At 39.3% G+C, this 144,179-nt stretch overlaps 5 protein-coding genes across 5 annotated transcripts in view; 3 read left to right on the top strand and 2 right to left on the bottom strand.

Moving 5' to 3' along the window:
- The window catches only part of LOC139164980 (DGAT1/2-independent enzyme synthesizing storage lipids-like), a 17,330-nt gene extending 15,253 nt beyond the window's left edge, over positions 1 to 2,077 (bottom strand). The window contains exon 1 of the mRNA XM_070747767.1: positions 1,750 to 2,077. Coding sequence (XP_070603868.1) covers positions 1,750 to 2,077 — 328 coding nt within the window. The remainder of the gene's footprint in view (positions 1 to 1,749) is intronic.
- Positions 2,078 to 21,365: 19,288 nt separating this feature from the next.
- Positions 21,366 to 30,049, bottom strand: LOC139164981 (DGAT1/2-independent enzyme synthesizing storage lipids-like). The gene is made up of 6 exons (XM_070747768.1): positions 29,722 to 30,049; positions 26,740 to 26,904; positions 25,267 to 25,460; positions 24,170 to 24,230; positions 22,671 to 22,810; positions 21,366 to 21,470 (listed from the first exon to the last, which is right to left on the bottom strand). The coding sequence occupies exons 1-6, from the start codon at positions 30,047 to 30,049 to the stop codon at positions 21,366 to 21,368; spliced, it is 993 nt and encodes a 330-aa protein (XP_070603869.1).
- A 29,180-nt stretch (positions 30,050 to 59,229) lies between these two features.
- LOC139164982 (DGAT1/2-independent enzyme synthesizing storage lipids-like) lies at positions 59,230 to 69,624 on the top strand. Its single transcript, XM_070747769.1, has 6 exons — positions 59,230 to 59,485; positions 61,734 to 61,901; positions 65,601 to 65,794; positions 67,598 to 67,658; positions 69,297 to 69,436; positions 69,523 to 69,624. The coding sequence occupies exons 1-6, from the start codon at positions 59,230 to 59,232 to the stop codon at positions 69,622 to 69,624; spliced, it is 921 nt and encodes a 306-aa protein (XP_070603870.1).
- A 19,137-nt stretch (positions 69,625 to 88,761) lies between these two features.
- Positions 88,762 to 107,598, top strand: LOC139164978 (DGAT1/2-independent enzyme synthesizing storage lipids-like). The gene is made up of 6 exons (XM_070747764.1): positions 88,762 to 89,064; positions 91,539 to 91,703; positions 93,090 to 93,283; positions 101,051 to 101,111; positions 105,042 to 105,184; positions 106,715 to 107,598. Exons 1-6 carry the CDS (start codon positions 88,797 to 88,799, stop codon positions 106,811 to 106,813), a joined length of 930 nt encoding a protein of 309 aa, XP_070603865.1. The 5' UTR covers positions 88,762 to 88,796; the 3' UTR covers positions 106,814 to 107,598.
- Positions 107,599 to 117,551: 9,953 nt separating this feature from the next.
- LOC139164973 (DGAT1/2-independent enzyme synthesizing storage lipids-like) lies at positions 117,552 to 142,515 on the top strand. The gene is made up of 7 exons (XM_070747754.1): positions 117,552 to 117,846; positions 123,770 to 124,100; positions 125,435 to 125,599; positions 131,472 to 131,665; positions 137,423 to 137,486; positions 141,343 to 141,482; positions 141,858 to 142,515. Exons 2-7 carry the CDS (start codon positions 123,773 to 123,775, stop codon positions 141,957 to 141,959), a joined length of 993 nt encoding a protein of 330 aa, XP_070603855.1. The 5' UTR covers positions 117,552 to 117,846; positions 123,770 to 123,772; the 3' UTR covers positions 141,960 to 142,515.
- The last annotated feature ends 1,664 nt before the right edge of the window (positions 142,516 to 144,179 follow it).

Here is a 144,179-nt window from a genome sequence, read left to right as displayed (position 1 = left end):
AGCACCCAATTTGCACAGAAAGATGTTTAAAGAAAATGCAGAATGCCCTGCATAAGCCACGCCCACAGTGTGGTAGTAAAAAAATTGGTAGCCCTTCACTGAATGTACTCCATCCTCAGCCCAATCATTCTTGGAAAACTATCTCCCAGCATTGGGCTTACCTTTAAAAAGAAAATATTGAAAATGTGATTGTAGGCCAGGTATATAGACTCTAGATGAAACAGTTTCTTATAGTACTTACTCTTAACTAGTCATGGTCAACATTTAATCTTTGCTCTTGTGGATAACCATTGTCTAGGGGTGGAAGGAGATAGTACACCCCTACTAGTCCTTTGATAACTATTGTTATCCTTCTGGGCTGGTTGGAGATAGAAGGCATTGTTTTGAGAAGATTGCACTTCTACCTTCCTTCATGGGCAATTCAGCTCAGTAAGGGTGAAAGGAGCCCATGGCAGACATTCATCATCAAGTCCCACAGGGTTCAATTCTTCTCTATTATTTAACATTAAAATAATTCTGGAGGTCATCTGTCAATTTTGAACCATGTATCGTTAACATTGTTATGAAACCCAACTGTACTCAAACTGTGAAGAAGACTCTATTAATACATGTAGTCCTCAATTTATAATCATAATTGAGCCTGAAATTATGGTCATAAGTCATTGTGTTCATTAAGACGTTACCATGTGATCAAATCTGATTTTATGACATTTTTGTGACAGTTTAAACAAATTCATTTTATCCAATGAGCATTTTTTTTTGCCAGAAACTAAAAGTAAACATCAGCAAAACAAAAACAAAAGAACATTCCAAATGCCATCATGTGACCATGGGAAGTGTGTGTGTGTGTGTGTGTGTGTGTGTGTGTGTGAGAGAGAGAGAGAGAGAGAGAGAGAGAGAGAGAGAGAGAGAGAGAGAGAGAGAGAGAGAGAGAGAGAGAGAGAGAGAGAGAAAGAGACTATTGGAATTCTGGAACTGGTTTGCAAGTAACTTTTAGAACCTCTTTGTAACTTTGAATTATTGCAAAGTGTCCAGTTGTTAAACTGGAAGATTACATGTATATTGACTCAATATCAGGTAAGATCTGGATGATACAAAATTGGGTGACATTGAATCCCAGCAAGTCAGAGTTACTGTTTTTAGGTTAAACTTTCATGGATAGACACAGTCAAGGGCTAACAAAATTTTTACTACCACACTATGGGTGTGGCTTCTGCAGGACGTCTTGCGTTTTCTTTCAACATCTTTCAGTGCAAATTGGGTGCTCTGGGGTGGAGCTCCATTTTTGCTACCCCCCCTGTCCAGCAGTAGCCCACCCTTGGATAGACATATTCTATATCTGAACATATTCTATATAGACTTTAGAATTTATATTTGAATTTGACATAGTGTTTGCGTTAACCACAGTATTGCCTTAATACATTGTTCACCAGTTATAAATACTTTTCTTTCTTATTGGAACAAGGAGAAAAAGATTAAATCCCAGCAAAATGGGAGTTATTGTTTAAAATTTATTTAGGTTCTCTGACTGTTCTGACTTTTAATTTATTTTATATTACCGCTTATAACTACCGGTATATTTATATGGCACCATTTTGATGCAAATACCAAATAGATAATACAAGTTTCACACAGCACATTGTTTCAAGAAATATTGGATAACCTGTGGGCCACATACAAGTGAAGACTCTGACTGGAATAATTGTCTACCCTCTTGATTATCTTGGGACTATTTAAGTAGCTACTTACCATGCCATATCTTTCCGTATAAAGTCACCACTTTTGCTACTCTTTGATGTAATTTGGTCCATAACTCACTGTAAATGTCTTCATTTATGTTATACTTTTTCTTCCATATATAAAAATAAAATGCGCATGCATAGCAAAATAAAAGCAAGACTAAAGATAAATAATGCATAATCAGTATTAGTACTAATAATAGCAATAGAAGCTGAAGTACAGAGTTCATGAAGTCCGCCAAGTAACCAAAATCAATCCAATCTTTTAACATGTGAAGTAACCATGGCATAGGTTCATACTCAGATGTATTCAACATAGTAACTTTCCTTTCATTCATGTCAAACAAAGGAGGGGGGGAAGAGAAAGGGAAATGATGTTATTTATCAGTTTGTGTTACAACAAAGACAAATGAATCATTATTCTTTTCAAATTAAATCCATAATTTTTGAACCATTTTATTAATTTTTATAGGTTCTGTTTAACCATCCACTTTCATAAAACCACGCAAAAACTTTCAAATGGTTCCTAGAGTATACAGTATAAGGCTTCATATGCACTGCTGTTTTCTTATAAACCTAGTTCTGCTAAAAAATAGAAATAAAAAATAAAAATGGGAAAGAATGCTGGAAAATAACATTTATTTTGAAAATCTTTTTTGTGCATCCAATTTGAACTATATTCAGAATTTTTTGAAATACCTATTATAAAATTGATAATAAATGGCTTTTCCTTATTATACATAATCTATTTGACTTCATCTGAAGTCATTGAGCTATGATCAATAGTGATGGGCGAACCAAACCTGCACAATTCGGGTCCATACCAAATTTTGCGGTGTTCGGTATGCCGAACACGAACCTGAAATTTTTTCAAACTTCGGGAAAAGTTCGGGGTCGTGTTCAGCGTTCGGAGCTTTCACGTCACTGGAAGGTTGCTAAGGATGCCAAGGTGATCACTTCCTGGATTCCATGGAATTCAGGAAGTGATCACCTTGGTGTCCTTAGCAATCTGCTGGTGACGTCAAAGCTCCGCCCCTGGAATCTCTTCGTGGGAGGGATTCCCCATTCGGGTTCGGGTTCGGGTTCAGGTTCGGTTCGGGTTTGGCTGAATTTTGCGTAAAGTTCATCCGAACTTGCCGAACCCGAACACCGTTGGGTTCGCCCATCACTAATGATCAATAAAAATTGTTTAGAAATTGCACTTACGTGCCTAACATTATTCTTTTTAATTTATTCTAACTACAGTCTGATCAGACTTTTAGTGATTTATAGCAAAATAAAATATATCAAAAAGTAATTAACAAATAAACAAAATTCTAACAAATAGATCCATAAGAAAAACTTTGTTTTCAGCTTGTTTAGGAAGACATATGCAGTAAGATCTGAGCTCATCTGCTTTGCTTCCACTCAATAAAATGCCTTTGAGCATCAGCACCCAAGACTTTCTACATCTGGAGAACAATTAGCTTTTTATCATGACCTGACCTCATGCCAAGTGGAGATGTAGTCTCCCAAGTCTCCAAAGGCTGCCCTTAAAACAATCAAGGAAATATAGAGGAACCTTTAGGAGGGCTGGCTAGAGATAGTGTAGAATTGCACATTGTTTATTTATTTATTTATTCATTCATTCATTCATTCATTCATTCATTTATTTATTTATTGGATTTGTATCTCCGTGGACAGTGATAAAAACAGCATGTAACAATCCAATACTAAAACAACTAAAAAACCCTTATTATAAAACCAAACATACATACAAACATACCATGCATAAATTGTAGAGGCCTAGGGGGAAATAATATCTCAGTTCCCCCATGCCTGATGGCAGAGGTGGGTTACGAAAGGCAATTCTAATTTCTAGGGGGAGTTGGTTCCAGAGGGCTGGGGCCACCACAGAGAAAGCTCTTACCCTGGGTCCCGCCAAACGACATTGTTTAGTTGACGGGACTCGGAGAAGGCCCACTCTGTGGGACCTAACTGGTTGCTGGGATTCGTGATCCATAATTTGCCCAAAATTTTACTTCTTTCTGACCAAACTGTTTTAGACATCCTTCTACAATAGCAAATACTGTATGAGCTGCCACTAAAAAAAAAAAGTGTTCTGACCTGGATCTCAAACACGACAAATCTTCTGTAGTTATACAAATGTTCCCTTTATTAGGAGTACCAGCAGTCCTAGAAAAAAGTATCTCTCTCACACACACACGCACAGGAGTCTAATAAGTCTATCCAGCAGGGAAATTAATAGTTCTCTGCCCCATCTATTCATCTCTGTCCCCTGCCTTTTATCCCCAGAGCTAGGGTAGGGCTTTTCTGGGAAGTGATGGCTCTTCCATCCTAAGGATCAGCCAATAGATTTGACTGCTCTTCTTTCCTCTGCCTTCTGCGCAACCAAACATCAGGCACTGGGCCCAGCTGTTCCTCCTCTTCATCATCAGCCACCTCCAGACCTGGAAGCTGCTGACTCTCCATCTGGGGGGCTGATGGATGGCCCAGGCTCCACTTCTTTCTCTATCTCTGACAGCTCCATTCCCTCTCCCCCCCTAGAAGCTCTCAGGTTGCCTTGATTCTGGCTCTGACTCCCACACTTCCTCCTCATCTGATTAGTCTATTGGAGAGGGACCAGTGGCCAAAAGTCCATAACAAAATGCCACATTTTTAACAACAGCTACAGCTTACAAGAAATTGGTTGGTATTTAACAACTGGCAAAGACAAATAACTAACTTTATTGGTCTGTTGCAAGAGATGGATGGTTACTATTGAAACTCAAAATGTGTGGAGTGGTAATATGTATATCTATTATCAGTTTTAAACATGTTTATCAACAGACAGGAAGATGGTAGGCTAGAAACCATGGTATAATGATCACATTGCAGTGAACAAGGACATATTTTCAATTTTGCAGCTGCTATAACAATTGGCCAAGTCCAAAAACCAGAGGAATAATTGAAGCCTAGGAAATGGGCTCCTCGTCAGTCAATGCTGATTTATCACCTATTGAAAGAACAAGTAACAATATAATATCCAGCCATCAACTCTCCAATTAAGAACTAAAAGCTACACACAATGAGGAACCATATAAATACAATGCATAGAATAGCTCAGCACACATATTCTGCAGAGAAGTTCCTGTCTTCCAGAGAAGATAGGCTCCAGTCTAACCCTGACAGCATTGAAGAATAACCTTTGAATCGGATTGGATCTTTTAAAGTGGACACTATTTGGAGATACAACAAAGTATACTTTATTGGATTATTTGTACAATCATCACTAATTTTGCAAAGCTTTTTCTCCGGCAACACTGTATTGCTAACTATGGCATATAAAACCTTTGCTAGACCAATCCTCAAATACAACTCATCTGCATTGTCATTTTTAATGACAATAATAAAAATATGGACTAGCAATGCCCATTTGCTCTTCACCATACAAGGCACACATGCATGCACACGTGCGCGTGCACACTCACACACACACCCCATATTTCTTTTTGCTTACTATTTTTGGGAAAGCGTCTTTTGCCTCCAGTCACTTCATTCAGCTAACAGCAACTTTTTCTTTTGATTTCATGATGTCATTTATATTCTTGTATCTATTTCCTGCCTACATAGATAGTATTCCCACACTAGAAGGTGGAGACAAGCTTAAGGTACTCAGCTAAGCTACCTGAAATTTAGGGTACCTTTGTTTCATTCTTGTCCTAAAGCTATTACACCCACAGTGGAGCCCATTTTTCCTATAGCCTATTGCAGAAGATTGTGATGGGTCATAGGAAGTCAACATTCCTTATGGCTTATCACAGATTTATTTCCAGTCAGCTCTCTACAGAATAAAACAATATTTCTTTAATCCATGCTCCATTAATTATTTTACCTAAGTCTGTTTTGACAGGGCTAGAATTTATATAAGGTGATTTTAATTAAGGATTGTACCTCGTGTTAATGGAATTCAGTTCTTTCTAGTTCTTTTTATCTCACCTTTATTTTTGTTCATCTCAAAATGGCTTATGTACTTAATATTCCTATCCCCTCTTTTCTTCATAACAATAACATCAAACCCAGGCCCTTATGATGTGGTTGTTGTTAATGTTATAGGTTAGTTGCTTGGCTGCTATTTATATTTCTCCGGGACCGCCTTCTGCCGCATGAATCCCAGCAACCGGTTAGGTCCCACAGAGTTGGCCTTCTCTGGGTCCCGTCGACTAAACAATGTCATTTGGCGGGACCCAGGAGAAGAGCCTTCTCTGTGGCGGCCCCGATCCTCTGCAATCAGCTCCCCCCAGATATCAGAGTTGCCCCCACCCTCCATGCCTTTCGCAAGCTCCTTAAAACCCGCCTCTGTCGTCAGGCATGGGGGAATTGAAATTTTTCCCCTTTCCCCTAGGCTTATAGAATTTATACATGGTATGCTTGTATGTATGATTGGTCTTTTAAATTGGGGTTTTTTTAGATTATTTTTTAATATTAGATTTGTTACATTGTTTACTTTGTTGTTGTTAGCCGCCCCGAGTCTTTAGAGAGGGGCGGCATACAAATCTAATAAATAAATAAATAAAATAAATATTATTTATATTTCTAATTTTGTATTTAATTGTTAGCTGCCCAGAGTCACATAAAAATTAAAAAAAGCAAAGCAAAACAATAAAACATAACAAAATAAAATAAAATAATAAAAAAGATAAATATAATAAATATAATATTTATATATATAAATATATATACATACATATATACATATATACATACGTATACATACATGCATACATACATAATATATATATATACAGCTTAAACTTGTGACATATATATATATATATATATATATATATATATATTTGTTTTCGTAAATTTTCACGGGTATATGTATGTAGATTGTTCTGAGTTCGGGTTTTGCCCTGTGTAATGTTTTGCATGTCTATGCGACGTTTCGGTAAAATCACATTTACCATCATCAGGCTGGAGTTCCAATCTCTGTGTTTTTGCAAATGAATATTAGCAACTGACATTCCTTCTTAGCATGTAGTGTGGGGGTGGAGATTTGCTTTGAATGTAGCAAATAGATTGGGTGACTATGCTTCCGTGATCTGATTGGTTGGTGTAATCATGGTTATAGAAGGAATGGTATGAAGATTATGAAGTGTTTTGTTTAAGTCTGATTTCCAAATATAAAATTCTAAAATCATAATAATTAAAGGATTGACATATTGATTATAATGAAGTTTTTATTTTGTTTAAGGCTGGTTTCCAAATCTCTGGCAGACGTGAGGTATCATCCCGTTTATTTAAACAAAAAGATCTTTTTTCAATTTCAATAGCTTCTAGAGAGATTCTTTTATATAAATTCTCTGTTTTGTGGAGTAATTTAGTTTTTTCAAAGTCAATTTCGTGCCCTGTTCTTTTAATGTGCTGGACAAGGGAGGAGGTCTTCTCCTGTTTCTTGACTGCATTCATATGTTCTGCCATGCGCTGGCTCACTCTTCGGTTAGTTTGTCCAATGTATGTGGCTGCACATGTTTTGCAAGGGATTTCATAGATACCTTGGTATTCTAATTGGATTTTATCTTTGGGGCTCCTTAGGATATTAGATATTTTTTGGTTAGTGCAAAATGAGGTTTTGATGTTATGTTTTTGTAGAATTTTACTAATTTTATCCGTGGTGCCTTTGATGTAAGGAAGGATGGTGGTGCCATTGTCCTGTTCTTGATCTTGTTTTTTGGGGGGTGTCTCTTTATTGATTAGGTTTGTTATTGTTTTCTCTTTGAATCCATTAGAAATTAGTACATCTTTGAGTTTGTTCAATTCAGTTTTTAAGTGCTCATGGTCAGCTAAGCGTTTGGTTCTGGTGATGAGAGTTTTGGCCACTGAGGTGATTTGTGCGGGGTGGTGGTGTGAGTGTGCATTTAGATAACGGTTGGTATGGGTTTTCTTTTGGTAGATAGTATGTCCTAGGCTGCCATTGGGTTTTTTATAGACCAGTACATCTAGAAAGGGAAGTTGATCATTGATTTCTGTTTCCATAGTAAACTGTATTTTGGGGTGTAGGCTGTTGAGATGAGTGAGGAAATTGTCTAGTTTTTCTTTACCATGTGGCCAAATTACAAAGGTATCATCAACATATCTCAGCCAAAGTTTGGGTTTGTATTTGGCTTGCTCTAAAGCATTATTTTCGAAATATTCCATATAGAGGTTGGCTATGACAGGTGATAGAGGTGATCCCATGGGGGCTCCCTCTATTTGTTTATATCTTTGTTCATTATAGATGAAGTATGTATTGGTCAGGCAGTGGTTGGTAAGGTCTAGGATATATTTGGGGGGTTTGTGTTTGTCTTGGATAGCTGTCAAGGCTTCTGTAATAGGTATTTGTGTGAACAGGGACACGACATCGAAACTTACAAGTAGGTCATCGGGTTGTAGGTTTTGTTTTTTAATTATTTGTATAAAGTGGGATGAATTTTGAACATATGAGGTAATAGTTTCTGTATATGGTTGAAGGTATTTGGCTAAAAATTTGGCAAGGTTTTGTAGAGGGGAGCCTATAGAACTGACTATTGGCCTGAGAGGTATTCCTTCTTTGTGTATTTTTGGAAGGCCATAGAGTTTTGGACATATGGAAGATTTTTCTCTGGGGATGATTTTTTGCTGGATTTCTTCGCTGATGGGAGAGGCCTTGATTTTAGATTTGGTGGTTTTTTCTAGGTAGGTGGTAGGATCTGTGCTTAGGAGTTTGTAGGCCGGATTTTTTAGAAGATTTGTCATTTTTTCTTTGTATTCTGCTGTGTTCATTACTATAGTGGAGTTTCCTTTATCAGCTGGAAGGATTATTATATCCTGGTTTTTCTTTAGATTGATAAGTGCCTCTCTTTCTTCCTGCTGTATGTTACTTTTTGGAGGTTTACTAGAGCACAGAATATTAGTGACTTGGAGTCTAATTTTGTTAGCAGTATCTGGGTTGATCCCATGCAAAGTTGTTTCAATTCCACATATGATATTTTCAGTTGGTATTCGTCTTGGAGTTATTGCAAAATTAAATCCTTTTGAAAGAATATTGGTTTCTGTAGTGGTGAGTATCTTGTCTGATATGTTATGTACTGTTTTGGTCATAAGTTGTTGTGGAGGGCTGGGTTTTTGCTGTACCTCTAGTATTTGGAGTTTCTTATTATGTGTGTCTGTTTTGTATTGGGTTTCTGTTTCTGCCCTCCAGATTGATATTTGTTTGAATTTATCCCAGAGTAAAGGATGTATTTGGTTACTGATTTTAAGGTGAAGAGAGAGTAGACTTTTGTTGATTTCATCAAGTATGAATCTTTTTTTGTGGAGTTCATTTCTGATTAGGGCTAATTCAGTTCTTTTTAGGATCCTCTCTATGGTTGGGGTTTTTGGGTGGAATTTTAGTTGGAAGTATTTGGGAATTATTTTTTTGTCCCTGCAGTTGCGTAGGAATGTGAGATCACATAAGATGGAGGCTTTTCTGACTTCAAGTTTTTCATAGGTCCTAGTCAGTAGGAAAGTGTCCTCCCCGTAGAGGCCAGATATTTGTTTTCGTAAATTTTCACGGGTATATGTATGTAGATTGTTCTGTGTAATGTTTTGCATGTCTATGCGACGTTGATGGTAAATGTGATTTTACCGAAACGTCGCATAGACATGCAAAACATTACACAGGGCAAAACCCGAACTCAGAACAATCTACATACATATACCCGTGAAAATTTACGAAAACAAATATCTGGCCTCTACGGGGAGGACACTTTCCTACTGACTAGGACCTATGAAAAACTTGAAGTCAGAAAAGCCTCCATCTTATGTGATCTCACATTCCTACGCAACTGCAGGGACAAAAAAAAAAAAAAAAAAAAAAAAAAATAATTCCCAAATACTTCCAACTAAAATTCCACCCAAAAACCCCAACCATAGAGAGGATCCTAAAAAGAACTGAATTAGCCCTAATCAGAAATGAACTCCACAAAAAAAGATTCATACTTGATGAAATCAACAAAAGTCTACTCTCTCTTCACCTTAAAATCAGTAACCAAATACATCCTTTACTCTGGGATAAATTCAAACAAATATCAATCTGGAGGGCAGAAACAGAAACCCAATACAAAACAGACATAATAAGAAACTCCAAATACTAGAGGTACAGCAAAAACCCAGCCCTCCACAACAACTTATGACCAAAACAGTACATAACATATCAGACAAGATACTCACCACTACAGAAACCAATATTCTTTCAAAAGGATTTAATTTTGCAATAACTCCAAGACGAATACCAACTGAAAATATCATATGTGGAATTGAAACAACTTTGCATGGGATCAACCCAGATACTGCTAACAAAATTAGACTCCAAGTCACTAATATTCTGTGCTCTAGTAAACCTCCAAAAAGTAACATACAGCAGGAAGAAAGAGAGGCACTTATCAATCTAAAGAAAAACCAGGATATAATAATCCTTCCAGCTGATAAAGGAAACTCCACTATAGTAATGAACACAGCAGAATACAAAGAAAAAATGACAAATCTTCTAAAAAATCCGGCCTACAAACTCCTAAGCACAGATCCTACCACCTACCTAGAAAAAACCACCAAATCTAAAATCAAGGCCTCTCCCATCAGCGAAGAAATCCAGCAAAAAATCATCCCCAGAGAAAAATCTTCCATATGTCCAAAACTCTATGGCCTTCCAAAAATACACAAAGAAGGAATACCTCTCAGGCCAATAGTCAGTTCTATAGGCTCCCCTCTACAAAACCTTGCCAAATTTTTAGCCAAATACCTTCAACCATATACAGAAACTATTACCTCATATGTTCAAAATTCATCCCACTTTATACAAATAATTAAAAAACAAAACCTACAACCCGATGACCTACTTGTAAGTTTCGATGTCGTGTCCCTGTTCACACAAATACCTATTACAGAAGCCTTGACAGCTATCCAAGACAAACACAAACCCCCCAAATATATCCTAGACCTTACCAACCACTGCCTGACCAATACATACTTCATCTATAATGAACAAAGATATAAACAAATAGAGGGAGCCCCCATGGGATCACCTCTATCACCTGTCATAGCCAACCTCTATATGGAATATTTCGAAAATAATGCTTTAGAGCAAGCCAAATACAAACCCAAACTTTGGCTGAGATATGTTGATGATACCTTTGTAATTTGGCCACATGGTAAAGAAAAACTAGACAATTTCCTCACTCATCTCAACAGCCTACACCCCAAAATACAGTTTACTATGGAAACAGAAATCAATGATCAACTTCCCTTTCTAGATGTACTGGTCTATAAAAAACCCAATGGCAGCCTAGGACATACTATCTACCAAAAGAAAACCCATACCAACCGTTATCTAAATGCACACTCACACCACCACCCCGCACAAATCACCTCAGTGGCCAAAACTCTCATCACCAGAACCAAACGCTTAGCTGACCATGAGCACTTAAAAACTGAATTGAACAAACTCAAAGATGTACTAATTTCTAATGGATTCAAAGAGAAAACAATAACAAACCTAATCAATAAAGAGACACCCCCCAAAAAACAAGATCAAGAACAGGACAATGGCACCACCATCCTTCCTTACATCAAAGGCACCACGGATAAAATTAGTAAAATTCTACAAAAACATAACATCAAAACCTCATTTTGCACTAACCAAAAAATATCTAATATCCTAAGGAGCCCCAAAGATAAAATCCAATTAGAATACCAAGGTATCTATGAAATCCCTTGCAAAACATGTGCAGCCACATACATTGGACAAACTAACCGAAGAGTGAGCCAGCGCATGGCAGAACATATGAATGCAGTCAAGAAACAGGAGAAGACCTCCTCCCTTGTCCAGCACATTAAAAGAACAGGGCACGAAATTGACTTTGAAAAAACTAAATTACTCCACAAAACAGAGAATTTATATAAAAGAATCTCTCTAGAAGCTATTGAAATTGAAAAAAGATCTTTTTGTTTAAATAAACGGGATGATACCTCACGTCTGCCAGAGATTTGGAAACCAGCCTTAAACAAAATAAAAACTTCATTATAATCAATATGTCAATCCTTTAATTATTATGATTTTAGAATTTTATATTTGGAAATCAGACTTAAACAAAACACTTCATAATCTTCATACCATTCCTTCTATAACCATGATTACACCAACCAATCAGATCACGGAAGCATAGTCACCCAATCTATTTGCTACATTCAAAGCAAATCTCCACCCCCACACTACATGCTAAGAAGGAATGTCAGTTGCTAATATTCATTTGCAAAAACACAGAGATTGGAACTCCAGCCTGATGATGGTAAATGTGATTTTACCGAAACGTCGCATAGACATGCAAAACATTACACAGGGCAAAACCCGAACTCAGAACAATCTACATATATATATATATATATATATATATATATATATATATATATATATATATATATATATATATATATATATATAAAATAAATAAAGAAAAGAAAGTAATAAAATGAGTTTGCCTACGAGAAAACGATTGGCTCCAAATCACCCATTTTGCTTTTTTGTCTAAGAGACAGATGGAAATCACAACTTTCCAATTTCTGTCCCAGCACCTGAGCCACTTCAGCAATCTTGCTTTAAATACATATACAGGTAGTTGTTCACTTACAAGAATTTATTTAGTGACCATTCAATGTTACAATAGTGCTGCAAAAAGTGATTTATGACCATTTTGCACATTTAATACTGTTGCAGCATTCCCATGATCACATGATTAAAAATTGAACTTGGAAACTGGGCATTTATGACTGTTGTACTGTTCCAGGATCATCCCTGTTAGCTTTCGACAATATAAATAGGGAAGCAAGATTTGCTTAACGACTGCCTGATTCACTTAACAACTGCAGTGATTGCTTAATAGCTGTGTCAAAAAACTCACTTACAACTGCCTTGCTTAACAATGGAAATGTTGGGTTCAATCAAAACTTAATGACTACCGGTATTTCTTAGTGGCAGTCATGGATAAACTCTGTATTGACTTGCAAGGAATCCTATGGATCAGTGTTCGGGTCAGGCAAAAGCATGCTTTCTCTTCAATTTCTGTGGCTCATGTCTTCCTAGATCTCTGGAAATTCCACCCCAACATGCAATAATAATAACAATAACAATAATAATAATAATAATAATAATAATAATAATAATAATTTATTAGATTTGTATGCCGCCCCTCTCCGAGGACTCGGAGCGGCTCACAACAAGACAGTACATAATATACAAATCTAATAGTTAAAAAACAATTTATAAAACCCTTATAAAAATAACCATACAGCTCAAACAGACCATACATAAAGTATAATAGCTAAGGGGTATATTCGTTTCCCCATGCCTGGCAACATAGATGAGTTTTCAGAAGTTTACAAAAGGCAAGGAGGGTGGGGACGGTCCTAATCTCCAGGGGGAGTTGGTTACAGAGGGTTGGGGCCACCACAGAGAAGGCTCTTCCCCTGGGCCCCACCAGATGACATTGTTTAGTCGACGGGACCCGGAGAAGGCCAACTCTGTGGGACGTATTTGGTCACTGGGATTCGTGCAGCAGAAGGCTTTATAGGTCATAACCAACACTTTGAATTGAGACTGGAAACTGATCAGTAGGGATGCAAGGGTCCCGCCCCCAGCTCCATTTGGAGATTGGAGGGTTTTCATCCCCCAACTTTGTTTGGGGAAATAGGCTTTTGCCCCTTCCTAGCTCTGTTTGGGGAAAGTGGCTTTTCTCCTCTCCCACCATTGTTTTGGGATGGGAGGCCAAAATGGGGGGTGTAATATTTGCATGCGCAGTGGGTCCTGCATTATGTGTGTCGGCACTCGTGCATGTGTGACAATGCACATTCACACATATTTGGCACCCAAGGGGAAAAAAAAGGTTTGCTGTCACTGCTCTACACCATTTCAGACAAATGGCTGTCCAGTCTCCCCTTGAAAGTCTCAAGTGTTGGAGCTCTCACAACCTCCACAGGAAAGCTGTTCCACTGATTGATCACTCTCACTGTCAGAAAGTTTCTCTTTATTTACAGGTTGAATCTCTCCTTGGTCAATTTCCATCCATTATTCCTTGTCTGGCCTTCTAGTTATGAAGTAGTTATGAAGGTAGACATCATCCTCATGGGAAGTACCACTTCATGTGCCACCATTAAGGTATTACACCGGCTCTTTACTACACATGGGTGCCCAGATGTGCTAGTGTCAGATAATGGGCCACAATTCACTTCACGACAGATGGAGCTCTTTCTGGCTCAACTTGGGGTGAGGCATGCACTAATCTCTCCTCACTCCCCTTGGGCTAACGGATTGGTAAAGAGACTGGTAAGGGTGGCAAAAGAGGCCTTGAAGAGGTCTGAACCTGGAGAAATTCAAGAGCGCTTAGACATCATGTTATTAACACAACACATCACCTGCAATGCAATTACTCACAAGAGCCCAGCAGAACTGTTAATGGGGAGAAAGTTGAGATCCCCATTAGACAGACTACATCCAATGACTGAGAGAAAAATAAAAGAAACTGCTAGTTTACCAGTTGACTTCCTCTGAGTATTTTTCACTTTGTTTATCACTTTGTTTATCTGAGTATTTTTCACTTTGGATTTTTCTCTGGAGTGTTTGAGTGTATATGAATTATCTAGTTCAATGTAGACAATGGCTTGAATAGCATTAGTATACTGATATTCTTACTGATATTATAATAGATTATAATATATATGTTAACAGCTTTCCTTTTGTGCCAGAATCCCATAGTTATGCAACTTAAATTTCTACATAAGACCAACAGAACTTACAAGATGGATTAGATCAGGGTCATTTAGTCAAGCCAAGTAGATGTTTCTCGGTTGCTCAAGCAGAAGACAACTGGTCTGTCATGCTACTGGTATTTGGGCAGCAATGCTACTCCAACCTGGATATAATACTGAGTTTTCAAAATCAGTCATCCTTAAAAGATTTGTCTTCTGAATTAAACTAATCCTATTTTAAAAATGACCTAGATTTCTGGTAATAGTGAACTGTAGAACTAATTATACACTCTGTGAAAAAATCTATCTTGGAATTTACTTCCCATCAGCTTCACTGGATAAAGAATAGGAAAAAAATTCCTATTTTTTCCATATTGACTTTTTAATTATGTTCTCTTTCAGGAGTCCCTCCCACCTCAAGATGATTTCCCATACATTCAAACTCATGGCCCAAGGATCTTATGTTTATTTGTTATTTATTTATTTATTTATTTATTTATTTACTTACTTACTTACTTACTTACTTACTTACTTACTTACTTACTTACTTACTTACTTATTTATTTATTTATTTATTGGATTTGTATGCCGCCCCTCTCCGGAGACTCGGGGCGGCTAACAGCGACAATAAAACAGTGTACAATAGTAATTTGGTATTAGAAATGATTAAAAATCCATTAATATAAAAACCAAACATACATACATACATACCATGCATAGAATTGTAATGGCCTAGGGGGAAAGAGGATCTCAATTCCCCCATGCCTGGCGGCAGAGGTGAGTTTTAAGTTGTTTACGAAAGGCAAGGAGGGTGGGGGCAGTTCTAATCTCTGGGGGGAGTTGGTTCCAGACGGCCGGGGCCACCACAGAGAAGGCTCTTCCCCTGGGTCCCGCCAGGCGACATTGCTTAGTTGACGGGACCCGGAGAAGATCCACTCTGTGGGACCTAACTGGTCACTGGAATTCGTGCAGCAGAAGGCGGTCCCTGAGATAATCTGGTCCGGTGCCATGAAGGGCTTTATAGGTCATAACCAACACTTTGAATTGTGACCGGAAACTGATCGGCAACCAAAGCAGACTGCGGAGTGTTGGTGTAACATGGGCATATTTGGGAAAGCCCATGATTGCTCTCACAGCTGCATTCTGCACGATCTGAAGTTTCTGAACATTATATGTCACATGTTGGCCACGCCAAGGACAGTTTAGTGAAGTGGGGGGGGGGAAGTCCCAATATGACGCTGCCGTGATAACACAAGTTTGACACCTCTTTTATATCTAATCCTATTTTAAAACTGACCTAGATTTCTGGTAATAGTAAACTGTACAACGAATTATAATCCGTCTTGGTCTGTTGGAATTTACTTCCTATCAGCTTCACTGGATAAAAAAATAGGGGGGAAATTCCTATTTTTTCCATACTATATATCATTTTTAAATAATGTTCTCTTTTAGTAGTTCCCCCCACCCCCCAAGGTGATTTCCTACACATTCTAGACCAGGGCTGTCAAACTCATGGCCCGAAGGGCAGATGTGTCATGGGCTGGCCACACCAAGTCCAGTTTAGTGAAGTGGTAAAAACGTCCCAATATGACGCCGCCATGATAATACAAGTTTGACACCTCTTTTATAGACTATTCTCTTCAGGAGGGTATTCTTTTGATTTTTGATTTCTGCATTTTTGCAGCTCTGGAATATCCTTATCCAAGTATAGTTGCAACAGTCTGATTATAACTTGAAGTGATCAAAGATGTGCCATTTAGTTCTGAACAATTAAATAGGGTGAGCCCATCATAAAGTATTGTGATCAATTACTTGTTTATGCAAAGGATCTATGGCATCTATGTCATAATGTAACTCACCTGAAAAACATTTTGGCACAAACTCGCAGCTAAAGCTAAAATAATAGATAATAAAGAGCCTTACAGACAATGCCTTTGGAATATAGATAGAATATTTATTTAGCAGCTATGGATAGCCATTTACTAATAGAGACAGACTGAGTAATTAATACGTTCGCTGGTTTGTGAGATCAGTAGAAATAACTGATACATGAAAATCCACTAATGAATTAATAAAAGAATCAATTCAGTCAGTAGAAAAATTCAGACTTTTATTTTATTTTTCACTTTATATTACATTTAAATTCATAGTACAATAAACTACTTGTTGCTTATTGTTAAACAACAACATTACCAATTAAGTAAATAAAAAAATAATACAATTCTCAGTAGCTTTTCTTATTTTTTTAGTTTGTAGGCTAATAATTTAGATTTTTTACTGGAAATGTAAATTTTTGCTTAGTAAGTGTTGCAAAATTGACAGCAAGGCTGGAAGAAAAAGTCAAGTCAGGATTCATCTTAGAGTCATTGAGTAGCTGCCAGTGACATTAGCTTGAGTTCCTCCAATAAATCTTATTTGATCATTTCCAGGGAAAGCAAGCACTCTGTGGAGATTACAAGGACAAAGCCTCATAAATGAAAGTAGCTAAAGTTTACCACAATTAGGTCCATAATAAAGGAAAGTTCGGAAACTTCAGATCGTGCAGAATGCAGCTGCGAGAGCAATCATGGGCTTTCCCAAATATGACCATGTTACACCAACACTCCGCAGTCTGCATTGGTTGCCGATCAGTTTCTGGTCACAATTCAAAGTGTTGGTTATGACCTATAAAGCCCTCCATGGCACCGAACCAGATTATATCAGGGACCGCCTTCTGCTGCACAAATCCCAGCCACCAGTTAGGTCCCACAGAGAGGGCCTTCTCCGGGTCCCACCAACTAAACAATGTCGTTTGGCGGGGCCCAGGGGAAGAGCCTTCTCTGTGGCTGCTCCGGCCCTCTGGAACCAACTCCCCTCTGGAGATTAGAATTGCCCCCACTCTCTTCGCCTTTTGTAAGCTCCTTAAAACTCACCTCTGCCATCAGGCATGGGGGAACTGAGATACTCTTTCCCCCTAGGCCTTTACAATTTATGCATGGTATGTTTGCTTGTAGGTATGATTGGTTTTAAAATAAGGGTTTTTTAGTTGTTGTAGTATTGGATTTACATGCTGTTTTTATTATTGTTGTTAGCCGCCCCGAGTCTACGGAGAGGGGCGTCATAAAAATCAAATCAAATCAAATCAAATCAAATCAAATCAAATCAAATCAAATCAAATCAAATCAAATCAAATCAAATCAAATCAAATCAAATCAAATCAAATCAAATCAAATCAAATCAAATCAAATCAAATCAAATCAAATCAAATCAAATCAAATCAAATAAAATAAAATAAAATAAAATAAAATAAAATAAAATAAAATAAAATAAAATAAAATAAAATAAAATAAAATAAAATAAAATAAAATAAAATAAAATAAAATAAAATAAAATAAAATAAAATAAAATAAACAAACAAACAAACAAACAAACAAACAAACAAACAAACAAACAAACAAACAAATAAAATTAAGTCCTAAGTATCAGAGGGGGTTCCTACCTTTTGCCACTACAGGAATGTTCCTGGAAACTGGTGTGGGTACAGTTGCATCTGGTGGGTGGGTGTGGCACTTACATCCGGTGGGCGCATCCTCATGTGAGATTTGGCTTCTGCGCATGTGCCAAAAGCCAAATCTCGTGGTTTTTTGCTTCCACGTGCACACAAAAGCAAAAAAACGTTCTGAAACATGGGCACACCTGCATCTCTGCATCCAATTCTGCTACCTGCACAGGTGCAGTAGCAGAATTGTGATAGACTTCGCTAGCACTCAGTGCCATGGGGGTGAGCACACATCACCATTCCACCTTAGCAGCCCACTTTTGTCTCCTCTTCACCTAAAGGTAAAACATAGGTGAAATATTCCCGAGCCTTTCCATTTCCTCTGTGCAAACAAGGACATGATGTACTTTTTTGTGGCTAAAGAAAATCCATTGCTTTTGGTTTATGGGTTTGGCCAATAACATGACATTAAATAAGACACAGATACAGAACAACTAGAACTCGGACCACAAGTTTCCTGAATAGTTTTTATCCCAGAGCTATACTCGCACTTAACAACGAACTAAAGGGTCACCATCAGTGAACTGTTGGACAATATTACTCAGTTTGTCATGTAGATGGTTGAGTGGTTCAGGGTGGGGAATTTGTAGTGGGTGGGACATTTTATTCTATTTTATATTCTATTTTTTATTCTATTTTTAAATTTGCCTATTCTGATTTTATGTATGGTGGGACTGGTCTCTGGGTGTCACACGACTTTTGTTGCCAATGACAATTCGTTGTTTTTTTGACAATGACAATAAATGAAAGAAAGAAAGAAAGAAAGAAAGAAAGAAAGAAAGAAAGAAAGAAAGAAAAATGCTAAATAAATACTAGTACATGCTGGTCATAAATGAAAGGAGCTTCCTTCCAATTAATATGAGGAATATGGTGCCATCTAGTGATGATGGTGGGGCAGTAAGATTTTTCTACAAATATAGTAGTGCAGATCATTGTTATTGGTTTTGTGACCACTAAAAATGAAAATGGAAAAACTGAAATATGATCTATCTGGCCAGATCAATTATCAGAAATAAAGACCCAGTCACACATTGGTTCAAAATTATACATAAGCAAAATCTATTGGTAACATAATTTCTGCAATGTAAGAGTTAATGCAAGGAATCCCGTGCTGGCTGTGTTTCTTTTTCTTTCTTTTTTTGGGGGGTGGGGGGAGGGGGGCATAAATTTTTTATTATTTTCCCACACCTTACAGAGATTCAAATTCCCATACCTCAAATTAAAATGCAATACAATATAATATAATATCAAATGCTAAATTCTTAATCAACGTTTCCTAATTATTAACTCATTTTATTCTGGTACACATCATTCATCCTGTGCTACCTCCTTTTCAAATTCTATCAACTGGATTTCAGAGATTATTTTTCACCTTCATTTGAATTCAAAATTCTATTAGCTCTCTAAATTTCTCTTGGCTATTTGCAGTTTTCTACCAAAACTATGCCGTCGTGTGAGGCGCCGCAAAGTCCCTGAGGGGAACGATGTCTTCAAAGGGACTTAGGGCGGCCCAGCCGTGTGGGGTCACTCACAAATGCGAATCCTAGAAAGAAAACTTGGACACATTTCTCTCCAGGTGAAATGACACAGTATTGAGCTATGCACACCCTTTTATTGGGGGAATATGCAAATTAGGCAAGATTATACGTACATGTCAAGTGATATGCAAACATCCAATAACATAACCCTGAAACATGACACAACTTCCGAGTCCCTCCTCTCTCCATATGGCATGTAACTAGTTTCTACTGAGCAAATGTCTCTCATGGCCAATTTCCTGGGCCCCTTTGTTGTTAATACAGCTATCTCCTGTTTACCACAAAGCAAGGTCTTTTATCGCACTCTTCGTCCTGTTTACCCCAGGGAAGTTAAATTGCGTTTTTTGATCACACAGTTCTTTTCCTGCTGACACATTCTTGTTATTTGAGGAGAGCCATTGAATCGTTTTATGGCCAGTCACTTCCTAAGCAGATTTTACCACAAATGCAGACTCACTCTGTGACCTTTATGTACAGTCCTGTTCTGGCTAATGAAGTCGGAGTGTATGAGGCATTTATGTCAGAAGTCCAGATATCAAATCCTATCCTAACATTATGCTATGGCAGCTACAGTCGTGCTTCAGTCCATTTCTTATATTCTTACTTAACTCATTCCTGCTTTTTAAACCCTCATTTTATCGTAGCTGCCCGCTGCCCGCGTTTCTTTAATTAGTAGTGGATAAGGAATGTCTGGAATGTCAGCCAGCTAAAGTCATAAATCTCCGCTAATGAGGTGTCTTTGGTTTTTAACTATACCAACTCAGTCCAGAGAATAAAACAGCTGCAATTGCAGGAAACATAGTCTGTGGAGGAAGAAGTCTTTGAGCTCTGAGGAACAGTGCTCCATAATGGGAATGTTGTTTGCCATAACCCCTTCCCAATCAGCCTGTCCTTATATACTGCCAAAGTGTGGCCAAATGTCCCATAGATCTATTTAACACCAAGAACCCTTTCTTCTGAGATATTTATCCCTAGATCTCATTATCCTTATTCCTTGCATTTAACAGGAGGTCCTGATCCTCAAAGTCGCCATCATTCTCTGACTTACTCAGTTCCATAACTAGGGTACTACAGTCTCTGGTTGACCCTCAGTCTCTAACTCTTCCTCACTCTCACTCTCAGACTCAGATGGCAAGGACACTGGTCTGCGATGCCAGTACTCATCCTTCTCCTGGTCTTCGAAATCCATGACTAACTGAGCCAGACGCAGACCACTAATAAATCACTTATTAGAATCCAATATTAAAGCTTGTCAGAAATGCGTTAACAGTTTCAGTATGTGCAAATGATTACTATAGTGGAAAAGGAATTACAAGAACAAGGCAAAATCCACAACCCAAAATACAGGACACTTGCTTGAAATAATATATCTTTGTACTGAAAGATAGACAGAGACTCAATGAGCCAAAAATTGTAATGAACTAAAGAAGCAGAATTGATAAAAGAAAGTTACTGTTATACATCTAGGAATGCCCATGGTCTCTTGTCATATGCCATGGATGTGTGCATATAAATTAGAGAGAGAAGCATACAGATGTGTCACTAGTCTATTTATTGCATGAATATAATAGCCATTTATTATTCTGGAGAAAAAAAACAGTTTATCAGAATATTGTATAACATGGTTCATTGCATAGTCTAAGAAAGCAAATGATAAATTTAAGCCATTTTAAACATTGCACTTAGGATATACATATGATATGAATTATGAGAAGAAAGTTCATTGATTATTATTATAAAGTTCATTTGTTATTATAATAAAATACAAAAAGATTATGCATCTTTTATGTTTTTATCAAATCGTTCCAATAAAGCTCTTAATATATTTCCTGGTAGCTTCTGGTGTTTGTTTCGGAGATTTTCCATTGCAATCTTTGCCTATTAAATATAGAAGAAGACAGCATAAAGTCAATACCATTTTTAAAAATACATTCACAGATCATCTTTCATAAAGGTTTTCACAAGACCTTTCTGTAACTTAATTTCATTGGTCTTTGCCTTATATTATTTGACCATAAAAATTAGTATAGCCTCCTTTAAAACTTAGTCTGATATTTCTTCAGTCCTTTGTCAAGGATAAAACATAGTTAATAGAATTTAAGATGCCAGTTTATACTGATCATCCTCATTGTTTTCACTATTCTAAAATCTATTCCAGTTTGTCTGGCACATTTCTTAAAAGACAGAATCTGGAAAATAAGAAAAGAATGAAAGTAGTAGCTTCTATAACGTGAAATTGTATTCGTCTTTTTTTTTTTTTTGCAGACATGAGAGAGTGCATTAATTAATCACAATCACAAGAGATTTTCCTCTCCTACAGCATTAGAGGTATGTTTGTTTGTATGTTTGGTTTTTAATAAGGGTTTTTAGTTATTTTAAATATTAGATTTGTTATATGCTGTTTTTATTATTGTTGTTAGCCGCCTGGAGGCTACGGAGAGGGGCGGCATACAAATCTAATAGATAGATAGATAGATAGATAGATAGATAGATAGATAGATAGATAGATAGATAGATAGATAGACAGACAGACAGACAGACAGACAGACAGACAGACAGACAGACAGACAAACAAATAAATAAATATTTCTAAGTGTACTCATTTCTAACCAGAACCATGGCTCTGAATGATGGACTAGATGAAACTTTCTGGTATAAACTGACATGATTTTTATAGATAGAAGATTATTATTATTGTTGTTGTTGTTGTTGTTGTTGTTGCTGTTGTTGTTGAAAGGTACCTTGAATGTCATCTAGTCCAATCCCCTGCTGAAACCGGAATCCTACACCACCCTACGAGTCTAGACTTTCAATCCTGGGTCTAGAAAGCTTAGAACTAAGATGCCTTATACAAGATCTAAGTATTGTCCACAAGATCATATGCTGCAATGTCCTGCCTGTCGGCGACTACTTCAGCTTCAACCACAACAACACAAGAGCACGCAACAGATTTAAATTTAATATTAAGCGCTCCAAACTTGACTGTAAAAAATATGACTTCAGTAACCGAGTTGTCGAAGCGTGTAGAAAAATCCCCAATACATTTAAGGGGCTACTTTGGGTGAAAGGTTTGCTTACTTTTTCAGCTAGCTCCTTAGCAGTTATATTTGGGTCATATGGGATGGGTTCGCCAATGTAAGTGCGGAGTTTGACGGGAAACCCACCATATACTGGGAGAACAAAAAATGGAAGGTGATTATAAAGCCATTTTGATAGCCCTGTAGAGGAAATAAAACAAAATGGAAGATAAAATAATTAATTCATAAGGATGTAGACCTCTCCATTTTTAAAAGAATGTTATGTTGCAGTGCAGGAATGAACTATGATGTTAACTTCTGCAGTCCACTTCAAAGTTGTAGAATGTGACCTTCAGGCTAGAATATTTATCTATGTTGGTGCAAGGGGGGAAATCAAAATAATATTTAAATTAAATGCAAAGGGTCAGCGGAGGAGGAGAAAAACATTTTCTTTGCTGTTGTGTCCAAAAGCCACTCAAATGATGGATGAATCTGTGATGCCAGCATGGCAAATACTGTGGAAAAGTGTGACTGTCTCTGTTTCTGGATTTGCTGCTTTCATCGCCTTTTCTTAACTTCCCTATCATTATAGACCTTTTCAGAGAAGTAAGTCTTTGTATGAGAGGTCCTAAGAAAAATAATTTGAGCCTCGCCATTTGTGCCTTGAGCGAGAACGTTGTATTGATTTGATGATTCATTTGCTGCATGATTCAATTGTTTGATGTATGTGATTTCCCCCCCCCCCCCCTTTTTGCTGTTCAGAATATTTTCAGGAGTGTTCTTCAACACCAAAAGCCCAAAAGTATTAATGCTCTTTCTATCCTGTTTCTTCAAAGTCCAGAAGCTAGAAACTAACCAATCTTTTTGCAAGGTATTGCCAGTATCTGGGTAATTGATATGTAAATTTTACATCTACTTGTTAAGAATAGGGACAGCATTTACTGTTTTGTAGTCCTTTGGTGCTACTGTGTCCTCCGTGATTTCACAGGAAGGGACCCTTAGATGTCATCCTGAAGCTCTTTGCATTGGTTCTGCTTAGATCCATTGGGCATAAAATAGAAACAGGGCTCTGCCCTCTTCATATCACATTCTATTCTCTGAGAAGTAGGCCCACCTATCCTTTCCTGGTGTAGAACTGGTTGCAAGCAGATCTGAGGCAGAAATGTGAAGTGGCGCCTTGGGGGACAAACGGAGGGGAATGGATCGTTCTCTTCCTATCAACCTACCAGATATCTGGAAATGTGAAAATGTGAAAACTGTAAATGGAAAAATGCAGTTTTCTTGCTAATATTGAAGAAAATTAATTGTCCAGCCATTTAGTTTTGACCATGAAGTGATTTTGTCCATAAGGACAACTGATCTCAGTACCTTTACCTGAGTCTTTCAACTTTCACAGGCAAGAGAGAGAGAGAAAATGAGAGAGAAAGAGAGAGTGAAAGGGGGAGGGGGAGAGAGAGAGAGGAAGAGACATATATACAAAGAAAGTGGGGAAAGCAAATATAATGGTTGTGGGTTAGATAATTAATATTATACAGCAAGGAAAATGTAAATGAAACTCACATGAATTTCCAAATGTCCTGTATGCTTCACGGATATTTTCCGTAAACATAGGGATGATTGGCTAGAAAGAAAAATACAAGAGATCTGAAAAATGAAAGAGATCTGAGATCCCACATGGTGGCATTAGATGATCACTTCTTTGCTCTTATAGGACAAGTAGAGATAATTGCAGAAAAGCAGTTAAAAAAGAGATCTAAACCATCTACAGCAAGGGTGTCAAATTTGTGGCCCACGGCCTGAAAGCATCATACGCAGGCCACACTCATACCAGCTCTGGTGGGGAAAAGTCAACTGGGAAAAAAGTGCAAAACATCATGAGATGGCAATGTGACATGGTGAGTTTGAAACCCGTGATCTATGGTGATGAGGTGACAAGCATCAGCATAGTTTGCACTCAGAAGCCAATGTGCAACTCCTAGAACTGAGAAGAATATAACAAGATGCTTATTGACCCCCATTCTAGACTAGTGATGGCAAACCTTTTTTGCCTCAGGTGCCAAAAGAGCATGGTCGTGTGCTATCGCACATGCATGAGTGCCCACACCAATAATTAAATGGCTGGGGAGGGAGAAAACAGCTTCCCCTATTCCCCGGAGGACCTCTGGAGGTCAAAACAGGCCTCTTTTGCAACTTCTGGTGGGCCCAGAAGGCTCATGTTTCCCCCTCCCCAGGCTGCCAAGGTTTCTCTGGAGCTGGGGGAGGCTAAAAACGCCCTCCCCCATTTCCCCGGAGGAGCTCTGGAAGCCAAAAATGCCCTCCCACAGCCTCTGTGCGAGCCAAAAATCAGCTGGTCGGCACACACAAGCAGGTTGGAGCTGAGCTAGGGCAACGACTCGCGTGCCAGCAGATATGGCTCGGCATGCCACCTGTGGCACATGTGCCATAGGTTCACCATCACTGTCCTAGACCATCTTTCGCTTCCAAGTCATTATCATAGACAGATCTATCTAGAGCTCTTAGAGAATGCTCCACATATTAGTAAATTGCATTTATAAATCAGCTTTTAGTACATAGTCTTCGGAGAGAGCAGCATACAAATCTAATTAATAATAATAATAATAATAATAATAATAATAATAATAATAATATCCACTTACCACTTTGTTTTTTAAAGCCACTTGAGCAAATCCCCTATGAGTGCTCCACTCCAGATTGTAGTTTTCATCACTAAAATTCTGCTCTCTCAATCCACCAGGTGCTATTCCTAATAAGTTGCCTCTCTTCAAAACGTCATCACAGTGTGTTTTCTTGCCTTCGATGCCACCTATTACACCAAGGCATAGTTTTATACCTGTAAAAATTTGGGAGAAATAAACCATTGTATATGAATATAATTTACACAAAATATATTATCCAAACGGCATCATTCCAGTGATATTTTATTATTACATTTTCATAATGACAATCATTAAGTGTTGTACCTCATGATTCTTGACAAATGTATATTTTCTTTTATGTACACTGAGAGCATATGTGTACATAAAAGCACAAAACAAAATTCTTGTGTGTCCAATCACACTTGGCCAATGAAGAATTCTACCTATCTTCAATTTATAACAGGACAACCCTCAATAGTATCTTACCACTCTGAAATAGAATTAGATAAAGGGTGATATTCAGAATGACTGTAAACAATTTAGTGTGAATGTCGGAGTTGTTTTCAGTGTAATTAATTGTTAATGCTTCCTTTTCTCAATTTTATTCAGGGATTCAGGAGCAAGACAAAAGGAGGTTATGCCTTACATGTCCTTTTCAATGGAAACCAAACTAAACAAAGGTTGGAGGGGTATAGAAATCTTTGTAACACATTTTTATTGACATGGAACTTGACTTCTAACAAGATCTGGATAAATCCCAATAGTTTTGTTGGTAAGATTTCAATTGTGGTTTGTCATCACCTTTTTCTTAGGGCTCAGATGAAGTGACTGGCTTAAGGTCAAGTTTGTCATTTTGGGACTAGAACTCATAATCAGGCAGTTTCTAGCCTGGTAACTTAAGCATTACACCAAGCTGTTCTCCTGACAGAGGTCAAACAAAGTCAAATTCTTTTTGGAGGGCAGCAGGAGGTTTTCTCTGTGACTTATCCTCTATTTCTGTAACTCCCTTTATGGTTTGGTGAATTAATTCTGTTTTTTATAACGTATGCAACTTCATTCCGAATTATAGTGGTACCTTGTTATTCAGCTGTTTTGAAACACCTAAAATTTGATACGCAACACATTTTTATTTGAAATTTTGTTTGGTACTTAACACTCAAACCTGGAAATTGTTTGTTTTTTTAATAGATTTATAGGCTGCCCTTCTCCTCGCGGATTTGTGGCGGCTATAGATACTATTATCTATAGTAACTGTTTTTTCCTGCAACTATTCATGGTTAAAATAGCAATGAAGAAGTAATTTTGCAACCAGTCCTTACAGATGTGTAAAGCAAAGGAAAACTGAAGTAAGATCATAAATATAGTCATTTAGCTACATATTATCACTTTGTTGATAATCAAGTTGCTGGTCTTAATTGTGGTAACTAAAAGAAGACCACCTATACTTTTTAATATAAAGTCAAAATACCTTACCTGGTACTAAATAAAAGAAACAATGCATCACAGAGTAGAGTTTTCTTCCAGTCTCTTTATAGATTTTAGCTACTAGGAAGGCATAGTCAATAACTGCTGCTCCATGGTAATAAACAATTAATCCTGGCCCTTCTGGTAGATTCTCCATACCGATGACCTCATGATCTGAAAAAAAGGAATTTTGGTAAAGGATTCATGGAGATAAAACAAATTCATTTAAAACAGAGAAAATACCCAATGCAAAAATGCAGGGTATTTTGTGACCTCTACCAGCAATCATAGGCAGCACAACCAAAATCTCTCTAAGAATACTGGGAATCATGTTCTAAACATATCTGGCAGTTTTATTGTAGATTCTTCAATAGTAGAATAATCAAGAAGAATCAAGACGAATCGGAATATTGTACAACTTGGGACAGGGACTATACTTGGATGAATACAAGAAATACTCAATGAATTTAAAAATAAATATAGTATATTATTTTGAAATTATATATAGTAGAAATATGGAATATGTTACTTTTCCTTTGATATGATCTAAACTTTTACCAGAGACTTCGATCAAGAGTGGAGAAATTGTAACTCCTCTTTTTATGTTCCATGTTTCGTTGTTTTTCTTTTTTATGTATGTATGTCTTGTTTTGTTTTTGAAAATAATAAAAAAATTTAAAAAATTAAAAAACCAAAAAAAGAAATACTATTGTAGCTGTGAATGGTTGCTACAAGAGGCAATGGTTAGAAATTATAACAAATTACTCTAAATCTTTTTTTTTTTAAATCCCTTTTCTATGTGATGCCAGTGTCTGACAATCATAGGCAATTCAGGCAGGTGGAGTAGGGTGGGGGGAGCCACCTGGCAGCCATTCCTCATCAAAGTCCTACAGAGTTCTATTTTTCTTCTCTACTCTTTAACATAAAACAAATTGTGGAGGTCATCTGTCATCTGTCCAAAATGGCCACAAGCTCCAAACTGACCTTCCCTCATGAAAAGTGTTCTATTGTTCTGCAGCTTTATTCAATTTTGCAAGAAGGCAATAAGTAAGATGGGCTGAGTGCTATGACTTGTCTGTACAGCACTTTCCCAGTAACTCAGATTCAATAATCTGATTATTCCCAAGCAAAGGCCTGACTTGATTTTGATGAAGTTGACAGATTGCTCTCTGATATGTTGTTCAGCATCCGAGAATTTAATTCGTGCACTTCTGGCTCTAGAGTAAAACATTGGTGTGTATAGGAACTTATTCTCTGAGGTGCCTCAGCATAGGAAGGGATGGTACATGGAATCTTGAAGTATATTTGGGTGTACTCCTTTCTCAACCCAATCATTCTTGGCAACTATCTCCCAGCATTGGACTTACCTTTAAAAAGAAAATATTGAAAATGTGATTGTAGGCCAGCTATAGACTCTAGATGAAATGGTTTCTTATAGTACTTACTCTTAACTAGTCAAGGTCAACATTTAATCTTTGCTCTTGTGGATAACCCTTGTCTAGGGATGGAAGGAGAAAGTACACCCCTACTAGTCCTTTCATAACTATTGTTATCCTTCTGGGCTGGTTGGAGATAGAAGGCATTGTTTTGAGAAGATTGCACTTCTACCCTCCTTCATGGGCAATTCAGGTCAGTAAGGGTGAAAAAAGTCCATGGCAGACATCAAGTCCCACAGGATTCAATTCTTCTCTATTATTTAACATAGAAATAATTCTGGAGGTCATCTGTCAATTTTGAGTCATGTATCATTAACCTTGTTATGAAATCCAATTGTACTCAAAATGTGAAGAAGGCTCTATTAATACATGTAGTCCTCAATTTATAATCATAATTGAGCCTGCAATTATAGTCATAGGTCATTGTGTCCATTAAGAAACTACCATGTGATCAAATCTGATTTTATGACTTTTTTGTGACAGTTTAAACAAATTCATTTTATCCAATGAGCATTTGTTTTGTCAGAAACTGAAAATAAACCTCAGCAAAAAAATAATAATCCAAATACCATCATATGACCATGGGGAGTGTGTGTGAGAGAGAGGAGAGAAGGAGACTATTGGAACTCTGGAACTGGTTTGTAAGTAACTTTTAGTGGCTCTTTAGTATCTTTGAATTATTGTTAAGCATACAGTTGTTAAGCTGGAAGATTACCTGTATATTGACTCACTATCGGATAAGATCTGGATGGTACAAAATTGGGTGACATTGAACACCAGCAATTACTACTTTTGGTTAAACTTCCATGAATAGACATTTTCTATATCTGACATGTTGACTTTAGAATTTATATTTGAATTTGGCATAGTGTTTGCATTAACCACAGTATTGCCTTAATATATTGTTCACCAGTTATAACAACTTTTCTTTCTTATTCGTTTTAATTGTGTTAATAAAATATTTTTAAACTTTAATACAGATTATACATTTAATACACATTTTGATTAGAAATTGGACATGAAATGTTTTACTGTACTCTAAGTGCCTCATGATATATCTGAGATTCATTGGTTATTCATCCTTACCTTACTGTTTATTTTGGCTTTTTATTTGACTATTATAATAACTATGATTACCTCTGTAATCTGTTTCCATTGTTGAAACTTATGTCTGTATTAATATTATTAATTTACTTTCTTGAAAAATGTAACAGCTTGTAAGAATATCTCTCACCTCTTTCCACTTGATCAAGTATCTATACTTTGTTGAGGTTTTGATGGAACAAGGAGAATAAGATTAAATCCCAGCAAGATGGGAGTTATTGTTTTAAATTTATTTAGGTTCTCTGACTGTTCTGACTTTTAATTTATTTTGTATTACCTCCCATAACTATATTTATATGGCACCATTTTGATGCAAATACCAAATAGATAATACAAGTTTCACACAGCACATTGTTTCAAGAAATATTGGACAACTTGTGGGCCACATACAAGTGAAGACTAAATTGTCCACCCTCTTGATTATCTTGGGACTATTTAAGTAACTACTTACCATGCCATATCTTTGCGAATAAAATCACCAAATTTGCTAATCTTTGACGTAGCTTGGTCCATAACTCATTGTAAATGTCTTCATTTATATTATACTTTTTCTTCCATATATAAAAATAAAATGTGAATGCGTAGAAAAGTGAAAGCACGAGTAAAGATAAACAATGCATAAGCAGTATTAGTACTAGTAATAGCAATAGAAGCTGAAGTACAGAGTTCACGAAGTCTGGCAAGTAACCAAAACCAATCCAATCTTTTAACATGTGAAGGAACCATGGCATAGGTTCATGCTCAGTTGTATTCAACATAGTAGCTTTCCTTTCATTCATGTCAAACGGGGAGGGGAGGGAGAGAAAGAAAATCATTATTTATTTTGTGGGAGGGAAAATGATGTTATTTATCAGCTTGTGTTACAACACAGACAAATTAATCATTATTCCTTTCAAATTAAATTCATAATTTTTGAACCATTTTATTAATTTCTATCGGTTCTGTTTAACCATCCACTTTCATAAAACCACACAAAAGCTTTCAAATGGTTCCTAGAATATACAGTATGAGGCTTCCAGTTCATATGCACTGTTGTTTTCTTACAAACCTAGTTCTGCTAAAAGAAAATAAATAAAAAATAAAAATGGAAAAGAATGCTGGAAAATAAAAATTATTTTGAAAATCTTCTTTGTGCATCCAATTTGAACTATATTCAGAATTTTTTGAAATACTTGTTACAAAATTAACAATAAATGGCTTTTACTAATTATACATAATCTATTTGACTTTGTCTAAAATTCTAAACAAAACTACTTGCCACCTGATCAATAATAATGGTTTTGGAATTACAGTTATGTGCCTAACATTATTCTCTTTAATTTATTCAGTAAAATTTTATGTAACTGAAGTCTGATCAGACTTTCAGTGATTTATAGCACTGCCATAGCTGAATTTCTGAGAATTATTTATTTATTTATTGTTAGAGTTGAAAGGGACCATGAAGGCCATCGAGTTCAAGCCCCTGCCTTAGCTGGAACCCTATAGTAGATTAGTCAAGTGGCAGTTCAATCTTCTCTTAAATATGTCCAGAGTGTTGGAGTTCACAACGTCCACTGGTAGGTTGTTCCATTGGTTGATCGCTCTGACCGTCAGGAAGTTCCTTCTTATCTCCATGTTGAATCTCTCCTTGGTCAGCTTCCAGCTGTTGTTCCTCGTCCGGCCCTCTGGTGCCCTGAAGAATAAAGTGATCCCCTCCACTCTGTGACATCCCCTCGTATACTTGTAGACTACTATCATGTCCGCTCTGGCCCTCCTTTTCTCTAGGCTATCCATGCCCAGTTCCCTCAGTCTCTCTTCGTAAGTCTTGGTTTCCAATCCCTTAAACATCTTGGTTGTCTTTTTTGCACCTGCTCCAGAGTTTCAATGTCTCTTTTGAAGTGTGGTGACCAGAACTGAATACAGTACTCCAGGTGTGGCCGGACCATGGCATAGTAGAGTGGTATTAAGACTTCCCTGGTCTTGGAGTGTATTCCCCTGTTGATGCAGCTTAGGATTGTGTTGGCTTTTTAAACTGCTGCTGCACATTGTTGGCTCATATTATCTATGAGGTTCTTTCAGAATCAGCTGCTTGCCTTACCTATGGTCTTTAGCAACGGTCAATCTTATCTTCAAAAGGGAGAGTCTAGTTTAGTTGAAAATTACTGACCAATCTCACTGTATGGATCATCTGTAAGGTTATGGAATCAATCATAAACCAATCTATCACCTTCACTTAGAGACAAACTTGACAACTTCAAATCTCAACCGACAATGCTCTGTCTTACAGATTGGCAACAAAAATCAGAACACAAATGCAAGCTGGGTGGATACAACTTCATAGATTACCCTCACTCTGTCAAGGCCTCGGAGTACTCATCTCAAATAATCTAAGCCCCAAAGCCATTGTAACAGCAATGCCAAAAAGGCATTAACAGTTGTTAAACTAATTTTGCAAAGCTTTTTCACCGGCAACACTGTATTGCTAACTATGGCATATAAAACCTTTGCTAGACCAATCCTCAAATACAACTCATCTGCATTGTCATTTTTAATGACAATAATAAAAATATGGACAAGCAATGCCCATTTGTTCTTCACCATACAAGGCACACATGCATGGATGTGCACACACACACACGGGCATGCGCACACACACACACAAACACACACACACACACACACACACACACCATATTTCTTTTTGCTTACTATTTTTGGAAAAGCGTCTTTTGCCTTCAGTCACTTCATTCAACTACCAGCAACTTTTTCTTTTGATTTCATGATGTCATTTATATTCTTGTATCTATTTCCTGCCTACTAGAAGGTGGAGACAAGCTTAAGGTACTCAGCTAAGCTACCTGAAATTTAGGGTAGAGTACCTTTGTTTCATTCTTGTCCTAAAGCTATTACACCCACAGCAGAGCCCATTTTTCTATAGCCCTATTGCAGAAGATTGTGATGGGTCATAGGAAGTCAACATTCCATCTGGCTTATCCCAGATTTATTTCCAGTCAGTGAATAAAACACTGAATAAAACAATATTTCTTTAATCCATGCTCCATTAATTATTTTACCTAAGTCTGTTTTGACAGGGCTAGAATTTATATAAGGTGATTTTAATTGAGGATTGTACCACATGTTAAGAGTCCAGTTCTTCCTACTTCTTTTTATCTCACCTTTATTTTTGTTCATCTCAAGACAGCTTATATACCTAATATTCCTATGTCATCTTTTCCTCATAACAATAACATTGAACCTAGGCTCTTATGATGTGGTGATTGTTAATGTTATAGGTTGGTTGCTTGGCTGCTGTTTATATTATTTATATTTCTTTATTGTTTCTGCTTTTGTATTTAATTGTTAGCTGCCCAGAGTCATGTAAAATTTTTAAATTAAACAGAGCAAAACAATAAAACAGAACAAAAGAAAATAATAAAAGAAAAGATAAATATAATAAATATATTATTTGTATATTTGTGTGTGTGTGTGTGTGTGTGGAGACTAGGATAGCACTATTTCGGCCTTGTTCTGGCCTCATCAGCCAGCCATACCCTTACTGGGATTTGATCTGATCCCTTCAGCTTTCATCCCTTTAGATCCCTTCAATATACCAGGGTGATCCATCAGAAAAAACATATAGCCCCTCCCTGGTACAAAGCTGTAGCCTAGAGGTTAATTATCTGCCTTACAAGGCGGAAGCCCCAGGGTCAAATCCTAGTAAGGGTATGGCTAGCTGATGAGGCCAGAACAAGGCTGAAATAGCGCTATCTAGTCTCCCTTAATTTTAAAAATTCAGAAAAAACATGTGATACATATATATATGAAGGCATTGGCATATTCGGGTTTCTTCCCATGTAAGTTTCAGAGATTTCTGGCAACGTTTCAATGAGGTCCCACACGTCATCTTTAGACTGGTGCTTTTGTCTCCTTATATAACTTGTGGCATATATGTATCACATGTTTTTGCTGAATTTTTAAAATTAAGGGAGACTAGGATAGCACTATTTCAGCCTCATCAGCTAGCCATACCCTTACTGGGATTTGATCCTGTAGTTTTTCTTTCGGGTGCCCGACAGAAAAAACACAAAAAACTTGTGCTGTGTTCATCATAACACAAGAATAAAAGCACCAGCCTGAAGATGACAAGTGGGACCTCATCAAAATGTCACCAGAAATCTCTGAAACTTACACAGGAAGAACCCCGAAAATGCCAAGACCTTCATACCTGTACCCGTGAAAAAATAAAGAAAGAAAAGAAAGTAATGAAATGATTTTGCCTAAGAGAAAATGATTGGCTCCAAATCACCCATCTTGCTTTCTCGTCTAAGGGACCGTTGGAAATCACAATCTCGCAATTTCTATCCCAGCACCTGACCCACTTCAGCAATCTTGCTTTTAATACATATACAGGCAATTGTTGACTTACAACAATTTGTTTAGTGACCATTCAATGTTCTAATAGCACTGCAAAAAGTGATTTATTACCATTTTGCACATTTAATACTGTTGCAGCATTCCCATGATCACGTGATGAAAATTTGAGCTTGGCAACTGTTCTGCCAGTGTGCGCCAACTGCCTGTAATTACAGGGTAATTAGTCCAAGCAGACACACACACACATGATTGAATGTAAAAGAAATGTTCTTTATTGCAGAACAGAAGAAAAAACTCCCTTTTTAACTTCAAAGGAATTTCTTGTACAAACAGTGTACAGTTTAAATGCAAACCAGTTTCTAACCCAGTAACTGGGAAATTGAGTCCACTAATGTTCTCCAAACAGTGATAAACACTCACAATGAAGTATAATCTGGAGTCCAGTAATTCCACATGCAGTCTTCAATACAAACAGGAAACAACAATCCACGGTCTTGACAAAACTACAATCACATAATCCTCCATAATGGCCAAACCAGCACGCTGCTATTTTTATCAGCAGCTCTAATTACTGGAGCCCCATCCAAACACAGGTGGCCTCTCTTATCTCCTGTAATATTTCTTAAGTTGTTCTCTCCTATGCATAACTCTACGCCTGCGTGGGTCAGTCATACATTCCTCCCCTGAATCCAAAGAAGATAAGGAAAATAAGGAAGATTGATCTCCTCCTGGGCTGTCAGCCAAGCCCCCCTCTTCCATCACATGCTCACTTCCTTCGTCAAAGGATACTTCGCTGGCAGACTCTGTCAGGAGCAAAACAGGCCTGTGGCATGTGGATGTTTCCCCCACCTCCACCTCCACATTCCTTGGGGCAGGAGCTGGGCCAGAGCTAACCACAACAGCAACTGGTATGTATTGATGATGGTTGCACTGTCCCAGGGTCATCCCTGTTAGCTTTCGACAATATCAACGGGGAAACAAGATTCGCTTAACAACTAAATGTTTCGCATAACAGCTGTGTCAAAAATGGCCATAAAATGGGACAAACCTCACTTACAACTGCCTTGCTTAACAATGGAAATGTTTGGTTCAACCAAAACTTGATAACTACTGGTACTTCTTATTGGCAGTCGTGAATAAACTCTGTATTGACTTGCAAGGAACCCTATGGATCAGTGTTTGGGTCAGACAAAATCATGCTTTCTCCTCAATTTCTGTGGCCCATGTCTTTCTAGATCTCTGGAAATTCCACCCCAGCACTGTTAGGGCACGCAAGACTTCCCCGCCCCCCAGCTCCATTTGGAGATGGGAGGCTTTCATCCCTCCCCTGAGTTCTGTTTGGGAAAAGTGGCTTTTCTCCGTTTGTCCCACTCTCCCACCATTGTTTTGGGGTGGGAGGACAAAATAGGGGGTGTCATGTTTGCATGCACAGAGGGTCACATGCATATGTGCAGGGGTACACACAACATAAAACAGTGCTATGCACTTTTTTTCACTATGCACTTTTTTCACTATGCACTTTTTTCCCCTTTTCATATGTGCAGGGGTGATTTGTGAGGGAGGGGCACTACATTATGTGTATGGGCACTCGTGCATGTGTGACAATGCATGTGCACACTTTTTTGGCACCCAAGAAAAAAAAAGGTTCGCCATCACTACTCTACACCATTTCAGACAAATGGCTGCCCAGTCTCCTCTTGAAAGTCTCAAGTGTTGGAGCTCTCACAACCTCTGCAGGTAAGCTGTTCCACTGATTTATCACTCTCACTGTCAGAAAGTTTCTCCTTATTTCCAGGTTGAATCTCTCCTTGGTCAGTTTCTATCCATTATTCCTTGTCTGGCTTTCTGGTGTCTTGGAAAACAGTCTGATCCCCTCCTCTATGTGTCAGCCCCTCAAGTATTGGAACACTGCTATCATGTCCATCCTGGTCCTTCTCTTTGCTAGATTAGCCATGCCCAGTTCCTGCAACCGCTCTTCGTATCTTTTAGTCTCCAGTCCCCTAATCATCCTGGATGCTCTGCATTTTTTCTAGAGTCCCAATGTCTTTTTGGACGTATTGTGACCAAAACCGGATGCAGTACTCTAGGTGTGGTCAATCTAAGGCTTTATACAGTGGTATTAGTACCTCCCTAGTCCTAGATTGTATCCCTCTAATAATACAATTTAGGACAACTGGTCTGTTGTGCTACTGGTTTCCGGGAGCAATGCTAGTCCAACCTGGATGTAATATTGAGTTTTCAAAATCAGTAATCCTTAAAAGATTTGTCATCTGAATGTATCTAATCCTATTTTAAAACTGACCTAGATTTCTGGCAATATTTCTGGTCCGGTGCCTTCATGGCACCGGACCAGATTATCTCAGGGACCGCCTTCTGCTGCACGAATCCCAGCGACCAGTTAGGTGCCACAGAGTCAACTAAACAATGCCGCTTGGCAGAACCCAGGGGAAGAGCCTTCTCTGTGGCGGCCGCAGCCCTCTGGAACCAACTCCCCCCCAGAGATTAGAATTGCCCCCACCCTCCTTGCCTTTTGTAAGCTACTTAAAACCCACCTCTGCCGGCAGGCATGGGGGAATTGAGATGCTCTTTCCCCCTAGGCCTTTACAATTTATGCATGGTATGTCTGTATGTATGTTTGGTTTTTTTATATTAATGGGTTTTTAATCATTTTTAGTATTGGATTATTACTATACACTGTTTTATTGTTGCTGTTAGCCGCCCCGAGTCTCCAGAGAGGGGCGGCATACAAATCCAATAAATAATAATAATAATAATAATAATAATAATAATAATAATAATAGTAAATTGTACAACGAATTATAATCCATCTTGGTCTGTTGGAATTTACTTCCTATCAGCTTCACTGGATAAAACATAGGGGGGGAAATTCCTATTTTTTCCATACTATATATCATTTTTAAATAATGTTCTCTTTCAGTAGTTCCCCCCACCCCCAAGGTGATTTCCCACGCATTCTAGACCAGGGCTGTCAAACTCATGGCCCGAGTCCAGTTTAGTGAAGTGGGGAAAAAAGTCCCGATATGATGCTGCCGTGATAACACAAGTTTGACACCCCTTTTCTAGACTATTCTTGTGAGGAAGGTATTATTTTGATTTTTGCTTTCTGCATTTGTGCAGCTCTAGAATATCCTTATTCAAGCACAGTTGCAACAGTCTGATTATAACTTGAAATGATCGAAGATGTGCTATTTAGTTCTGAACAATTAAAGTATTATGCTCAATTACTTGTTTATGCAAAGAATATATGGTATCTATGTCAATAATCATAATGTAACTCACCTAAAATACCTTTTGGCACTTTTTCACATTCTATATACAAATGTCTTTCAGGTTAATGACTGTACCTTTAGTAGTGGTTCTGAAACAATGAAATCCACTTTATTTAAAACAGGGATGTCAAACCCGCAACATCATGTTGTCATCACGTCACATATTGCTACTTTTTCTCCCTTCGCTAAAATGAGGGTGGGCAGTGCGTGACACCTCTGGCTCATGGACCATGAGTTTGTCATTCCTCATTTAAGGAATGTCAAAATCATGGCCCATGGACCATGAGTCAAACTAATCTGTTTCTTTATTTAAAAGAAACAGATTAGTTTGAAATCAGGTGATATTATTATTATTATTATTATTATTATTATTATTATTATTTATTAGATTTGTATGCCGCCCCTCTCCGAAGACTCAGGGCGGCTAACAACAATAAAGAAAACAATGTAACAAATCCAATATTAAAAAGCAATCTAAAAAACCCCAATTTAAGAGACCAATCATACAAACAAGCATACCATGTATAAATTCTATAAGCCTAGGGGGAAGGGAAAAAAATTTCAATTCCCCCATGCCTGACGACAGAGGTGGGTTTTAAGGAGCTTGCGAAAGGCAAGGAGGGTGGGGGCAACTCTGATATCTGGGAGGAGCTGGTTCCAGAGGGTCGGGGCCACCACAGAGAAGGCTCTTCTCCTGGGTCCCGCCAAATGACATTGTTTAGTCGACGGGACCCGGACAAGGCCAACTCTGTGGGACCTAACCGGTCGCTGGGATTCGTGCGGCAGAAGGCGGTCCCAGAGATAACTCTACCTCAATGTCTGATGCCTACCAGCTAGAACCACTTTCAGTCATTGGATTATTTGGAGTTTATGGAAGCATTTGAGGACAGTAAGTATCCTCTTGCTTCTGTTTTCAGAACAACTGCAGACTGAAGATAGACAAAAGGCATAACATCAAACAATACAAATATAAAATACTGTATATTGCTAAAGACATTCTAATAGAACCTAGTTTGGCATGACATTGTCTTGAAATTAATTGAATCCCCTTAACAAATCATTGATCCTTGGCAATCGGATTATGTGATAATAGATCATTTTTCTTTTAAAAAGGACACATTTTAATGATTTTTTTTCACAAGCTATATTTCATTGAGATTTTCTCTGTATCGTTGGCTCTGCATCTGTGACTTGATCAGACAACTTTATGGAAGAGCATCAGACATGGAAGAAAAATCTGATTCTTAGTAAAAAAAAAAAGTTCCCATTCCTGGCATTTTTAAAAAAAGGTATGGTATGGTTTGCTAAAATTTAACCATAACAAATGTTTTAAAAGAGCAAAGAACTGGGGTGGGGGTAGGGTCAAGGAAGGAAAGGGAGAGATGTTCCTGCAATATCATTATAAAACAATTGCTAATTATAATCTTAAAATGTCCCCAGTATTAGGTATAATTATTACTAAAGTCCAGCATTATAAATTATCATTATAACATCATAGTATTTAATGGATATTCCTTTTTGGTAACTTTACACCCAAGTGTTACCATCAGGGGTGGGCAGCAGGCAGGACGGGATGGAACACAGTTCCACTGGCAGAAACGAAGCTGTGTGCACAGGTCCAACTGACCAGCGGCAGTAACTTCCTGGATTACTGGTCTCAGCTCGGCTCTCCTTTTTTCCCCTGCTGCTGCTGCCATGTGTTCCTCACTGTTTTCCTCTTTCCTCCTTCCTGGCCTTGGACGAGCTTCCCTCTCTCCTGCCTGGCTCCCCTCCAGTCTCATGCGGCCACTGCCCAAGGCCAGGAGAGCAGTCTGGGCCGTGGTCTTTTTCCCTTCATTCTGCCCACAGCTGAGATGAAAAGACATTGTGTGGCAATAACAGTTCACTTGAACGATGGTGATCGTTCAAACCACTCCCACCTGGTCACATGGCCGACAAGCCACTCCCACCCAGTCACATGACCATCAAGCCACACCCACAAAATAAACCACACCCACAGTGTGGCAGTAAAAAATTTGGCTGCCCATTATTGGTTACCATCATTCATAAACCATCTTTCTCAACTTCACCTTTCTAATGTGTCGTGAGGAGGATTTTGCATTTTCAACATGAAGGTGGATTTTCAACATATGAAGGTAACACCTCATGAGAGAACCTGCCAAACACCAGTCCTCATTTCTATTCAAGCTGAATTGCTTGTATTCTCAGAGTTAATTTAAATTCAACTTTATAAACTTGGGTAGCTTCCTGGGTTCAGCAGAAAGTGCTTTTCCTGTGATGTACTGCATCTTGAGGATTGCTCATTAACCATACAATGCTTTCTGGTGGGGTACAGTAAATCGTGGAAAGCACATTTCAAATCTATGTAACTGTATTTCAAATCTATAGATTACAATAAAACTTACGCTACCTTCTACCAGTGGTGGGTTGCTACCGATTTGCCTCAGGTTAGGCGAACCAGTAGTGGCGGAAGCAGGAGCCTCTGCCCACCCGCTTGGATATCTCTGCACATGTGCAGAAGTGCTGCACATGTGCATGTGCACTCCCAATAGCGAACTGCTAGCTATGGTAACTGAAACCCACTAATGTCTCCTACATAGGTAAATGAAAGTTAATGTGCTTAACACTAGCTGAAACATAGCTGCATATTCTTATTAATAACAAAGCGGTGGGAGCTTAGATGGGGTGAAAAACTGAAGTTCAGCTTCAGCCCAGCTGCCCCCCACCCACCTCCAGCCCACTGGCAAGTGCTCCTCTTTCCCCCCACCCCTATTGGGTAATAACCAGGTCTCCAAATAGCACAGATATCAAAGTTCCCCCACGGAGCAAAGGGAAACTCCGTGGCACCGCAAGGTTGGTCACACCCTTCTATGGGTAGAACATTTCTGAGCTTCTATACTTTTTCTATCAATGATCAAGAAGCATGTTTTATGTTGCTAAAATAAGCAATTGCTTTGGTTTATGGCTTTGGCAATAATTCAGAATACTAGTATGTGATGATGACAAGGTAAAGCATTTCCTGCTTATCAATATGAAGAATATGAGTGCTCCCTAGTGGCGATGATTGGGCAGGAGATCATCTTTCTCCAAGTAGGTAGTTCAAAAAAACTGCTATTGCTTTTCTTACCACTACAAATGAAAATATAAAAATTGAAATACATGAATGAAAAATGTAGCATATAAACAGAGGAACATAAGATGTTTCTTCTAATAAATTTTCCATTTTCTTTGCAAAGATTCCAATATTAGAACATTCATGATATAATTGTTAGGATACAAGTAGTAACCACTACTGCTAGAATAACCAAACTAGAGTAGATTAAAGTACACATTGCTGTATATTTGCCAGCATCTCTCATGTTTTCCTCCAGCTTTAGTTAAAATAATAGATAATGAAGGGCCTTACAGACAATGCCTTTGGAATATAGATAGAATATTTATTTAGCAGCTATGGGTAGCTATTTACTAAGAGAGACAGACTGAGCAATTAATACATCGGCTGATTTGTGAGATCAGTACAAAGAATTGATACATGAAAATCCACAAATGAATTAATCAATTCAGTATGTACAAAGATTCAGACTCTTATTTTATTTTTCACTTTATATTACATTTAAATTCATATTACAATAAATCAATTGTTGCTTATTGTTAAACAATAACATTACCAATTATGTAAATAAAAAAATAATACAATTCTCAGTAACTTTTCTTATTTTTTTAGTTTGTAGGCTAATAATGTAAGATTTTTACTGGAAATGTATATTTTTGCTTAGTAAATGTTGGAAAGTGGACAGCTAGGCTGGAAGAAGAAGTCAAGAAAGGATCCATCTTAGAGTTATTGAGAAGCTGCAAGCAACATTAGCTCAACTTCCCCCAAGAAGTCTTATTTGATCTTTCCCAGGGTAGGCCAGCAGTCTGGGAAGATTACACTGGTCTACAAGGAGAAAGCCTCAGAAATGAAAGTAGCTAAAGTTTACCAGAATTGGGTCAATAATAAAATAAAATTTTATTTTATTTTTTTAAAGAAAAAAGTAAATCTTTATTGTGAAATATTTTGGAAACTTTAGCCAACCAGCATCTTTATCACCTGTTTTCTAATTCATCTAATCAAAATATGTAAGAATCAACGAAGCAGTGGAAGTGATGTGCCGGTCTCTGCAGGCTATTGGGACCTGGATGGGTGTCAACAGACTCAAACTCAACCCTGATAAGACAGAGTGGCTGTGGGTTTTGCCTCCCAAGGACAATTCCATCCGTCCATCCATCACCCTGGGATGGGAATTATTGACCTCCTCAGAGAGGGTCCACAACTTGGGCGTCCTCCTTGATCCACAGCTCACATTAAAGAAACATCTTTCGGCTGTGGTGAGGGGGGCGTTTGCCCAGGTTCGCCTGGTGCACCAGTTGGGGCCCTATTTGGACCAGGAGTCACTGCTCACAGTCACTCATGCCCTCATCACCTCGAGGCTCGGCTACTGTAATGCTCTCTACATGGGGCTACCTTTGAAAAGTGTTCGGAAACTTCAGATCGTGCAGAATGCATCTGCGAGAGCAATCATGGGCTTTCCCAAATATGCCCATGTTACACCAACACTCCGCAGTCTGCATTGGTTGCCAATCAGTTTCCGGTTACAATTCAAAGTGTTGGTTATGACCTATAAAGCCCTTCATGGCACCGGACCAGATTATCTCAGGGGCCGCCTTCTGCCGCATGAATCCCAGCGACCAGTTAGGTCCCACAAAGTGGGTCTTCTCCGGGTCCCATCAACTAAACAATGTCGCTTGGCAGGACCCAGGGGAAGAGCCTTCTCTGTGGCGGCCCCAGCCCTCTGGAACCAACTTCCCGCAGAGATTAGAATTGCCCCCAGCTTCCTTGCCTTTCGTAAGCTTCTAAAAACCCACCTCTGGCGCCAGGCATGGGGGAACTGAGATACTCTTTTCCCCTAGGCCTTTACAATTTTATGCATGGTATGTCTGTCTGTATGTTTGGTTTTATAATAAGTGTTTTTAACTGTTTTAATATTGGATTGTTTATATGCTGTTTTTATTACTTTTGTTAGCCGCCCCGAGTCTACGGAGAGGGGCGGCATACAAACAAACAAACAAACAAACAAACAAACAAACAAACAAACAAACAAACAAAACAAATAAATCTTAGTGCCCGATAAATTTTGTAGACCAGTGTTGTTGTAAACATATGTAGAAGACAATAAAGTTCTTTATTTTAGTTGTTTACAAGTGGCTCTGATTTCTTGTGTCTGAAGTATGTTGATAAAATGGTATATGAGGAACACCTTGAGAGATTAAACAAAGAAACCTGCCGAGGAAAGAGTAAGCTAAGAGACAATATAACCCACCACCAGATAGTGGGCAAGGCACTATAGTGGGCAGTATGGTAGAATTTACTCATTTGGTCATGTCTATACTATTACATAAGTCTGATAATTGAAAACTAAAATATTTTACATATATCTAAGCTGAAATGTCTTTTTTGGTAACATTTGGTATAGCTTTTGTTACTAAAAAAATACTTCTGTTTATTTTGCACTTATGAAATTACTTTTAAAAAAATCATCATTTTGAATAGCCATAATTTTTGCTCTGGTATAATCGTCTCAAAACAACTCCATCATAAATGTTCTCTCTCTATAAGAGATGATTATGCTAGATTCTGTTTTATTTAAATAAGTACCAAAAAATGTCAGTCCCTCTTTACTATGAATTAGTAATGTATGAAACCTTCAGCAAGATGATTTGGGCACTGATCAGTCCCAGTCAAACAAGCTCAACATCGGTGCATGGTCTAAACAGAAACTTTAAAAATTTAAAATAGCATGCAATTTGCACAATTTAAAGGCAAAAAAAAAGATTTGAAGAAAAATTTAAATGCCTTAGGAGATGAAAGAGATTTGAAATATTTGTTATTTTAGGTATAAGATTTGTGTATCTTAGAGGTGAAAGGTATCTAATTAAAAATATACTGCTCAATAAAATTAAGGGAACACTCAAATAACACATACTAGATCTGAATGAATGAAATATTCTCATTGAATACTTTATTCTGTACAAAGTTGAATGTGCACAACAGCAGGTGAAATTGATTGTCTATCAGTGTTGCTTCCTAAGTGGACAGTTTGATTTCACAGAGGTTTGATTTATTTGGAGTTATATTGTGCTGTTTAAGTGTTCCCTTTATTTTTTATTTGAGCAGTGTATTATATTCAGGGGAAATTACAGAAATGTAACTAAAGCCATGAGGAAGTAAGGCTTGATAAATATAGAAATGGACACTAGAGGGAACTAAAGAACCAAGGTATTCTTTTAATTTATAATACTAAAAGTACATAAATACCTTTACAATACCTAAGTCTGCTATAACTTTTTTAAAGAGTTTTTTGAAATATGAACTGAAGTATTAATAATTAATATCCCAGAATGGATACAATTTCTATGGTTAAACTTTTCAAAGATGATAAGAAAAACTTCCAAAAAAACCCCTGACACAGTTATTGCAGATAGTTTGTGTTCTGTCTGGGTTTTCCCAGACCTCAACACCAACTGAAAAAACAGCCAGACACTCTGGTAAAAGCCAAAAGTATTTTATAGCTGGAAAAAATAAGCACAAAGGAAAACCTGTCTTCACAACAGACAAGCTATAATACGTTACAGCAGAGTCCTGATGTCCAGTCAATACCACAAGCTTCTTGCTGGCACCCCCCCCCAAGGTTTCAATAGTCCAAGGCACAAACCAGGATTGTAAGCCACCAAAGTTCACAGACAGGTCTCACGAATCTCCAAGATAAAACTCCACAAGCCAGGAAGGGTGGGTCCGCCTTTTATCCTTTCCCAAGAGCACCACACCCAAACCCAGCTGTGACCTCTAATGCTGGAAATACTTAGCCAATTGAGTCCGTCTCTGATTAGCTCTCCTTTGTCGCATATCTATGATGTCTTGAGCATTTTCCCCTAAGGAATCCAGGCTGCTTGCTGGGGAGAGCTCCCCCTGGTGGGACTCTGGCTGTCCTTCTTCAGCCTGGGATTCCTCTTCTTCGTCAGTCTGCACCTCCTGTTCCTCAGCCTCTCCCTCTGAGCTGGAAACCGACAGAAGGTCAGCCATTCCCGGAGGGGTCCCAGACTGAACCACAACACCATCCCCCCGCGGAAGGCCCCTCCCCACCTGCCAGCGGAGAGGACGCGGTTTCTGACGGAACTGGGCGTGAAAATCCCGAATAAGGTCGGGAGCGTCCAACAACGCCGCTTCCACCCAGGAGCAATCATCAGGGTCCCCCTCCACCCATTGCACCTTGTACTGGAAGCAACCATCCACCCAACGGGAATCCACAATGTCATGTACCATAGCTTCAGGGAGGTGGTCACGAACACACGGGGCAGGAAACACGGGAACATTGGGACGGAGCGGACAATCGGGAGGAACAGGGACTAACAGTGAACGGTGAAACACAGGGTGAACCCGCAAGTTGGCCGGCAGGGTGAGCCGATAGGCCACCGGATTGATCACCCGCTCAACGGGAAAAGGACCCAGGAACCGGGGATCTAATTTGTGTCGGGGTAATTCAGAGGCTACGTATTTCGTGGACAGCCACACCTGATCCCCCACCACCAAGGGGGGCACATCCCGTCTGGAGCGATCAGCCACCCTCTTGTAGTCCTCCTTGGCTTTATTCAGGTACCTCTTCACCATTTCGTGGACCGCCTGCAGCTCCGAGAGAAAGTCCTCAGCAGCAGGCACCGGGGAATCTAGGAGGGTCAAGGGAAAGAAGCGAGGGTGGAAACCATAATTTGCGAAAAAGGGCGTGAGCCGGGTCGATGAGTGGCGGGAGTTGTTAAAAGCGAACTCCGCTACAGGGAGGAACCGGGACCAATCCGTCTGGCGATCCGCCATGACACACCTCAGGTATTGCTCCAGTATCCCTATAACTTTTTCTGTGCCTCCATCGGTCTGGGGGTGCTGCGTCGATGCGAGGCACACGGACACATTCAGGGCCGACATCAATTCCCGCCAAAACCGGGCTGTGAATTGTGTTCCCCTATCAGAGACCACTCGATCCGGGAGCCCATGTAACCGAAATACGTGGCTGATAAACATTTGAGCCGTGAGTTGGGCAGTGGGCACCCTAGTGCAAGGTACAAAATGGACCATCTTGGTGAGCAAGTCCATCACCACCATGACTACCGTGAAGCGAGCAGAGGAAGGCAAATGAGTTACAAAGTCAATGGACACGGCACCCCAGAGTCTCTCAGGCATGGGCAAAGGTTACAGTAATCCCGGTGGGGCTCCAGTCACCCCCTTGGCCGTACGACACCGAACACAGGTGGCCACATAGGAATGCACATCATCTTGGATGCGTGGCCACCAGAATGTCCGAGAGACCAGCTCCAATGTTTTGAACAGGCCAAAATGCCCCGCCACTGGACAGTCATGACACTGGGTCATAATCAACCCTCTCACTGGCCCGGCGGGAACATACAGCTGCCCCCGGTACCGAAGCAGACCGTCTTGAAATGTCCAGGGGGAATTGGGTGTTAACTCCCGCACTCTCTGCGCTACAAACCCATCCTCCCGCTGCGCCTCCCGTAAACGGCGACGCAAGTCCACTGGGTCCTGAGTGGCAGCCAAAGCTGCAGGGGGTAAAACTGTCTGCAGAGGAGCCGGCTCCCTCGGGTGCGTGTACTCCGGCTTGCGCGACAAGGCATCTGCTCGAGGGTTCTGGGCACTGGGAGTGTACCTGATGCGGAAATTGAACCGCGCGAAAAAGAAGGACCAGCGGATCTGTCTCTGGTTTAACTTCCGAGCCGTCTGCAAATACTCGAGGTTCCGGTGATCCGTCCGTACCTCGATTTGATGACGGGCCCCCTCCAGGTAATGCCGCCAATGCTCAAAGGCAGCCTTCACCGCTAAGAGTTCCTTCTCCCAAATAGTATAATTCCTTTCCGAGGGAGACAATTTCCGGGAGAAGTAGGCACACGGAAACAACATGTCACCGGGACGATGGGCTTGGAGGAGCACTGCGCCAACCGCTACATCTGAAGCGTCTGTTTCTAACACAAACGGCCGAGCGGGATCAGGATGGCGCAGAAGCGGTTCCGCCATGAACGCTGCTTTCAGGGCATCAAAAGCCCGCTGTTCCGCCTCCCCCCAACCAAATGGGACTTGTTTTTGTAACAACCGAGTCAAGGGCGTGGTTAACGTGGCATACCCCGGAACAAAAGCCCGATAGTAGTTCGCAAACCCCAAAAGACGTTGTACGTCTTTCACCCGTCGTGGAGGTTGCCAAGACTGAAGTGCGGCCACTTTGCTCGGGTCCATGGAAATGCCACCTGGAGACAAAATGTGCCCAAGGAATTCGACGGTAGTCTGGAAGAATTGGCACTTCTCCAGCTTGGCATACAACTGCTGCTCCCGCAACCGGAGCAGGACCCGGCGCAGATGGTTCAAATGCAAGGCATGGTTCGGGGAATACACTAAAATGTCATCAAGGTAAATCACCACAAAATGGTCCAACATGTCCCGGAACACGTCGTTCATCAGATGTTGAAACACGGTCGGGGCGTTGGTGAGGCCAAATGGCATCACTGTATATTCAAAGTGGCCGTAACGCGTGCCAAACGCTGTCTTCCACTCATCCCCGGCCCGCATCCGGACCAAATTGTACGCACTGCGCAAATCGATTTTGGTGAATACCGTTGCCGTCCGCAACCGGTCCATGAGTTCAGGGATCAAGGGCAAGGGGTACCTATTCCGCACCGTGATGGCGTTAAGGCGGCGATAGTCACAGCAGAGGCGAAGATCGCCTGTTTTCTTTTTCACGAACAAAACAGGGGCAGACAAAGGGGACTTGGATGGCCGAATAAATCCCTTGGCCAAATTCTTTTCCACAAACTCCTTGAGGGCCACAAGCTCCGGCTCGGACATGGAGTACAAACGACCAGCCGGGAGCTTGGCGTCAGGGAGCAGGTCGATGGCACAGTCATACGTCCGATGCGGTGGTAGCCGATCCGCCTCCTTTTCGTTGAACACATCGGCGAACTCCTCGAGGCAACGGGGTAATTGAATCGCGGGAACTACTGGGCCGTGGGCTGCGCACACATGTCGGTGATGGTCCACGCACTGCAAACTGGAGAATGTGACCAGGTTTTGGGACCACACCACCTGCGGGTCATGTGCACGCAGCCATGACAACCCCAACACGAGGGGAAAATGAAGCCCCTTGGTAACATAAAACTGTAGGGCCTCCTCATGAGTTCCGATGCACATCCGCACCGGCAGGGTCTGGAAACGGATGGGACCAGCCAGCAAAACCCGCCCATCGATAGTCTCCACAGTTAATGGCGGGGTCACAGGACAAAGGGGCAAGGAATGACGTTGGGCAAAGGCTTCGTCTAAGAAGTTCGTCGTCGCTCCCAAATCCACGAGGGCCAACGCAGGGTAAGTCCGAGTCCATTGCGCGATATGCAGAGTCACCGCAAGCGTCAGGTGTCGAAACGGTCCGAATTCGGGAGTCGTGGAGTCAGAAGAAAGTGGGATCCCCGCCCGACCTAGTGTTGCCACCAAGCCGGGCCCCCCTCGTTTCCCGATCGTTCCGGCGACGGAGGACATCCAGACGAAGGCCCCGCCATCGGAGAGTTCAGGGCAGGGACGGGGACACCAGGGGTTGTCTCCTGTAACTGCACAGGGGACGCCATGGGAAGCACGGGAGAACTGTAGGGTACGGGAACGACGGCAGCCACTGTGCTCCGCCTCTTGTGGGGACAAACGACAGCAAAATGTCCCGGGGCCCCACAATAGAAGCACAACCCAGCTGCCCGCCGACGCCCTCGTTCCTCCGGGGTCTGTCGGGGTCGGGCGTAACTCATGTCCATCGGCTCCCCGGCAGCAACACGATCCATCAAGCGTGGAGGCAGTGCTGGTGAAAAACGTCGGGGCGCAGGGACCGGAGCCGGGGTGCTTACGGTTGACAACCCTCACCGCGAAACAGGTGTCGGCGGGACGCCTGACGCACGGGGGTTGGACCGTCCCGCTCGACGGACTTCCCTGGCCAACAGCCTGGCCTCTATTGCCAAGCAATGCCGCTCCAAACCGTCCAACATGCCGGGCATCACCTCATGCACCAATGCGTCCAACATCGTGTCTGATAGTCCATCCTGAAAGGCCTCGATCAGGGCAGCCTCATTCCACTGGACTTGCCCGGCCAGAGACCTAAAGTCAGCCATATAGTCCACCAGGGGGCGCGAACCCTGGCGTAATTGCTTCAGCGCCCGCGTGGCCGTTTGTTCCTGCACCGGGTCCGCAAATTGGTGACGCAGCAAGTCACAGAAAGCATTGTAGTCCTGGAGTAGCGGATCATCCCGGGTCAGGTAAGGTGCCACCCACGACGCTGCAGGGCCAGCCAATAAACTACACAGAAACGCCACCTTGTGGTCATCCCCTGGGAAGTGCATCATCTGGGCGTTGATAAAAAGCTGCACCTGGCTCTGGAACGCAGAAAACAGCCGCCGGTCCCCCCAGAACTTTTCCGGCATCGCCACAAAACATTTCCTTCTGGGCAAAGGTGCTGGAGGTGGTACCACAGGTGCCGCCTGGGGTGGGGCCGCCTGGGACAAAACCTCCACTTGACGTTGTAATAACAAGACTGTCTGGGTCAATTGAGCAATGTCCCCTCGCAACTCTGCAAAGACAGCCTGCATGTCCGCTGCAGAAACATCCATGGTGACAGGCAAAAACAGGAAGCCGCAAAACAAAAGATGTCCAACAAGGAACCAGCAACAAAGAGCAAGGAAAAAAGCAACCAAACCACCCCTCCAAAATGAGCACCAGGTGTCTGGTGGTTGGTGGAGTTTTATACTGTTCTGTCTGGGTTTTCCCAGACCTCAACACCAACTGAAAAAACAGCCAGACACTCTGGTAAAAGCCAAAAGTATTTTATAGCTGGAAAAAATAAGCACAAAGGAAAACCTGTCTTCACAACAGACAAGCTATAATACGTTACAGCAGGGTCCTGATGTCCAGTCAATACCACAAGCTTCTTGCTGGCACCCCCCCCCCAAGGTTTCAATAGTCCAAGGCACAAACCAGGATTGTAAGCCACCAAAGTTCACAGACAGGTCTCACGAATCTCCAAGATAAAACTCCACAAGCCAGGAAGGGTGGGTCCGCCTTTTATCCTTTCCCAAGAGCACCACACCCAAACCCAGCTGTGACCTCTAATGCTGGAAATACTTAGCCAATTGAGTCCGTCTCTGATTAGCTCTCCTTTGTCGCATATCTATGATGTCTTGAGCATTTTCCCCTAAGGAATCCAGGCTGCTTGCTGGGGAGAGCTCCCCCTGGTGGGACTCTGGCTGTCCTTCTTCTTCAGCCTGGGATTCCTCTTCTTCGTCAGTCTGCACCTCCTGTTCCTCAGCCTCTCCCTCTGAGCTGGAAACCGACAGAAGGTCAGCCATTCCCGGAGGGGTCCCAGACTGAACCACAACAGTTTGGAGGCATGGAAGATAAGAAAATAGCAGAACTTGGCTTCTGTGCATGCTTAGAAGGAAATTGTTTAAAAAAATTAAAAATGCAAACCCAAGATTCAGCGCCCTTGGACCTGCAACAACCGATCCGATTAAGTGATGTCACTGTGACATTACCAGTGGACCTCTATTGGTTCAGGTGAACCAGTCAGAATTGGGAGGAATCCACTTTGATTCCATTTCATTAGGCAGCCATTATCATTCCCACTAGGCAGGCATGCTTTATGGGAGAGATGACTTTTATTGATATTGGCTGTAATTACAGAATTTTGTAAGTCTAATTGCTTTCTCTTCCTTCTTATACTTTGGTAAATTAGGAACCCATCTGTCCAACCTACGGTACTTTATCTTGAAATAGTGGAATAGAATAACATCTGGAATAGTGGATTGGACTCAAACTGAACTTCAACCCCTGAATTGGAAGATCAAGAAAAGAAATCACACAGGCAGAATGCAAACAAACATCATGGCAAAGTAGTAACAATGGTACATTGGAATACAAGAAATATTATTTACCTACATTACCCTTATCCCATATGTCATATATCTTTCCTCCCTCTCATATATCTTCTCCTCTATCCTCATATCTATTCCTTATATGTAATACTTCATGCCTATTCCCCTCAATATGTTTTGTGTATTGGACAAAATAAAAAAATAAAAAAAATAAGCAAGGAGTGGTGAGAACCATAAAATATACACAGTAATATATATATTTTAAAGTGGTTTAAAGTGGTTTTGGACTTTAGAATTCAAACATGTAGGCACCTGCCACCTAACACCCTAAACTTAATTGTCACTAAGACAAAAAGGTCTGAGATACAAACATCCCAAATAAAAGCAATACTGCAGAGAAAGAACAACAAAATGAGACTAGCATGGATGCCCAAAGACATATCCAGTAAATTGAGAGGCAAAGAGGCCAATTAAAAAATGGAAAGGGGAACATATATATATATACCTTCTTTGCATCTGTATTAATTCAAAAATAGCCCAACCAATTAAAAGCAATATTGTGGGAAACAAAGTAGAAATGCAGATCAAGATAGACAAGGAAGAGTTAAGAAAACACCTATCTGCTTTTGGATGAATTCAAATTTCATGGACCAGATGGTTTATATGCCAGTATACTAAAGGAACTGGTAGATGTGATCTCAGAACTGCTCTATAAAATCTTTCAGAGCTCCTGGAGCACAGGGGACTTGCCAGAGAACTGGATAAAAGCTGATGTGGTTCCTATCTTTATAAAGAGGAAAAAAGAGGACCCAGGAAACTATAGACTACTAAACCTGAGAGCAGTACAGAGAAAAAAAAATAGAAAAGATAATCAGTCAACGAATTTTTCAGCAGCTACAAATGAACAAGCTGATTATTAGAAGACAGGATGTGTTTGATAAAAAGAGGTCATGCCAAACATTTGCTTTTTTAGATAAAGTGACTAAATTGGTGGATCAAGGAAACCTTGTGGATATAATCACATAGACTTTAGTAAAGCATTTAATAAATTAGACCATAGCTTATCTCTTGGTGAGATAGAAAAATATGGGATAGATATGCGATGGTGAACCTATGGCACGTGTGTGACAGGTGGTATGCAAATCCCTTTCTGTAGGTACATGAGTCTTCATTAGGCTCACTGCACATGTGCATGTGCCTCCAACTGGCCAGCTGATTTTCAGGTCTCTGCTGGGCATGATCACTGGTGGGGGAGCACAGGGGAATTGTGTGCATGTACAAGGGGGTGGGGAGAGCATGGGGGTTCATGCATGCATGTGCAGTGGGTGATGAGAGCATTAGGGGGAGGTTGTGTACACATGCATGGGGAGAGTTAGCTCCCATTTGTATGCACAGGGGTGGGGCATGTGATGTGTGTGTGTCACATGAATTGCACTATGGGATGGCTTTTGTCACGCAATGACAAAAAGGTTAGCCATCACTGAGATAGACAATACTGGCATCGGACCAGAATACATCCGGGTCCGCCTTCTGCCGCACGAATCCCAGTGACCGGTTAGGTCCCACAGAGTCGGTCTTCTTCGGGTCCCGTCAACTAAACAATGTCGTCTGGCGGGACCCAGGGGAAAAGTCTTCTCTGTGGCAGCTCCCCCCAGAGATCAGAATTGCCCCCACCCTCCTTGCCTTTCACAAGCTCCACAAAACCCACCTCTGTCGTCAGGCTTGGGGGAACTGAACTACCCCCTAGGCCTATACAATTTATGCATGGTATGTTTGCGTGTATGTTTGGTTTTAATAAGGTTTTTTAAAATTATTTTAAACATTAGATTTGTTACATGCTGTTTATTACTGTTGTTAGCCGCCCCGAGTCTACAGAGAGGGGCGGCATACAAATCTAATAAATAAATAAATAAATAAATAAATAAATAAATAAATAAATAAATAAATAAATAAGTACGTACGTACGTACATACATACATACATACATACATGCAGGCATACATGCATACATACATACTACCACCAGATGGATTTGCAGTTGGCTGATCAACCACATTCAGCATGTAGTCCTCAATGGGACTACACCTACATGGAACAAAGCATGCAGTGAGGTACCTCACTTGAGTCCAGTGATGAGGGAATTGAAGGGATGGTCATCAAATTTGCAAATGATACGAAGCTGAGGGGAACTGCTACTATGGAAGATAGACTAAAGATTCAGAAGGCTGTCAACAGTCTTGAATTGGACCCTGTCCAGTAAAATGTGTTTCAGTGGTTAGACAAGTAAGGTACCACATTTAGGCAGGAAAAATCAAATGTACAGATACAGGATAGGAATGCCTGGCTCAACAATAGTGTTTGTGAGAAGAAACTAGGTGTCTTGTTGGACCACCAGTGTGTTGTAGCTACCAAAGAAGTGAAAAGGAGAAGATAAAAATCACAGGAAGTGATACTGCACTAGTAAGGCCACATCTGAAATACCACATTCAGTTTTGGTCACCATGTCACGCTGAGGATTGACAGCCTCCAAAAGACATTAAGAAAACATCCTGTAGTTAGATAGTTAACTCTGTTTATTAATGTAGCTCCTCCCTCTCTATGATGTAACTGCTTTTCTCACTTCCTCCTCCTTGCAGGAAGAGAAGCTATTAGCAGACATATTGCGGTCTTTGTCTTCTAGAGATGTAGACGCACTTTTCAGCCTCGCCAGGCTAAACTTATTTTTTCTACTTTTCTAATAAAAAGTTTGATTCATTTTAATATGAATGCTTGTGCTTTAATATCCATTGACCTCCGGAAAGCCTTACCTCAGTTCTAACGGACTGAGCACTCTGTGGTAAGATCCTATTCCGACACACCATGATGCAAAAAGATGAAGAGGAACTAGTGAGAGACCACATAGAAAGATATAAACAATATAAGGAATTTGGAAGCTAAATTGTATGGTGAAGAGGAACTAGGTATGTTTAGCCTAATGAAGAGAAGGGTTAGGGAAGACATAATAGCTGTCTTCTAATACTTCTAATACACCACCCCGAGTCTTTGGAGAGGGGCGGCATACAAATCTAATAAATTATTATTATTATTATTATTATTATTATTATTATTATTATTATTATTATTATTTCAATACAACATAGCAAACGAGATCACTATGCTGGATTTCGTATTTCATCACCAGTCGGGTGCTTCCCAAGCACCTAGGACTGTGTGATGTAGCAGTGAATTATGTTTGCCGATCCCAGTAAAGCAGCCTTTTGCAACTGACAGATGGAGATTTTGTCAATTCCGATGGTTTTCAAATGTCCGCTGAGATCGTTTGGCACTTCGCCCAGTATGCCAAGTACCACTGGGACCACTTTCCCTGGCTTATGCCACAGTCGTTGCAGCTCGATTTTTAGATCTTCGTATTTCACTAATTTCTCTAGCTGCTTCTCCTCAATTCTGCTGTCTCCTGGGATTGCGATGTCGATGATCCATACTTTCTTTTTCTCCACGATCACAATGTCTGGTGTGTTATGCTTCAGAATTCGGTCAGTCTGAAGTCGGAAGTCCCACAGTAGTTTTGCTTGCTCATTTTCGACCACTTTTTCGGGCTTATGATCCCATCAGTTATTTGCCACTGGTAGATGGTAGTTCTGGCACAAGTTCCAGTGGATCATCTGTGCCACAGATTGTTGTTGTTATTGTTATTGTTATTGTTGTTATTGTTGTTGTTATTGTTGTTGTTGTTTTCCGACAGTGAGAACAATTAAACAAGGGAACAGAATTGTGGGTGATCTATTGCTGAAGATTTGGACAATTATTTTATTTATTTATTTATTTATTTATTTATTTACTTACTTACTTACTTACTTACTTACTTACTTACTTACTTACTTACTTACTTACTTACTTACTTACTTACTTACTTACTTATTTATTGGATTGTATGCCGCCCCTCTCCCAGGATACTATACAGATTGCTGCCTTGGGCAGGGGGTTAAACTACAATACTTCCCACATTCCTATGATTCTTTGAATCTTACAATGTTAGCAGATTGGTAGACCAAAGTTAGAAAAAATGTAAAACAAAAAACAGGAGTCACCTACAACATACAGTGTTAACAGTCACTATGTAGGAGGAGATGTGCGGCGGTAGCTCAGTGGTTAAAGAAAGCTGACAGCCCAGATGCGAGAGCTGAGTGCTGCACGACAGGGTGAGCTTCCATAACTTGTCCAACTCCTGCCCAGCTAACAGCACAAAAACATGCAAATGCAAGTAGATAAGCAGATAACACTTCGGTGGAAAGGTGAGAGCATTCTGTCACTATGCCACAGTATAGTGCTACTGTCCCCATGACCATAGATAAATCTTTCAGCAATGCTGGCTACCTCAGCTAAGACACAGAGATGAGTAGAGAGTTGGAAACAACTGCACAAAGAAACCTTTACCTTTATCTTTATGTAGGACAGCCGGAAGACTAGCAGAGCACATCCATGTACATCAACTAGCAGTCCGAAGACATGATGAAAATGCTTTAATTTCATAACACATAGACAGACTCAACCACAAGTTCAACTGGGAAACTGTGAGCATCCTAGACCCATGATGGTGAACCTATGGCATGCGTGCCTCAGGTGGCACACAGAACCATATCGGAGGGCATATGAGATGTTGCTCTGTGTCAGCTCCAGCATGCATGCGTGCACTGGTCAGCTAATTTTGGACCTTGGGAAAGGCTGCTTTGCCCTCCAGAGTGCAAAAAAACTGCCCAACGAACAAAACAGATATTCGGAAAACGCACTTCCAGTGTTCTCCTTTTGCTGTTTTTTGTACTCCAGAGGGTTCATGGAAACTTCCTGAAGCCCTGGAGTGCAAAAAACAGCCAATGGACAAACCAGAAGTGTGTTCTCTGAACTTCTAGTATGTCTGTTGGGCTGTTTTTTGCACTCTGAGGCTTCAGGAAGCTTCCCTGAACCCTCCAGAATGCAAAAAAACCCACAATGGGAAATCAGAAGTCTGTTTTTCTGAACTTCCGGTTTGCCTGTTTGCCATTTTTTTCATGTCCCAGGCTTTAGTGAGGATGGGAGGGATTTTGCACATGCGTGGGGGCAGCCTGTGCACGCATGCTAGCATATCCATACATTCCCTTTTGACATGTGAACAAAAAAAGGTTCACTATCACTGTCCTAGACCAGGCTAAATAATAATAATAATAATAATAATAATAATAATAATAATAATAATAATAATAATAATAATTATTATTATTATTATTATTATTATTATTTATTAGATTTGTATGCCGCCCCTCTCCGTAGACTCCGTAGAAATCCTAAAATGCTAGGGAATTACTGGAAGTTTAGCAATGCAGACAAATCATCTGTCAATCAACAGATAACTTTGATTTGCACAAAATGCAAAGGAGACAATTTTTAAAAACTATGAAAGAAATAAAAAGCCAATCTTCTCCAGTAACCAACATTCAGATAAACAGGGATTAACATTAGACAAACAATCAACAGAAAACAATACCTAATCAAGGAAATACCAAAGAGAAAACCACATCCTCATCAACATTGACAGGGCAAACAACTGTATATACAGGTAGCAATCCACAAACGCATTTGAATTGATGATATTATATAGATGGATAATAAAACGTCTGTGACCAAACCACCAAATTCAGAGATTCTCAAGGATACACCTGTTCAGTCGTAGGCTACATATATTTTCTACCTTTAAATTTTAAAACAGTTTATTCTGAAGTGATTTTGAACAAGCAATAAAAATATATTCAATTAAAAAAATTGCATGAGAAACTGGTAATTCACATTTTTCTAAGTTAAAACTTCATGATGGTTGGTTTTAAATCACTTCTGTGCTCCTTTTCTCTATTGCTTTTATATTTTAAACTTTAAGGATTTAGATTTATATGTGCACACCAGTGTGTTTAATTCTTGACACAGTCAACAATTTTAAATGTTTAAATATATCTTTGATCTTTAAACATTTAAAAATATTTTATTATATTTTTGCAAAGATTTAGAACACTTTTTAGTATATAATACAAGATTGGTTATTGATTATTGAGATCCCCATTCAATAAATTTCATTTTATATACAGAGAATATAAAACTATGCAAACTAATATAGAATGAAAAGAGAAAGGTAAAGAAAAAAACAAAAATTTAGAAAGAAAGAATAAAGATAAATAGAAAAAGTGGACTTCAGAAGCAACAAAAGTTTAAACTAGTCTATGCTTCTCCAGTCACACAATTTATATCATTTGCACAGTGATGTAAATCTATGCAACTAATGCAAGGTTAATTTATATCATGAGCAAGTCGTGTAACCCTTTCCACAAAATGGTGTATTAATCTGATTTTGAGAACCTTATAGAAATAAAACTAGAAGGCTGAACAGTTTATTCTGAAATTGCACAGTTATTCATTTTATTTATTTTATTTTTATTTTATTTATTTATTTATTTATTTTATTTTTATTTTATTTATTTATTTATTTTATTTTTATTTTATTTATTTATTTATTTATTTTGTCCAATACACAATACATATTGAAGAGGATAGACATGAAGTATTATATATAAAGAAAAGATATAAAAGTAGAGGAGAAGATATATGAAAGGAAGAAAAGATATATGAGATATGAGATAAGGAGAGACAATTGGACAGGAGACGAAAGGCAGGCTAGTGCACTTATGTACGTCCCTTACTGACCTCTTAGGAACCTGGAGAGATCAATCGTGGATAGTCTAAGGGAGAAATGTTGGGGGTTAGGGGTTGACACTACTGAGTCCAGTAATGAGTTCCACGCTCCGACAACTCGATAAATAATAAATAATAACTTCCAGCAGACGTGGTTGGTAAATCCACAGTAACTGAATTTAAACATGCCTGGCATAAACATATATCCATTGTAAGATAAAATACAGGAAATAGTAAAAGGGCAGACTAGATGGACCATGGGGTCTTTTTCTGCCGTCAGTCTTCTATGTTTCTATGTTTCTATGTTTCTAATATTGAAGAGCCCCAGTAAATTGAAGTCACAAAGTTCACTGTCTTTGGGAGCTTATAGAAAATGCCATAATTATGTAAATGTTTCTTGGTATATGATGTTTCAGAACTCATATAAAATATTAGGGATCAGTATGAAGAAGAATAAAGTTATAGAACAAAAACAGCAATAATCCAAGGCATGGTAGGAGACCATTAATAGATAACAATCTTCTGGCAGCCAAGAGAAGTTATATAGTTACTAAACAATAATTAGAGGCATAACCACACCTATGGTTAGGCAGCTTCAAACAAAGAGATACAGTCAGAAGAAATATTTTAACATATGACAGATCAACAAAAGAAGAAACAAAAGTGTAAACCCATTTATAAATAAAAGATTTCAAGCTCGGACAGTTCCTTCAAGTTAATCCTCTTAAAAGGCTTTATAAAAGAAGAGGACAATAATCACCTAACCAGATTTGGGTAATATTTTTAAATTGTTATTTTGAAGTTTTGAATCATAATACTGTTTAAGATAATAAAATTTTAATAAGCAATAACTAAATAATATTAATGAAACAAAGTAATGAGATTGCTAAAATTCCTACATTCTTGCAGATTTTTCAATATCCAAACTAGGTAACATTGTCAGTTACCTAGTAACTGACAGTTCAGTAAGTAAGCTAGTCCAGGAAGTAAGAAGTAAGTAAGTAAGTAAGTAAGTAAGTAAGTAAGTAAGTAAGTAAGTAAGTAAGTAAGTAAGTAAGCATATATATTAAATATAGTAAATATAACAAAAATATTCTATCCTTAATAAAAGATATATAAATTTGCATTGTCCTTCTTGCATTTAGAAAAGTGGATAAAACTGTACAATTTGATGGAAAGGATTGTAAACATTAAGGTGATCCTGTGATAGTTTTTTTTTACAGTAAATAATTTGCAAGTGGGTTTTCATAATTATTGACATAGCTAAAATCTATGGAGAAAAATGGGGAAATGTTTTCACAATCAACATGTGACTTATTCCATTGGAGAATGTTGCATTTCTAGTTTCAAATTTCTAATTCAGCTTTTTAAAAAGATGACAATAGCATTTAAGTTAGGAATTTGCATATCTCTCTATTCTGACCTCAATAAAGGTCATCAATGTGTGGAAAAAAGCTGTTACATGCATTATTATTTCCCCCGTGTAAGTTTATATTTTGAGTTGCCATGAAAAAAACCCTGATATCTTTCACTTGTAGCATATAATTCAAATTTCAACTACATTGTTTAATATATATGGTTTTAACATTATTGAACCAATTATGAACAAATATGATAGCAGAAATTAATTGCTAATTAAAGAGACATCAATATTTAGCTTTGCTTTTGGCTACAGATTTATAAACACAGACTAGTGAAATACCTGATCTCTAACATTATGGGTTTAAGGTTTTGTATATGTTATCCTGAGTATTTTCCTCCTCAGTTATCTAAGATCATGTTAATATTGCTTAATGCTCTTTAATTGTAAAATGTAATATAGCATAACTAATTAACAAGAAAATTGAAACATGATATATGAGTGTGAATTAATGATTTTTCAATGCTTACTGTTAAAGAATTAAAAAGAAAGCAAACCAATTTATACTTTGAAGTCCATGTCTGGCTGTCCTAATATATTTCATAACCAGCATTAGCTTTTAAAAATTATCTTAATATATATGTATATCACAGTAAGTATCTAAAATTATAGTTAAATCTCCCCAAAATCTATTCCTAACTTTCAGATTCATCCAGAAAATGCAAGCCAATTGATTCTCTAAATTTATTTATTTATGCATTTACTTACTTACTTACTTACTTACTTACTTACTTACTTACTTACTTACTTACTTACTTACTTACTTACTTACTTACTTACTTCTTCAATTTCTATGTTACCCAATTCCCTAAGGACACTAGTCAATTAGGACAGGGATCGACATGTATAGTAGTAAGTATCTGGCCCATAGTTGTGAGTGCCTTTGGGGCATCTCATCTTAGATTACCATTACTATTTTATGAGTCCTGCATATCGTCCAATTCGAAATTATATAAACAAGTACTGAGATCTTGAGAAATTGCACTCACAAGATTATAATCATTCTCACAGACAATTGGTGTCATTTTGCAGGAGGGAAGACAATGCATGCGCTAATATTCCTAAACTTCATATTGCCAGATATGTGGCATCTCAATATGTATGTTGAGTATTGTTATTCTTATATTGTTATTTGATTTTTTTTATCCCCCTTCTCATCAGAAAACAAACATTATCACATTTCACAACGGTACTTATGAACTCCACAATAAGTCTGCCATACATATATGGAGAATGGCTTCCCTTGTGTTTGGAGAAATATTTTATTTCTGCAGTCTTATGGGCCATACTGGCATTAATGGCAGTTCCAGCTTGGATTTTTTTCTGTGTCTACCTCTCTGTTTTTATTGTCCTGGTCTATGAGAAATATAGTAAAACTAAAGAAGAGGCCCAAAGACGCTACTATTTTATTTTGGGATATCTTTGGGATTTGTATGGAAAAATATGGCATGGTAAGAAATGTTTATTCTTCCAGGTTTATTTGTTCTGGGAAAAGAGTCCTATTTCTGATCAGAGGTGGGTTGCTTCCAGTTCGGATCAATTTTATAGAACTGGTAGTGGGAATTTCTCCCTGCTTGCCAAATCGGCAGTGATCGCCAGCTGACCCCAAACTGGCTCTATCGGCAGCCCTGTAGGTGCCGCCATTTTGTTCCTGGCATCTGCACATGCACAGAAGCTGTTTTTGCTTCTGTACATGTACAGAAGCTTGGTTTTCTGCAGTACGCATGTGTGCACAGCTGCACAGCACAGCCACATAGCAATGCACGCACTTCAACATGAGACAGGGAGAAACAAATCGGTGGCGAGATATGTTAGAATCCACCCCTGTTTCTGATGTTTATATTTGTCATCAGACATTTCTTAAATTCGTTGAAATGTGAACACTGGGATTTGAGTTCAGATAATTCTGCTTTAAGTTATATGTTCAATACCTGTTTTTAAATATTACATTTAAATGACTGCCTAATTAGATGATCTACTGCATTTACTAGTTTCTACTTTCCTGAGCTACTGCTTCAGCTAAATAATAATCATTACTAAAAATATTTAGCACAACATAACCTGCTATTAATTACATGCTATTCAGGAGATCTTTGTCTAAATACTAGTTTAATTTATTTGGTTATAAAGATGTACTGATTTATTTATTTAGAGAAAAGATGTAGGTACAGTGGTACCTCTACCTAAGAACGCCTCTACTTAAGAATTTTTCGAGATAAGAACCGGGTGTTCAAGATTTTTTTGCCTCTTCTTAAGAACCATTTTCTACTTAAGAACCTGAGCCCGGAAAAATTTCCCAGGAAATTTGAGAGTGGCACAAAGGCCCAGCCAGTTTTCTGCCACTCCCCCTTTAATCCTGGCCATCTTGAGCTTTTCTCAGCTGCCAGAGGAGCCTTTCGGTGGCGCTTAAGGAGGTTTTGGCAGTCCAGAGCGAACTAAGCATTTTCCTTTCTCTGGGCACTGTGGTGACTCCCCCACGCTGCCTCCCATACATCCAGTGCGAGGTTGCCTCCTGGAGCACCTGGGCACAGAAAGGCAAAAGGGGTGCTTCGTCCCGGACGGATCAACTCGGTTTCAGCCAAACTGAGGAGTCACCACAGTGAAGGAAAGACACTGGCTACAAAGCGAGCTAGTGAGAGGAGAGGGGAGCCCTTCAGCATGGAAAGGAAGAGGCAGCAGGTAGCAGCAGCAGCCACCTTTCGGTCAACGGAGTGGGGAGTTTTCCCCTCTCGCCCTGCTTGGTTTCTCTCTCTGGCGCAGTGTATGAGAGGAAGCCTTGCACCAGGTATATAGGAGGCGCGTGCTCCTCCTCACCGCCTCAGAGTCCCTCTTTTTTTTTTAAAGCCTTAAAGTTTTGGATTTTTTTTATTCCCCTCACCTCATCTTCTTCCTTTAGCAGCGACTGTCCTCCTCCTCTTCTTCCTCCTCCTCCTCCTCCCACCCAAATTCCGAGCTTTTATTTTTTCCTAATGGGTTTGCATGCATTATTTGCTTTTACATTGATTCCTATGGAAAACATTGCTTCTACTTACAAACTTTTCTACTTAAGAACCTGGTCACGGAACTAATTAAGTTCTTAAGTAGAGGTACCACTGTATTTCTATTATCTATGCAATATATAATAGAACATGGACATGAATTTTTAATTAAAAAATACTTATATGAGCAGCTTGCTCTTCTGCAAACTGAAATTACAGAATTAATGCTTGTTGCATTAAAGCAGGGGCCCCCAACTACTTGTCCATGGCATGCAAATAAGTGAAGCTTTTTCTATAAAAGATATGTCATAATTTTGAATTCTCCTTATCAATCAGCAAAAGTCTAATAATTGTTTTTAATAAAATAAAAAATAAAAACAGATACTTAAAGATACTTAAAGTTTGTTATTTGGCAAATGGTAGTATTTTGGGTCATTAAATTCTCCAGTTCCCTGTTCTCCATCAAACCCACAATACACAATTTAATAATCCTATCAAACAATATAATATTGTGCTATTTTAGTAGATGTCGCCGCTCAGAGTCCAGAAGGAGTTGGGCGGCTTATCAATCAATCAATCAATCAATATTACTGTGATCTAATAATAGATCAAGTATAATTCTCAACTATAGATACTTTGGAACCTTTTGGTATAATAAAGTCTTATGATGCGTTTGATTATATGAATGATAATATTCTGTTCTGTTTTGTATTAAAAACAGGTTATGAATTACACGGAACAGAAAATCTACCGGACGGACCAGGCCTTATTATTTATTATCATGCTCCACTTCCTATAGATTATATTTTCTTTCTAGCAAAGATCTTTTTCCTGAAGAAGAGATTGTGTTGCTATACAGTGGTTGATCGTTTTGTCTTTAAGTTGCCAGGTGATATATATATATATATTATTTGTATTATTGCATATATAGATACATGGTCTGTATAAATGACAATATATCGTCCTTCTGCTTCATTTTACAGGAAAATATATTTGAGGTAGTTTATTTTTATTTATTTATTTATTATTTGTCCAATATACAATACATATGAAGGAGAATAGCCATTAAGTAATATATATAATGATAGAAAGTAAGAAAGAAGAGAGGTTGGAGGAAAGGAGAGAAAATGTATGAGATAGGAGATAAGGAAAGAAGATTGGACAGGGGACGATAGGCACATCAGTGCACTTATTTACGCCCCTTACTGGCCTCTTAGGAACTTGGAGAGGTCAATAGTGGAGAGTCTTAGGGAGAAATGTTTGGGGCTCGGGGCTGACACCACTGAGTCTGGCAATGAGTTCCACGCTTCGACAACTTCGATTGTTAAAGTCATATTTTTTACAGTCAAGTTTGGAGCGGTTGATGTTAAGTTTGAATCTGTTGCGTGCTCTTGTGTTGTTGCTGTTGAAGCTGAAGTAGTCATTGACCGGAAGGACGTTGCAGCATATGATCTTGTGGGTTCAGGCTTAAAGTATTTGGGGGATTTGGTATACATGTAGACTTGAATGACTATTTGTGGATTGTCTCACAGATATATTTTCTTGCTAGTAGAGAGTCCTATTGATGAAATTATCTTTGACTGAAGTTTAAAGTTGCTCTGTTTTACAGAAACTGAGGAAATGCCTGCTTACTCAGGCAGGCATGGGATAATAGTTGTACTGGATGGCTTTTGAAGATTATTATTATTATTATTATTATTATTATTATTATTATTATTATTATTATTATTATTATTATTATGTCAGTACAACACAGCAAACGAGATCACTTTGCTGGATTTCGTATTTCATCACCAGTCGGGCGCTTCCCAAGCACCTAGGACTGTGTGATGTAGCGGCGAATTATGTTTGCCGATCCCAGTAAAGCAGCCTTTTGCAATTGACAGATGGAGATTTTGTCAATTCCGATGGTTTTCAAATGTCCGCTGAGATCGTTTGGCACTTCGCCCAGCATGCCAAGTACCACTGGGACCACTTTCCCTGGCTTATGCCACAGTCGTTGCAGCTCGATTTTTAGATCTTCGTATTTCACTAATTTCTCTAGCTGCTTCTCCTCAATTCTGCTGTCTCCTGGGATTGCGATGTCGATGATCCATACTTTCTTTTTCTCCACGATCACAATGTCTGGTGTGTTATGCTTCAGAATTCAGTCAGTCTGAAGTCGGAAGTCCCACAGTAGTTTTGCTTGCTCATTTTCGACCACTTTTTCGGGCTTATGATCCCACCAGTTCTTTATATTATTATTATTATTATTATTATTATTATTATTATTATTATTATTATTATTATATTCATTAAACATGAAACTCAGTCAACTAAACATTTTAAAATTTATCACAGATATTACTGACTGGCACTGATGGTTGGTACAGGTTGTTGCCAGCATCCTAGATATCGACCAATCACATAGTTTCAATTGCCAGGTCACAATATTTTGAGATTTTTTCTAGTTTTTTTTCCTTCACAGTCATCAAAAACTGAAGCATGCAATTTATTGGTATCGCTCTACCAGGAGACTCCAAAGTCAAAAGAAAAAAAAACTAGAAAAAATAACAAAATATCATGACCTGGCCATCAAAACTATGTGTTTATGGATGAAACATGCGACAGTGATACCCATTGTCATCCTAGTTGTAGTCGTAGTAGTAGTATTCAAAGTTTAAGTTCAAAATTTAAGTAGTTATTATTATTATTATTATTATTATCATTATTATCATCATTATTATTATTATTATTATTATTATTATTAGCATTAGCATTAGCATTAGCATTATTAATTTTACTATGGGGACATTAAATTGTTATATATTCTTCTTGTATATTGGAAAAAGAATATGAAAATAAAATTTATAGCAATAGCAATTAGACTTATATACCACTTTACAGTGCTTTACAGCTCACTCCAATCAGTCTACAGAGTCAGCATATTGCCCCCAACCATCTGGGTTCTCATTTTAGCCATTTTGGAAGGATGGAAGGCTTAGTCATCCTTGAGCCTGGTGGGATTTTAAAAGCTAAATTGCAGGCAGCCAGCAGGCAGCAGAACTAGTCTGCAATAGCGCATTCTAACCACTGTGTCACTGAAGCTCTAATACAGGGGAGTTTAAATTCAGGAATCACAGCACATCACACAATACATATCATAGATGTCTTCAAAGTAATATACAGTATTTTCACACTGAGCAAGCAACTGAGGTTTTGAAAATGATTTGATTTTTCTCTTGAAAGAAGATAACAAATTTGCTGCAATCAAGCAATTAAGACGACGTGTGATTAATCTGAAGTCAATGCCAAAAGTTAGGGTTGTGTTTTTCTTCTCAACTTTCTCCCTGGGAGCTAGGAAATTGCCCCCAAGATATGCTGCTTCAGCCACCTTCATGAAACCATGCCTTCTGCAGCAGGGATCGCCAACCTTGGCAACTTTAAGACTTATGGACTTCAACTTCCAGCATTCCTCAGCCACTTGGGAATTCTGGGAGTTGAAGTCCACAAGTTGTCAAGGATGGAGACTCCTGTTCTGGAGGACTTTCAACATGTATTGACCAGTACTAAGAGAGAAACCTTTTCTTAGCTGTTTCTTAGCACTTAGCAAAGATCTATATATACATCCATATACATCCATAATTATATTATAACATATTCTATATCAGTGATGGCGAATCTTTTTTCCCTTGGGTGCCGAAAGACCATGTATGTGCGCTTTTGTGCATGCACAAGTTCCCACACCCATAATCCAATGCCTGGGGAGGGCGAAAAAAGCTTCCCCCGGCCCTCCAGGAAGCCTTTTGGAGGCCGGAAATGGCCTTTTCCCCAACTTCTGGTGGGCCCAGTAGGCTCATGTTTCACCCTCCCTAGGCTCCAAAGCCAGGGGAAGGTAAAAATGCCCTCCCCCATCCCTCAGAGACTCTTTGGAAGCCAAAAATGCCCTCCCAGAGCATCTGTGCAAGCCAAAAATCAGGTGGCCAGCATGCATGTACACGTTGGAGTTGAGCAACAGCAACAGCTCGTGTGCCAGCAGATATGATTCTGCATGCCACCTGTGGCACCTGTGGTATGGTTTCGTCATCACTGTTCTATATTACTATATTTATATGTGGTTATACTTTTCTATAACATAAGGATTGAAACCTTCAGGGTGAGGAAAATTTCACAACAGATTACAAATGAAGAGTTCTGCTTTCTAGTTATTATGTTTTCTAAATCTACATGTTTAGAGGGTGACTTTAAAATGCAATCCAGCAAAATAGTTCATATCAGAAACTGAAATGAAATGCTTGTTGCTATTTATTAATTAATAATAGAATAAGAAAATAAAAGATTTTAACTGTTCACAATGAAAACAATTCAATTTGAAATGAAACAATTCTGGGATCTTATTTTTTGCATACTGACCAGATGGTTTGTCATTTACTTCCCAGCTAAAACATGTTGACCATCACTGACAAAGTTAAGAAAATAAATTAGTACTGTTGATTATTTCAGAAATAAAGCAATTTAATCATTCAAAAATATACTTTCTTATTACATTGTTCCGCTTGCTGATCTCAAAAAGATTTTAAATTTTATTCATTTTATTTCTTTCCTTCAGGCTTAAAAATGCTTGGCAGTAATTTGAAAATGATAACTGGTTCAAAGGAGGAATGTCTTCAAGGCCTGAAGAATGGCGATTGGGTGTCTATTTCACCAGGAGGAACACGAGAAGCCCTCTTTAGTGATGAAACTTATAAAATTTTATGGGGTAAACGCACAGGTTTCGCAAAAGTTGCTTTAGAAGCAAAAGTGGTAAGTCTTACCAAATACATAGCAATAGGAATGACATATAGACTTATATACTGCTTCATAGTGCTTTACAGAACTCTCTTTGTCTTTCTTTCTTTCTTTCTTTCTTTCTTTCTTTCCTCTCTCTCTCCTTTCCTTTTTCTTTTTCTTTCCCGCTATCTGTTTCTTTCTTTCTTTCTTTCTTTCTTCCTTTCTTTCTTTCTTTCTCTTTTTTCTATTTCTTAATACCCTATATGATCCATAATGATTTATATAAGTGGATTTTATTCATATGTATTCTTCATATGATCTTCTACCTGAGCTATAAGGAGTATGCCAGCAAAGGATTTAGAAGTGTTGGATACCTTAACAATTGAATGGTTAATATCATGGAGGTAATAAAAATGATGCAAGAGGTATGTTAAATCATTTTTTTTGTTAGTTTAGGTCAGGAATCATCAACCTTAAACACTCAAAGAGCCATTTGGACCCATTTTCCATAGAAAGCAATACCTAGAGCCACAAAACCTGGCTGGGTATGGCCAACCCGACATCACCCAGTCACATGAGCCCCCTTCACATCCTTATTCCTCCCTCCCTTTCTTCCGACTCCTCCTTCTCTCCTTCCTTTCTCCCTCTCTTCCTCCTCTCTCTCTTCCTTCCTTCCTTTCTCTTTTTCTCTTTCTTTCTTCTTTTTCTTTCTTTCTTTCTTTCTTTCCTTCCCCCCCCCTCTCTTTCACACATACACACCTACCTGGTCTGGGCACAAAGTATCTGTTGTTACAGAAGTTTTCACTTCTTTCTATAATACATGTGATACTAATCAATAACCCATCTCTCAACTACGTAAAGCCTATACATATTTTCTTGGCAGTAAGTCTACTCTCTTTAAGTGGTATTTGATCCTAATAGATAGACAATCATGATTGCAGGCAGGCAGGTAGCTCTGTTGTTTAATAGGCTCTCAGTAAAATTTCTATATTAACAAAATTTATACCTAAACAACAGAATATAGGAGCAAAAAATCATAGTAATAGGCTGAGCTATCCTTCTCCTCCCCTTCCCCCTTGCTTCCTTTTGCTTTCAGGTTAGGAGGGAAAATCAAATAAAAATGGGAAGGACAGAAAATGGTACCTGGCTGCAAAACAGAAGAGCGTTTTTCAGCCTTCTGCTATTTTGCAGCCATGCAAGGTTGGGTTCTAACTTACCTTGCTGCTGGTATGCTTCCTCAAGAAGATGAGAGTGCCAGAAACTCACCTTCTGCACAGGCTCAGAAAAAATAAATTAATTAAAATTTAAAAATATGAAAATAAGATGGCAAGCACATGCACAGTGACAGAAACTCGGCTTCTGCACACGGTCAGAAGAAAAATAAAATAAAAAATAAAAAAAAATTCAAGAAACTTTTTTAAGAAAAGAAAGTTGGAAACAAGATGGCGACCACATGCAACTCAGCTTTTGCACATGCTCAAAGGAATTTTTTTTAAAAAAAGATGGCGGTGCCCATGGACAAGCACCTATCCGGTTTGGTGACATTACCAATTTGGGCAAACCGGTCCGAACCAGGAGGAACCCACCCCTGCAGGGTTGTTTTGAAAGAGAGAATCACAGGAAGGGATGCTATATATGTCACTTTAGGTTCTGTCATGAAGATGAGATATATCTCTAATAACTTTGTAAATAAAGACCACAGGAAGCTGCTACAGTAATTAAAAATAGGCTATATGTTTACAATCAAAACACATGTTCTTTAAGTTCCCAGTTATTAAAATGAAATATTTTAAATAAATGAAGTTGATATTTGCTTCCTTGTTTCTTGTCCCCTAGCCCATAATTCCAATGTTTACAGAGAACAGTCGTGAAGGATATAAGATACTTGGAACAATAAGTAAGTTAAATATGCTACATATTTTCTAAATTTATAATCTTTTTAAAAAATAAACTATGTCAATGTTCCAAATAAACAAAAAAAGTGTTGGTTTTATAGTGTTCCACCACAGCTCCAACACATAGAATTTTCTATTGGAGCAGTTTTACTACTGGATTATTTACTTACTTACTTACTTACTTACTTACTTACTTACTTACTTACTTACTTACTTACTTACTTACTTACTTATTTTCTTATATTTTAGCCACTTCATCTCACATTCAAGTAAGTTTGGGTGGTGTACGTCAAGACTGAAACAATAAATACCTAAAATCATTATCAATACCATTTCCTTATTATCAGTAAAAAAATTTAAAACTTTAGTATCCAGTTATTTTTTTCTAATTTAGCTCTCCACCGCACAAGCAACTGAGTCATGCAACTATAATATAAAAATTAAAAGTTATGAAACACAAAACGAAGAAATAACAAGGAGATGTTAGTAACAGTGAAACAACTTCACAAGTCTATCCATCCTCTGAGGTCCAAGCTTCCTTCTTCAATGCAGCATATACATAATATTTCTAATTTTATTCTAGCTGACAAATGTTTTTTTTGTTCTTGTAGATCTTGTTTCACTGGAAAACTGCATATTCCTAGATTATGTTGCTACTTGTCTATGGTCTGAAAACCCAATTTTTTAAGTAGCTTATTGTTTTAAATATGCTCACTAAGCAAGGCAGGGGAAGCCTGAAGAACATTCTTCCAGAAATTTTTCTAATTCTTTAGCAACATAGCACTGAAGTTATCTGTGCAGTAAACTAACAAAATATGCTAGTAGCTATGGTTAAGTTGCATACTTTGCTTCTGTGTCTGTGTGTTTGTGTGAAGATAGGTTGGGTGTATTGCCAGCTTAAATAGGTCTGTGTCTGTGTGTATAAATCCATTAAGGTGGATGCTTTTGTGAGTGTGTCTGCTTTTGCTCCGTTCTTGTGTTAAAAAAAATATATTTTTATATGTGTACTGTGAAGCATAGAATTCCATCCTGGTCATGTGATCAGGAGAGATGAAATAGGGAAGTTTAAACTGGACCAATCCGTAGCACTCCCAAAGGGTCACTTAAATGCTTAACTCGAAGGACCACACTGGTGGATTTTTCCCCAAAACTTTTTCTCCTAGAAAAAGAATACCTTCTGAATCTGAACAGTCTGAACAGACCCAATTCATTTTACAACTGTCTTTTTGCTATTTGCCCCACCAGCATAAATTTGATTTTATTCTCTTCTGTTTTTAGAGTTAATGTGTTGATAGATATCCCTTAGTCTCCCTGTATTTTTTTCTGACATTCCATATGAAAAAATTAATTTTTAAAAAAGTAATGCTTTCATATATGTAGTTATGTTGCATGCTAAATATAGAATGATACTCAATGTTGATTTAATAGTTGTCATCAATGTTATAATAGGCATTGATCATTTAGGAGCTGCTGTAATTTCACATCATCTTTCAAAATATTTTTAACAAATAAAAGTTTAACGAAGTAAAAACCATAAAAGACAATGAAACCATAAAATCATGTAATTTAACTTCAGAATGTTGAACATAACCTTGAAGACTTATATACTTCATATGAACCTTTGTTTTCTCATCATATAGAACCACTAAGAGACTTGTACGAATATGTTCGATGGCCACTAATTATTTTGTATGGAGGATTTCCAGTGAAATGGCGTACACATATTGGAAAGCCCATACCATATGATCCAAACATAACTGTTGAAGAGCTGGTGAAAAAGGTAAACTAATTTATATGTGAGTGTCTTTAAGCAAAAGCATTCAGGAGTCAGGAGAAATTTACATGTGTGTTTTCTTCTTCTAATAGGTACAAAATTCTTTAGAGACTTTAATAGAAAAAAACCAAAAACTACCAGGAAGTATAAGAAGTAGTCTGCTGGCACGGTTTCATAACAAGAAAAATGAATAATTGCAGTGAAAATACTATGTAACAATGACAGCCTTATTCATATTGTAATTATATATCCTCGTGCATTATTGAAATACTGCTACTCTTATAAACTTATAAACAGTTAAAAATGAAGCCTTTGGATGTTGTTATAATGTATTACAGTGATCTCTCGGTTAGCGTGGGGGTTACGTTCCAAGACCTCCCGCGCTAACCGATTTCCGCGTTATACTGGATGCGGAAGTAAAAACCACCATCTGCGCATGTGCGCCATTTTTTTCATGGCCGCACATGCGCAGATGGTGGAGTTTGCGTGTGGGCGGCAGGGAAGACCAAGGGAAAGTTCCTTCAGCCGCCCAACAGCTGATCTGCTCCGCAGCGCGGAAGCAGCGAGGAGCCGAAGATGGGGTAAAGGCAAAGGGGAAACCCCATCTTCGGCTCCTCGCTGCTGCCGCGCTGCGGAGCGGATCAGGTGTTGGGCGGCTGAAGGAACCTTCCCTTGGTCTTCCCGCCGCCCAGGCAAAGGGGAATCCCCAAGATCGCTTGCCGCTTGCCGCTTTGCAGCTTGGAGCCTTGCTTCGCCTCCTTCGCTGCAATAGGCAAGCGGCAAGCGATCTTGAGAAAGAGAGAGAAAGGAGGGCGACTTGCCAGTCCACGCCCCCCTGGATGAACAGCCTCGCATGGCCCCAGCGCCGGGCTCCGCTGTTGCCTCCGCCCCCATTCGGCTCTGCAGCTGAGAGGCCTTCCCGGCAGAGCCCTCCCCAACAGCTCCCGCCGCCAGCGCAAAAAAGAAAAGAAAAAAAAATCCCCAAAAGAGGCAGGCACAAAGCGGGGGCACAAGGAGAGCTGCCCGGCAGAGGTTGCTTTTTTTCTTCTCGTGGGCAAGTGGAGGGGGGGAGAGAGAAGGGAGGAAGAGAGTGTGAGAGAGGAAGAAAGAGAGAGAGAAATGATAGAAAAAAGGGGAGAAAAAAGAGAAATGAGAAAATGATTGAAGCATAGTGACAGGAAAGAAAGAGAAAGAGACAGAGAAGTGACTCTTGGTGATGACGTATGACATCATCGGGTGGGAAAAACCGTGGTATAGCAAAAAAACCGCGGACTTATTTTTTAATTAATATTTTTTGAAAAACCGCGTTGCAGCGTTTCGCGCTAATCGAGAACGCGCAAATCGAGGGATCACTGTATATACACATTTCACTACATGGGCTCCTAGAACTCATAGTTCAGCTGGTTTTGAAGTCATCCAGGAAACACTGCCGAAGGATTTCATTCTCCATGTCTTGGGATAGTAATTCATTTGAGCTTGGAATCTCACAGCTTCTACGGCAAATGTGGACTTGTTACATGTGACCTTGAACCCAACACATATAATAGATATAATAATATATTATTATATATTATATTATATTATTATTATTATTATTAATAATAATAATAATAATGTTTGTTAATGATAACATATTATATCTTGTCTTTTTCTTGAAGCAGATGAGACATAATCTGAAGACGGACAATATTGGCATTAGTACTTGGCCATAGTTGAGTCATTATTTTGTTCATGTGCACATTGTTGCCATACTTAATCTTTGCAAGAGTGGTGAACTGGTTAGGAAGTCTTATCCCATTTGCCTGATGGAACAATTGACATTTCTAAGATTTATTAAGAATTTTTCTGGCAAGAAGGTAGGCATTTGTAGAGGACTAAGGGAACAGCCTTGAAAGACAAAGAAGAGTTTCTACCAAGGCAATGTTCAGATGAAATAGTCCTGATTCCCACTCAAGAAAGTAATTTGAAAAAATATTTGTTTAATTAAAATGATTTAAAAACTATTTAAATTGCTAAATAATATTTTCATTGATTGTATCAATTTATTGTAACAGTAAAATTTATGCTGGACGATTCCACCAAGTATCATATTTTGAGAGAACATGCATTTGCGGTGCACCAGAAATAGAAGACATTGCACATGTGCTACTCAATTGTAAACTATACTCCTCAGTAAGACCTCAGTATTTACAGCCCCTACTTGACAAAATCATACACTGGGACTGTAATAAACAATTATCATATTTTCTTCAGGGTACAAATATATATGTAGTTGCTAGAACCGCTAAGTTTATAGTCAGGGCTGTTCAGATTAGAATACGTTTTATAGAACATATTGGGGTGGCATGCAAAGGAGATGAACTTACTTAAGAGTATTTTATATCAGTACCTTAGATTTGTTTAATATAATCCTTTTCACGAGTTATATTCTCATGTTTTACTACTCAATTTTAGCATATTATACTGCATTTTAACTTATTATTTATTCAAATTCCTTCTATTTTAGCCAATTTTATTGTATTTTAACCAGTCACAGTTTTATGACGACCGATGTGATCCTTTTTCTCGCTTTGATATGGTCGAATGACTAATCAAATAAAGTTGATTTGATTTGATTTGTTTTGTTATGTTGATATTTTATTATTACTGATGGTAATAATAAATTGCCTTAGAGTCTTTGAAATTGCTAGTATTTAAATCGTTCAATAAATAAATAGACAATTTTGATGGGTGATAAATTTTTTTCTTATTAAGAGATATCTTAATTTTAATGTTCGTGATTAAATATTTTGCTGCCTGAAAGAAGTGGTATGAGGTACCCATCTAGCAAGTCAAAATATAAGTATTATAGGACAACCTCTCAGAAAAAGTCTCAGAAAAAAATATTCTCTCCAGGCTACCTGTGTTATTAATTTTAGGATTGGCTCCTTGGCATATAAATAAATTTTATGCATAATTCTTTACAGAAAATCCAGTACATAATCTAATGCAATCCACTGCAGCCATATCTTACTACTAGATGTTGAAGTACTATCTCAGAACACAGATTTCTATAATACTCACATAATTAAGAAATTTACTAATGTCAATCAGAACTCTTACCTCCCTTAAATAGTCAGATGGAGCCTCATAAATTTTTGTACCTGAAATTCAGGTACCTTCCCCTGATGCCTATCACTTTGTCAATGCTTCTTTGAGGAGGGGGTCCTTTCTGGCTCGCTACAAGGAGGCACACATGGCCCCCTCCTCAAGAAGCCTTCCCTGGACCCAGCCATTCTCAACAACTATTGTCGAGTTTCCAGCCTTCCCTTTATGGGGAAGGTTGTTGAGAAGATGGTGGCACTCCAGCTCCTGTGGTCAGAGCAATCATGGGCTTCCCTAGGTATGCCCATGTCACACCAACACTCCGCAGTCTGCATTGGTTGCCGATCAGTTTCTGGTCACAATTCAAAGTGTTGGTTATGACCTATAAAGACCTTCTGCTGCAAGAATCCCAGTGACCGGTTAGGTCCCACAGAGTTGGCCTTCTCTGGGTCCTGTTGACTAAACAATGTCATCTGGCGGGAGCCAGGGGAAGAGCCTTCTCTGTGACGGCCCCAACCCTCTGGAACCAGCTCCCCCTGGAGATTAGGATTGCCCCCACCCTCCTTGCCTTTCACAAACTCCTTAAAATCCATCTCTGCCATCAGGCATGGGGGGATTGAGACATTCCCTTCCCAGGCCTATATAGTTTTATGTATGGTATGCTTGTGTTGTATGTTCTTTTAAATAATGGGTTTTTAGATTTTAAATATTAGATTTGTTCTCTGTATATTGTTTTATTATTGTTGTGAGCCGCCCCGAGTCTGCGGAGAGGGGCGGCCTACAAATCTAATAAACAAACAAACAAACAAACAAACAAATAAATAAATAAATAAATAAATAAATAAATAAATAAATAAATAAATAAATAAATAAATAAATAAATAAATTCCAGTCATATCTAATATCTATGCTTATTATTATGTGGCATGATTGGATTTAGATATATTGGACTGCAACTTCAAAACTCAGAAAACATCTCTATTGGCCATTGTAGCTGAGATTTATGGAAATTAAAATTGAATTTACAGCTGGAGGAGTTATAAATTAGTGAAGAAAGTACTTAACTTTCTTGAATATATTAGCAGTACAGTACTTTTATTATTTATATTAATCTATTCTCAAATTTACTGCCTTGGCAAGAAACAATAGAACTGGTATTGGAGTGGACTGGACTGAAATAGATGAACAAGCGTTCTGCATTAAGGACTTCTTCTGCTCTATCTTTACTCAGACTTTCTTGGCTGACTAAATATATTCTATACCAAACCCAAAACTAGAAAACCTTCCCTTGATCTGAAATCATTCATATTTGAAAGCTCAAATATCAATAGATATGTCAGGATAATAATAATCAATGTAATGAGATGTAATTTTCAGAAATTCTTGCCAGATTGGTCACCACTCAGGTTAACAAGGTACTCCCTAGGTGTTCAGGTTTTGGACATCTGGTGATAAATGGACTAGGATTCAAGTGTTAAGCCTCCAAGTAACATGTCTCAAATAAGAACAGCCCAAGGCAGCTCTATTCAAAAAAGTATTTTTATTGGGAACACAACAGATTGGCGAGGTCTCACAGAAATTCCGAATCTGGTCAGCATCTGGAATTACACCAATTGTTCTGTCTGGGTCACTCCAGAAGCCAATACCAACCCAAAAAGAGAAGCCAGACACACTGGTAAAAGGCAAAGGCAATTGTATAAAATTCAAGAAAAACACAGGTAACAGAAAATGTCCTTACAAACAGGAAAATGCTGTATCTTTAGAGATATCCACACAGGCAAAAGTCCATGCAGCAATACAGAATTCTTGCTGCCAAGCCAAGGCTGTAAAATAGCAGACCTACACCTCCCACGGGTCTTCCAAAGCTGCTGGGCCACAAGCCAGGAACAGAGACGCCCAGAAACAAGACAGGATAACGCCACTCCAAATTGATAACACTCCACATGGCTTCAAGGCCTTGTCTGCCTTTTAAACCCTGCTGATGAGGACCACACCCAAACCCAGCTGTTTCTAATTCACTGGTGAAAATATTTCTTTAACTGCTCCTTTCGTTGCTGTGAACGTCTCTGTCTCATGTCAATGACAGCTTGTGCGTCATCACCTAATGACTCCAAGCTACTGGCTGGGGAGAGCCCCCCCCCTCCGGGGCTCTCATGCTGTTCTCCTTCATCCCATTCCTGACTCTCCTCTCCCCCGTACGACTGTTCAGCCCCCTTCTTTGCGCTGTCATCCTCCTCCGGGCATGGAGCCAGCAGAGACACAACTGGTCCCTGAGCAGCCTCAGGCTGAATCACAACAACCAATATATATATATTACACCCAAAATTTATTTATTTATTCATTCATTCATTCTTTCATTCATTCATTCATTCATTCATTCATTCATTCATGTATTTACTTGCTTACTTACTTACTTATTTAATTTGTATGCCGCCCCTCTCTATAGACTTGGGGCAGCTCACAGCAATAATAAAACAATGTACAACAAATCTAATAATTTAAGAAAAAACACTAAAAAACCGATTATTAAAAGCACACAAACATACCAGGCATAAACTGTATAGGCCCGGGGAAGATGTTTCAATTCCCACATGCCTGACGGCAAAGGTGGGTTTTAAGGACTTTACGAAAGGCAAGGAGGGTGGTGGCAGTTCTAATTTCCGGGGGGAGCTGGTTCCAGAGGATCGGGGCCGCCACAGAGAAGGCTCTTCCCCTGGGTCCCGCCAAACGGCATTGTTTAGTCAACGGGACCCGGAGGAGGCCAACTCTGTGGGACCTAACCGGTCGCTGGGATTCGTGCGACAGAAGGCGGTCCCAGAGATATTCTGGTCCGATGCCATGAAGGTCTTTATAGGTCATAACCAACACTTTGAATTGTGACCGGAAACTGATCGGCAACCAATGCAGACTGCGGAGTGTTGGTGTAACATGGGCATACCTAGGGAAGCCCATGATTGCTCTCGCAGCTGCATTCTGCATGATCTGAGGTTTCCGAACACTTTTCAAAGGTAGCCCCATGTAGAGAGCATTACAGTAGTCGAACTTCGAGGTGATGAGGGAATGAGTGACTGGGAGCAGTGAGTCCCGGTCCAGATAGGGCCGCAACTGGTGCACCAGGCGAACCTGGGCAAACGTCCCCCTCACCACAGCTGAAAGATGGTTCTCTAATGTGAGAATATTAATTGATTAAACCATATACATACAAATACATACATACACCATGTTTTCCTGAAAATAAGACCCTGTTTTATATTTTTATATTAACCCTGAAATAAGTGCTTGGCCTTATTGCCATGGCAATACACAAAAGGGAAAGAATCAACAGGAATTCCACCTGTTTACATGACTAAGCTAGCAACAACAAAGCTAATTACAGGAGGGAAGGAAGGGTGAGGGTCTGTCATACGGGCATTGAGCAAACTGAGCAGCATTATATAAGATCAACTATGCCTTCAATGGGGATTTTCATATTCTGACAATGTTAGTAGAGAACTAATGAAAGGTTAGTAACATCAGTAGTTTTTAAATAAATTGTAAACATTCCGGAGATTGCAATGGCTGTTGCCTCTTCATTTATATACAGTATATATGTGTCTCTGTGTGTGTGTGTCTGTGTGTGTGTGTATGTGTATACAGGTGAAACTCAAAAAATTAGAATATCGTGCAAATGTTCATTTATTTCAGTAATAGAGCAGTCATGGGCTTCCCTAGGTATGCCCATGTTACACCAACACTCCGCAGTCTGCCTTGGTTGCCGATCAATTTCCGGTCACAATTCAAAGTGTTGGTTATGACCTTTAAAGTCCTTCATGGCATCGGACCAGAATATCTCCAAGACTGCCTTCTGCCACACAAATCCCAGCGACCGATTAGGTCCCACAGAGTGGGCCTTCTCAGGGTCCCATCAACTAAAATATGTTGGTTGGCGTGCCCCAGGGGAAGAGCCTTCTCTGTGGTGGTCCCGACTCTCTGGAACCAGCTGCCCCCAGAGATTAGAACTGCCCCTACCCTCCTTGCCTTTCGTAAACTCCTTAAAACCCACCTTTGTCGTCAGGCATGGGGGAACTGAAATATCTCCCCCGGGCCTATACAATTTATATATGGTATGTATGTATGTATGTTTGCTTAATAATGGGGTTTTAAAAATATTTTAAATTGTAAATTATTAGATTTGTCATGAACTGTTTTATTGTGTTGTGAGCCACCCCGAGTCTACGGAGAGGGGAGGCATACAAATCTAATAAATAAATAAATACAACTTAAAAGGTGAAACGCAATATATGAGAGATACGCATAACATGCAAGGCAAGATAGTTCAAGCCGTGATTTGTCATAATTGTGATGATTATGGGATACAGCTCATGAAAACTCCAAATCCGCCATCTCAGAAAATTAGAATATTACATGTGATCAATTAAAAAAAGGATTTTATATAGAACAATATTGGACCTCTGAAAAGTATAAGCATGCATATGTACTCAGTACTTCATTTGGGCCCGTTTTGCAGCAATTACTGCCTCAATGCAGTGTAGCATGGATGCTATCAGCCTGTGGAAAACCAGGATGCTTCAATAGCAGGCTTCAGCTCTTCTGCATTGTTCAGTCTCCGTCTCTCATCTTTCTCTTGGCAATGCCCCATGTATTGTCCATGGGGTATAATTCAATTCAATTCAATTTATTAGATTTGTATGCCGCCCCTCTCCGAAGACTTGGGGCGGCTCACAACAGTAATTAAAAACAGTATAACAATGGAACAAATCTAATAATAAAATTATATAAAACCCCCCAACAATTTAAAAACCATACAGTATATACATACCAAACATAAAATATAAGAAAGCCTGGGGGAGATATCTTAATTCCCCCATGCCTGGCGATATAGGTGGATCTTGAGTAACTTGCGAAAGACAAGGAGGGTGGGGGCCGTTCTAATCTCCGGGGGGAGTTGATTCCAGAGGGCCAGGGCCGCCACAGAGAAGGCTCTTCCCCTGGGGCCCGCAAAACAACATTGTTTAGTCGACGGGACCCGGAGAAGGCCAACTCTGTGGGACCTTATCGGCTGCTGGGATTCGTGCGGTAGAAGGCGGTTCTGGAGGTATTCTGGTCCAATGCCATGAAGGGCTTTAAAGGTCATTACCAACACTTTGAATTGTGACAGGAAACTGATCGGTGGCCAGGGCAGGCCACGGAATGTTGTAGAAATGTGGGCGAATCTAGGAAGCCCCACGATAGCTCTCGCGGCCGCATTCTGCCCGATCTGAAGTTTCCGAACACTTTTCAAAGGTAGCCCCATGTAGAGAGCGTTGCAATAGTCAGATGAGTTTGCTGGCCAATCAAGGACAGTAATCCCATGGTCATTGAAGGAGGTTTTGGTGCTTTCGGCAGTGTCGGCAGGTGCCAAGTCTTCATGCCACATCGCATTGAGGCAGTAATTGCTGCAAACGGGGTCCAAATGAAATACTGAGTACATATGCATGTAAGCCATTTATTATATAGCCAGACTTTTTACACTCCCCCCCATGTTACTTTAAAATATGATCTGTTCAAAATGAGAATGGGAACTAACTTAACTGATAATTCTCTTTCCTTTTCCTATCATATTAATGATAATAGATGTGATGTAACTGAAGATAATTGCTTTGAAAGGTATGCTCTGACTCATGAAGTAGCAATTTCATCTTTATCTTTCATAGCTATTATGAAGAAAAACATCAGCACACACCTTCAAGATGTGGGAGAAATCATAATATAAAGAGATAGTTCTTCTCTGATAGTGTACTCTTCTGCCCACACACTGTTCTGAGCTAAAACAAACAATTATTATAAACAGAGCTATGAACTGAAACATATAATATTCAAAGGATATTTTGGAAGGGTGCTATATAGAACAGTGTTGGCAACTTTTAAGATATTGGATGGGGAATTTCAAGAGCTGAAGACTACATGTTAAAGATGCCAAGGCTGAGACAGAAAACACCTGTCTATTAACCCAGATGTGTCGGATGTCATGGGACTTCTGGCTTTGTGGCCAAGAAGTCCCAAATATAATATGTGTGTTGTAAGATGACAGAGGTTGAAAACTACAGAGTTAGAATATTTTAATCAATGAAATAATATAATATTCCCATGTGAAAAAAAGCACTAAGGTTTAAAAAGAGTTGGAAGAATTATAGGAAACATAAGAAATTAATTGGATGATGATTAGAATTATGTAGAGATACCATGTTAATGTCCACTTGTCTACTTCATGTTTTGTTTTAGATAACACCATGCAAGCTAAAGAAGAAACTTAGTAGTTAACTAAAGACATACATAGAAGATGACATTTTGAAAAAAAGATAAATGGTTGCTTCATATATGGAGAAGTGGAGTGTACAATCAATGAGAAGGAATAAAATAGAATAGAATTCTTTATTGGCAAAGTGTGATTGGACACACAATGAATTTGTCTTTGGTGCATATGCTCTCAGCATACATAGAAGAAAAGATACATTTGTCAAGAATTGTGAGGTACAATTTGTCAAGAATTGTGAGGTACAGGGAGGCATTTGTCTTCCAAGAATTGTTTTGTTTCCCCAGACTTAAAGAATATTTCCCTTTGTCTAGATAATAGTTCTTACATATTTCTGTCAATGTCGTCTTCCTTTGTCTGTACAAACAAAAGGGATGAGACACAGAATGAAAAAGCCTACCTGCTCCTGCGATATTGATGACTTTGTAGTATGAAATGAGAACTTAAAATCAGAATATAGAAATGGCAGCACTCCACCTTATGTTCACAGACATTCTCCTATGATCTTTTTTCCTTACCTTTTATTTCCCCCTTCCATTATTTTGATAAACTCTGTCAACATTGAATAATTGCGATGACTAATTTCAGCTAAATCAAGAGGGAACTAATTATCAGAATTAGCCTTTATGCATCTGTTTATTCAAATAACACGAATGAAGTGTAATCCAGAACAGTAAGTATTCTGGCCATTCCAAATAGAATGAATGGTGTTTGAGTGTGTGTTTCAGTAGGAGGTAATCACACAGGGTATGAAACTGATTGTCTTCGGTCAGTAAGTAGAAGTTTACTAATCTTAGTGGCAGGAATAATAATGTAGGTGGGAAATGGGCAGTTGGCGTTCATGGTTGGAAGTCATCAATCTTTTGGAGAGTTCTTGATGAATTTAAGGGTAAGAGAAATTGCTCCTGATCTATTTGGTGAAAGACTAACTGTGCAATTGTGATTTGTGGTTTATAAATGGGAACATCAACACATATAATTGTTAGTCCTTTAGGAAGTGGTGTGAACAAAAACAGAACACAAGTGAATAGGAACACCCAAGCACAAATTTGGCAAAACACAATCCCCTTTAAAAATAAGGATTACGGTAAATTAAAAAAAAAGAGAGAGAGAAGACTTGAGACCTCTCTCATCAACTCCCATTATCATATTCTTGGCAACTGAAACCAATGTTTTCAAATACAATATGAATTGAAACTTGACATCTGTATACTACTAAAAATGTTTATCTGTTTCTAACCTTCAGTTAACCCAAAAAGTGCATCATAGTGCAAAGAATTTTGAATCAAGATACCTCAAATACAATAACTTAAACAATACATAGAAAATTCAGAATCCATTATTCCTGTGTAATTGAAACGTCAAGAATATTCATACAGAGGTTTTGTTTGCAACGTTATGGTTCCTGCAGCATCACCATAGTTAACTGTGATCATGTAATCATGATTTCCAATGCTTTCTGCCATCTTCCCACAAGCAAAGTCAATGAGACATTTGATGATGTACTACACAACCCGTTACACATTGGGTCATCATTTTGTAAATATTCCCCAAAGCTGGAGAGGGACGGCATGCAAGTCCAATCAATCAATCAATAAATAAATAAATGCCAACAGAAAATTGCAAATCACTCTTGCTCCCACCCCTTCTGACCAATGAGTAACAATGGGTTGTGCAGTACATCATAAAATTAACTGAATAGAATTTAGAAAGTAATATTTCCTCAAATTTAAAAGAATGTTGAAATGGTGCAAAAGTCATAGAACCCAATCTATTTCCATTTAACAGTTAGCTCTACTGAAATAAATGACATTACTTAAGAATAGAATGAGAATGGATCCTCACTTACATGACAATGCACAGCATAAAATGATTAAAAGATATCCTTTAAAAATATGGAATTTACTACATGGACAGAACCAGGACTCTGAGTTTCTATATGTACAGGTTGCCCTTGTTTAATGGCCACAATTAGGACTGGCAACTCAGTTATTAAGTGAAGTGGTTACTAAGTGAAATTGTGATACTGCCTATGATCTTACTTCATTTTTCCTTTTCTTTATAGATCTGCAAAGATTGTAAATGCAAGGGCTGATTGTAAAGTCACTTTTCAATCATTATTATCAATGCAAACAACTGTCATCTAAGGCAGTTACTAAATGAGGACAGGTTGCACAAATAAGCCTAAATAGAAATGATAGAAATGGAGAAATTGAAGATGAAATAACTAAAGTAAATTAAATGGAATTTACTTCATTTTCTAATTTTGAGATTATTTTTATCCATATTACAGATGAATAAATACATTATTTTAATTTTTTTTTCAATTTTGCACTTCTATTCATCCTATAACAATACTTCCTCATGACAAGATAACAACACAAGTTCACAATCAGTCAAATAAAATAAAAATAAATCTTTATAATGGCATACAGAATTAGGCAGCCTTAAAACTATAAGTACTAACATTTATCACAGAAAGCAAATATCTCTTTAAAGATTCTACAGAAATCTAGATTTTATTAAGTATTTATGAGCAGCCTGTTTATTTAATATTTATTCCTTTTGATCAGCTTTTTAGTGGGTTTTTTAATATATTTTCTTGTAAGATTTAATTCAGAAGAATAGGAAGCCTGCAATTCATTACAGGTAGTCCTCGACTTACAACAATTCATTTAGTGACCAAAGTTCCAATGCCACTGAAAAAATGGCTTATGACCATTTTCACACATGACTATTTCAGTGTCTTCTTGTTCCACATGATCAAAATTCAGATAGGTGACAAATAGTTCATATTTATGACATTGCAGTGTCCTGCATCCACTTTTGCAACCTTCTTATAAGCAAAGCTAATGGAAAAGCCAAATACTGTACACTTAACAACTGTGTTACTAATTTTACATCTGCGGTGATTCAGTTAACAAGTGAATGAAACAAGAAGACAAGAAAGGTTCGTAAAATTCTCTTTACAAATGTTTTGCTTAGCAAGAGAAACTTAGGCCTCAGTTGTAGTCATAAGTCAAGAATTATCTATACAAATCATGTAAATAATGTTGTTCTGCAGGATCATATAGTTGTTATAAATAAAATTTCATTCCAGATCTGCTATCAGATCCGGTAAGCAAATACAGATGTTTGCATGAGTCATAAAAAAGTGTTGCATTCATACTCCAAAGTGCCTTTCCAAATGAAATCATCAAGCCTCATAGATGCTATTGATATTATTTTTCACCAATGTTGAAAATTAATGGCAGACTGCTTAACATAATTGCCTGATTGTTTCAAATAAGTACATCTCTGGTCTTAATTCTATGTCACATTATGTCATTTCCTTTAACCATGTCATAATTTTTCTCCAGTATTTTCGTGCCATTGGGCATGACCAAAATACTAATTTATTGTACATATATTAACTGCTACGAGATTGGCATTTGCTCAAAACTGGAAAGATCAAAACCTCCCATTAGATAACATGATAATTAATAAAATAATGGACTGTGCTGAAATGATCAGGCTTACTTATGAATTGCAAAACAAACAAGAAAGAGATTTTTTTACCTTTTGGGAAAACTTTTACAAGTGGCTAGAAATTAGAACAGATAATACAAACAAGTTAAATAAACAGGGAAAATTGTTAAAATGTGACCAACAAATGTAATGAAAATACGTAGTAAATAATATAGAGGTAGAATAGAGAAGTATGGATATATGTATGTATGTATATAGATATATATGTAAAGCTAGAAGAAGTAATATTGTGAAGTATAAATATATCTGGAAATGAAATAGTTGCAAAAGTGGTTAGTATTAACTTTATATTTCTTGTATTTTTGTATATCTTGTTTATATGTGTTTTGTTTATAGCTAAAAACTCAATAAAGATTAAAACTAACATAATTGGTTGACCCATTTTCCGAAATACAGATTCTACTAGGATTTCTGATAATTTGAAGCTTTTTTTTAATGAGCAAGCCAAAGTATTTCTTGTGACATTCCATGGATGCAAAAGTTGGAAATTAAAAAAGCAGGATAGGAAATAGAGATGCCTTTGTGTTGTAGAAGACTCCCCGGAATACTAAAAAGATGAAAAAGATTAAGATAAAGGCTTCCCGTCCTGTTGTGTCTGACTTTAAGGGTGGTGTCCACTTCTGTTTCTTAAGCTTTTGAACTGTTGGGCGGTAGGAACAGGAGGTTATCTCAGCATGTGGTGCTCGGGGCCCAGACTATTATCTTTCCAGCTGTCAAGCACAGGTTCTTTAATTGCTCAGCCATCACACACACACACAAACAATATAATTGACAGCCAACCCCCCCCCCCAAAAAAACTGATTGATCATCAAACAAATCAATCCAGACTTTTCACTCAAGGCACAAATGACCAGGATAAAATTATCCTTTTGCGGGCAAATCAAAAAAAAAAAAAACAACAGACTAGCTTCCTAAGAGAAGTAAGTCTCTAATGCTGGAAGCAAAAGGAGAAAGAGGATGACCAGCAGCAATCTGGATGGGCTCAGTTACAGTGTTGATGAATGCACCGTTGAAAGAATAGATCATCCTGGGCAAAATCTGCCTGGCTCCCTAAGAATTGGAAACAACTCGATGGCACACAATACATTAAAAAAATTAAATTAAATAAACGCATTGTTTTTTTTAAATGAAACAATATATTCTCTCTAATTCTACTTCAGGATTATCCCACATTTATGAAAATGGGCATTGGGGGTCTTTCTGCCCTGATCAGATTGATTCTGGGATGTTAGGAACTTAAATAAACATACTGTACTACCAAAAGTAGAAGAGAATTCTTTATTGACCAAGTGTGATTGCACACACAAGGAATTTATCTTTGGTGCATATGCTCTCAATTTACATAAAATAAAAAAGATACATTTGTCAAGAACCAGAAGGTTATTATTCTGAAAGTAACTGATTTAACCCCAATGCTGATTCAATTGCAATGCGTTCAGATGTTTCCGGTAGCCGCTATGCCACAGAGGTTCGTGCCAGCCGAATTCCGGCTCAGCTCCTGAACGCCGTCGGCCTTTTTTTCTGAGAAACTTGGCAAGAACCAGCGTAATTTGTGCGGATTTGCTTCAGGTGTGTTTCCTGAAATTACTGTCGAAGGAAATGCAAGCTCGGCGGGTATTTGATTCTCTGAGAAAGGAAACAAAAGACTTCAGACTGGATCAGGGAGACTGAAGCGTAAAGAACCAACCCGTGCTCTTTGGAATATCGTGGGGCTCCTCCCCCGCCTCCTGTACTCCTAGCCGTGGTCGCCGAGGCTTTTTTTTGCTTGAAGCCCTAGTTGTGCCTGTGTAGTTTATTTTTCCCCATCCTCCTTCTCTCCGGGGACAAACTGAGTATAATACTGACCAGGAGCTGCCATGGGACGCGCGATGGAAAGCGAAAGAAGCAGTGATAACGAGCAGGTAAGAGGAGTCGAGGCGAGGAAATACCGACGGGATAAAAACCAGGTTTGAAAAAGAAAGGAACGTAATAATGGAGGCGGAAAATGGCAGAACTGGTTTAATGAGTGGCTGCGATAAGGAACCTCTTCTTCTGAGTAAGATCAATCCACATCCGTGGAACCGCAGGTCACCAAATTCCCACTTTGGGAACCGCCTCCCTCCAACACATCTGGACTGGAGACACGACACTTGGTGATGTAGAACTACGCCTCCTTGCAAATAATTCTAGGGTGTTATTGGGCTTTCCTGGACTTTGAAACTACTTTTTAGGCGTATTTCTAAAATAAAAAAAAATCCTCGCGGCTCATTTCCTTTGAAATTAAATACGCTGACCCACTTTGCAGCAGCATGTTAGAGAGCGGAATAAAGGCTTTTCACTTTCTCAAATGTATAACTTACATGTGTCGTGCTGGTTAATACTTAACGCATTCGGGTCTGCAGAAATCCCTTCACTGCCTAATGGAGAGGAGGGGAAAAAGCTACGGAATCTCTTTAATTTGAAAAATCTTTTTAGCGGTCCTCTGGATTTTGTAACCTTGATTGGTGCTTTTCTGCGTGGTTATTCTTCCTGGTTATAAATGGGTATGGACACCTGAGATATTTTGCAGATGAATCAGATATGATTTGACGTGATTTCCACAAGACTTGAAATAATACATTAGAAATATACTAAAAAAAAAATAAAGGGAACACTCAACATATCCTAGATCTGAATGAATGAAATACTGTATTCTCACTGAATATTTTGTTCTGTACAAATGTTGAATGTGCACAGCTGCATGTGAAATTGATTGTCAATCAGTGTTGCTTCCTAAGTGGACAGTTTGATTTCACAGAAGTTTGATTTACTTGGAGTTATATTGCGTTGTTCAAGTTTTCCCTTTATTCCTCAGCCATTTGGAATTCTGGGAATTGAAGTCCAAATATCTTCAAGTTGCCAAGGTTGGGAAACACTGGCGTAATGGAACAGAGATCCACTAAAGATACGTAAAGGACTACGGTAAGTCTGAATGGTGGAGCTCTCCTGTCAGCTATATCTCATATATCGTCTCTACTATTCTTCTATTCTTCTTATACTACTCACATAATATCCTTCTATTCTCTAATTGATATATTCTATTCCTAAATTTTCACTTCTATTCTTTCTCTAATATACTTTACTCGAGTATAACCTCTATAACCTTCATTGTGTACTGTTGTGCATTTGACTAAATAAACAAACAAACAAACAAACAAACAAATTTTTTGAACAATATAGATCATCGGGGAGAAAATCCATAGAGTTCTTCAGTTAAGATTTATTACACATATATTTTGGTTAAAATATATAGTGAACTATGAGATACTGTCAACAACAAGTAAGCTTTGCTTTCCCTGAACTGACTGGGGAATTCTGGGAGCTGAAATCTACCCATCTTAAAGTTATTGAAGTTGAGAAACTTTGGTCTGCAGAAGGATTGCCAGATCTGAATTACAGAAATCAAGAGGATCCTGAGGGAGCAGCTGAAGATAGAAAGGCTTTGTTGCCCTCTAATGGTCATCATTATTTTTATTTATTTTATTTATTCATTTGTCCAATACACAAATACATAGGAAGAAAAATAGACATGTGATAATATAAAAGAGGGTAAAAGTGAACTTAGAGGAGAATATATATGAAAGGAAGAGAATATATATGATAGGTGAAAGAGAGGAAAGACAATTGGACAGGGGACGAAAGGCACACCAGTGCACTTATGTACGCCCCTTACTGGCCTCTTAGGAACCTGGAGAGGTCAATCTTGGAGAGTCTAAGGGAGAAATGTTGGGGGTTAGGGGTTGACACAATTGAGTCCGGTAATGAGTTCCACGCTTCGATAACTCGATTGTTGAAATCATATTTTTTACAGTCAAGTTTGGAGCGGTTCGTATTAAGTTTGAATCTGTTGCGTGCTCTTGTATTATTGCGGTTGAAGCTGAAGTAGTCATTGACCGGTAGGACGTTGCAGCATATGATCTTGTGGGCAATACTCAAATCGTGTTTTAGGCACCGTAGTTCTAGGCTTTCTAGGCCCAGGATTGTTAGTCTATTTTCGTAGGATATTCTATTTTGAGTGGAGGAGTGAAGGGCTCTTCTGGTGAAATATCTTTGGACATTTTCAAGGGTGTTGATGTCTGAGATGTGGTATGGATTCCAGACAGATGAGCAGTAGTCTAGGATGGGTCTGGCAAAAGTTTTGTAGGCTCTTGTGAGTAGTGTGAGATTGCCGGAGCAGAAGCTGCGTAGGATAAGGTTAACAACTCTAGAAGCTTTTTTGGCGATATTGTTGCAGTGGGCTTTAGCACTTAGGTCATTCGATATTAGTATTCCAAGGTCTTTTACTGAGTGTGGGTTAGCAGTGAGAGATTGTTTATTCAGTTTGTATGTGCGGTTTGGATTCTTTTTGCCGATGTGGAGGGTAGAGCATTTGTTGGTTGATATTTGAAGTATACAGTGTATATAGAATTTGGGGGGAAATGTATATTTGCTTCTTGATAGAGAAACATTTTGTCCTGTTTTAGGACACAGCCAAATAATACATTTTATGGAAGTATTACCGTATATTTCAAAGTATAAGACACACCTTTTTCCTCCCTAAAAGAGGAAGGCTCGGTTAAAGACCTTGGTATACTAATAGCAAAAGATTTAAGTGCCAAAGCCCACTGCAACAATATAGCCAAGAAGGCTTCAAGAGTTGTAAACCTAATCCTACGTAGCTTGTGCTCTGGCAATCTCACACTACTTACCAGAGCTTACAAAACTTTTGCCAGACCCATCCTCAAATACAGCTCATCTGTTTGGAACCCATATCGCATCTCAGACATTAACACCCTTGAAAATGTTCAAAGATACTTCACCAGAAGAACCCTTCACTCCTCCACTCGAAATAGAATACCCTACGAGACTAGACTTTCAATCCTGGGCCTAGAAAGTTTAGAACTAAGATGCCTTAAACAAGATCTAAGTATTGCCCACAAGATCATATGCTGCAACGTCCTGCCTGTCGGCGACTACTTCGGGTTCAACTACAACAACACAAGAGCACACAACAGATTTAAACTTAATATTAACCGCTCCAAACTTGACTGTAAAAAATATGACTTCAGTAACCGAGTTGTCGAAGCGTGGAACTCATTACCGGACTCCATAGTGTCATCCCCAAACCCCCAACATTTTACCCTTAGATTATCTATGGTTGACCTATCCAGATTCCTAAGAGGTCAGTAAGGGGCGAGTACAAGTGCACTAGAGTGCCTTCCGTCCCCTGTCCTATTGCTCTCCTATATCTCCTATACTTTTCTTCTATTCCTATATCTCTTCTTCTATTCTTTCATTGATATGCTCTATTACTATACCTTCTTTTCTAGTATTTCTTAGATATATTTTACTATGAGCATCTCCTCTATAACCTTCATCATGTATTTTACTATGTGTATATACCCACTAAAATCCTCATTGTGTATTGGACAAAATAAATAAATAAAATAAATCAAAATAAATAAGGGTGGAGATGTTGGTGCGTTTTATACACTGAATACAGCCATTTTTGCTGTCCTGAAGCCCTGCCCCAGCATCTCATTTTTGGATGGAGGGTCTGGGAAGCCTGCAGAGAGCTCTGGGTGCTAGAGGATGGCAAAAATGCCCCAATTTTTGTGAAAAATTGGCTGTTTTTCACCCATCCCCCCCCCACAAAAATGGAGTCATTTTTGCCTTCCCTCAAAACCTAGGCGCTTTCTGCAAGCTCCCCTTTGCTCACCTCATCTTTGTGAAAAAACAGGTGAAAAGACAGCCTGTTTTTCACAAAAATAGGACTGTTTTTGCCTTCTAATTACCCCATCTAGCATCACTGGAGGATGAATTCTGGGAGTTGAAGTCCACTAGTCTTAAAGCGGTCAAGTTTGAAGTTTGTAAAAAGTATACATGGTTGTAAAAGGTTTTCTGCTACCCTGGTATTTTATTAAATAATATCTTACGACACCTTTTGGTTCAGAATACCTTATACCAGCGTTTCCCAACCTTGGCATCTGGACTTCAACTCCCAGAATTGGAGGCATCTGGACTTCAACTCCCAGAATTCCCCAGCCAGCATTTGCTGGCTGGGGAATTCTGGGAGTTGAAGTCCAAATATCTTCAAGTTGCCAAGGTTGGGAAACACTGCCTTATACTCTGAAAAATATGGTATTTTAGCTGACTCCATCTTTCTTCTAGCAAAGTGTTTACCTTTTCCTTTTTTGGCTCCACACCCAACTGCATATATCAGGAATATTCCCTTTCCCAGTAATTAATTTTATGCTCCATAGACTTGAACTAGGTCCATCATTTGGATTGGTTGATTTAGATTTGGGTGTGTTTTTTCAAGATTATCTTGATTGTTGCATAGCTAGCATATTTAGACCTCTGTGATGATTCTGACTGGGCATTTGAATTATTTTCTGTGGGATGAAGAGACGGTAGTACTGTGGAAAGAATGTGACTAAATACTGCTTGCCTTGATAGTCAACAATGATCTTCTCTACATGCCTTCAATATTTTTTGGAAGAATGGCTTCGTAACAATCTTCTTTATATAGTTGTTTACTCGGTGCTGCTGTTTGCTACTATATTATTTGCCGTTCCACTTACCTTCGTATTATGTTCATATTTTTCTGCTTTATTCCTTCTCCTGTATGAAAGGATTTGCAAACTGAATGGAAATTATTCCAGTAATATATGGGATCCTGTGAGGCTAATAATAGCAATCATATGGGATGTATATGGAAGATTATGGCATGGTAAGCATGTGCTATTGTGTATTAGTAAGAAATTTAGATTCTTTTATAGAATTACAGTATCTACATTTTGGGGGGATCATATCAGCATAATTGTACTTAACTGAGATATTTGATGTTTAACTCACAGTATTTTGTATCAAAGTCTTCCATAAATTATTTAGCTAATAAATGTATATAGCTGGCTATATCGCTGAACATGATTCTGGGAACAGCTAACAGTTAAACCAATATTTATTTTTAAACTATTATTAACCAGTCCTCCAATTTAACAGGCCTTTGCAATTTTATGCATGGTATGTCTGTATGTATGTTTGGTTTTTTATTATAATGGGTTTTAATTGTTTTTAGTATTGGATTATTGTTATACGCTGTCTTATTATTGCTGTTAGCCAGCCCGAGTCTTCGGAGAGGGGCGGCATACAAATCCAATCAATCAATCAATCAATCAATCAATCAATCAATCAATCAATTGTCAATATGCATTATACAAAAGCACTAAAATTGGGAACATTGACCAACACCCAGAGTGTGCTCACAAATAATGTTAGTATTTAATACATTTAACTTATTTCTTAAATATTTGTGTTACTTTATGTCCTTTTTTTGGGGGGATTTTGTTGTTAGCTGTTTGAAGGATCAGTAATTACCCAGACCTGCAGTACAGGTTTGGACAATTGCTGATCCTTCAAATAATATCAAATTTCAGTTCCTGATGGTTGCAAATCTAATGGTAAATAACAGTGTGTGTTAATTGTGCTGCCAGGTCTGGATGGAGTTAAGTCTCCTATTGGCCGTCTATCACAGCTACCATAATATGCCTACTGTTATAATTAGTTCTGGCTTTCTGCTCCTTGAGAAATGCCATTTTGAAGCAATTAGTGTTGCTGAAGAATTTTGTTGCACTGAGAGGAAAAAGAGGATTACTGGAAGAAACTCCCGTCTTGTTTTACCTTCCAACTTCTACTAAACAAATATGATTGGATATTATGAGTCAGTAAAGACAGTACAGCCTTCATTACATCATAAGATGCTTGGAAGGAGAGATTTGCCACAAGCATAAACAAAAAAATGCCAGCAGTGTTGTTTTGTTGACCTGAAATAATTTTAGGGGAAAGTGTGCATTGCTCCTTCTTTTCCTGATTTCTTTCAACAAGCCTAGATGATGTTGTTGTTGTTGATGATGATTATGATGATTATGATGTATTAAACTTGCATGTCATCTGATACTTCCTTCTGCTTCTAATCCATTTGCATTTTGGTACAAAACTGAAAGATTGGGAAGACGCTTTGTTACTTAGCCAACCAATCAAAACCAAACAGTTGATTATTTTCTGTGCTCTGCTTTTGGCCAGGAAGAGTAAAGGAACATTACCTGTTGGTTCAGTTTTCTGTAGGGGCCACAGATTTATAAATACATCTGCTCCATTAGTATCTTGTGGTGTGATTACAAATACAAATTGCAGCATCCTTGTTAGTACCAACTACAAAGGATGCTTCAATTGTTGAGATGAAACACTGTAGCAACCATGTTCTTGGAAGATGGAGCAAGGTAATTAACAAAATCTGGGATGGATCATGGGATGCAAAAAGACCAGTTAATTCAGTGGTTTTCAATCTGGGGGTCAGCACTTCTTTAGGGGTCAAACGACCATTTCACAGGGGTCGTCTAAGACCATGGGAAAAGACAAATTTCCCATGGTAGGAACTAAAGCTTCTACTCCGGTGCCTTGGAATATATTTTTACAATCCGATCAATCAGGCGTTTACAGTGGGGATGTCCCTCTGACCTTCCTGCCAATCATCTTAAAGCTCTGTTGGGAGAACTGGCACAAGACTTATGGTTGGGGGTCACCACAACATGAGGGACTGTATTAAGGGATCGTGCCATTAGAAAGGTTGATAACCACTGAGTTAATTGAAGAAAATGCTTCTCTCTTGCTCAGTCAGTGGAATGTTTCAATGAATGGATTTTTTTGAAAACCATTTCTTAAATGGTTAACACTTCCTCAAGTCATTATACTAGACATGTGAAATACAATTTTTTTAGCAATGTTACAGAAGTTGTACAGTATTATTGATATTCTAAGACATGCCTTATTTTTCTAGAGCAGACTACATCTCTGGAATTTCCTATTAGTTTCCACTTAAGCACCAGTTAGGTCTAATCAGCCAAAGTCAGTTAGATGCTACCACTTGATATGACTCTATCAATGAAAGAAGTTCTTCATTCTACAGAAAATATATTCTTAATTCAAACTATATTTGACCATAAATTGTAGCTTTCAGTACATGGGAATTTCAGGCAGTTGTTTGCTTGTAACTATGGTACTTACTAGCTAATCATATGTAGAATTTTATATTCAGAAACAGAAACTTTCAAGTAGTGAATATGCATGGTATTTTAATTAGTACAATACTGATTTATATAGCATAATATGGAATAATCGTTGATTTATACTTTGCATTTCAAACAGGGTATGAGCTACATGGCATTGAAAACATACCAAATGGGCCAGGGATAATTATTTATTACCATGGAGCAATTCCCTTGGACTACTTGTATTTTCTGGCTAAATTTTTTATTCTGAAGCGCAGGTGTTGTTACTCAATAGCAGATGATTGTCTTTTCATATTTCCAGGTATGTTTATAAGTTATATTCATATGTATGATGGTAAAACATTTCATTCGGTTTGTTTTTCCAAACTTTAGAAGCTTGAAATATGGATTTTTTAATATGATCAGTTTCCTGTATTAGTAGCCAGCAGCTATCGAAAGTTCTCAAACTTATTTTAGAGAACATTTTCTACTTGATAGTATTAGTATTAGTGATTTAGAAGTGTGAAACAAAAGAGTAGGAAAAATATTTACTTCTATTGAATATATTATTTATGTATGAAAGTTCTACATAGGCCTCTAACATAAACTAGTCAGTTCGGTTGCTCATGAATTGGTTGCTCATGAAAAGAAAATGTAATAATAGGAAATATGTTGTTAGTAGAAGTATTACACAAACTAACCCCAACTCAAACACAGCAGTTCTGGATGTTTTGCAGAAACGCTGTTGGTGAACTGTTATTAGCACATAGAACATGTGGAACATGTTAGATTGACCTGAAATAATTTTAGGGGAAAGTGTGCATTGCTCCTTCTTTCCCTGCTTTCTTTCAACAAGCCTAGATGATGTTGTTGATGATGATGATAATGATGATAATGATGTATTAAACTTGCATGTCACCTGATACTTCCTTCTGCTTCTAATCCATGCGAGTCTGTCTGTAATTTGTGTTCTTATCAGAAAATACCCAAACAATTTCATTATTTTAATTCATTTCCACAAAAAGAAACAAAATTGTTTATAAATTAAGTAGTGTAGATATAATGCATCTCAACTCGCATTGGTATAATGCTGAATTGCTCTTTTATACATTGTATTAAATCAATTAGGCTCATTTAAAAATCACACGTTTATGCAAATTTCAAATTCTCTATGCAGGTACATAGGCAATATAGGCAAAGTAGTATAAAATTATGCTGTGGCATTGCCCATTTCTTAGTCTGTTTTTCAAATATACAGTATGGACACAATTTTTGAATTACAGATTAATTTTCAATGTCTTAACAAATTCTTTCACAGTATAAATTTTTTAAATGCTTTTATTTCACCAAATATATGAAATATTTCCATAATGACTTACATGTATTAAAATAATTTCAAGGTATCAGTTTGAAATAGGCTCTGCAACTTTTAACATAGAAAATTAATTGAAAATATAGTATTAGAATTAAAAGTATGTTATTAATTGACAGTATATTTCCATATAACTTGTATTTCAGCCTTCGGGTGAAATTAAAAATTAAAATAAATGAAAACTGAAAAGGTTTTTCCCCTTTTAGAACCCCAATCAGATCCATACACTTTAAAATTCTGATTTGATCCCCTCCATTATCTTAAGGTAAACATTAATGCAACTTCATAGATCTTTACACATAGCATATTATATTGTAATCTTGCACTTTCTTTCAGGTGTTCAAGTATTAACTGGTGTGACAGGTATCATTCAAAATAAAAAGGAAGAGTGTTTAAATGCTCTCAAGAAAGGGAAGCTACTTGGAATTTCTCCAGGAGGAATGAGAGAAGCACTCTTTAGTGATAAGTCATACAAGCTCATATGGCATAAACGTAAAGGTTTTGCTCAGTTAGCTGTAGATATGAAAGTGGTAAGTATGGTGTTCGTATCATTATTTAATCTTTGCTGATTACATTTTATCAAACAGAACATGATGCTAAATACTGAAAAACCTAGCTTTTTAAAGAAGTATTGTCAGAGGTGGGCTGCAGGGATTTGGGATCTGTGCAGTTCGGAGAGCCCCAAAATCCCACTCCTGGTTGGCCCCGCCCATTTCTCCCCTCCCAAGAATTCCCATGCAACACGTTTTGGATGCAGGTCAAGCATGGAGGCTCAGTAGGGCAAAATTTAGGCCTACCAGAAGGTCGGGATCAGAGGGCCTCTGGAGCCTCGGGAGGCCGTTTTCACCCTTCAGGAGGCTCAAAAAACATCTCTGTAGCCTGAAGTGGGCAAAAACACTCCCCCTGCTGTGGTGCAGGAGGCTGACTAGGCCACACCCATCATAGCCACACCCACTCAGCAACAAGCAGAGAACCCTTTGCTAAAATTTTGAAGCCCATCCCTGAGTATTGGTTTTCTTGAAGATAACATCTAACCAAGTATATTTACTGTATTTACTATAACTGCTGTTTGAGAGTTAAATACAGTAAGTAAAATACTTGTAGCCTAGTTCATATTTCCCAATTTTGGAACAAAACAGAATAGTTTTTGACTTAATTCTTCATGGGCATGACAGCAGAACTCTTTTCTTTCAATTAACTTAGATCCATACTGTACTATTGCTTATATCATATCTTCTGTGACTATGCTGCTATGAAAGAAAATATTATTCTTCCGTTATCTTAATGATAAATATTTCAATATCTCAAATATTTCCTTAATATTCAATTATTTAACAAACAACTACAATTTTTATATTTTAACCGTCTAATTAGACATTCATTCAGTTAAAAAATGGGAAATCCTAACCTATTCCAAAGATTTACTATTACGTAATTGATGACTGAAGCAGGTATCCAATATGGAAGTAAAGTTCAAAAATATCAAATAAGGGCCCTATTAGAGTATTTAATGAAACTAACCATGCAAATAGAAATACTTTTAAAAAACAGTGCTACCTGGCTACTCAACTGCTTTGAAACTCAACAAATTTGGTACTCAGTTCATTTTGATGTGAACATTTTGTCATGGTAGTCATTGTTTGTTTGGTACTTAACACACAAGCTAGAACCTGTTAGTCTAGGCTGTCTTGTGACTCACTTAATATAATAGAATAGAATTTGTGTGATTGGACACCCAAGGAATTTGTCTTGGTGCACCTGTTCTCAGTGTATATAAAAGAAAAGATAAGTTCATCAAGAATCATAAGGTACAACACTTAATGATGGTCCATGTATAAATAAGCAATCCAATCATATTAGGAACCAGTCAATATAAATTGTAAGATACAAGCAACAAAGTTACAGCCATACAGTCATTTATGGGAGGAAATGGATGATGGGAGCAATGAGAAGGTTAATAGCAGTGGAGGCTTAGTAAGTAGTTTGACAGTGTTGAGGGAATTATTTGTCTAGCAGAGTGATAGCATTCAGAAAAAAAACCTTCTGTCTAATTCTTCTGCTGTGCAGTGCTATATAACATCATTTTGAGAGTAGGAATTGAAACAGTTTGTGTCCAGGATGTGTGGGGTCTGTAAATTTTTTCACAGTCCTCTTTTTTGACTCGTGCAGTATACAGATCCTCAACAGAAGGCAGGTTGGTAGCAATTATTTTTTCTGCAGTTCTGATTATCCTCTGAAGTCTGTGTCTGTCTTGTTCGGGTGAACAACCAAATCAGACAGTTATAGAGGTGCAGATGACAGACTCAATAATTCCTCTGTAGAACTGTATCAGCAACTCCTTGGGCAGTTTGAGCTTTCTGAGTTGGCGCAGAAAGAACATTTTTGTTGTGCTTTTTTGATGAGCTTTTTTGATGTTTTATGTCCATTTTAGATCTTGCGATATGGTAAAACCTAGAAATTTCAAGGCATCTATTGTTGATATTGTGTTGTCTAGTATTTTAAAAGATGAAAGTATGGGCGGGTTTCTCCTGAAGTCTACCACCATTTCTACAGTTTTTAGTGTATTCCGTTTCAGTTTGTTCCGGTTGCACCACAGGGCTAGTTGTTCAACCTCCTGTCTGTATGTGGATTCATCATTGTCTTGAATGAGTCCAATCACTTTTGTATCATCTGCAAACTTCAGTAGGTTAACAGATGATTCATTAGAAATGCAGTCATTAGTATATATAGAGAGAAGTGGAGAGAGCATACAGTCCTGGGAGGCACCTGTGCTAATTGTACAGGTATCTGGTGTGATTCTTCTTAGCTTCACCTGCTGCTTCCTGTTTGTTAGGAAGTTTATGGTCCACTTACAAGTGTATTCAGCTACAGTTAGCTGGCTCAGCTTAGTTAGAAGAGTATCTGGAATGATGGTCCTGAATGCTGAAATAAGCTCTACAATGAGGGCCCTTGTGTAGGTCTTTGGAGATTCAAGATGTTGTAGGATGTAGTGCAGAGCCATATTATCATCATTATCTGTTGATCTGGTTGCTCGGTATGCAAATTGCAGGGGGTCTAACAGTGGTTCCGTGATGGTTTTCAAGTGGGCAGCACAAGCCTTTCAAAGGTTTTCATAACTACAGATGTTAGAGCAACTGGTCTTCAGTCATTCCTTGATGGTGGCCTTCTTCAGCACTGGGATGATAGCAGAGCATTTGAAGCAAGAAATAACATAGCACATCTCTAGCGATTTATTGAAAATTTGTGTGAAGATGGAACGATGTAGCTGTTTAACTTTACCTGTGAACCAAGGTTTGTTGTTACTGTATATTCACAAGTTCCTGTTCAGTACACATAAATCTTCAGAGAAGCTGACATATGATGTTACAGTATCTCTGTGTGTGAGTTCATCCAGGTCTTCAGATGTATCTTCAAAACTATGCCTATCAGTGCAGTCAAAACAAGCCTATAGCTTTAACTTTCCCCCCTCAGTCCAAGTCTTTACTGATTTAATTGTTGGTATTGTGGTTTTAAGTCTTTGCCTGTAAGCAGGTACAAGGTGAATCATACAATGATCCCACAGCTGCTTGTTGTAAACACTGATAAGCATGTTAGTGTTGTGTAGCAATTGTCTAAAGTATTGTTGCCTCTAGTGGGATAATTGACATGCTAAAAGTATTTTGGTAGCTCTTTCCTTAAGTTTGCCTTGTTTAAATCTTCCAAAATAATGGCCAGTGAATTGGGATATTTGGCTTCAGCCTCCATAATCTGATCAGCTAGAGTTCTAGAAGTTTGTAGATGTATATACACTGCAATTAGAAGAAATGAAGTAAATTCTCAAGAATAAAAAGATTTGCAGTTGATAAATAAGGTCTCTAAGTTTTCATCACAGAAGGTTTGTATTATTGTTACATCCTGAGACCAGTTGTGGTTAATACACACACACACACATCTCGTCTCCGCCCCCTCCACCCCCACCCTGATAATTCTACAATCCTGTCTCCTCTATGTATCTGAAACCCTGGTATATGCATGCTATTGTCACCAATTTCTTCATTTAGCCAGGATTCAATAAAGCATAGGGCAGATGCACTGTCGACAACAAGTTTGCATCTGTTTAAAAGGAGTATTTCATCCATCTTGTTAGCAAGTGAACATAAATTGGTAAAAAAAGGAGCGTTTTTTTTAAATTCCCTTATTTCTTAGTCTATTTAAAATTCCTGCCCTATTTATGTTGTGTTGTGTTGTGTTATTATTTCTTATGGGAAAATAGTTTGGTATTCATTGTTACTTGTCACATTTCCTGGAAACAACAGTAAATACCAAGGTACCACTGTAGAGAACTTGGAGAGGAAATTAAGTCTCAGAAGATTTGTATTATTGTTACATCCTGAGACCAGTTGTGGTTAATACACACACACACATACACAAAAATGAGTCTTTTTCACTTAGATTCCTAGTACAGTGGTACCTCTACCTAAGAATGCCTCAACTTAAGAACGCTTCTAGATTAAAACCAAGACTTTTTTGCCTCTTCTTAAGAACCATTTTCTACTTAAGAACCCGAGCTTGGAAAAATTTCCCAGGAAATTTGAGAGCGGCAGTTTCCTGCCATTCCTCCTGAGTTTCTCTCTCTGGTGGAGTGTATGAGAAGCAGCCTCACACCAGGAATATGGGAGGTGCGTGCTCCTCCTCGCCACCTCAGAGTCCCTCTTTTTTTTTTTTTTAAGTCTTAAAGTTTTGGATTTTTTTGATTCCCCTGACCTCATCTTCTTCCTTCGACAGCGATTATCCTCCTCCCCCTCCTCCTCTTCCCACCCAAATTCTGAGCTTTTATTTCTTTCCTAATGAGTTTGCAAGCATTATTTGCTTTTACATTCTTATGGGAAAAATTGCTTCTACTTACAAACTTTTCTACTTAAGAACCTGGTCACGGAATGAATTAAGTTCTTAGAGGTACTACTATATTTCAAATCTATGCCCTGTTTTTTGTTCTTTTTTTCATCCTATCCCTTCAGATCCAGTATTTTGTATTTTTTAATAGTCAAGAGTCGGGGCGACCCACCTTCAGACCTACCACTGGTCTGAACATCAGGTCCTGTCTAGTGTAGTTGAGCCATGCTTTTATGAATCTTGCTTAGTGACTATTGTGCTGCCATGATCAGTGCTTTAATGCAAGTAGGATTGCCATCAGCTGTGACCCTCAACATGTCAGCACCTCAGCTGTCAATGCAGGGTCTTGCCTTGCCATAACACTGATGACTGGTAAGGCATACACATTGACGGTGTATATCTTGTTCTTCACATTGAACTGCCTGTTCAATGTCCTGTGTTTTATCCTTTCATGGTACTTAAATGCTGCTGTGTTCTTTGCCTGCCATGTGATTCCCTTTACAATGGAAAGTTATTGAAACAGCAAATATTTATGGAAAGAAAGGAGACCAGAACTGTACACGTACAGTTGAATTACAACTGTAATTCAACCCCCTGCTCAAACATTACATGCATAATATTTCAAGTAGAAAAAAAAGACCAACTAGATTGCTGTTTGATGCAAATAACTTTATTTATACATGGAAGAAAGTTTAAGACAAAAAACAATCTCCAATATAAGAAGAGAGACTAATTAACACTCATCTCAGAATCTATTTATTTTTGACGCTTCAGTGATAAGGCTTTGAGTACAGTTTTAACCTAAACAAAAATTAAATAAATTAAACTAAATAATGCTCTGTCTTCAATATACTTCAGAGCAGGGGTGGGCTGCTACCCAGACCTGGGGGGGAAGAGGAATGCGGTGGGGTAGCAAAAATGGAGCTCCACCCCAGAGCACCCAATTTGCACTGAAAGATGTTGAAAGAAAATACAGGGCATCCTGCATGAGCCACGCCCACAGTGCAGTAGTAAACATTTTGGTAGCCCATCACTGCTTCAGAGATTGCATAGTGATGATCAAAGAGATAAGTTGTGAAATAAATGTGGAAAATACTATGTGAAAGCCCACAATGAAGGCAACAAATGTGCTATCATGCGTGGACATCAAATCCCAGAGGCCATTATTGAAGAGCCCTATTAAAATAATTGAGGTCAGATGCAAATGCTAACTTGTTAGTAGAAGAAATGTTTGAGTTAAAACATTCTACAGACAATCAAATAGGACATCACAGTTTTTAGAAAATAGCAAATGGGCATGCCATTAATTCAAAATTCCAGGCTATTACTGTACAATTTTAGAAACTTGTTTTGACCTCTCATAGTCATTAGAAAATAAATGAAAAAGAAATTCATATGGTCATTCATCAAATAACTGGGTGGTTGGTTAAGTGAAGGATGGTTCAACATAGGTATGTTTCTCAACAAAGCAATGGTGATGGTGCAACAAAACCATCATAATGTTTTGTTTCTCAACAAAACATTATGATGGTTTTGTTCCTCTTTTTGTTCCTCTTTTTTTCTGGGTTTTGTTCCTCTTTTTTTCTGGGTTTTGTTCCTCTTTTTTTCTGGGTTATTGCTTCCATTTTAGAAGGAGTATTTATTTTAGTATTGTCTGTTCTATATCCAAACATTACAACATTATATTCAACTCTTAGTTTAAGACTAAGACTTAGTTAACAAAATGTCTATTTTCTCCCCAAAAGAAAAGGGAAAATTAAAAAATCGCTTCTTTATATCTATTGTTTTTATATATTTGTGTTTTCCTTTCCTTTTCTTTTTACTTTTCTATTCCTATTCTCTTTTTACTTTATCATTTTTTCTCATTGTTAGTTTACATTGTTTTTATGTTTATGCTTTTGCAAAATGTGCTAAAATTATTTGATCAGACATTACAATATGATTGGTGTTGCTAGCCTTATATTTGTTTTAAGCATATAGAAATTGACAATATGAGGCTGAAAGGCAGAGTCTTAAATATTAAGAAAAATTATAGACAACCAGTGATAATAATGTCAGCCCTGGAAACTCAGGCATTGGATCGTCAGGCCTGCCACATTTAGATCTGTGGGAAATTGGGAGGACGTATTGGGTGTCACAATAACATTCCTTTCTCTAAGAGTCAAGGACACAGTCCTGTATCTGAATGGGTGTGTCTGGGAGGCATCTCCAGTTGGGACGGTGTATTGTTTGGACCATGTGTTGGTGTGGGAAACTGGATGCTTTCATATTTGGGTTTTCCTAGATGCCAATATGACATCTCTAATAAAAAGGAAGTTTGAGGAAACTCAAGCCTTGGAATTTTCTTTCATTGGGGGTGGAACCGTCATTACTTGGAACCCTGACAAATAATTAGGCATAACTTAAGTGCAGATTGAGTTAGAAAAGATAACAATGTTAAATGTATGCATCAGAACTAAGCAAGATCCTTGGAACAAACTTCCAGAAGGCGTGGTAGATAAATCCACAGTAACTGAATTTAAACATGCCTGGGATAAACATATATCCATCCTAAGATAAAATACAGAAAATAGTATAAGGGCACACTAGATGGACCATGAGGTCTTTTTCTGCCGTCAGACTTCTATGTTTCTATGTTTCTAAGATCAGTAATAAATTATGATACCTGCTCTTTGAAAAGACCTCAGTGTACCAAGAACTTAATGTTTATCCCAACTTTTATGTGAAGAGTAGCTTAAACTGGCGAGGAATCTGGATCCTCTTATATATTCAGAAGAGCCACATGTGCCTCTTGGATCAATTTTTCACCTTATGAAATGTTTATACTGTTTCTTATAATTTTAAAACTTTTAATTTTAAATTGTTCTGATTTTAATGTTTCATTATATTGATGTTATTGTATATTGCCCAGAGCCTCTCTCTAAGGGAGATGGGAAATTAAGAAATATGAAGTATAGGTAGTCCTTGACTTATGATCACAATTGAGTCCAAAACGTGTGTTGCTAAACAAAACAGTTATTAAGTGAGTTTTGCCCCAATTTACAACTTTCTTTGCCACAGCTGTTAACACTGTTGTAGGTAAGTGAATCTGGTTCCCTCATTGACTTTTTTAGAAGGTTGCAAATGGTGGTCACATGATCCTGGGACATTGCAATCGTCATAAATATGAGCCAATTGCCAAATGTTTTATTTTTGATCATGTGATCATGAGGTTGTTCCAATGCTTGTAAGTGTGAAAACTGTCCAAGTTACTTTTTTCAGTCCCGGTATAATGCTGAACAGTCACTAAATGAATTGTTGTAAGTTGAAGACTGTCTGTATAAATAAATACATACATACATACATAAATAAAATAGGGGCTGCTAGTCTCTTAATGCTTTAATAAAATTAAATAATTTTTAAAAACCATCTCTTTTTTTCTTTAGCCTATTATACCCATGTGTACACAAAACATTCGAGAAGGATATTGGATCTTTGGGCAATCAAGTAAGGCATACTTATATTGCATTTTTTAATTTGAAAATTATTTGTTGTTCCATCTATAGCTTTATGTTTTGCATGGCATTTAGATAGAGTATATAAGACACAAAGTGGTCTCTAGCTCCATTCTCTTTGGGAAAAAGAGTTTAACTGAGCTCATGGTTGAGTCCACCAGTGTAAGAATGATAAATTATTTTTAAAAATAGAGTAAAAATACTTTTCATTGCCTTGATGAAGAAACATTGTTCTTGTTGTACATACTCTTGATCAGTTGGAGGATGATGAAGATATTGAGGACTCAGATTCAGATAGTGTTTATGAAGTAGTGGGGGGGGCGGGGTTACAGGTAGTAGAACAGGTGGGAGGCCAGCTACAGGATGGGGCTATGAGTTCAGGATCTAGTGAGGGAGAATCACATGCACGCTGGGTTAATCCTAAATTCAGAAGAATTCAGAAACGTAGAGACCAAAGGTCTGGAAGAAGATATTAAGGAGAGGAATGGGTTAAATATTGTAGTGAGATAATTGGCACGTCAGGGGGCTAGTGGAGAAGAAGGGTGGAGTTTCAACGTTGCCGAACAGAAATATGGAGGGGTTTTTCGCTACGCTAAAGTAAGCCGAAGTATTTTGTATTGTATTTAGTCAGAATGGCTGTTTTTTATAGCTATGTAGTTAGGAAATAAATCTGGTCTAAGTTAAGCAGGAAAAAGAATGTGAGGAATGCGGCTAGAAGAGAGATAATGAACCGATTGATGTCGGAAATGTGTTGAAGTACAAGAGAGTAGAGAAATAAATGGAATTGATTTATTCATGAAATGATGCATTTGATGAGAGTTATTTGTGATTGCTGAACTTCTACCAGAATCCGGAACAGTTCTTGGGAAACTAAAATAATGTATTGCATGGAATACAACCATGATGGCAAACCTATGGCACGTGAGCCATTGACCAGCTCAGGTCCACTGCACATGTGCCAGTGCCTCCTGCTGGCCAGCTAATGTTTGGGTCACTTTCTGCTACCCTTGACTTCTCAGATATCTGGAGATTCCACCCCAGCACTGTTTGGGCAAGCAAGGCTTTCCCCTCCCCTCCCAACTCTACTTGGAGAAAAGAGGATTTTCCTTCTCTCTCACCTCCGTTTGAGGAACGAGGCTTTCCCCCCTCGCCAGTTCCATTTGGGGAAAGAGGATTTTACCCTCTCTCAGCTCTGTTTGGGGATGGGAATCATTTCTCATCTCTCACTGCTGTTTTGGGATGTGAAGTCAAAATGGGGGAGGGAGAGGGTCACACATGCATGCATGGTGGGGTGCACTCTCATGTGCAGGGACAGAACATGCAGGAGGGGCATTGCATTATAGGTGTGGGCACTCGCACACTTGTGACAATGCATGCGCATGTACTTTCGGCACTGAAAGAAAAAAAAGTTTGCTATCCAGGTATATAGTCATCGCTGCACTTCATAGGTGAAGCAAGAGGTTTTCTTGGAATACAGTACAATTTTTTCTTTAGCTTCACACCATTCCAAACACTTAGGGGTATTTTAGATTGTTGGAGGATCTGCAAAATAAAGCTGCTTTGTTTATCCTTTTCCCTGGTTGGAAAATGAACAAGGAAGGAGAGAATCTGCATAATAATAGCATAATAATTATACACCACAACAGTGACATGCATCAAAGCCTCTCCAGAGTGCCTTGCAAAGAAATGTTGTAACCCTATTACAATTTGCTACACCCTGTTCTCTGCTCGTTGATGATAACCCGAAAAGCAATATTTGAAATAAAAATGTACCAGAGTGAAGTACGTCAAGTGCAGGAAATCAGGAGCCAAGTTGGTTCAAATGAATACAGGTTTATGGCATGCTAACACTCTCTTAAGAATCTGAACTACTAACAGCCAAAGTGAATCAGCGGTAGAGAAGAGTCAGCATAATTCAAGGTGGGTTGGACTTGGATCCCTTGTGGGTGCAGAGGGATTCGAGACTGATGATGCACTTGACCTCTCCCTCGGGTCCAATCTCCTATTCACTGGCGATTGACATATTGAATTTCTTTCAGTCCTTTTAATTAATTTTTTACATCCGAGATTTCTTATTCATTCATCCATACCCTGAACATATACCATAATTTTATGCTATAAATTGTTAATCTGCTTTCTGACTTCTTAGAACTTAATTGTAGTATACCCATACATAATTTTTACGGCAGTCTGAAGTCAGAACCAAATTTATCAGTTCTTATTGTTAACTAAGCCAGGAGCTTAAAAAAATTATTATTAGCTCCAGCATCATTTGCAATGTCTTTTCATTTGAATCTTTGCACTGTTTGTAAGCTTCTGATTAGCTTGTTCCACCTTGCAGAAATCTTTCCTTACTTGATTGTTAATTTGATCAGATTATTGGCAAGCTCCTCCAAGTTCTAAAATGCGATTCACTTGACCCTGCAGGCTTAAATTCATTCCAAATAAATTTCCTGACCATGTTTCTTTAAATTTCAAGATACAACCTATCTTCTTTATTCTGTTTTATTTTTAATGACATTGTGAAGCATGTCCTTCTGTTGGAAATGAAGAAAACAAAGATATAATCAATAGCAGTCCTCCATGTTAGCATTTTTCTGTTTTACATTGTGTGTGTGTGTATTTAATTTTTAAATTATTTTTATACTTCCTATAATTTTTCTCTTTTTATAGAACTATTTTATTTCTTGATTTTCATTTATATATGTTTTCTACTTTTTTTATATAAAGATTCTGCTCTCCTTCTTGAGGACTTATAAACAGTGCCACCAAAAAACAACAACTCTATTTGTCTGTCTCTTGTGGAGTATAAAAAATACTATAGAATAAATGTTTGCAGGAAAAATAACAACGCCATGGGGAAAGAGTCTAGTAACACCGTTAATATGCATACAATGTTTGTATTCCTACCTATGGAGGACTCAAATGATACTTGCAATAGGTGTAAATTAGTTAGATTACTTGAAGAAAAGGTGAAGAATTTGAAGGCAAGTCAAGACATAGAAATTCCTGAAACATCCACAAGACACTTTCAAACTTGTTTATTTATCAAATTTATCTGCCACCCATCTTACGGTTTAGGCAAGCTTCAATAGTGAACATGAAGAACCTGATGAACTGTTAAGATCAGAAGTCTCTGTCCAAACAAGAGGTATTGAATACCTATCTACCCTTGGCAAGTACAAATCACTTGGTTTAGATATGTGCGTTTTAAGGAGCTGGCACACGTAATCTCAGAGCCACTGGTTGTAATCTTTCAAAACTCCTTTAGCACAAGAGAAGTAATAGAGAACTGGAAAAAAGTGATATGAGTCTAAAATAAAAGGTGGGGGGAATGGGTCTAGGAAATTATAGGCCAATTAGTTTGATATGAAATACCTGAGAAAATACAGGAAAAGATACTCAAGCAAACGATTTGTGAGCACCTATAATGAACATGGTGATTACTAGGAGCAATATCCGTACTGCTCCCACTCTGCTGGCCTTTAGCAAAGCTATGAAGACCTGGTTTTGCCGACAGGCCTGGGGACCATAAATTCACAGCTTGATGGCCAACTGTAAGAATGGTGTGCATGTATATGAGTGTGATTTTCTTGTTATAATAACTTTTTATAGTTTTTTTTTAGTTTGTTATGTTTTAACCTCAGATAACTGTTCGACTTCTTTTACTGTTTTGCATTTATTCTTATTGTATTGTACCGCTGTTGCAAGCTGCCATGAGTCCTTCAGGATTGGGCGGCATAGAAGTCGAATAAACAAACAAATAAACGAATGAATAAATAAGTAAACAAACAAATAAGTAAATAAATAAATAAATATTGCAGCTGAAGATCAACTATAGAGTTCTTCCAATAACATAAAGTTTAGATATTTAAACTGATTCAAATTATGTTTTGGTTTTAGCTTTTTTTTTCTTTCGCAGGAGCTTTCGCTAGGAAGCTATATGAATATAGTCGAATCCCCTTACTACCAGTGTGTGGTGGGTTTCCAGTCAAATTTCGTACTTACGTTGGAGAACCCATTCTATATAATCCAAATGTAACTGCTGAGGAATTGGCCACAAAGGTATGATTTGTTTATCAGTTCAAACATCTCTTATTCCTGCTTAATTGTCAACAGATTTCAAAAATATTTATATAATAATAATAATAATAATAATAATAATAATAATAATAATAATATATTAGATTTGTATGCCGCCCCTCTCCGAAGACTGAGATACTAAATTAATCTATTACATTAATTTAGTATCTCAAAGCTTTTTATAAGACTAATATAATTCAAATTATCCCTGGAAAAGTATTTTCCTTTTTTTATTTTCAAAATAGTGCAAATAAAATCTAGTGATGGCCAAATTTTATTACTAAATTTTGGAAATTACACTTAGTGGCATTAATCTTAAAATAGTTCGGTACTTACGAACAGATAGCTTCAAATAAAACCAGCCAAAATATTTTACATGACTTTATATTCTTTGAATGGATTGGTAAATTATAGCTATTGTAGGTTGTAAACATTATTTATTTTACTTTATAATTTTTTATTTTTTTCCATTTCTAAAGCTGCCCATTTCATTCTTACTCTGGGCAGCTTGCAACCCAAAAACTAGATTACAGTTAAAACACTAAAACATTTTAAAACCATAAGAAACAATAAAACATCAAAATATACATAGCAGCTGAGATACTTGGCCAGTTATTGCTAACTGGCCATACAAGACTATTAGGAAACAGGGTCCCACATAATTTCTTAAGATATTTCTGGTCTGTATACAGTGGTACCTCTACCTAAGAACGCCTCTATTTATGGATTTTTCTAGATAAAAACTGGGTGTTCAAGATTTTTTTGCCTCTTCTCAAGAACTATTTTCCACTTACAAACCTGAGTCTCCAAAACTGTAACCGGAAGAAGCCTCTGTGGGGCTTCTCTTGGAATCTCCTGGGAGGAAACAGGGCCAGAAAAGTCAGGGAGAAGCCTCCATGGGGCTTCTCTAGGAATCTCCTGGGAGGAAACAGAGCCGGAAAAGTCAGGGAGAAGCCTCCATGGGGCTTCTCTAGGAATCTCCTGGGAGGAAACAGGGCCGGAAAAGGCAGGATGTAGCCTCTGTGGGGCCTCTCTAGGAATCTCCTGGGAGGAAACCGGGCCGGAAAAGGTGGGGAGAAGTTTCCAAACCAAGGGAAACTAGGAATCTCCTGGGAGGAAACCGGGTGTCCACACTCCCCGTGGTTTCCCCAATCACACACATTATTTGCTTTTACATTTGTTCCTATGGGAAAAATTGCTTCTTACAAACTCTTTTTCTTAAGAACCTGGTCACGGAACAAATTAAGTTCGTAATTAGAGGTACCACTGTATTTTTCTATGAGAATAAAAAAGTTAAACAGCAACTATATGTTTATATCATGTTTCCTTTTGTTATAAACCATTTGGGGATACAGAACAGATTGGTCCTAGATAGTACTTGTATTTGAGAGTACCAAGGATGTAGCTGTCATAAATGTATCATTTATTCTTCTAGTGAATCTTTATTACCAACACAGTTGTGAGAATGAAATGCTTTATCATTTCTTCCTTTTTCTTTACTTTCATTTTCAGACCCAAATTGCACTTGAGACATTAATTAGAAAGCACCAGCAAATTCCTGGAAGCATCTGTCGGGCTTTATTGGAAAGATTTCACAAAGAAAAGAAGTAAATTGGTCAAATGTTATGATTAGATCAAGTGAGGGAGCACACTGCTAATTATGAGTTTGACAATCAAACAGGATATCAAATTTCTAATGTATATTATTTTCTAATTTAGTATTGTACTATTTTGGCAACAAAAGGATAAAGTATGTGATTTTTCATTTGCAAGCAAAAAGCACTTGAATAGCTATTTATAAGGATTTCAAGATATGGGTGTATTTCAAAGTTGAAATGTTACGTAGAGACTGATATACTTACAGGTAGTTCTTGATTAGTAAATGATGCAATATTAGAGTTGCAATTTGAGAAGTTGCATATAAGGAGATCTAAAATTCAGTTAAGTCGAGGCTATACATGTGCAATTGCAATGGAGATTTTAGACACTCTTCATCTTCATATGTGCAAAATGGATAAAAGGCAGATTCTGTCAAAGAAAAATTAAGTTAATTATAACAAATATTTGCTGTAACTAAATGACATGAACATAATCATAGCAATCCTAAAATTAAGCTGAATTTAGGGAAGAATCATTTTGCTTTCTATAATTACTCTGTGATTTTATTATATATAATATGAATTTGAATAACACAACCATTTCATTGGATTCATTAATCACACTAATTAATATTTTTAGACCGATTGATTCCTTGGTTGCTGTTTATTTTTTGTATTTCACTACTATATTATTTTTTAAACATTGTAAACCATCTAGAATTGCTAATGCGAGATAAGCAATTGTATAAATCCGTTATATAAATATTTTCTTAAATATTAAAATTATATTGAATAAAATGGTGTTTGTGTTGTGCTTCACTGCAATATGTATTGGAATGGTTCTGTCAATATACATTTAATGGTGAAGAATTTAAAAAATTTTGTGAAACAGGAAATCTTGAAGCACTATTTCACCAGACATTTTTAACAAAGTAAATTTTTATGGGATGTATTTTGAATGGAAGGAAATTTTAGAAAATTTTGCTGATATCAAACATATTTAAACTGATGGTCTGTGTTTTGCCGGGCTCTCTGATAGGAGCCTCCTGAAAATTCAAGGGTACAAATTTCAGACACACACACATTTGAAAATTCAAAACAATGTTCTTTATCACACAATTCAAAATAAACAAAGCACTCTTTTTGTATTGCATAGAGCACTCTTCCCAAAATAACCGGGTAGTCTGTACAATTTCCCTTAAGCAGTCATTAAGTACTTAGCTAGCAGCTGTGAAGAAACTTCACACCCCTTCTTCCAACGAAGGTTGCTCTGCTTTGGTTTCAAAGGCGTAAAAAAGCAACAAAGTCCAGCAACACAAGATTCCTGATGAACTCTGATCAGATATTCTTCCACAACGGCCAAACCTACATGCTGCTATTTATAGCAGCAGCTCTAATTACTGGAGCCCCACCCAAACACAGGTGGCCTCCCTTATTTCCTGTAATATGTTCTTATTTGGTCTATTCTACGCATAATTCTGCGCTTGCGTAGGTCCAAAATGTCATCATCTGAATCAACGGAAGATAAGGGAGAGTGACTGCCTGGGCTATGTGCCAAGCCCTCCTCTGCCGAGTCACTCCCACCTTCTTCTTCATCCGAGGAAACTAAACTCTGAACTGATTCTGTTGGCAATAACACAGGTCTGTGACATGTTGAATTTTCCCCTGCATCCACCTCTCCATTCCCTGGGGAAGGAGCTGGGCCAGAGCCAACCACAACAGTCTGTCTTGGATAGCATGTAGAGAATGCTGGTACAAGACATGACCTGCATGCCGCCCAACATCCATATTTTTTTAATAATAATAATAATAAATTACCCTCACCCTCAGAAAGGATCTGCAACCATTACCACAAAGACACACTGCTTTGTGATATACCTCCAAGCCTTACCAATGCTGCCAGCTCTGTTGCTGCTCCAACCATCAGACAATTACAGGTAGTCCTCGACTTGCAGTAGTTCACTTAGTGACCATTCAAATTTACAACACCATTGAAAAAAGTAATTTATGACTGTTTTTCACTTACCCCAGTGGTAACATCCCTATAGTCACATGATAAAAATTCAGACACTTGGGAACTGACTCACATTTATGACTATTGCAGTGTTCCAGGATCATGTAATTACTTTATGCGACCTTGTGACAAGCAATGGGAAAACCGGATTTGCTTAACAATTGTGTTACTAATCTTCACTTAACAACTGGAACAATCCCATTTTGTAAGTTCACTTAACAACAAAAGTTTTGTGTTCAATTGTGGTTTTAAGTCGAGGACTACCTGTAATTGGGGTACCAGCTATTTCTTTACAGACAACTAATATTTTTAATTTATTAACATGGCCATTTTCCATCTACAACTTGTGTATCTCTGATGTTGCAGGTTGTGCATTAATATCATTCATTCAACAATCAAACTAAAGCATTCATTGGTCAGGGGGGGAGATCTAAGGAACCCCAGGCCTGGTGGCAAAGATAAGTTTTTAAACTCTTATGGAAGGTGAGGAGGGTAGGGGCAGTGCGAATCTCTGGAGGGAGCTGATTCCAGAGGGCCGGGGCCCCCCACAGAGAAGGCTCTTCCCCTGGGTCCCGCCAGCCGACATTGTTTGGTCGACGGGACCCTAAGGAGACCAACTCTGTGGGACCTCACTGGTCGTTGGGATTCGTGCGGCAGAAGGCAGTCTCGGAGATAATCTGGTCCTATGTCATGTAGGGCTTTATAGGTCATAACCAACACTTTGAATTGTGTCCGGAAACAGATTGGTAGCCAATGCAGTCTGTGGAGTGATGGTGAGATATGGGCATTTCTTGGAAGGCCCAAGACTGCTCGCACGGCTGCATTTTGGGCGAGTTGAAGTTTCCGAACACTCTTCAAAGGTAGCCCCATGTAGAGCTTTGCAGTAGTCGAACCTCGAGGTGATAAGGGCAACGCGTGACCGTGAGCAAAGACTCCCTGTCCAAGTAGGGCAGCAACTGGTGCACCAGGCGAACCCGGGCAAATGCACCCCACTGCCACAGCCGAAAGATGGTGTATGTTTATCCCAGGCATGTTTAAATTCAGTTACTGTGAATTTACCAACCACGTCTGCTGGAAGTTTATTTATTTTATAATTTATTTATGTTTATTTGTCAACAAGTGCAAGGAAACAGGGCACAATAAAAAATGGTACACAAAACAGATATGAAACAGCAAAACATATCCATAAACATATAAAATGAGTACATACAAATGGGTATATTCCGGTTCCGGGTGAGCAGTGAGGAGCATGGTGGGTCCGCTGCTCCTCTGAAACAACGGAATCATCAGGAAAATGGGTCAATCCGGGCTCAAGTCGGTTGGAAATGGGTCAGAGTCCGCTGGCCACTTTGTCCCCCTATTTTTATGATCCTGAGGGCTGGGAAGGTTTCCCGCCTGCTGGGGGGGCCGCCGAGAAAGACCGCGGCAAGGAAGGGTGGCCAGCTGAGACGCGGAGATGGCGGCGGCGTTCGGCGTTTGGCGGAGCCTCGCAGAGAATACAGCATCTGTGAGTTGCAGCCTTGCTGGAGAGAGGAGAGGACGAAGGAACGCCAAGTCACTGCCGAGGGGGTATCGAGGGTGCCGAGGGAGAGCTGACAGAGAGCGCGGCACCGGAGGAACATCTGGCCAGCGCGGAAAATGGCGGCGGGACCGGACAGAGGCTCGCAGTGCCGGCGGAGAGGTATTGAGAGGAGCTGTGGGGAGCTGTGGGGAGTGGAAACGGCAGAGACAACATGGGGAAGAGAGTCAGCGGGGAAGAAATGGAGCCCAGTGGCGGAAGCCAGCCGTAACGCCAAGAGATGAACGAGGACACTTAAGAGCAATTAACTTAGCCCCCTCCCGTTGGCACCAGTGGGTGAGAGCTACTGGGGGCCAAGGGGAGTCAAAAACTGGGAATTATTCCATCAACTCTCTTCCCCCCTCCCCTTCCCTCCCCCCCTTTTTTCCCCCCTCTTAATCCTTAATTTTGTGATCTATGTATATTACTGCTGAAAGACTATACCCCTTCCGGACTGTGGATAAATTGAAGAACTTCGCCCCCTTGTGGACTGTTTTAAAAAAGACACCAGGAAGAGAGAAAATCAAGACCAAGACTTTCTTAAATTAGATTAAGACCTAAGACCGTTGAAGACCAGAAGAACATCATGCCTGGACTGACTGATTACTGATGATTGAAGAGTATTTTAAGATCTGTTTATAACATCATCGATATCAATTTTATATTAATTTATAATTCTAGCGTATATTTTATATATTTATATTTTAATGTTTTTAGTGTTTTAAATTGCTGTTAACTGCCATTTTATACTATTATTAATTTAATTGATTTTTTAACGTAATTGGGGCTTTAAGTAATGGATGACTGGGATAAACATACTTGTGGTTATGAATGGAATGACTGGTATGACTGGATGGGTGGGGGTGGGGGATATGGTATGGATGAGTGTATCGATAGTAGTGTGAATGATATGTTCGGCCCACCTGACGCTCGGGAGACAGGAGAGGAAGGGGCACCGATCTCTGGGGTGGCAGGGGGTCGGAATATCCCTGTGTTGCTGGGGAGAGGCAGATATGGCGGGGGCCACAGAGTTAGCCATTCCAGGGGAACGAGGGACCGTTGCTTAATAACGGTCCCCTGTTCTGGCTCTGTGAGCCCAATCTTGGGTACTGGTGATGAGTGTAACCCTGGCCCTGGGCTCAGGTTGCTGCTGCTGAATGCCAGGTCGGTGGTTAATAAAGCTCTCCTCATCCGGGATTTGATCCTGGATGAGGAGGCCGACCTGGCATGTATTACTGAAACCTGGCTGGGCCCGGAGGGAGGTGTTCCTCTCTCTGAAATTTGCCCAGCCGGGTTTCAGATATGGCATCAACCTCGACCCCAGGGGAGGGGGGGAGGAGTGGCTATTGTAGCCAGGGAGAGCCTTTGCCTGCGTAGACTCATTGCTCCGGAAATTGCGGGTTGCGAGTCCCTCTTGATGAAGTTGGACTTAGGAGTTCAGGTGGGCTTATTTCTCACGTACCTGCCTCCCAGCTGCGTGTCAAAAGCCCTGCCTGTGCTACTCGAGGAGGTAGCCGGGTTGGCGGTAGAGTTCCCCAGACTCATTGTCTTGGGGGATTTCAACCTGCCGTCACTCGGCGAAACCTCTGGGTTGGCACAGGAGTTCATGGCCACCATGACAGCCGTGGACCTGACTCAAGTAGTTCAGGGTCTGACTCACGAGGGAGGGCACGCACCTGACATGGTATTCCTTTCCGAGCAATTGAGTAATGGTCTGAGACTAAGGGGCTTAGAAGTATTGCCTTTGTCATGGTCAGACCATTTTCTACTACGGCTTGACTTCCTGGCTCCAATCCTCCCCCGTAGGGAGGCGGAACCAATGAAGATGTTCCGCCCCAGGCGCCTGATGGACCCAGAGGGCTTTCAGACGGCGCTTGGGGTTATTCCAGAGGCACTCATCCACAGTTCGGCGGAGTCTCTCGCGGAGGCCTGGAACAGGGCTGCAGCGGGAGCTCTTGACCGGATTGCGCCTTTGCGACCTCTCCGTGGCGCTAGACCCCGTAGAGCCCCATGGTTCAACGAGGAGCTCCGGGAGTTGAAACGCCAAAAGAGACGTCTAGAGAAGCGATGGAGGAAGAGTAGGTCTGAATCCGATCGAACACTTGTAAGAGCTTTTATTAAGACTTACAAAGTGGCGCTCAAGGCGGCAAGATGCGCGTACCATGCCACCTTGATTGCATCAGCAGAATCCCGCCCGGCCGCTCTGTTTAGGGTGACCCGCTCCCTTCTCAACCAGGGGGGAGTTGGGGAGCCCTTACAGAGTAGTGCCGAGGATTTTAACAAGTTTTTCGCTGATAAAGTCGCTCGGATCCGGGCCGATCTCGACTCCAATTGTAAAACAGAGTCGACTGACAATGAGTCAGTCGAGGTGACTGGGGCACGTACTTGTCCACCTGTCTGGGAAGAGTTTGATCTGGTGACACCTGATGAAGTGGACAAGGCCATTGGAGCTGTGAGTTCCGCCACCTGCTTACTGGATCTGTGTCCCTCCTGGTTGGTTTCGGCCAGCAGGGAGGTGACACGGAGCTGGGCCCAGGAGATTACCAACACTTCCTTGGGGAGGGGAGTTTTTCCATCACTCTATAAAGAAGCGCTCGTGCGCCCCCTCCTCAAGAAGCCCTCCCTGGACCCAGCTGTGCTTAACAACTATCGTCCAGTCTCCAACCTTCCCTTTATGGGGAAGGTTGTCGAGAAGGTGGTGGCACTCCAGCTCCAGCGGTCCTTGGAAGAAGCCGATTATCTAGGTCCCCAGCAGTCGGGTTTCAGGCCCGGTTACAGCACGGAAACCGCTTTGGTCGCGTTGATGGATGATCTCTGGCGGGCCCGGGACAGGGGTTTATCCTCTGTCCTGGTGCTCCTTGACCTCTCAGCGGCTTTCGATACCATCGACCATGGTATCCTTCTGCGCCGGCTGGAGGGGTTGGGGGTGGGAGGCACTGTTCTTCAGTGGTTCTCCTCCTACCTCTCTGGCCGGTCACAGTCGGTGTTAGTGGGGGGTCAGAGGTCGACTCCTAGGTTTCTCCCTTGTGGGGTGCCTCAGGGGTCGGTCCTCTCCCCCCTGCTATTCAACATCTACATGAAACCGCTGGGCGAGATCATCCAAGGACATGGGGTGAGGTATCATCAATATGCCGATGATACCCAGCTCTACATCTCCACCCCATGCCCAGTCAACGAAGCGGCGGAAGTGATGTGCCGGTGCCTGGAGGCTGTTGGGGCCTGGATGGGTGTCAACAGACTCAAGCTCAACCCGGATAAGACGGAGTGGCTGTGGGTTTTGCCTCCCAAGGACAATCCCATCTGTCCGTCCATTACCCTGGGGAGGGAATTATTGACCCCCTCAGAGAGGGTCCGCAACTTGGGCGTCCTCCTCGTTCCACAGCTCACATTAGAAAAACATCTCTCAGCTGTGGCGAGGGGGGCGTTTGCCCAGGTCCGCCTGGTGCACCAGTTGCGGCCCTATCTGGACTGGGAGTCACTGCTCACAGTCACTCATGCCCTCATCACCTCGAGGTTCGACTACTGTAATGCTCTCTACATGGGGCTACCCTTGAAAAGTGTTCGGAAACTTCAGATCGTGCAGAATGCAGCTGCGAGAGCAGTCATGGGCTTACCTAGGTATGCCCATGTTTCTCCATCACTCCGCAGTCTGCATTGGCTGCCGATCAATTTCCGGTCACAATTCAAAGTGTTGGTTATGACCTTTAAAGCCCTTCATGGCATTGGACCAGAATATCTCCGAGACCGCCTACTGCCGCACGAATCCCAGCGACCGATTAGGTCCCACAGAGTGGGCCTTCTCCGGGTCCCGTCAACTAAACAATGTCGGTTGGCGGGCCCCAGGGGAAGAGCCTTCTCTGTGGCGGCACCGGCCCTCTGGAACCAACTCCCCCCGGAGATTAGGATTGCCCCTACTCTTCCTGCCTTCCGTAAACTCCTTAAAACCCACCTTTGTCGTCAGGCATGGGGGAACTGAAACATCTCCCCCTGGGCATGTTTAATTTATATATGGTATGCGTGTGTGTATGTCTGTTAGTATATGGGGTCTTTTAAATCTTTAAACATTTTAAAATTGTTAGATTATTCTGATTTGTTGTTACATGTTGTGAGCCGCCCCGAGTCTTCGGAGAGGGGCGGCATACAAATCGAATAAATAATAATAATAATAATAATAATAATAATAATAATAATAATAATAATAATATATACTACATAAAATGTACATAAAATGAGTACATACAAAAGGTTACAGTAGGACAGGACAGTAGACATTATGGTACGCTTATGCATGCCCCCTTAGGGACCTCTTAAGAAATGTGTAAGGTCCACAATAGACATAGGATCAGGTAAAGTGCTCCAGACATTTACTACTCTATTAGAGAAGTCATTTTCTGCAATCAAGATTAAAGCAGATTACATTTAGTTTGTATCTATTGATAGCCCTAGTGTTATTGCGGGCTATCAATAGCCCTAGTGCAATTAAAGTAGTCGTTAACAGGTAGGAGGTTAAGGTAGATTGTGTACTAAGCTTAGGTCAGAATGTAGACAGTGTAGTTCAAGGTTATCCAGGATTAAAATTTCACGTTTACTGGAATAAGGAATTTTATTGCGAGCAGAGGAGTTGACTTTCTTCTTGTAAAATACCTCTGGATGCTCACTAACGTATTAATGTCTTAAATACAGTGCGGATTCCAGGCAGGTGAGCAGTATTCAAGGATAGGACTGGCAAAGGTTTTCTATGCCCTAGTTAGAAGTATGTTATCAGAGGTAGTGTTGGTTATGACCTTTAAAGCCCTTCATGGCATCGGACCAGAATATCTCCGAGACCGCCTTCTGCCGCACGAATCCCAGCGACCGATTAGGTCCCACAGAGTGGGCCTCCTCCGGGTCCCGTCAACTAAACAATGTCGGTTGGCGGGCCCCAGGGGGAGAGCCTTCTCTGTGGCGGCACCGACTCTCTGGAACCAACTCCCCCCGGAGATCAGAACTGCCCCTACTCTTCCTGCCTTCCGTAAACTTCTCAAAACCCACCTCTGCCGTCAGGCATGGGGAAACTGAACATCTCCCACTGGGCCCGCTGAATTTATGCATGGTATGCTTGTGTGTGTGTATGTTAGTATAGGGTTTTTTAAAACTTTTCATATTTTAATTAACTGGATTATGTATTGGATTGTTTTTTCACTTGTTGTGAGCCGCCCCGAGTCTTCGGAGAGGGGCGGCATACAAATCCAAATAATAAATAAATAAATAAAATAAAATAAGGTTGCCAACTCTTAATCCTTTTTAGCAATGTTGCTACAGTGAGCTCTGGGGTTTAGATCTTTTGAAATGCATACATCAAGGTCATGAGAGAGTGTGGTCCATCTTTTAGATCTGTACAGCCTGTATCTGATGTTCTGATTTTTATTGCCAATGTGCAGGTCTGAGCATATTAGTAGAGATTTGGAGTTACCAATTATTTGCCTATTCAGATACATAACAGGTCAGTGATGGTGAACCTATGGTACGAGAAGCCATATCTGCTGGGACGCGAACCGTTGTTCTAACTCAACTCCAACGTGCATGTGTGTGCTGGCCAGTTGATTTTTGGCTCACACAGAAGCTCTGGGAGGGCGTTTTTGGCTTCCAGAGAGCCTTGGGGGGATGGGTCAGGGCGTTTTTAACCTCCCCCAGGTCCAGAGAAGCCTTTAGAGTCTGGGGAGGGAGAAACACAAGCCTATTGGGCTGACCAGAAGTTGGAAAACAGAGGGGCTGTGTGTAGGGGGGCAGGGGAAGCTGTTTTCACACTCCCAAGGCATTGAATTATGGGTTTGGGCACATGCGCAATAGCACGCAACACACTTTCAGCACCTGAGGGGAAAAAGGTTCGCCATCACTGATCTAGATCGTTTTGTAGAGTAGTAAAATTGTCTGTGGTGTTAAATAGTTTTACATTGTCAGCAAAGAGAATGCAGCTGCTTACAATATGATCACAAAGTTCATTTATATACAGGGTGCGTTCCAAAAGTAATGCAATTGAATTTCCTGTGCCGCTCCTATAGGTCAGCGTGAGACCGAAGCACTTGGAGTAGTTGGGGAGGGATGCTAAGCTTTGCCATGAAACTGGTCTCAGTGCTCTCCGAGCTGTAGAAGTGGCAGGACGTTAATTATTGTAAACTTCTGCACGCCGACCGTGTCACAAAAAGACCAACCAAGCGGAAATTTCAAGTGAACTTTTGCAACATATAGAAATTGAACCTGATTATTTGCACAATGTCATCACTGGTGATGAAATCTGGGTTTTTGAATCTGACCCAGAAACAAAACACCAAAGCTCTGAGTGGCACACCGACCAGTCCCCCAAGCCCAAAAAGGCAAGAATGAGCAAATCAAAAGTGAAAACAATGCTCATTGTCTTTTTTGACAGTAAATGACTGGTCCGTAAGGAGTTTGTTCCTCAAGGACAGTGCTGTAAAGACTCTGAAGAAGGAACATCAGGACGAGAAAAGACATCTCCACTACCTGGCAACTTCATGATGACAACGCGCCTTGCCACAACGTGCTATGAGTACGTGAGTTCCTGGCCAAACACCAGGTGCCAATGCTGCCCCACCCCATCCCTATAGTCCTGATGTTGCACCAGCAGACTTCTTTTTGTTCTCTCGGATTAAGGCAGCCATGAAAGGAACAGCTTGTTTTTAACCGTTTTTTTAAATGAATTCCTTGATAATTTCCAAACCGCCAAATTCCCTGATAATTCCTTGATTTCCAAGTTTGCTGGACACCCTGGAATTCAAATAAAGGTCTTTGTCTAGAAACAACACATAAGCAATAGAAAACATATTCATCTGAAATACATGGAGATTGTGCATTAGAAAGTAAAGAGAAAATATAAAAACAGACAGAACAGACACCCCTCTCCCCAATTTTAATAGAATAGAATACAATTTTATTGGCCAAGTGTGACTGGACACACAAGGAATTTGTCTTGGTGCAGATGCTCTCAGCGTACATAAACGAAAAGAAATCACAAGGGTCATCAACTTTTTGCATTTTGTTTTATAATATTACGTCCCGGCGAACAAAAGCGTCAAGCAAATGAAAAAAAAAACCCATAACAAAACAGGAAGTGCCACAGAACGAAACGAGCATGCGCCAAAGTCTTGCCTTCCTTTCAGTAGCAGCGTCGGGGGAAACCTCGAGCTTAATAGAGCCAGAAATTAATAGAGTGACAAGAAGACGGTATCGCTATAATTCACTGGGCCCGATCTGTCTTCTGTACCTGTTGCAAGAGGTCGCCTGCTTGTCTGATTCAGAGTCTTTCTGCGCAGGGTGACTACAGATCGGGCAAAAGAGTAAATTGGAGTAAACCAAGGTGCCAATTTGGGTAAACCAAATCCGCAACGTTTTTCATCCCGCTTTCATTCCATCTGTGGAGCAACGGGGCGCCGCCGACACTTTTGTAGAAGGATACGGACTGGAATGGGGAGAACCGGTATGCCGCTTGGGGCTTGTGGGGAAAAGGGGTGTGTTTGTGTGTGTGTGTGTGTGTGTGTGTGTGTGTGTGTTCCTGCATTTAATCGGGTCCCGCTGGCTTCACTCCCTCCTTGTAGAAAGACGGTGGATTTCTCTACGCGCCTACTTATGGCGGCGCTACAGCCCGCCAGCCGAGCAGCCGATCCCGTCCGAGGCACGCGCGACCTCGCGGGTCTCCTTTGGGGAAGCCCGGTAGGATCGGAGGCTGGCTGAGGTCCAAAGGAGCCTCGGTGGTGCCGATAGCGCCCTTCTGGGAGTGGGGAGAAAAAAGCAGACGGAAAGTCTTAGGGGCGGCGAAGCGTTTCCTACCTTTAAAAGGTGGTAACGGAGACGGACGGGCCGGTCTATCTGACTGGGCTGACACGGGTTAGTGAATGCCGGCCGGTGGGAGAGAAATGCTGAGGATGCCCGAGTGAAGGTTTTGGTAGGATCAAAGGAAAAGAAGTCGAAGTCCCTTCTTCTAAGCTCACCCCAGCTTTAGTATTAAAATGTGAACCACTTCTTCACAGGTGAAGCTGGAGAAGATTCGGTACCAGGCAGAGATTTTTGAAAAGATGAGAAGTCGCATCTGTCTGTCTGTCTGTCTCTATCTATCACCTACCTACCGACCTACTCTGTCTGTCTTTCTGTCTGTCTGTCTGTCTATCATCTGTCTGTCTGTCTGTCTGTCTGTCTGCCTGCCTGCCTGCCTGCCTACCTACCTACCTACCTACCTACCTACCTACCTACCTACCTATCTATCTATCTATCTATCTATCTATCTATCTATCTATCTATCTATCTATCTATCTTCCCTCCTTCGTAGAGTAGAGTAGAATAGAATAGGAATTTATTGGCCAAGTGTGATTGGACACACAAGGAATTTGTCTTGGTGCAGATGTTCTCAGTGTATATAAGTTCGTCAAGAATCATAAGGTACAATGCGTAATAATAGTCCAGATACAAATAAGCAATCCAATCATATTCGGAACCAGTCAATATAGATTATAAGGATACAAGCAACAAAGTTACAATCATAACAGTCATTTATGGGAGGAGATGGGTGATGCGAACAATGAGAAGATTAATAGCAGTGCAGGCTTAGTAAATAGTTTGACAGTGTTGAGGGATTATTTGTTTAGTAGAGTGATGGCGTTCAGGGGAAAAAAACTACTTGTGTCTAGATGTTCTGGTGTGCAGTGCTCTATAACGTTGTTTTGAGGAGGAGTTGAAGCAGTTTGTATCCAGGATTTGAAGGGTCCGTGAATATTTTCACAGCCCTCTTTGACTCGTGCAGTATACAGGTCCTCAATAGAAGGCAGGTTGGCAGCAATTGTTTTTGCTGCAGTTCTAATTATCCTCTGAAGTCTGTGTCTGTCTTGTCGGGTTGCAGAACCAAACTAGACAGTTATAGAGGTGCAGATAACAGACTCAATGATTCTTCTGCAGAACTGTATCAGCAGCTCCTTGGGTAATTTGAGCATTCTGAGTTGGCGCAAAAAGAACATTCTTTGTTGTGCTTTTTTGATGATGAAATCTTGCAATAGGTCAAACCTAGAAATTTGAAGGTGTCTACTGTTGATAATGTATTGTCTAGTATTTTAAGAGGTGGAAGTATGGGCGGGTTTCTTTTAAAGTCTACCACTATTTTTATGGTTTGGAGTGTATTCAGTTCCAGATTTTTCTGGTCATACCACAAGGTTAGTTGTGGTTTTGTAAGCATGTACAAGGTGAATCATACAATGATCAGAGTGTCCACAGCTGCTGGTGGTAAAGACCAATAAGCATCTTTTAGTGTTGTGTAGCAATGGTCTAAGTATTATTGCTTCTAGTGAAACAATTGACATGTTGAAAGTATTTTGGTAGCTATTTCCTTAATTTTGTCTTGTTTCACCTTGCTGTTCTGTTCGGGTCGTATGTGACTTGAAGCCATGTTTGAGACCCTGTAAAAAAATTTCCCTGCATATCTGAAACTTGAAATTTCATGACTTTGTATCATTTGACGGGTTCCTTCTTTGAGAATTTTTTTGGGGGTGGGGCCCTTAGTTTTTGCTGGGCAAAAAAAGTCACACTTGTACTGTTCGGGTCATATATGACCCGGACCAAAAATGTTTAATTTAGATACTTAGATTTGATCTTTTTGAAAACTTTTTTTGCTGGGATACTAATTTGAACTTTTATGAACACAATGAAACTAACATTGAGATGAAAACATTATTGCTTATATTTTTATTTTGCTCGTAAACGCCCGCCCCTATGTTGTTTATTTTTATCTAGCTCAAGCTGCCAGTTCAAATCCCCCCCCCCTTTTTTGCATTGGATCACAATTTTAAACATCCCTGATCATTAGAAAAATAGAAGTGATGAACTGAAAAAAGTTATGCTTATTGGGTTTTTTTGCTCAGAAATAGGGCCTCCCCCCACACCTGTGTGCAATCATTTTCACTTTACCTTTGTTTTTAGGCTCCAAATCCTGCCAGTTCCAACTTTTTTGAAAACGTTTTTCACTGGGATACTAATTTGAACTTTTCTGAACATAATGATATGAAAATTGAACTGAAAAAATAGGTGCTTATTTATTTATTTTGCTCATAAAGGTCCCTCCCTCCACTGTGTGCAATTTTTTCAATTTACTGTATATATATTTCAGGCTCCAAAATCAAAATATTATTAAAACATTTTACATTGAATTAATAGTTTGAACATTTCTGAACATAATGATATGAAAATTGAACTGAAAAAAAATGGCTGTGTCCAATCAGTTTCACTTTACCTTTGTTTTTAGGCTCCAAATATGAAATATTTTTAGTACCCTAGGAATTGATTTACTAAATTAGACATTGCTGATCATCAGAAAAATATTCCCTAAAGTTTCAAATTGATGCTTATATTTTTATTTCACTCAGAAAGCCAAAACCACATTTCGGCTGTGTGTAATCATTGCCACTTTACATTTTTTTTAGCCTGCCAGTTCCAACTTTTTTGAAAACGTTTTTCACTGGGATACTAATTTGAAGTTTCTGAACATAATGATATGAAAATTGAACTGAAAAAAATTGATGCTTATTTGTTTATTTTGCTCAGAAAAGCCCCCCACCCATTTGCAGCAATTGTTTTCAGTTTATATATATTTTTAGGATCCAAATCTTTAAAAAAAATTCCCCCTTTGGTATTGATATAATAAATTGAACATTCCTGATGATAAGAAAAATAGAACTGAACTGAAAAAAGTTATGCTTATTGGAGTTTTCTTGCTCAGAAATAGGGCCTCCCCCCCTTCGGCCTTGGTGTGTGCAATTATTTTCATTTTTTATATAGATTTGGGTGAAAATATTTGGAATATCCTTTTGAAAAGCAAGTACATGATGGCCAGACAACTAATTCTATGAAAGAAATCCATTTCACTAAATTAACAACATAATTTGTATATAAACTGAAAAAATTGAGCACAGCCTGGTGGGGGCCTTTTATGAGCAAAATAAACAAGTAAGCATCCATTTTTTCAGTTCAATTTTCATTTCATTATGCTTAGAAATGTTCATTTTAGTATATCAATTCCAAAGTTATTGAAAATATTTGGAATTAGGGGCCTAGAAAAATTTATAAAGTGACATGCTTGAAAAAATGGGGAGGGGAGGCTTTTATGAGCAAAATAAACAAATAATCATCAAATCTTTCAGTTCAATTTTCATTTCAATATGTTTAGAAATGTTCAAGCTAGTAATCCAACACCAAATATAGCAAAATTGTATGCAGTTTGCAGGCTAAACTATCTATAAATTGGACAAATTTCACAAAAACGCTAGGGGTGAGCTTTTACGAGCAAAATAAAAATATAAACATTAATTCTTTCATCTCAATTTTACTCTCCTTATGTTCAGAAAAATTCAAATTAGTATCCCAGCAGAAAAAGTTTTCAAAAAGACCAAATTTAAGTACCTAAAATGAACCTTTTTTGTCTGGGTCGTCTATGATCCGAACAGTACAAGTGTATAGACTTTTCGAACAGAACAGCAGGGTTTTAAATCTCCCAAAATAATGGCCAGTGAATCAGGGTATTTGGCTTCAGCCTCCACAACAGTGTTTTTCAACCAGGATTCCGCGGAACCCAAGAGTTCCGCAAGGACAGCCAGGGGTTCTGCGACTTAATAAGAAGGCAAGGCAGTTCCCTCCTTCAATCCCACCCGCTTTTGCAGCGGGGCAGCCTCTTTCTCCGTCTTGTGTCCGGCAGATCAATCATACTCAGCAGTAGCAGCAGCCGCCATGCAATGCAGGCTGCAGTGGCAGGAAGAGGAGAAGGAAGAGGAGGAGATGGGAGCGGTTGCCTCTCCAGCACTTCCGACGCGGAGCTTCCCAGTCCAGGGCAGAGGCACACCAGGCACCTCAAGGTTCTCTCCCGCTCCTCCTCACGCCTCCTTCCCACGCCTGTGTACACACCATCACGTTCAGCCAAGTGGCCAACTTGTTATCTCCCTTTTCCTTGCACAGGGCACTGTAAGAGAGCGCTCCGTACTACTCCCCTCACACCCGAGATCTGAGAGGGCAGGAGCGGAAGGCAGAGAGGAAGGCATCCGCTTATTGCCCCGCTCAGGCCCGGCACTCCCAGCGCGGGTACGCGGCACAGTCTCTCTCTCTCTCTCGGCCTCTTTCTGCTACTCCGCAGTCACACAGACCCCCACACGGTAGCAGAAGTTGCCTATTCTGCCTCCATCCTCTAAGGCTGCATTACTATTACTATTAGTCTTCTCATCATTCCTATCACCGATCTCCAACTTATGACTATGACTCTAACTTGTTGCTTGTATCCTTATGATTTATATTTTATTTTATTTATTTATTTATTCATTCATTCATTCATTCATTCATTCATTCATTCATTCATTCATTTATTTATTTATTGGATTTGTATGCCGCCCATCTCCGTAGACTCTATGTTTGTAAAGACAGGTGGGGGTGAGGTTACAGAGCTGCTCCTTAAAGAAACTTTCCTTACTTCTTAGCAGATAGTCTCGTGAATATATAATCCATAGAGAATAACAGAAAACGATAGAAATTAACAAAGCCATTTGAGAGCATTTCATTGAGGCAGCCATCATCGTCACAATCTTGGAGAATATCTAACAGACAGATTTCCCTCTCTTTTAACCTTTTGATGATTTGCAACATTAATTCAACGAAGCCAGTAATAAATCGCAGGTGGGGGAAAACCATCAAAGATAGTGTGTCTCTTAATTCCCAATTACTTAGATTATTTAATGACTGTATAAATCAAAACAGCTTGACTTGCTTGGTGCAAAAGTTCCCAAAATAATTTCTGACCGGTGGCAGTGCTGTCCAGACCTGTCAGTCATGAACAAATACACAATCAGTTTCTTGACTGATGTTACTCCTAATAGACTATAGCCCAGAAAAAATTATGTGGTAATAATTTGGAAATCTTTAAGGTGACACAGGATTCTTTGTGATTTTTCTATAAATAACCACATCACATAAAAGCTTTGCATAATATTTATTACAAAACCTGTTTTACTATTTAGTAGTACATGAAATTAGAATCAAGAATTTCAAGCTAAGCAAGTATGTCAAAATCTCAAATATGTTGTTATTAGATCAGATGGTATGGCCATGACTATAGTTCATGTTCATTTATTATATACAATATAATACTGTATATTATACTGTATATGAAGTATATTCTGCAATTCTATAACAATTTGTTTGGAATTAATTTTATTACGCTTAATTGGACTCATTTCTTAGAAGATATGTGTAGATTAGTATTCTTGTATTTTTCTCTCTAATAACTTAAATTAATAGTTAAAAGTTGCATTAACAATTCAAGGACAAATATAAGATGGACTAGATTTTGAAAATGCTTTATGTTTTATTTCCTTTTTAAACAGAACATGGCACACCAAAATGAATCCTGTGGTTCAGAACAGATACCCATATCCTATTTAACATGCATGTTTTATGTATTAGAAGAATGGACTGGAATTGAACGCTTGGGAGAGTATCTGAGTTACCTCATCTACCTCACATGGCTATTTATGCCACTACTCATAGGTTTTCTGCTTCCAGCAGTTATTCTGCTCCTCATTTATATTTCAGCTATCATTGTTCATATTTACAAAAGAAAGACAGACTTAAAGGAAAGTTATTTGAATGATTTCTGGGATGGTGCAAGGCAAACGCTGGCAACCATGTGGTATGCTCATGCAAGAATATGGAATGGTAAGTATTCTGAACATGTGATCCCCTTATATAGAGCGCTGGTGAGACCACATTTGGAATACTGTGTTCAGTTCTGGAGACCTCACCTACAAAAAGATATTGACAAAATTGAACGGGTCCAAAGACGGGCTACAAGAATGGTGGAAGGTCTTAAGCATAAAACGTATCAGGGAAGACTTAATGAACTCAATCTGTATAGTCTGGAGGACAGAAGGAAAAGGGGGGACATGATCGAAACATTTAAATATGTTAAAGGGGTTAAATAAGGTTCAGGAGGGAAGTGTTTTTAATAGGAAAGTGAACACAAGAACAAGGGGACACAATCTGAGGTTAGTTGGGGGAAAGATCAAAAGCAACATGAGAAAATATTATTTTACTGAAAGAGTAGTAGATTCTTGGAACAAACTTCCAGCAGACATGGTAAATCCACAGTAACTGAATTTAAACATGCCTGGGATAAACATATATCCATTGTAAGATAAAATACAGGAAATAGTATAAGGGCAGACTAGATGGACCATGAGGTCTTTTTCTGCAGTCAGTCTTCTATGTTTCTATGTTTCTATCATTCAGTGAAGGGCTCCCTGTCGCTACGCTCCCGGTGTGCTCCCAATGACTGGCGCAGTGGCGTGTGCATCTGGTGTCCGTGTGCGCCATGCAAGATTCAGCTTCTTTGCATGCGCAGGAAGAGAAATCTTGCACGAGAACGCTCACGTGTGCGAGATTTCACCAATAATTTTTGGGGGGGGGGTTTGCTTCTGTGCAAAAAAAAGAGATTGGTGAAATCTCACGTGCGTGAGCATCTTCGCATGAGATTTCGCTTCCTGTGCATGCGCAGAAGCCGAATCTCATGTGGATGCCCGCATGCACGCATCGGGGAAGTGGAGATGGGTGCACCACTCCATTTTTCCAACCGGGACTGTCCATGCAGCAGCCCACTACTTCTACCATTCTTGTACAGTGCAGTTGTGAACTCTATTATCCTCAATCTGAAGGGCAGATATTCATAAAAGTCATTGAATAACTAAATAAACCATGTAATCCATAAGCAATTATTTTTCATCAGCTAGCCCAAATTCATTTTGAAAATGATAATTTTCCAAAACAGGAAGGCCGTATATCTGATTTGCATAAGTAACAAGCAAATCAGTGAATATTAATTCAAAGATGTTCAACTGAAATGGAGTTATAATGTAATGAATAACTGCTGTGCATTGTAATGTATTTATAGTTGGTATCTTACTCAGCAGTTTCATAATTTTAATATCTTAAGAATATTTTATTAAATAAACTTGGTATCAAATGCTAACCTTGGGTGTTTCTGTACATAACAGGTTTTGAGCTACATGGTCTTGAAAAACTACCAGATGGACCTGCAATGATGATTTTATATCATGGAGCAACTCCTATAGACTTTTTCTACATGGTGGCCACTATTTATATCAAGAAAAAAAGAATCCTCCATATAGTTGCTGATCATTTTGTGTTTTCAATTCCAGGTAATTGTCCTCAGCAATTTAGAAGAATTATAAATCTCAAATAATCTACAGTGTGGATAAGCTTTACATCACATTTAGGCTGTCATATACAGTATATCACAGAAGTGAGTACACCCCATCACGTTTTGTAAATATTTAAGTATATATTTTCATCAGTGAAGAAATGATACTTGACTACAATGTAAAGTAGTGAATATATAGCTTGTATAACAGTGTAAATGTGCTTTTGCTTCAAAATAACATAACACAGCCATTAATGTCAAAACTGCTAGCACCAAAAGTGAGTATACCCCCAAGTGATAGTGTCCAAATGGGGCCCAAAGTGTCAATATTTTGTGTGGCCACCATTATTTTCCAGCACTGCCTTAACCCTCTTGGGCATAGAGTTCACTGGGGTTTGACAGGTTGCCACTGGAGTCCCCTTTGATGCCTCCATGATGACGTCATGGAGCTGGTGGGTGTTAGAGACTTTGCGCTCCTCCACTTTCCATTTTAGGATGCTCACGTGCTCAATAGGGTTTAGGTCTGGAGACATGCTTGGCCAGTCCATCACCTTTACCCTCTTGCTTCTTTAGCAAGGCAGTGGTGGTTTTTGACGTGTGTTTGGGGCCGTTATCATGTTGGAATAGTGCCCTGCAGCCCAATCTCCAAAGGGAGAAGACCATGCTCTGCTTCAGTAATGTTGGCATTCATGGTGCCCTCAATGAACTGTAGCTTCCTAGTGCTTGTAGCACTCATGCAGCGCCAGACCATGACATTCCTACCATCATGCTTGACTGTAGGCAAAGACACATTTGTCTTTGTACTCCACACCTGGTTGCCGCCACACACGCTTGACACCATTTGAATCAAATAGGTTTATCTTGGTCTTATCAGACCAATAAAACATGGTTCCAGAAATCCATGTCCTTCATCTGCTTGTTTGCAGCAAACCGTTTGCAGGCTTTTTTTTTTTTTTAAATCTTTATTAAATTTCTATATATAAAAATAGTCAAAACATACAAAGAAAGAAAGAAAGAAAGAAAGAAAGAAAGAAAGAAAGAAAGAAAGAAAAATGAGAAAAAATAGACAAATCAGCTTAGAACATATAAAACATTCAGTTTCAATGGTGTTCAATATACGCACATAGACATAATTTGTCAACCACATTGTTGACTATCACTATCAAGCAACCTGATATTAGGCATTTGTATCTAGTATGTGGAATTGTGTGTTTATTTTCTTTAATTCTGTATACTATATTTGTATTCATTTTGGATACTTCTGAAGAACGTACGAGTTCGTTTTTAGGGGTTTTATGTTCCATCGATTTATGGTGCAGAATTTCTATATTTTCATTGTGTTTGGGTAAGAAAGGAAGAAGTGTCTGTGGGTTGTGCACACATGCACATGGAGGCATTGTATTATGAGTGTGGGAACATGCATGTGCACTATCACGTGTGTGAGTACCCTTTTGGCACCTGAACAAAAAAAGGTTTGCCATCACTGGCCTAGGCCATCTTTATGTAGTGCAACAATTTGTTTTTTCAGATCCTCAAAGAGTTCATTCCCATGAGGTGCCATGTTGAACTTCCCGTGACCAGTGTGAGAGAGTAAGAGTGATAAAACCAAATGTAACTGCATACCTGAGATCTTGTACTACTAACAAGTCACATGACATCGGAGGGGGAAAGCCGGCTACTTGGACCCCATTTGGATAATATCACTTATAGATCTCGCTTTTTGTTGGCCAGACATTAATGTGTGTTGTGTTATTTTGAGGGGACAGCCCACTTACACTGTTATACAAGCTGTATATTCACTATTTTACATTGTAGCCAAGTGTTATTTCTTCAATGTTGTCACATGAAAAGATATACAGTAATATCTTGTGATACGAACCCCTCGTCTTACGAAATTTTCGAGATAAGAATCCGGGGTTCGGGATTTTTGTGCCTCTTCTTACAAACTTTTTTCACCTTACAAACCCGTCACTGCGAACACCGAACCCGGAAGTTTGGCAAAAGTTTGGGTTCGGGAAAAGTTCAGGTTCGTAAGGCTGCCGAGAAGCGCCGCCGCCCAGCTGTCACCTTTTGAAACAAATATGAGGGGGTGTACTCACTTCTGTGACATACTGTATATTGAAAGATAGCATTAAACTAAATTATTTTCTCATTTTAAATTACAATTCATACTACTTTTTCAAGTATGGCTTGTTAAGATTTAATTTCCTATCCAGAAGTCGTATACAAATACAGTAGTACCTCTAGATACGAGTATAATTGGTTCCAGAAGGGAGCTTGTATGTCGAGCAACTCGTATCTGGAACAAATCGCTTTAGACTTTGTTTTCCCCCTCCGAGATAACCAAAAGCAAGGATTCTTGCGCCACCTAGTGGACGCTCGGCTCGTATCCCAAATTTCAGCTCGGGTCTGGAAAAGAAATTTCTCTCCCCTCGTGGCTTGTATCTTGAAATACAGTGAACCCTCGAGTTTCGCGTCCTCAAGGATCGCGAAAGGGCTATTTCGCGAGTTTTCAACCCGGAAGTAAACTCCACCATCTGCGCATGCGTGCCCTTCCACGCATGCGTAGATGGTGGAGTTTCCCCGCCGGGCAGAGGCTTCCCTGGGTCTTCCCCCTCTTGCCCCCGTAAGACCCCAGCGGCGGCGCGAGCAACGGCGTGGGCGGGCGGGCGGCACGCGCGGGGACACCCCAGCTCGGCTCCCCAGCTGGGAAGCGGCCCCAGCAACAGCGTGGGCGGGCGGGCGGTGCCCGCGCGCTTGGGGACATTGCAGCTCCGCTCCCCAGCTGGGGAGCCGAGCTAGGGAGTCCCCACCGCGCGCGCGTTGCTGGGGAAAGCGCGCGCTCTTGGGGAATCCCTAGCTCCGCTTCCCAGCTGGGGAGCGGAGCTAGGGATTCCCCAAGCGCGCGCGCTTTCCCCAGCAACGCGCGCGCGGTCGGGACTCCCTAGCTCGGCTCCCCAGCTGGGAAGCGGCCCCAGCAACAGCGTGGGCGGGCGGGCGGTGCCCGCGCGCTTGGGGACATCGCAGCTCCGCTCCCCAGCTGGGGAGCCGAGCTAGGGAGTCCCCATCGCGCGCGCGTTGCTGGGGAAAGCGCGCGCGCTTGGGGAATCCCTAGCTCCGCTCCCCAGCTGGGAAGCGGAGCTAGGGATTCCCCAAGCGCGCACGCTTTCCCCAGCAACGCGGGCGCGGTGGGGACTCCCTAGCTCGGCTCCCCAGCTGGGAAGCGGCCCCAGCAACAGCGTGAGCAACGGGGTGGGCGGGCGAAGAGCGGGCGGCAGTGGAAGCAAAAACACCATCTGCGCAAGCGCAGATGGTGTTTTTACTTCCGCACCGCTACTTCGCTAAAAATTGATCATCGCGTGGGGTCCTGGAACGGAACCCTCGCGATGATCGAGGGTTCACTGTACTCGCATGTAGAGCAGCTCGTATCTAGAGGTACTACTGTATACTCTATTTTAAAGAAAACTGAATTCCCATGTAACAGGAATACTATTATATTGGCTTTGGATGTCAAATTTTTTATAATGAAGTCTTTTGTAGCTACCTTATAGTTAAATTGTTTCTGGGTAGTGATAGTTGATAAAAATGCTTTTTAAATAATCAATATAATGTATACTTTATAGCAGAAAATATAAATTGCATAAAATGTATAACAATATTTAATTATTGGATATTAATAGGTAGATTTCTCAGGATAAATTTTGATTATAAAAATATTATAAATTTATAACCCTTATCACTGTTGATTTGAAAGTATTTAATTACCATATTTTTCAGTGTATAAGACGCACCTTTTCATCTCTATAAAGTCCTTTAAAAATTGGGTGCGTCTTATACATCGAATGCTACATTCGACTGCCAGGGACAAGGCGGGTGCCCGAGTTAGCCGGTCCTGACCAAGGTAGCGGCAACTGCTGAGGCGGCTGCGACGGCTTCCGTTCACTGGGAATGTCATGTCCAGGCCCCCACTGGCGCCACCGCTGAATCACGGGGTTGAGGAGGTGGGCAAACATGCCCTGAAGTGGCAGAGCTCGGGCGAGCAGCTGTGGCAGGGGAAAATCAGGGGCCGCCTCTCTCCGACTGAGGCAGATTCACTCGGAGCTCCCTTCACCAACCGCCGGCCCTCCCAAAGGCGACTCCAAAGGCGGAAGATTGAGGTGGGGCTGATGGAGGCTAGCCCCCTCCCACCAGACTATTAGGCAGCTTCACTTCAAAACTGCCTCAGGGGAGCCGCCCTTCTACCCAGCTGTTCGCCCACCCACATAGCTGCCCACATAGCTGCTCGCCAACCCAGTCGCCCAGCTGCTCACCCAGCCACCCGTTCGCCCGCTCAGCTGCCCACCCGTCCCCTCACTCACCTAGCTGCCCACCCAGCCACCCGCCCACCTAGCTGCTTGCCCGCCTAGCTGCCCGCCCAGCCACTCGCCCGCCTAGCTGCCTGGCCAGCCGCTCACTCACCAAGATGCTCACCCGCCCAGCCAGCCCGCCCAGCCAGCCCGCCACATGACAACATGGTCTGTTCACCAATCTCCTCAGCCTTGCAATTCAGCGGTGGTGGCGGTGGCCTGGGGGCATGGATGTTACATTCCCGGTGCTGCTGCTCCTCGAAAGGAAGCCGCCGCCACCACCACCATACTGCATCCGCCGGGACTGGCTAACTTGGGAGGGTCACCCGCATTGTCCCTGCCAGCCAGAAGTCCCAGGCAGCCGTAATGACATGAAAAGGCAGGTAAAGACTGTGGACTCTACCCAAAGACATTTTATGTTAACTTGCTTCGTCCGATTTTCTCTGTCGTGTTTTTCTTTCATCCCGGTTGTGGCAGCTGCAATGAGTCAGCCGATTGATTTAGCTAGGTTATTACTGTCTCTTTTTCTTTTCACTTTTAAAAAGACTCTGAGACAACTAGAGATGGCTAGGGGGCAGGACTGGTATTAAATTAGTTTTAAGAAGTAATGTTTCCCTGATGATTGATTTGGTTCCCTCTGGGATTCTGAATTTGTATTCGTGATCCAAGCTTTAATACGGAGCAGGTGGCAATTGTGCCTAAGAAGGCCTTTGCACAAATACATCTTGTGCACCAGGTGTTCCCATTGCTAGTTCAGGAGACACTGCATCACTGTCACTGACACCTTAGTCACGTCCCAACTGAATTATTGTGCTGTAGAGGAATGTGACAACTAGACATAAGGACAGTTTTAAGGCTTGTGGACTTCAGCTCCCAGAATACCTATCAGTCATGCTACCTTAGGAATGGGAATTGAAGTCCACAAGCCTTAAACTTGCGAGGTTTGTCTTAAAGCTGTCAAGTTTAAAAAACCCTGAGTTAGGGGTTAAGAGTGCAAGAGTCTTCAAACCTGGCAAGTTTAAGGCTTGTGGATTTCAATTCCCATTTCTGAGCTAGCATGACTGGTGGAAGAATTCTGGGAGTTGAAGTCCACAAATCTTGAAACTGTCAAATTTGAAGTTTGTAAAAGGTGTACATGGTTTTAAAAAGTATACATGGTTGTAAAAAGTATTCTGCTACACTGGTATTTTATTAAATAATATAATACCACACCATTTGGTTCAGAATACGTTTTGCCTTCTTTTCCTCTTCTAAAATCTAGGTGCGTCTAATATACCAGTGCGTCTTTTTATTTATTTATTTATTTATTTATTGATTGATTGATTGATTGATTGGATTTGTATACCGAAAAATACAGTAGATAAGGGACTGGTAAAAATCCTTTTTGTCTTTCTCATAATTTACATCTGCTTTGTAATTCATTGTTTATTCTATATTTTTTTAATCAAATACAGTATCTATAGTATCTAGAAATCATAATTTTATGTCAATATTAGTCTCACAACAGATTCTTATCTATTCCAGGTATAAAGTTATTAATTGACGTGTTCCGTGTTCTGCCTGGATCACAGGAAGAATGTAGAAAAGTATTAGAAAATGGAGGACTTGTGGTAATTTCACCAGGCGGAGTACGGGAAGCAATGTTCAGTGATGAAAATTATACTATTATGTGGAATAATCGTAAAGGGTTTGCTCAAGTGGCCATTGATGCAAAAGTGGTAAGTATTCTGTGGGAATAACTGGAATATAAAATTACAGCTGTTTCTGTATGCCATGCTTAGAAGCAGGAAAGGAAAATTTAATGTGGAAAACAATGTACAGTGGTACCTCATCTTACGAACACCTCTTCTAACGAACTTTTCAAGATACGAACCCGGTGTTTAAGATTTTTTTGCCTCTTCTTCCGAACTATTTTCACCTTGCGAACCCAAGCAGCTGCTGCTGGGATGAAGGGGTTTCTTTCCCCCCCCTTTTTTGAAGAAAGAAAAGGGAGGGGCTGCTTGGAGTAGGAAAGATTTTGCAGAGAACAACGTGCTTGCAAAGGCACTGAAACGGTGTTTTTTTAAGAACGAAAAGGGAGGGGCGCCTCCTTTGCCTTTCTTCCTTCCCACTCACCCTTTAGCCTAGCCTTGCTTCTTCCACCCGCCCCCTTTAGCTGCTCCTCCCTGCCCTCTATTCGCCTCCTTTCTAAAGTTTGGGATTTTCCCGAAGGATTTGCACGCATTATTTGCTTTTACATTGATTCCTATGGGAAACATTGCTTCATCTTACGAACTTTTCACCTTACGAACCTCCTCCTGGAACCAATTAAGTTCGTATGATGAGGTACCACTGTAGTTTTTTTTTAAAAAAACATATGTTTTACTTTAAACGACTATATCAGAACTGTTGAAGGAAGGGAAGAGAGAGAGAGAGACACCAATATGAGACTGCATCTATAGAGTTTATTTACAGTCTTTTTGCCTTACACACAAGAATCTGAGGTATCAGGTTTTACTTACTTTGATCCTTTTAAAAAATAATTTTCACACATTTCTAGAAACTAATAAAACGTGTTCCTTGATTGTATTGATTTGGTATGCTTCCTTATGTAAACCAATTTAATTTATAATTTAATCCCTTAATATATTATTCAAAAAATCAAGAATAGTTGTTGTTTTTTTCAAATTTCTCCAACTTTTCAGAAAAAAGTTAAGAAAAAAATGGCTTTGGCATTGAGCAGTGGGTGGAAAAGGAGCAGTTTTCTAGTCTGCTCCTCTGTGGCTTTTTCTTTTGCTATATAAAAACAGCTGGTGTAATCTTATAACTCTATACACATTAAAAAGAGTTATAACTATACATAAAAGGGCAAAGTGAGAATGTATCTCTTCAGAATTCTCAATATAAATTTCCCATAATATTTATATAAATACTATGGCCTTATGTACTATGGTAATTTTTACTTAATGCCAGGTTAATGTTAATTAATAGCTGACATTGAATAATTCAAATTCTGGTAATCCCAAATTTTATGAATCAAATTCTAATATAGTTTTTCTGGGTTTCTCTCATGTTTCCTTTGGTTGATATGATACTTTTGACTGCAATCTTCACAGGGACACATTGAAAAGCCAGTTGGCATCAGCAAAACCCCATTTTTTAAAGCACTGAAGCAGATACAGCCTTCAGAAGCTCCTGTAGGTGTTCAGAAAATTTCCCAGATGTATATGCACAGCTGCTTGCTTTAAATATATTTTTTTAATTTTTTTATTATTAATATTATTATTATTATTATTATTATTATTATTATTATTATTATTATTATTATTATTATGTCAGTACAACACAGCAAACGAGATCACTATGCTGGATTTCGTATTTCATCACCAGTCGGGTGCTTCCTAAGCACCTAGGACTGCGTGATGTAGCGGCGAATTATGTTCACCGATCCCACTAAAGCTGCCTTTTGCAATTGACAGATGGAGATTTTGTCAATTCCAATGGTTTTCAAATGTCCGCTGAGATCCTTTGGCACTGCGCCCAGCGTGCCAAGTACCACTGGGACCACTGTCACTGGCTTATGCCAGGGTCGTCGCAGCTTGATTTTTAGATCTTCTTATTTCACTAATTTCTGTATCTGCTTCTCCTCAATTCTGCTGTCTCCTGGGATTGCGATGTCGATGATCCATACTTTCTTTTTCTACACGATCACAATGTCTGGAGTGTTATGCTTCAGAATTTGGTCAGTCTGAAGACGGAAGTCCCACAGTAGTTTTGCTTGCTCATTTTCGACCACTTTTTCGGGCTTATGATCCCACCAGTTCTTTGCCACTGGTAAATGGTAGTTCCAGCACAAGTTCCAGTGGATCATCTGTGCCACAGCATCATGTCTATGCTTGTAGTCAGTCAGTCTGTTGTTGTTGTTGTTGTTGTTGTTGTTATTATTATTATTATTATTATTATTATTATTATTATTATTATTATTATTATTCTTCAACTTCTATGCTGCCCTATCCTGTAGGACTCAGGATGGCTTACAACAATAAAAAATAATACAATAGTACAATAATAAAAAGAAAATATTTAAATATTGCATCACCTATATTTATAGACAACTTAAAAAATTCTTCAAGGAGCTTGAAGACATAGCAGTTGAATGAATGTTTTCAAGCATGAATGCATTGCTTGTGTCTTATTGCTTGATTGATTGATTGGACTCTGGGCGGCTTACAGTCATGATAGTAAATACCAACAATATAGAATAAATAGAATAAAACAGTATAAAATACATTCTAAACCTAGAAAGCCATACATACTCTCACTCATTCATGGTCCGAGGCCTGCCGGAAAAGCCAGATCTTGACAGCTTCCCGGAAGACTGGTAGGTTGGGGATAACACGGATCTCTGGAGGCAATTGGTTCCAGGGCGTCCAAGCCACCACAGAGAAGGCCCGTCCCCAAGGCCCCACCAACCAATATTATCTGGTGGATGGGACCGGGAGAAGGCCAACTCTGTGGGTCCTTATTGGTCATAGGGAAGTATGAGATAGAAGGAGGTTCTATAAATAGTCTGATCCTAAGCCATGTAGGGCATTAAAGATGATAGCCAACACCTTGAATTGCGTTCGGAGGCCAACTGGTAACCAATGCAGTCTGCAGAGAGTTGGAGTAATATGGGTGTATCACCCACTATGGCTTGCGTGGCTCCATTTAGAATCAGCCGGAGTTTCTGAATGCTTTTCAAGGTAAGCTCGATATAGAACACATTGCAATAGTCAAGGTACACTTTGCAAAATGCTTTTACAACAACAACAATAACAACAACAACAACAGAATTGGAAGGGACCTTGAGGTCTTCTAGTCCAACTCCCTGCTTAGGCAGGAAACCCTACACTACAATAAACTAAACAGGATTGGATGGATTTATTAGGTAATATGTTGCAATACAATTAGATCCTCATCAACATAAGGCTATTCAACAGAAGAGAATATTGATGTTATCAGGGTAAGCGAAGAAGAGAATACAGCTAAAATAACACCCTGTTCCAAGAAAGCATATTTACTACTACTACTACTACTACTACTACTACTACTACTACTACTAATAATAATAATACAAATAATAATAATACTACAAATAATAATAATAATAATACAAATAAAAATATAAACATAAATAAAAATAAAATAAAAATAAAAAAATAAATAACAAAAGCAAAAGCAAAAACAACAGCAACCCTACACTACTTCAGACAGATGGTTATCCAGCATCTTTTTAAAAACTTACAGTGTTGGAGCATTCACAACTTCTGGAGGCAAGCTATTCCACTGATCAACCGTTCTAACCATCAGGAAATTTCTCCTTAGTTTCTAGCCATTGCTTCTTTGTTCTACCCTTAGGTGCTTTGGAGAATAGATTGACTCCTTCTTTGTGACAATCCCTGAGATATTGGAACACTGCTATCATGTCTCTCCTGGTCCTTCTTTCATTAAACACACTCAAAACCGTAGAAATGGTGGTAGACTTTAAGAGAAACCCTTCCACCCTTCCACCTCTCACAATACTAGACAACACAGTATCAACAGTAGAGACCTTCAAATTTCTAGGTTCTATCATATCTCAAGACCTAAAATGGTCACCTAACATCAAAAACATCATCAAAAAAGCACAACAAAGAATGTTCTTTCTGCGCCAGCTCAGGAAGCTCAAACTGCCCAAGGAGCTGCCGATTCAGTTCTACAGAGGAATCATTGAGTCTGTCATCTGCACCTCTATAACTGTCTGGTTTGGTGCTGCAACCCAACAGGACCGACACAGACTTCAGAGGATAATCAGAATTGCAGAAAAAACAATTGCTGCCAATCTGCCTTCCATTGAGGACCTGTATACTGCACGAGTCAAAAAGAGGGCAGGTAAAATATTTACTGACCCCTCACATCCTGGACACAAATTGTTTCAACTCTTACCCTCAAAACGTCGCTACAGAGCACTGCACACCAAGACAACTAGACACAAGAACAGTTTTTTCCCGAACGCCATCACTCTACTAAACAAATAATTCCCTCAACACTGTCAGACTTTCTACTAAATCTGCACTTCTATTCTACTAGTTTTTCTCATAATTCCTATCACCCATTTCCTCCCATGTTGACTGTATGACTGTAACTTGTTGCGTATACCCTAAGATTTTTTATTAATATTGCTTCTTCATTGCTTATTTGACCCCTATGACAATCATTAAGTGTTGTACCACATGATTCTTGACAAATGTATATTTTATTTTATGTACGTTGAGAGCATATGCACCAAGACAAATTCCTTGTGTGTCCAATCACACTTGGCCAATAAAAATTCTATTCTATTCTATTCTATTCTATTCTAAACTAGCCATGCCCAACCAGTTCCTGCAACCATTCTTCATATGTTTTAGCCTCTAGTCCCCTAATCATCTTTGTCGCTCTTCTCTGCACTTTTTCTGGAGTCTCAATATTTTTTTTGCATCATGGCGACCAAAACTGAATGCAGTATTCCAAGTATGGCTTTACCAAGGTCTTATAAAGTGGTATTAACACTTCATGTGATCTTGATTCTATCCCTCTGTTAATGCAGCCTAGAACTGTGTTTGCTTTTTTGGCAGCTGCTGCAGACTGCTGGATCATATTTAAATGGTTATCTACTAGGACTCCAAGATCCCTCTCACAGTTACTACTGTTGAGCAATGTACCACATATACTGTACCTGTGCATTTTGTTTTTCTTGCTTAAATGTAGAACCATACATTTTTCACAATTGAATTTCATTTTGTTAGATAGCGCCCATTGTTCAGGTTTGTCAAGATCCTTCTGTATTTTGCACCTATCTTCTGGAGTGCTGGCTATTCCTGCCAGTTTGATGTCCACTGCAAATTTGATAAGTCCCCCATCTATCCTCTTGCCTACTTAATGCAGACAAAACGATTATTACCAGCATCTCAGATTTCTCCATAATAACTTTGATGAAAGATGAAAAGTTGAGAAGATCCTAGATAATTTTCTATTTTGTTAATTACTTGCAGGACGAGGTTGCTTTTCTGAAATATGGACACATGTATTTTAGAGCAGTGCAAAAAAATTAATTTATTTAATATTGCAGCTCAAATATTCTCAAAGGACAGCCCTATACTCCCTATAGATTGAAGACTGAAGTTGCAATAATGGGAGATTTGTCTAACTTTATAGTGAAAAGGTTGGATTTAGAATGAATGACTAAGATTCAAATTCCCTGTAATTCAGCCACCGAGTGCTTTAAAAAAACAAAAATATACTTTAGTTTCTTTTATCAACTACTAGATAGAAATGTGACAAAGAAATAGTTCTCTATACCTGTTGCACTTCATTTTTTAGTTAATGTTTTATATGCTTTAAATCCAGTTATATAACTTTGTGATTTAGTAAAAAAAAATCAGTTGATTATGGGAAATAAATTGTTAATACATATCTCTATTAATCTATTTCAGCCCATCATTCCTGTGTTCACACGAAATATTCGGGAAAATATTCGAGTAGTTGGAGCACAAATAAGTATGCAACTTTATTTGAATTGGATTGTGTTAAGTCAATTGTGATTACATTTTGTTTGCCCCGATTAGAGCTCAATTTGACTTTTATATTGGAAATGATTTTAGATAAAATGCTCTGATTTTTAATAACATGCTGTAATGTATAAATAAGCTGCTTGGCCTGTTCTACGAGAGGAAACATTTATAATTTCATTTATATATTGTCTTTCTGAGGCAGCTGAAAGCAACATATTTGGATTTCCCATTTTTAACACAAGATCAACAATCTCCCTGCACCTGGGATTGTTGGGTGTGAGTCTCTCCTTTTGAGATTGAACCTAGGGGTTCAGGTGAGCTTGTTGTAATGTACCTGCCTCTCAGCTACGTTGCAACAGCCCTGCCTGCATTACTGAAGTCAGTAGCCAGGTTGGCAGTGGAGTTCCCCAGACTTATGGTTTTGGGGGATTTCAAACTACTGACGCTTGGTGAAGCCTCAGAGGTGGTGCAGGAGTTCATGGCTTCCATGACAACCATGGACCTGACCCAAGTAGTGCATGGTCCGACTCACGAGGGGGAGAAACACTCAGCCTGATGTTTCTCTCGGGTCAGTGGAGTCATGATCTGATGTTAAGGGGCATAGACACCGTTCCCTTGTCGTGGTCAGATCATTTCCTGCTACAGCTGGACATCATGACCACAATCCTCCACCGCATGGAGGCGGAATCGATTAGGTGGTTTCACCCCAGGTGGCTAATGGACCCAGAAGGGTTCCAGATAGTGCTTGAGGAAATACCTGATTCGCTTACCCATAATCCGGCTGAGTCCCTAGTGAGGGTCTGAAATAAGGCCTCATCTGTGGCTCTAGACTGGATTGCGCCTTTGTGACCTCTCCAAGGCAGTGGATCCAGGAAAGCTCTTTGAAGAGATGACTGGAGCCCCAGAAGAGACATCTGGAGCGGCGTTGGAGAACCAATAAATCTGAATCCGACTAGACACTGTTAAGAGTCTTTATTAGGACTTATATAGTGGCGATTCAGGCAGCAAAATGCTCACATTTTTCTGCTCTTATTGCGTTCGCAGAATCCCACCCAGCCACCCTGTTTAGGCTGACTGATTCCCTTCTTGAAGCGAATGAGCCCTTATGGGGTAGAGCTGAGGAATTTGTTCAATTTCTCACAGACAAAATCGCTCAGATTCGTATGGACCTGGACTACGACTGGGCAGTGTTGACTGAGATGATAGGGGCAAGTCTTAGTCTTATTACGTGGGACGAGTTTGAACCTGTGACACCTGATGAAATAGACAAGACCATTGGAGCTGTGAGCTCCTCCACCTCTTTATTGGACTTGTGCCCCTCCTTGCTGGTCTTGGCCAGTAGGGAGGTGACAAGAGGTTGGATCCAGGCATTGATCAACACCTCCTTGAGTAAGGGGTCCTTTCTGTCTCCTCTAAAAGAGGCGATTGTGCAACTCCTCCTCAAGAAGCCTTTCCTGGATCCAGCTAATCTAAAAAACTATTGTCCCATATCCAAAGTTGTTGAGAAGGTTGTGACGCTCTAGCTCCTATGGTCCTTGGATGAAGCCGATTATTTAGACCCTTATCAGTTGGGTTTCAGGCCCAGCTACAGCACTGAAACCGCTTTGTTCATGCTGATGAATGCTCTCTGGCAAGCCCAAGACATTCCTCTATTTTGGCGCTCCTTGATCTCTCAGCGGCTTTCTATACCATTGAATATGGTTCTCCTCTTATCTCTCTGGTTGGATGCAGTCGGTATTGGTAGGGGGACAGAGGTTGACCCCTAGGCCCCTCCTTTGAGGTGTGCCTCAGGGGGTCGGTCCTCTGCCCCCTCTTATTTAACATCTACATGAAACCACTGGGTGAGGTCACCCAAAGGCACAGGGTAAGGTTCCAGCAGTATGCTGACGATATTCAGCTCTACATCTCTACCCCATGTCAATTCAGTGAAGCGGTGAACGTGATGTGCCAGTACCTGGAGGCTGTGAGAGTCTGGATAGGGATTAACAGGTTCAAATTCAACCCTGATAAGACTGAGTGGCTGTGGGCATTGCCTTCCAAGTACTGTTCCATCTGTCAATTTTTAGTTCTGGGGCAGGAAATATTAATCCCTATCAGAATGGGTCAACAATCTGAGAGTCGTCCTATATCTGCAGTTGAGACTAGATCAGCATCTCTCGGCTGTAGCTGGGGGGACCTTTGCACAGGTCTGCCTAGTGTACCAGTTGCGGCTCTTTGGATCTTAGATCAGGGCTGTATTCTCACAGTCACTCATGCCCTTATCACCTCGCGGCTCGACTACTGCAATGCACTCTACATGGGGCTACCCTTGAAAAGCACTCCACAAGCTTCCAATCAGTCTCCAGACGCAATTCAAGGTGTTGGTTATCATTTATAAAGCCCTACATGGCTTAGGGCCTGACTATCTATGGGACTGTTTCTGCCCCATATCTCCCAGTGACCAATTAGGGCCCACAAGTTTGGACTGATTGATTGATTGATTGATTGATTCATTCATTCATTCTTTTCTATGCCACCCTTCTCCTGAGACTCAGGGCGGCTCAGAGAAGAGTTGTCCTTCTCTGATGCCTGTCGGCCAAACAATGCTGACCGGCGGGCACTCATGGGAGGGAATTCTCTGTGACGGCTCCAGCTCTCCAGCCATAAGTGGATATAAATTAAAATTATTGTTGACAAATTTAACTCATAAGAACAGTTCTTGATCAAGCAAGAACCAGCCATTTAGTAGCCAACCAGATAGCTACAGTATTCACTGATAGGATGTTGAAGCATATTTCTCTTTGACCATGGGTTTGAATGCAGTATTGCTAGCTAACTCTGGTCACAGCCCAGGACTTTTATCCTGATTAGTTGAAGGTTGACCTGGCCTTCCTTTCTCCAAGGACAGTAAATTGTGGATCCAGATTGTTGGGGCAATATGTTGACACTTGTAAACCATTCAGAGAGTGGTATAAAGCACAATGGAGTAAGTGATATAGCTAAGTGCTATTGTTTTAGCTATTCACAAAACTGTCTTCCATCAATTTATATATCTGCTTTTAGAATAATTTGGGTTGATGGACATCACCAGATTTTATGGTATTGACTTCCACAGGACTATGGCATATCCTGTTCTGATTTATGTTAGGAAGCTATATTCTGTAGTCATTCTATAGAGTGACTCAGTCTTTTTAGGTGAAATTAGAAATGACATCTTCTATGAAGATATCTTCCAGACTCCAACTTTTTCCAGACCATTACAAACCAGTATAATGACTATTTGCAAGTACTGCTTCTCCTTGCAGTTACCTCTTTCTGTTTCCTCTCCTTTCAATAGATCTTTGCTTTTTAGCCTGGTATCTTTCTCTATCCTTTAATACTTCTAGCAAGCTGAGCCGAGGTGGCGCAGCAGGTAGAGTGCAGTACTGCAGACCACTAAGCTGACTGTAGATCTGCAGGTCAGCGGTTCATATCTCATCACCAGCTCAAGGTTGACTCAGCCTTCCATCCTTCCGTGGTGGGTAAAATGAGGACCCGGATTGTGGGGGCAATATGCTGGCTCTGTTAAAAAGTGCTGTAAGCCGCCCTGAGTCTAAGGAGAAGCATGGCATAAAAAGTCGAATAATAAATAAAAAAATAAAAAATAAAAATAAATAAATAAATTTGTCATGTAGCTTTAATTTCCTAATGCAGAGGTTGAGATGATGGCACTAATTTGCTGTTCAGATTTGTTTCAGGAAGCAATTTTAAATAAATTTCTGATTGAATCACTGCTATTTGGATTTTTAAAAATGAATAAATGGGAAAAAATATGTAATTGTACTTGCTACCCTATTAATCTCTCTTTTTTTTTAATTAATCAGAATTATCAAGAACGATATATGAGTATTTTCGTTTGCCACCAGCTCTTCTGTATGGAAACTTTCCAGTTAAATTGCAGACGTATTTTGGAGATCCTATTCCATTTGATTCAAAGGTAACAGCAGAAGAACTGACCCAAAAGGTAAGATCTTCCTTTTCTACTATTACAGTAATATCTTGATGCCATCTCACAAGGTTCAAATAAAGACTCCTGGATATATTGCCAAAATGCTGAGAAGCTGAGAAGAGCAGTGTCTCCTGTGTTTATTTTTTTGATTTTGTAATATCTGAAGTATAGACTGTCTGAGGAAAACTAGTTTCCACAATGGGAAATCTATATATTTTGTATTTGTGTGGGTTCTGTAATTTCAGAGTTCAATTACTGAATGTATGGTTAATGTTATACTGTAGTTTGAAAAGGATTCATTTTTGCTTTTTATTTTTAAATATAATTTATCATTGATCAATGCAAGAATAATAAATAATTTATATTTCTCACCCTTCACTCTCTTCATAGGCAAAGGATGCATTACAATGTTTAATAGACAAACATCAGAAAATACCAGGAAATGTGTGGAGAGCTTTGATGGAAAGAGTTATAACAGAAACAAGACAATGAATAGCCTTAGCAAATCCTTGTGAAAAAACTGAATATTTTTTTAATGTAATAAATGATTTAAGAATTGTTATAATAATTTTTTATTTGCTGTGCAAATGTATAATTTTACAGAAAACCAGGATTTGAAGATCATTGTCACATGTATTGATCAGGAAAGTAAATCTTTCAGTATAAATACAACTTTTTGTGTTCACAGAAATAAAACTATAGTTTGAAAAGCACAATCCTAATTAGGAATAAGTTTTAAAAATGATGTTTAAGCTTTTTAAATGCATCAAATGCATTGCCTATTTCTACTACTTCTTAAATTAAATGTAAACTGTAAATGTATCAGGATTAAATTTAGTATTTTTGTAAAATTTGGATTTTTTAAATTCCATGTATTCTGCAGTTGCAACAACAGACATTCTTCCTTTTATTGATCATCTTGTAATATTTAGTGCAATCTCCCCATAAGCAAGATTACTTTTATTTCCATTTTACTTCACCAAGTTTACTTTCCCCTCTCCTACTTTAATGTGCTCATAAGTGTGTCATAGAAAATGTAGGGAAAAAATGTAGAAAATGTAGAAAAACAGTTAAATTACAATATATACTACATATTTTAATTAAGTTTCTTTACCAAAAGTTTAAAGTAATCAAACTTTTGATTAATTTATGAAGATACTCATATCAGCAAGAAAGGTCCAGTATCTGTATTCATTAATACTTAGAAGTATACTTAGAATTTAGTTTTATGTAACTGACCAGTACTACATACATTGGTACTTAAAAAAGAGAAAGTTAGTTAATTTAAGGCTTTGTAAATAATATGAATTGGCACTGCATAGATAAGAATTTTTTGCTGTTTCCTAGCAAGTACAGTGGTACCTCTACCTAAGAATGCCTCTACTTACGAACTTTTCTAGATAAGAACTAGGTGTTCAATATTTTTTTGCCTCTTCTCAAGAACCATTTTCCAGTTACAAACCCAAGCCTCCGAAACTGTAACCGCAAACAGGGCCAGAAAAGGCAGGGCGAAGCCTCTGTGGGGCCTCTATAGGAATCTCCTGGGAGGAAACAGGGCCAGAAAAGGTGGGGAGAAAACTCCATGGGGCCTCTCTAGGAATCTCCTAGGAGGAAACGGACAGAAAAGGTGGGGAGAAACCTCCATGGGGCCTCCTTACGAATCTCCTGGGAGGAAACAGGGCCTCCACCCTCCCTGTGGTTTCCCCAATTGCAGGCACTATTTGCTTTTACATTGATTCCTATGGAAAAAAATGTTTCTTCTTACAAACTTTTCTACTTAAGAACCTGGTCATGGAACAAACTATATTTTGGGGCAAACTGCTAATTTATTATGAGCTTGTGTTTCTTGTAAATTAACTTTCATAAATTATAGGTACACTTCTGTGCTAAAACAATGCAAACCCACCAAGATGTGCCTTATTTACTATAGTGATGCTCTGGTCAATAAAGGCTTACTTAGCAGGTTACAATGCCATCAAAGTGAGAATTTTGCATAGGAAGTTTAAGTGATAATTGTTTTATTGGGAAGTTTCTGTCTCATAAAAACATGTTTCAGTATTCTCCAGTTAATATATAGAGTGGGCTAAGTGTTAATGAATAGGTCAATTTATGTATCATAAATCAAGATTGTCTCTAGTCAAATAATTGAATTAGTTAAACAGCACGACACAAGTTATTTACTGTATCATTTGCACTATAGTGTACATGTCTAGCAAACTAAAATCTGCAGGGAACCTTTTTCATGGATAATGTTGCAATTCTGAGCCTTTTTTAGGTTCCTTAAAACAGAATCAAGGTTAGATTATGTTTTAAATATTCCATATATGTTTGTAACTGTCCAAACCTACTTATGAATAGATTATTTATGATATATGTGTAGGACTTTTTGTTGTTGTTGTTTCATTAATGCAAAATAATGTAAAACTGGAGGAGAAAAGTATACAGTGATACCTCGACATACGAGTTTAATTCGTGCCAGAGCTGACCTTGTATGTCGATCATCTCATATCTCAAACAAATGCATTTAGATTTGGCTTTTTGTGCGGAGATAACTGGAAAAATGGAATTCTTCCGCCACCTAGTGGACGCTCGGCTCGTATCCCGAATTTGAGCTCGGGTGTCGAACAGAAATTTTGCTCGTGTCGCAGCTCGTAACTTGAAATACTCGCATGTGGAACAGCTCGTATCTAGAGGTACTACTGTATTGGAAAA

Source organism: Erythrolamprus reginae, chromosome 3, assembly GCF_031021105.1.
Source record: "Erythrolamprus reginae isolate rEryReg1 chromosome 3, rEryReg1.hap1, whole genome shotgun sequence".
Lineage (NCBI taxonomy): Eukaryota > Metazoa > Chordata > Lepidosauria > Squamata > Dipsadidae > Erythrolamprus > Erythrolamprus reginae.
This window is presented reverse-complemented; position numbering and strand designations above follow the sequence as displayed.

Excerpts from the sequence above, each read along its gene's own strand:
- LOC139164981 (XM_070747768.1), bottom strand. The coding sequence starts at position 30,049 with ATGAATGAAAGGAAAGCTACTATGTTGAATACAACTGAGCATGAACCT. Across the intron at positions 25,461-26,739 it reads TTTCTTTTATTTAGTACCAG|GTATAAAACTATGCCTTGGT; the intron begins GTAAGGTATTTT and ends AAATTTTTACAG. Across the intron at positions 21,471-22,670 it reads CTAAGGAGCTAGCTGAAAAA|GCAAAGATTGCAATGGAAAA; the intron begins GTAAGCAAACCT and ends TATATTTAATAG.
- LOC139164978 (XM_070747764.1), top strand. The coding sequence starts at position 88,797 with ATGATCTTCTCTACATGCCTTCAATATTTTTTGGAAGAATGGCTTCGT. Across the intron at positions 93,284-101,050 it reads TAGCTGTAGATATGAAAGTG|CCTATTATACCCATGTGTAC; the intron begins GTAAGTATGGTG and ends TTTTTTCTTTAG. Across the intron at positions 101,112-105,041 it reads TTGGATCTTTGGGCAATCAA|GAGCTTTCGCTAGGAAGCTA; the intron begins GTAAGGCATACT and ends TTTCTTTCGCAG.
- LOC139164982 (XM_070747769.1), top strand. The coding sequence starts at position 59,230 with ATGAACTCCACAATAAGTCTGCCATACATATATGGAGAATGGCTTCCC. Across the intron at positions 61,902-65,600 it reads TTTTGTCTTTAAGTTGCCAG|GCTTAAAAATGCTTGGCAGT; the intron begins GTGATATATATA and ends TCTTTCCTTCAG. Across the intron at positions 65,795-67,597 it reads TTGCTTTAGAAGCAAAAGTG|CCCATAATTCCAATGTTTAC; the intron begins GTAAGTCTTACC and ends CTTGTCCCCTAG.
- LOC139164973 (XM_070747754.1), top strand. The coding sequence starts at position 123,773 with ATGGCACACCAAAATGAATCCTGTGGTTCAGAACAGATACCCATATCC. Across the intron at positions 131,666-137,422 it reads TGGCCATTGATGCAAAAGTG|CCCATCATTCCTGTGTTCAC; the intron begins GTAAGTATTCTG and ends AATCTATTTCAG. Across the intron at positions 141,483-141,857 it reads CAGAAGAACTGACCCAAAAG|GCAAAGGATGCATTACAATG; the intron begins GTAAGATCTTCC and ends CTCTCTTCATAG.